At 39.2% G+C, this 144179-nt stretch overlaps 1 long non-coding RNA gene across 3 annotated transcripts; it reads left to right on the top strand.

Moving 5' to 3' along the window:
- Positions 1 to 56596: 56596 nt before the first annotated feature.
- Positions 56597 to 135416, top strand: LOC118534691 (uncharacterized). Of its 3 annotated transcripts, XR_013445319.1 has the most exons (4): positions 56597 to 56683; positions 62895 to 63004; positions 133384 to 133570; positions 134668 to 135416. It is a non-coding gene; the product is annotated as an uncharacterized LOC118534691 (long non-coding RNA). The 3 variants fall into 3 exon arrangements; XR_004916837.2 differs by lacking the exons at positions 56597 to 56683; positions 62895 to 63004 and adding an exon at positions 91777 to 92126; XR_004916838.2 differs by lacking the exons at positions 56597 to 56683; positions 62895 to 63004 and adding an exon at positions 113846 to 113964.
- The last annotated feature ends 8763 nt before the right edge of the window (positions 135417 to 144179 follow it).

Here is a 144179-nt window from a genome sequence, read left to right as displayed (position 1 = left end):
TCTTCAAAATTGTCACACATCTTCTTTGCTTTTTGTTCTATGAATTTTTAAGATCAGTTTATCAAGTAAGTTCCACCTAAAAAATCTACTGGGATTTTTAAGAAAATGCTTTATTATTTGGATCAAAACAAAAAATGGGAATGATAGTATTTTTGTCCATGTGTCTTTTTTAATCTGGAGGTCTTCTCTCCTTTCTTTTTGTTTCTCTTGTAATTTATTTATTAAAACAACAACAACAACAAGCAAACATGTTCTGTGAACTGTTGAGTTTCTCATGAAAACACAGACTGTTGGTTCCTGATTGCATTGTCAAGGCATCCTTCAACATGTTTCTCTGACCCTGGTATTTCCTATAAATTGCTAGTTAGAGCTAGATGATTGATCAGCTTCAGGTTTGACTTTTTTTTTTTTTTCAGTTGCATGACTCCATCAAAGACAGGATTATAAACTTGAATCAAGAAACAGAAAGTGTTGTTATTTCTCCTGCATCATGTTATCAGCTTTGATGATTGTTGCTTAGATCCTTAATTCAACGGAGGGTGAAAAATGGTGATATTCTATCATTCTTTCTTCATTTACTAGCTGGAATACATCCATCGAGAAGAGTTTTCCTTTCTCAACTATTATTCTGAAATGCAGTTTGTATAGATGGGGCAAGCTGAATTCTTAACTTTTTTCTCTCTTTCATCAGTTTCCAAAACTATGGGTTAGTTACCTAGCAGACCTCAAGGTGATCTTTAGTATTGTTTTTAACTCATGGCTTTAAATGTATTTGATATGTCTTAGTCCATTTCATTTTATTGTCATCATTGATGTCTAAATTGTCATTGAACAATCATAGCGGCTCCATCGGGGCTGGCTTCATCAGCGCATGGCCTCTGCAGTCCCACAGGACCCCACACTTCAGAGGGCCCTGCATTAGTCTCTGTGCCTGCTGTAACAAATGACTATAGACTGGGGGTCTTACAACAGCAGAAATTTTATTTTCTCACAGTTCTGGAGGCCAGAAGTCCAAGATCAAGGTGTTGACTGAGCTGGACTCCCTCCAAAGGCTCTAAAGGCAAACCTTTCCTTGCTTTTTCCAGCTTCTGGTGGCTCAAGGTGTTCCTTGACTTGTGACTGAGTGACTCCAATCTCTACTTCTGTCTTCATGTGGCACACTCCTTTCTATGTGTCTCTTACAAGCACGTTTGTCACCACGATAATCCAGGATGATCTCATCTCAAGATCCTGAATTACATTGGCAAAGACCCTTTTATGAAAGAAGACCACATTCACTAGTTCTGGGGGTCAGGATGTGGCCATATTTTTTTGGAGGGCTACTCTTCAACCCACTATAGACCATATGCTTGGTTTAATTTCAATGTAGCTAAATTTTATCATTGTTTTTCTCTAGGATTAGTGACTTTTGTGTCCTATTTTAAAAAAGCTTTGATTATTCCTAAATCATGGATATATATTCCATGTTTTCTTCAAAACCTTTTGCTTATTTTTGGCATTTAGATCCACAATCCATCTGAAGTATTTTTTGTGTAACGTGGGAGATTGAGTTCTACATTCATATTTTAGTATGTAGTAATTGACCTGGCACAGTTTTTGAAAGATCATTCTTTTTCTTGCACTACAGTGTCATCTTCAGAAGTCATGTCACTGAATGTGTGTAGACTACTTACTGACTCTATTCTATTCTACTGGCCTATCTGTATGTTATAATTGTTTTTGATATCTTTGGGTATAAGATTCCCAGTCCTCATCTTCTTCAATATTGCCTTGGTTTTGTAAGGTCTTTGCGCTTATCTGTACATTTGAGAGTGTATATGAAATATAGAATTTAGAAACCTGTTAATTTGTATAATTTGGGGGGATTTTGTTTGGGAATGCATTGTATCTGTAGATTAATTTTGACATTACTGTCACATTCACAATGCTGAACTTTACAAAACCTGTCTGTGATAATCTCTCCATTTATTTAGAATTTTATTTTGTTATTGCATGATTCGTTTTAGTGTAGAAGTCTTTACAATTTTGTTAGAAATAATTCTAGGCATTTGATATATTTTAGTGCCACTGTAAATAGTATTGTTTGTTAATTTCTATTTTGACTCATTTGCTGTTAAATATTATGTCAAACGGTCAAGCAGTTGCTAAGATTTGCTTGCCACTTTTCAATGACTTCGATCAGTAAGGAAATGAGCCAAGCTGGTTGAAGACAATTTATTACTCACAGCACACGTTTACGTGACTTTTCTTAGCTACCCCCCTCCCCTACCCCCATCAAGTTCATGGGGGTGAGGCAGAGTGGGCCAAGGGGAATTCTGCCCACACAGGTCTGTGGGCAGATGACAACACCGACCATTGGAAACTCCCAATCTTATGAGGCTGCTACAAACCTGCCTGTTCTCCCTGCAGGAGAAAGAGATTAGGTTTATTATCCAGGAATGTAAGCAAATGGCTCCAGAGAGATAAATCTCTAAATCTCTCTAGAACCATATATTATCTCTTCCTTCCAAGGCCTTTGCTATTCACACTTGCCTCCTTGCTTAGAATGTCAGGACTATACAGAAATGAAAATATTCATGGAGGATTTTCATCAAATCTATATAAATTCACTTAAGAATTCTAATTATTGGTGGATTTTCAGTTGATTAATTAGTTGAATTTTCTATATACACAATCATATCTTCTGTGAATGATGGCAGTTTTATTTTTCCATTTCCAATCGTTAAGCCTTTGATCTCATATTCTTGCTCACTGCATTGCTTGGAATCTCCAATCAAGGTTGCATAGAAACAGGGATAGTGAGTCTCCTGGTTCATCCCTCACTTCAGGGAGAAACTATTCATTATGTGTGTTGTTAGACTGTTGTAGATAACTTATGTCAGATTCAGGAAGTTCTCTTTTTTTTTAAAGATATAAATGGGTATTGAATTTTCATGAAATGCTTTTTTTTTTTTTGCCTCTATTGACAGATAATTATATAATGTCTCTACTTTTTGCTCTTAATATGGTAAATTACACTGATAACATTTTTGAATGTTAAAACACCTTTGCCTACCTGAAATCCCATTTGGTGGTGATGTATTAACCTTTTTATGGGTGAGATTTTCTAATATTTTGTTGGGGATTTTTGCATCTAAGCTCATTAGATAATATGGTCTATGATTTTCCAGTCTTGTAATGTTCTTGTCAGATATTGATATCAAGGTTAGGCTGCCCTCAGGAAATGAATTTGAAAGCATTTACTATTTCTCTTCTCTGGAAGTATTTGTATGAGTGTTAATTCTTTAAATATTTGAAATAATTCACAGTGAATCCATCCAGACTTGGAGTTTTCTTTATGTGGGAAGGTTTTAATAATAAATTCAATTGCTTTAATAGATATCAAACTAGTATTTCATTCTTTTTTTTTTTTTAGTTTTGATCAGTTCTCTTTTTCAAGAAAATTGTTCATTTCATCTAAATTTTACAATTTCTTTGAATTTTGGATATATCTTTATTATGTTCTTTCTATTTTCTTTGGGGTTGCTTTGCTTTATTTTATTTAGCTTCTTGAACAGAAAGATCAGATGGTTGATATTTTTTAAAGATTTTGTTTGAGAGAGAGTAAGAGCACCCATGAGTGGGGGGGGGGGCAGGGGCAGAGGGAGAGGAGAAGCAGACTCCCTGCTCAGCAGGGAGCCGATTGCGACTCCATCCCAGGACCCTGAGATCATGACCTGAGCCAAAGAGAGGTGCTTAACTGACTGAGCCACCCAGGCACCCTTATTTATTTATTTTAAAAGTAAGCTCTATGTTCAGTCTGGGGCTAGAACTCACAACCCCCAAGATTGAGAGTCTTAGGCTCTACCGACTGAGCCAGACAGGCGCCCCCAGATAACTGATTATTTTTTAGCCTTTTCTTTTTAAGTGTATTTTTGAAGATTATAAGTTTTCTTTTGAGTACTGTTTTAGTTGCATCCTTCAAGTTTCAAATTTTGATAAATCATGTCTTCATTATCATTTAATTTAAAAATCTGTTCTGGTATCTTTCATGTTTTGTTGGAGATGATTATCGATAACAAGCCACGGATGGTTGCCCCTGGACCTGCACGTGGGCAATTAGAGGCTCCAGATCCTTCTCCCCTGCCCTTGGGAATGCTGGTTCCGCCCGCTATTTTCACGGTGGGAGCCATTTTCAAGGTCACAGCCTTGAAAGAATACAGTGTTGTTGAGACTCTGGGGGATGGTGTCTGTGAGGGAACCCAGGTAAGGCCTCCATATAAACTTTAAGATTCTGGGGGGTGGTTGCGGAGTTGCATTCATCTTATGATGCCCTCAACAAACATCGTGAATTCCCTTGCTTATAAAAATGGCCACCAGTCAATCAGTGTGAAGTGGTGTGCTACTTTCTTCGATCTCCTTGCCCCTGTGTACACAACCAGTCTGCCAACCAACAGTTTTCTTTTTGATTGATGAATATTTATAAGTATGCTGCTTAGTTTTCAAGCAATGGGGGATTTTCTAGTTATCTTCATGTGATTTTTTTCAAGCCATTTGATTTATTTCTAGCTTGACCCCATTATGGTCAGAAAAAAAACACTGAAATTATTTAAATCCTTTGCAGTTTGTTGAGATTTGTTTTATGGGGCAGCATATGGTCTGCTTTTGTAAATGTTCCATCTGCTCTTAAAAGATTTTGTATTGTTCACTTGTTGGATGCAATGATCTACATATATCAGTATCCTTACTGATTTTTTTTAGCTACTTATTCTATCACTTAAGATTATACAACTAATTCTCCTTTATTTTGCTAGATTTTTTTTTTTTCAAATGTAAACCTGTTATTGATAGCCAAACTATTAGTAGGTATTTGGAAGCTCTGTTGTTGAATGAATACAGATTTAGAACTATTATATCTTTCTGGTGGATTGGCTCATTTATCATTATAAAATACCCCATTAATCTCTGCTAATGTTCTTGCCTTAAAATTTTCTTCATCTGACTTTGTATTTAGGTTTCCATGGTGTATCTTTTGACATCCTATTGCTTTCAACCTTTTCCTGTCCTTATACTTCAAATTTGTCTCTTGAAGCAATTTAGAATTAAATATTGCATTTTTAAATCTTAGATGATAATCTTAGTCTTTTAATGGTAGCATTAAGTCCCTTTATGCTAATATGATTGCTAATATGATTGCTAATATGATTACATGTATATTTGTTTAAACTAACATTTTATTTGACCCCTGCTTTATGTTTCTTTTTATTTTTTTTTAACTCTCCTTGGATTAATCAAATATATTTTTATTATTTCTTTTCTCCCTCTATATAATTTATTTTTTTTCAATTTCTAGAGATTAAAGCATATATACTCATTTTGATATAAGCTAGTATTACTTTACCACTTCCTTAAAACTGTAAAACCTTAGAACACTTTAACTAATACACCCATTTCTGTATTATTTTTGTCATTCATGTTTTTTTTTTTTTTAAGACTTATTTAGAGAGAGAGAGAGCCAGAGCATGTGCGCTCACATGCTTGAGCACGATGAGGGGGAGGAGCAGAGGGAGAGGGACAAGTAGACTCTGCGCTGAGCCCCCAGCCCCTGGCCCTACCTGTGGGGCTTGAGCCCACATCTCTGAGATCATAATCTGAGCTGAAATCAACAGTCGGATGCACTCAACAGACTGAGCCACCCAGGTGTCTCTAGTTTTTTTTTTTATTTTTTTTATTGCAGGTCTACTGGAAATGATTTTTTCAAAATTTGTAATGAAAATGTATTTACTTTGTTTTGTTTTAAAATATATTTTCTGGATATAGAATTTTAGGTTGGCAGTATGTCATTCCTTTGTTTTCTGGTTTTCATTATTTCTTTTGAAAAATAGCTTTAATCTTTTCATAGCCACCTTTGAAGATAAAATTTCTTTTTTCAATCTGAATAGTTAATGTTTTTGTCTTTGTTTTTTAGCACTTTTTAAATAGCCTGATTTTTAAAAAAAATTTTTTTTCAAAAGGATTTTTATTTTCTTCCCACTTCCCTCTTCCACTAACCTAAGGTAAAGATAATGTCCTTTAAACATTTTGGGAGACAAAAACTTAAATCTCTGGATTTGATGTTTAATTTGTGGGTAGATTTTTAAAAATTTCTGATATGGTTTCTTCAATTGTTACTGGATAACAGGTTTTTTAGTTATTCAGGTATCAGTTTTGGCAATGTATATTTTTCTATAAAATTATTTCATCTGAGTTTTCAGATTTATTGTTTGTTAAAAATGTTCTTAGTATTCTCTCCCTTCCTCCTTCTGTCCCCCCCTTCTCTCTTTCTCTGTATTTTCTTTCCTTCTTTCCTTCTTTTTTTCCTTTGTAGCTCAGTTGTATGGTTATAATTTTTAAATATATTTCATAAAGCATTTCTAATAATTTATTTTGCTAGGGAAGACCATGTAACTTCAGTAATCTTAGTAACTTAGTAACCATGTAACCAACTGTAACCGTGTTGCTGGAAAGTCAGACCCAGACAGACTCAGTAGAATATTTTCATGTTATTAGGAAACAAAACACAGCCAGTTGTATTACTTTCCCGAGACAACACAGTTCCTTTTGTGAGATGGTAGTGGCTTATAATTTATTTATTTTTCTATCCTAATTCTATTTTTATTGCTCTACATTTCCATCGATGTTTATTTTCCTTTTCTGTTTTGGGGAGAATGCAGGGTCATTTTCAAATACCTGCCATCTTAGGAAAAATAATTCACTTCTGGCCATCCCAAAAAATTAAATAAGAAACAATAAATATGTCAAGATAAGTATATTTCACCCAAACAGTTGTATACTGTAGAGATGTCATGATACTTTTCTGATCTATTGTAGTATTTTTAGCAAAATTTGTCATGCAGTTTAAATAACTCTTCCCTGTTTGTACATGAGAATCCATCTGCATTGTCTTTCGTCTCAGAGACAACTTTTTTTTTTTTTTTTTTGAGACAACTTTTTAAAATACCTAGAATGGAGCTGATTGTGGGCCAAAGGCATAGAGACAAGTTACCTAGTCATTATTTTCCTTGGCTATGCCATCTTAAACCTTGCTCTCCTAATGATGCAGAAATGAATCCCTTCAAGAATCATTTAGGGACTACTATCTTACCAAAATATGAAAAATCCTATTTTCCTGCTTCTTGACATATCTCTTCATTTTTGATTGGATTGTGGACAATGCTATGTTGATATATAGTTTATTTTTGTCTTCCTTTAAAAAGTTTAATAGGCAAATAAGCTACTTTTAGATTCCTTTGAGAATTATTTCAAAGCTTTTAGAGTGTATCTAGAAGAACTTTTATTCCAAGGCAACTTTAGTCCTACTTTTAAGGAGTGACACATCTGTGATCTCTACCGAATCCCTTGGTGATCCCTCTACACTAAATACCAAGATTCAGGTATCTCCCAGAATCTGGGATCTAAGAATTGTTGAACTTACTGCTTCCTTACTGGCAGTTGTTCTTTACCTACTCTTTAATTACCCATTGGAAGTCTCAGTCAATGCATGTACATCTTGATATGCAGCCAAAGCCCCAAGAGGACACCTGTGCACTTATCTGGAGATCATTCTCTGCATGGCTTTCTGTTCGCCCCACAAATCTCACTGCATCAGCCCCCCACAGCCCTTCTGTGTTTTCCCAACTCAGTGAGACCACCATGGTTGCTTGGATTTTTGTCTTCTTGAACCACAGTTTGAAAAGTGCCTCCTTGTAGAAAGCTAGGGATATCACAAGGCTTAGCTCATTTGTTTCTCGTCTTGTGGATCACAGACTGGGGCTACTTATGTTTAATATCTGTGTATAATTGCTTCATATATTTTGTTAAGTTCTCTAGTTGTTGATGGAGAGCAGCAAGTCTGATGTTCGTTTCTTTGTCATGGATAGAAGCAGAACCGTTAGCCAGTATAATTCAAAGTTAACTAAGAATTTATTTTTCCTTGACTTGGGGAAGGGAATTCTGTTACATTCTCCAAGGATAATTGGAATACAAAATGCATTCCACATATGATACAAAAATGTGTGAACCTTAATAAAATTCATAGGTCAAACTCCTTAAAAATGATTTCTTGCCTCTAAATCTTAACAGGTGCATGAAAGGATTTCTTTCTCCAGTGAATGACCATCCAAACTTTTTTTTTTAACAGAAGGCCAATTGTTAGCAATAGAATGGATATTGATTGAACTCACTAAGTATTTCCCTTAGCGAACTATTAAAGAATTGACAAAACTAGAACCATGTTAAAAATATACATGTACAGCCCAGAGAACAGATGGAATAAATAACAGAGGAATTTAGAAATAATTTTTAAAATCTTTAGTGAATGTTTTTCTCATGCTTCAGAATTGCCAATCATACTCTCTAAATCACAGTAATATTGAACTTAAAATAAAATCTGGTTTGCATATCTTTTCTATCTGATATGACACACTGTAGTTAACATGCCATTTTCAAAAACAAACATACTATTAAATAAATTGAATTAGTCATTCAGATAGCATTTACCTATTTCCTGAAACATCGAAGGAGAGAAAGAGGAGTGGAAGATGTAAAATGATAGCCTGGCTCTTCCTGGATTGCTGTAGACCCATACCACACTATTACACTCCTGACTCCTTAGCTGTATCAGTTAGAAGAATGTCAGTGTTAACTGACAGGACTCTATCAACAATGTGTTCTTGATTATCTAGTTGACTTAAGGGCTAATGAATGTTGTTCTCTTTTCCCTATTCTAGCAGCCTGCCAAGGGCTTCTCATCATATAGACGCTAAGGGTTGAAGATCCCTATTAAAGTGATGGGGTCATGGGGATAAGTTCCTGTCTTTGTCCATATCAGCCTTTTGGTCTTCCTCTCTCTGCTTCAAGGGTTTTCCTTTCTCCACTGAGACTTTTTATTCCCTTGGCTTCCTAACCCTTTCACTGCGTAACTTCACTCACCCTTCTCTCCATTCTCTGATGACAATTCCTGTTCTTTGATCTCTTCCTCTTTCCCTTAGTCATTCTGAACCTAGAATTTGCTTCACTATGAACTCTAGCTTTGCCATGAACTCTTTGCCTCTTTTCAGGGTCCATCCTCCCTTTGAGCACCCTTTGTGTGGACTTGTGTACTATAGCCATTCACAGAAACATTTACCAGAGTGTTCGGAAATCTCAGTCCTCACTGGATCGAACTTTGGTGCACTGTCTGGTTTTTATGTCTGATCTGTCTTCTGAGTATTGCTGAGGAAGGTCTTTCCTGCACACTCATGTTCTCTCATTGTAAACTGGATCCTCACAGCTCTTTGGGAACCTATTTATTCATCTCCTTTTTTGACTGGCAACTGTATTCAGATACCGACCCTGCTACTGATTTCCTTATTCCTAACAAATGACTTGTCTCTCACTTTAAAGATATCAGATGAATGAACATAAATTCCCTCAACTTTCATTTTTCTTTGTCAATTTCTCTGCACTGTTTCCCATTTTTTCCTTTCTCTGCATGTCTGAGAATTATGGCCTTTCTCATTTCTAGGGATAGATCCTCCATCTGATGCTCAAGTCCTTACAGTCTTCAGAAACCCCTCTTTTAACCCTCCTGCCATCTCAAGACAATACTTTATCTGTATCTCTGCTTCTTGAAAGCATAGCACATACATACTTACTATGTCTGCTTCACTGTTTGCTTGCTTCTTCATCCTTTGGTCACCTGGTGGGCTCTAAGCCATCACATATGATTGTTATTTGTTATCATTGGTGCTAGTCACTTTCTCTTCAGATTGTTTTCCTTCTACTTTTTTAGAGCCCGAATCTTCCCTGACTTCATGCAGGAATCCGTGATGGCTGAGAAGAACACTAACAGAGTGGCCAGGACAAGGCTGCGATGCAATAGGCTGATGGTATTGATGACTGTGGTGCTGACTGGGAGTAGGAGGAGCAGGCTCTTAGGTAGTCTGGAAGACCATCCACTAAGGTAAATTTCAAACCTGAGGACATAAAGGAAGGATCATAATTGGAGTTACAGAGCCAATAATTTAGAGCTGGGAAGATTTTATCACAGCAAAAGCAGCTGGAATTGGGTGGGAAATGTGGAGTTGGGGGAGATCATTCTGAGTGACAGCTTGCACATTGGCTGGTGTTTGAGGATTGCCTTTGTGAGCTGGCAGGGGCAAGATACTTGGGCAGGCCAGTCTGGTTTTAAGGCCATGGATGGATCTGCCACTTGACTTTTCTGAGACTCTTTCATGGGCAGGGTTGGGATGGCCTCTCCTTATGTTTTCCCAGTGGAACTCCTTGATGTGGTCTAGTGCATTTTTAAAATAAGACTTGTTCCCAAATAAGTCCTTTAGCCCCTGTGCTTTTGGTTGCTGTAAGCATTAGTGAATTAAAAATTACTATCACTGCCTGATCTGGACCCCTACTTCTGGTTGAATGGGCTGAATGTGGGTTTATATAGTCTTTAAAAGACAACCAGGAGAGACTGAGATCAGGTTACAGTGAAGTTGCAGACAGTTTGTGATCGATACTACACGCTCACAGGGATATCTCCATTAACACCTCAACTGAGGATGCTGTGTGCCTCAAGGAGACACACCAGGGAAGGGTATCATCCATTACTGATCTGGACAGTGGTGGGAGAACTGGAGGGATTGGATTAGATGGCTAATTGGGCTCAGTGTGAGGTTTTATTCTACAACACTTCCTTGTGTTCTGGGTTTCTCTATTAGAGGTAGGGCCTTGATTCACTCACTTCCAAAGATCTATAAAATCTGGCCTCTACCTCATTGGCAGGAACTAGCATTCACTGACTGGGAGTCTACAGTGGAACCTGATTGCATCACCCTTTACCCATGGGCAGCATTTAAATGTGAATGATGTGTTTGTGTGTGTTTAGTGTTTCATGATTTTTTTTCAACTTTTTGCAAGCATTTTCTGTATTATCATTGTGCTCTTTGATAGCAATAACCATGATTTCTTCATTCAAGTGAGGATTTATAGTAGCTCTGACAACAGTGACTTCAGTGTTCCGTTGGTCATTCCGGACATGGGGTTTGTGTGCATGAGTGTGCTGTGATTTGATCAGAGGTAAAGAAAATAACATTACTCTCCAGTTAAGCACACAGGCGAACCTCTGTTTTTGAATTTTCAGTCTTTGTGTCAGTTCGTTTCCTTAGTAAATACTATTGCCCCCACACATTACTACACAACCACATGAAATGACTAAATGACTGTTTGATTGCCCAGGGCTGTCTAGTGGTCCCATTGGATTATTTTATGTACTTGACTTAATTTCAGTCATTGCTGGTAGTGCTGCAGGTTCTCCTGTTCCCTTTCCCTTACCATTGCCTTGCATTAATTTGATTACCCAAGGTGGCTTTGTTGAGAGTACTATATACAATAAGGTGCATTATTAGCAGTCGTTTTTAAAATCATTTGCAAGCAAATTGCTATGTCAGTGCCCCATAATAATGTTGATTAGTTCTATTCTTCGCAAAGTCCTTTTTATTCCTTCAGAAATAAGTCATAACTCTTAAGAACTTTGGCTCTAAACTAAAATATGAGCCAGCAGACATCATACTAGAACACCCTCCAGGGTAATAACATTATTTCCATCATAAGGGGACTGTACATTTAACAGTCATAAGAAAAAGACCCATTCCTCATCTCAGAGTTGTGCTCCAGTCTTTTCATTTTAAGTTTTTCACTCTGTTGATGAGCATGAAGCTTGTGTTTGAACTTAGAGGGACATTTCTGAGGACATTTCTTTGCTCCCTAATTCCTGCATGAGCTGCTTGTGTCAGCCATGCTATCCTAACTCTTAGTTTACTGCCTTCATTTGTCCAATCTTGCTCTCTCAGTCCCTTTAAAACATCTAAATCCTTGAAATCACACAGTTCTGCTCCTACTCCCTTTCCATATGATAGTATCAGAAAACTCGAAGTGGAAATACTTTCCTTTCTAGGACAGTCTTTGGGTATCAGTACAGCAGGGGTTGTGGTCATGATAATGTGCGAAGTTTTGATGGATTAGATTAAATTTCCTTAATTTGGGTTTCTTGGGCTGGCTGTCTTCCACCCATTGTGGGCAGAAAGTGGAACAACTTCCTTCCCTAGGTCAGGAACCCATGTCAGGCAAAATATCTTTCTTCAGCTTTGGGGAGTAGAGACCGAGAGAATTTTAATTTGCTTCAAGATGGCAACCAGCTTGTGCCTAGTGGGAAATTGCATTTTTGACGCTTTTGTGAAGATCAGATCCTGCCTTGAGTTGCTTTCTAATAATAGGTTCCATTTATTGAACTCCTGCTCTGATCCAGGTCTATATAAAAGTGCTTTACATATGTAGCAGTTGTAAATTTTGGTCTATAACTCAAATGGGCAAACATAGATCTGTTTTATTGAGATGTAATTCACCTATCACAAAATTCACCCTTTTTAAAGTGTACAATTCAGTGGTTTTTATTGTTTTCATTAATTTGTACAAGCAACACCACTATCTAATTCCAGAAAATTTTCATCACCCCAAAAAGAAACCCCATGCCCATTAGTGGTCACCTGCTATTTCCCCTTCTCCTCAGACCCTGGTGTCCACTAATCTCCCTTCTGTCTCAATGGATTTGCCTATTTTAGACATTTCATACAAATTGATCATATGGTATATGAGCTTTTGTGTCTGGCTTTTTTCACTTAGCATAACTAGTTCATTCATGTGGTAGCGTGAATCAGTACTCCATTCTTTTTTATGGCCAAATAATATTCCATTGTATGGATATATCACAGTTTGTTTATCCATTCATCACTTAATGGACATTTGAAGTCTTTGCACATTTTGTGGAAATGGATAATGCTGCTATGAAAATTTGTGTACAAGTTTTTGAACATTCATGTACATATGTTTTCATTTCTCTTGGGTGAAATGGAATTTCTGGGCCATATGGTAACTACGTTTAACTTTTCGAGGAACTGCCAAACTGTTTTCCAAAGCAGCTGCACCATTTATATTCCATCAGCAAAGTATGAGGCTTCCAGTTGCTCCACATCCTCTCCAGTACATCATTATTTATTATAACCATCCTCATGTGTGTGAAGAGGTATCTCATTGTAGTCATGTCCCATCATATGGTCTTCAAGTCAACTTACTTTCTACTGTAAGCTTCCATCCTGCCAGGCTTAAGCTCAGTGATTTTCAGTGTTTGCTAACTGAGGTCACATCAAGATCTTGGGAGGCTTACATAATACCTGGATTTTGGCAGGTGATGAACAAAGCTGTCTGGTCACTTGAATTACCCACACAAATAACTCCTAAACATCCAGAGGTTTGGTCCACACGGCCAATATGTGTATATAGTCATCTCTACCCCTCTTAGGACACACAGACCTTTCGTGAGGTGGCCAAGGGTTCCGTCTGCATATGGGCATCATGAAGCCATGTATTGCTTTGTTTTACTCTGACCCTAGTGGGCCTTGAGTGGGTGAGCCTGAGCACGCATTCCCCACTCCCCTAGGAGATCTCTAGTTCTCTAATCCCAAAGGTATCTAGCCTGAGGGAAATTTTTTCCCCTTCATGTTTCTCCCACCAAAAAAGTCTTTTTTTTTTCCCCCCACCCTCAACTCTGGGGGTTAAGATTGTATAAACAAAAGCCATGAAGGCAAAGGATTTACAAGCAAAAAAAGCCTAGAGCCCACTTCCTGCTTTTGGGGGAGGAAATGAAACATTTTAGGGTAGGATAGGCCTTCATCTGGCTTCTTTTAAACGCTACTATGCAGATAGCTACCTAACCCCTAGACAACTAATGTTGCCATCTCAAAATGTTACCTAGTCACTTAGGCAATTTATAATTGAATTCTCACAACCTCAGGAGTAGGGATTATTACCCCATTTGCAGATGGGGAAACAGTCTGATAGACTAAGTAGCATATTAGGCAGATAATAAATATTGGTGTAATGAATTGAACTTAAACAGGGTTACACAGTTCATAAGTGATAAAACTGGGAATCACACTTGAAAATTCAAGCTCTCCACTCAGCGTCACTATTTAAAATTTGAACTTATTTGAGAGGTTGGCTCCAGATGGCTACTTGTAGTCTAATAATGAATTTTGTCACTGAATTCCCTAGACAGTAGTAGTATTCTTTTTTGTGCTGAAAACAAAGATGATCAGTTGTACTATAGACATGAATTGGCAGCCTCTCATGTGCTGCTTCAAGTCAGGAAAAGTGTATCCAGTCGTGTGTGTAAAAGTCATGGAAACTGGATTTTTGTTGTGTGGTGGTGGTGGTTGTTGTTTCAGTCTCCTAAGAACAGACTTTGGCACCAAGAGTTGATTTGCAGAAGGCTGAATTGAACCCAGTCTAGGAAGAATTGAGTGTGGCAGGGCACCATTTTCCATTTGAGGGGAATGACTATAGTGGTCACTGGAATTGGGCATGTTACTGTTTTCTGAGACATTTTCCTGTTCCCATCCTCCCAGTAGCTGTGGCCTGTGAGCTGTGTCCCACTGCACTTGGATCAGAAACCACACCCTTTCCTCAGCTTTTCCCTACCCACAGGGAGGCCACATATTATTTGCACACAGGTGAATTTACCTTTTGCACATGATACCTTTTCTTTCAATACTTTTATTCCATGTAGTTCCATAGGCCCTCCTCTGCCTGTATTTCTCCCTGATTAAAATGTGTGGTGTGCCTGGGTGGCTCAGTTGGTGATCCCAGCGTCCTGGGATCCAGCTCCACATCAGGCTCTCTGCTCAGCAGGGAGCCTCCTTCTTCTGCCTCTGTCCCTCCCTCACACCCCTCTCATACTCTCTCTCTCAAATAAATAAATAAAATCTTTAAAAAAATGTGCTCCTCACGATATTTGCAAATGACATATCAGATAAAGGGCTAGTATCCAAAATCTATAAAGAACTTATCAAACTCAACACCCAGAGAACAAATAATCCAATCAAGAAATGGGCAGAAGACATGAACAGACATTTTTCCAAAGAAGACATCCAAATGGCCAACAGACACATGAAAAAGTGCTCAACATCGCTCGGCATCAGGGAAATCCAAATCAAAACCTCAATGAGATACCACCTCACACCAGTCAGAATGGCTAAAATTAACAAGTCAGGAAACGACAGATGTTGGCGGGGATGCAGAGAAAGGGGAACCCTCCTACACTGTTGGTGGGAATGCAAGCTGGTGCAGCCACTCTGGAAGACAGTATGGAGGTTCCTCAAAAAGTTGAAAATAGAGCTACCCTACGACCCAGCAATTGCACTACTGGGTATTTACTCCAAAGATACAAATGTAGTGATCCAAAGGGGCACCTGCACCCCAATGTTTATAGCAGCAATGTCCACAATAGCCAAACTATGGAAAGAGCCTAGATGTCCATTAACAGATGAATGGATAAAGAAGATGTGGTATATACATATACAATGGAATATTATGCAGCCATCAAAACAATGAAATCTTGCCATTTGCAACAACGTGGATGGAACTAAAGGGTATTATGCTAAGCGAAATAAGTCAATCAGAGAAAGATAATTATATGATCTCACTGATATGAGGAATTTGAGAAACAAGACAGAGGATCATAGGGGAAGAGAGGGAAAAATGAAACAAGACAAAACCAGAGAGGGAGACAAACCATAAGAGACTCTTATCTCAGGAAATGAACAGGGTTGCTGGAGTTGAGGGGGTTTGGAGGGATAGGGTGGCTAGGTGATGGACACTGGGGAGGGTATGTGCTATGGTGAGCGCTGTGAATTGTGTAAGACTGATGAATCACAGACCTGAACCCCTGAAACAAATAATACATTTATGTTAAAAAAAAAATGTGCTCCTCAAATTGCTATCATCAGTCATTCACACCTTCCATCAATTCACCTAAACTACCAGGGGTGTGTTTATATTTTGAGAAGCTTTATCTTGAATCAGGGGGAAAAGATTTTTATTTATTAACAAAATTTTAACTTCAGTGGAGCAGACTACCTTGTGATTTGATTTTCTAAAATGGGGCTTATGTTGGGGGTTGCGATGAATGCTAGTATTTAGAGAAGACTTAAGTCCAAGCCAGGAGAGAACTAATGCTTTACATGTCTTACCTCATTTAATAAGAACAGCCCTTAGATGTAGGCACTATTGTCATGTTGTTTTACAGATGAGGACATTGAGGCTTAGCAATACTAAGTGGTTTTTCCAAGGTTACTTAATAAGTGATGGGGCTAGAAATTTGATGCAAGGATTTCTGACTCCAAATATTTTCTCTAGTTGGCTGTTGACTCCTTTCATGCTGGCTTTTGCGATCTCAAAGACCAGAATATTGTACCTGGAAATTAATGAATTCCCAGTAAAGACAGAACAGCTGTGGATCAGGTAGGAGAGGTGTGGAATATTATAGAAAAGTGTTGCATAAAAACCTATTATGACTGAATGTTTATGCCCTACCCCCAAATTCATATGTTGAATCCCTAACCCCCAATGTGATGGTATTAGGAGGTGGGGCTTTTGAGAAGTGATTAGGTTTAGATGAGGTTATGAGGGTGGAGCCCCAATGATGGGATTAGTGCCCTTACAAGAGGAGTAAGACACCAGAGTTCTATGTCTTCTCCATGCAAGGATTCAGGGAGAATGCATCTGTTTGCAAGCCCTCACTAAGAACTGAATCTGTCGACACCTTGATCGTAGACTTCCCAGCCTCTAGAACTGTGAGAAATAAATTCCTGTTGTTGAAGCCACTCAGTCTGCAGTATTTTGTTATAGCAGCCTTGGCTGACTAAGCCAGTGCTCCATCCTAAAATATCACCAGCCCCAAGCTCCTCTTAGCTCCCCAAGGAATCATTTAGGATTATATTCGTGGGTGCCAGAAGGCTTTGGATTTTAAGAGTTCAGATTCCCATGTGCCTGCGTATTTTTGTGTATGTTCATATTAGAGACCATCATGCCTGTAGCCACCGCCAGCCAGCTAGCTGCCATTGTAGCTGGGATTAATAAGAACCAGCGCTGAAGAAATGGAACACAGACAGACTCACCTTCTGAGGCACGAGGAGGTAGAGGGTGAAGGGAGTACAAGGACCGGTGTGTAGTGCATCCTCCAGGAGGCTGCCCTCCACCCTACTGACTTGTCTTTTGACACAGAGAGTTGCCAGGGTAGTCTGAGGGCTGACGGAAATAGGAAAATTCTGTGGACGTGTCAGGGAGAAGGGTCGCCTGCCTTGCAGTGATCAGAGTAGAATCTGTCGTTAGTGCTGTGGTTTATGCCTAAGCAGAGAGGTAATTTGGGGAAAGGCAATGTAATTATATATTATTGTATTGTCAACCTTTCCTTGTTTTGGCTTCTTTTTTTCATTCCACAAACAGACTCAGTTCTCCATCCTACAGAAAACTCCTTTATAGGCTATAGATTTATCTCCCTTTTCCGTAATTTCCCCCTCCTTGCTTACTTCTCTTTGGACTCCTCGTCCCCTTATAATTGGGCTTCTGCCTTCACCGTTTTACTAAGGTGTATTTCACTGAGAGTATTCAGAAGCAAAGCACAATCAAACTCCCAAATGTCCAAAGGACATTTTTCCACCTCAGGCCGCCACACCATCTGCAGCATTTGACTCTCTGGATTGTGCCCTCCTTGAAATTCTATTCCACCTCATATACTGTTGTAGTATTTTCTTCATTCTCTTTTGTTCAGCACATTCATATATGTATTCATTCTCTCTGTTAGTTTTCTAGGGCTGCCATTACAAAGCACCACAAACTGGGTGGCTTAAACAACAGAAGTTTATGATCTCACAGTTCTGGAGGCTGGAAGTCTTGAATCAAGACTGCTCCCAGGGTTGGCTCCTTCTGAGCTCTGAGGGGAGGATCATTTCAGACTTCTCTCCTTGGCTTGTAGATAACCATTTTTTCTTTGTGAATCTTCATATTGTCTTCTTTCTATGCATGTCTGTCTGTCTCTGAGTCCAAATTTCCCCTTTATGTAAGGACAGCAGTCGTATTGGGTTAGGGCCCACCCTAATGACCACATTTAACTTGATTACCTCTGTAAAGATCCTGTCTCCAAATAAGGTCACATTCCAAGATACTGGCAGGACTACAGCATATCTTTTTGGGGGAGGGGACACAAGTCAACCTACAGCATTTAATCAGCTTGATTTGGTTGAATGTAATTTGCCTGACATTGAGCTAGGAGCTGGGTGTTTGGATCTGAAATGACCTAGCACCTATGCTTGGAGGGACTCAGAGTCTAGTGGGGAGATAAACCTAGACCTCAGGTTGTGTCTAGAGCTTGACAGATTTTTAAAAAAAAATTTAGATTTTTAAAAGATTTATTTTATATGTAAATTTATATGTAAATATAAATTTATTTTATATTTATTAAAGAAAAGATTTATTTAAAAAAATAAAAAGATATTTCCTCTTAAGTATGGGAAAAATCCAGTGACACACTCATGGTCTTATTAGTCCAGTGTGTGGTGTGTGTGTGCCCCTTTTTGAACCAATTATTGTGACCAAGAGGCCCACATGCTCTGACTAGGAATGGATCAGGTGCGTGATCCTAGAGCTAGAGGTGAATAGGTGAGTGCTCAGCACACTCTACAGTGGCTTTGAGTGCAAGGGAGGACGCTCCCAAAGGAGAACTGGGGATAGAGGAATGATTTCTGGGAAGGCAAAAACAACACAGGTCCTCATTTCCAAAAATTGACTTAACCACCAAAGAACTGAATACCTCAAAGTAAGTATTCTTATAACTTACAAGAGCTGAGCCATTTCAGTTTACATTATCAAACAGTTCACTGCTTGTTCAACCTAATTCACCCCCATCCTTTGCTCCCTCAGTGGCTGCTATGTCTTTTCTGCAGCATGGCCCTGCTGATTTCTTGTTCCTTTCCCCCTTTTTTGGGAGGGGGGGCAAAGGGAGAGGGAGAGAGAGAATCTTAAGCAGGCTCCACACCCAGCATGGAGCCCAATGAGGGGCTCGATCTCACAACTCTGAGATCATGACCTGAGCCGAAATCAAGAGTCATATGCTTAACCGACTGAGCCACTCAGGCATCCCATCTTGTTCCTTTCCTTTTAACCAAAGACTATCAGGAGGATGCTTTTCAAAGCAAGTATCTAAACTTTGGACTGGGAAGGTATGATTGGTTTGTAACATTTTAGGTGATTTTACATTGCCAACAATTTCCCCTGAGTCTATCAGTTTTTAGTTATATATGAGTGTCAGTGTTGGCCCTTAGAGATCCTGTGGGAATATAGCATGTCCCCCGTGACTGCTAAGTGGGGTGAACTACAGGAATATGAGGCCCCAGTGAGCTCAGGCTGCCTTTTCCATCCTAGTGCAGTTCTAACTAAGACACTGGCCTCTACGTCCCTAAATAATCCCAGTCTTGGAAATTACACCTCTCTCCATGTGCCACCATCACAATTAGCATGACTTGAAGCATTCCAGCTATGGTTTCAAAATTCAGGCTTCAGGGAAAGAACTGCAGAGACTTCCTATGGAGGGTTCTCATTTATAGAGTTTTCTCTGCCTGCCCTGATTGCAAAGCCCCAGTGAGAAAAAACTTCGTTTTATTATGGGGAGTTACTGATGCTAATATATGGCAGTCAATGTTGTTTGCAATCTATTTAAATTAAACGTTATTTTATACTGGCTCCCTGAAGAGTCTGTATCACACACAAAAAAGCACAATTTCATAAATCTAATAAACAACTAAACAAATACATGCCTTTGCGCATTGATACCGCTTGGAATGGCTGTATTTTCCTGTTTGTTCTATATGATTGCAAAGACAGCTATTTGTACTTATTTGTGCATGAGTAATTCCTGTTTCCTTGGAAGTAAAGCCAAAGGCAGACATTGGCTGCTTCTCTGCACATTTCTGTGTGTACACAGGGATCTATAAATATGAATGCTCCTACTTTCAGAGTTTGAAAATAAAACGACCAAATATTTTTTGAATGAAACTGGCCTTGCTTTTAATTCATACCAGCTCTCTGGAAAACATGCTAATAAAACCACTGTAACCATCGCGTGTTTCTTTGGAAACATCAGCGTAATTAGCCCTTTCAAGAAGGGAACAAAACTGTATTGGAAACTTCAGTTTGAGATACAGTGAAGCCAAATACAGTATCTAATTACCGTGATGTGGTTTTCTTTTTTTTTTTCTTTTGCTTTGATTTCCTGGCAAGTCGTTATTTTAGGCCTTTGTTCCCCTTGCGACGATTGTGATAGTCTTGGCATAAATTTTGCCAGGTAGGTGAGAAACCTCCATTCTGGTGGGTATTCCTTGTCTTTCTTTCTTCCTTCCTTTCCTTTCTTTCCTTCCTTCCTTCCTTCCTTCCTTCCTCTTTTTGTAGGATATTCTTAGAAGTAACCAAACAGGGGTGTGTTTAGAGGGTTAGCCCTGGAAAGTCAGGGGTCCCTCCTGAGCCAGGCTCCAGACAGACATTTACATCCCTCCCTGTCGTCTGTGTCCCCAAGACACTCAGGCCCTTGAATCTCCTCTTCTGCCTGGTTGCAATCTCTTCTGCTCAAGGGGAGGATTATATTGGCATGGGCTTTCAGAATAAAGAGAGATCTTGGAGGAATCTGGGAAGGCTTGTAGGGGCACCTCCTGGAAGATTTGAGCTAGAATCCTTACCTTCTTCCTCAGCCAGCTTTTGTCTTTTCAGCTTTGTCTGTGGAATGAAGTCTTTTGTCCCCCTGAGAAAGGAACCCCTCTGTGAGCAGGATGGGGAAACTATTTGTGCTTTGGGAGTCTTCCTCTGGGGGAAGGGAACTAGAAGAACAAATAACAAAAGCATCATAAATAAAGCTGGTGAAAGCTGGGATTTCCAAGTGACTGCTCAGGTGCTCATAGGGCCTCCTGGGGTTGAGTTAAAACACCTGGCTTTGCACCTGCCTTAATGACTACACCAAGGGGAGAGTTGTTCTGGCTGATTGAATTAGATCTCTCTTCACTACCTGATTTGCCCCAAAAGCATGAACTGAGTGGAACAGTGAGGATCCTCAGTACTCCAGTCTCATTTCACCATCACAATACCTAAGTACCCCGGATTCTATTATTATGTGGATTTTCCGTCTTTGCCATAGCGTGGAAGTGAAGGCCCATACTACAGTGTGGACTGTCGAGGAAATACAAGCCAGTGGGACCATTTGCACTTGAATTCCATTTATAGGAACCCACTCCTTTAAAGTTCTCTTTGTAATTATTTTTCTTCAAATATGTCCACGTATTGCAAAATTTTAAATGAAAGTTATGTTTGAAACCTGTCTTGAGACACAAAGTACCATCATTAGTAATTATCTTTCCTCTGGAAATGATAATAGGTGTGAGTAAGTAATGTTTTCTGACTGGTAGCTTCTGAGGCACTTGGGATAAATCTGAAATAATTTACCATGATTTCCCAAGATTTGAGTACTGAGCCCTGCCTAACACTTAGCCTCTTCTTTGTTCTCATGTCCTAGTTCCCACGGTTTTCCTTCCGTGCCTGCAGGCCACCCTGCTTTGTCTTTCTTCTGGGAGTATGTGCTGTTTCCTTAGCCTGTGCACTCTGTGTCCCACTGTTGATCTGAGAAAACTCTTCTCACTTTTCAGATTTCACCTTAAACATCATGTCCTCTTCTGGACCACGGAAGAGGTAGGTTCCCTTGTGAGCTGTGCCCTGCATAGAAACTTTGGACCCCTCCTCCCATGTTTGTTGTCATTTTTTCAGTATTTTTCTTTGTCATTAGAACATAAGCTTCCTGAGGGCAGGCACTGTGTATATATTATATATATATATATATATTTTTTTTTTTTTCTCTTATTTGCAGCTGTCAGCACTAGCCTTGGCATATAATAGTCACCCAGTAAATCTGTGTTGGACAAATGTATGCCTGTGACAGGATCAAGAATTTACTGTATGTAAAACTTCGTGAAAAAAAGTTATCTCTTTAAAAAATGCACACACTGGATTCTGAATCATGTCTTTGTGAGAATTAGGGGACAAGAAGGGTGAACAAATCTAATAAATTAAAAACCATGGTGTCATTTTCAATGTAATTAGCTCAAAATAGGCTCCATTTTCTTTCAGGCATGACCTTAAGCCTCATGGATTGCTCACGGTGCCTCCTGGTAGTTCTTTCCAAGACCACCAGTGTGAGCCTAGTAATAAATATTCAAGAATGGGCTTTGGCTTCATATTCATCCTTTTCTCTGGTGTGTGTTGCAAACACTGATTTTACTGCCTCCACCCTCACCTCCAAACTCCAGGATATTCAGTTAGGTCTGGATAGAATGTTCCAGAAGTTTTTACGGGAAAGTGAAGTATCAACTGAGCAAAGAATTCTTAGTCCCCAGTGATTTGATTATAATGACACTAAACTCCCAAGAGGTCTAGAACATAAGGAAGTCAAACTTTAGTAAAACCTGTGCATCAAACTCTTAGGCCCCTGGAAGGCTGGCATGGAATGTTCAAAACCTGAGGTTTCGCCAGGCTTGTGTCTCCATGCTGACCTCTTCCACAACAGCTGCCTTGCTCCAGTCCCTGGAGTCAGGCTGGGGGGCCTGGGCTTCCCTTTTGCTGGATGATGAGCCATCCCAGCTGTAAGAAGATTCAGTTTCCTCCTGATTTAACCTTAATGCTTTCTTAAATCTTTGCTGTGTGCTCTTGGCATCATCAGAACTTTTCACTAGTAATGCCTTTTTATTTTGGACCATTAAATTGTTTGAATTCTAATCAGCATTTAAAAATTATTTTATTAACTTTTTAGCTTCTAAAATGTTTTTGAAGCATGTGAGTCTTGAGTAGTCTGAACATAGCCTTAAATCTCCATAGGTGATGCTCACACTGAATCAAATGATGTTTTTTAATGGAAAGTTATACCTTTGAAAATTTACATAGGAAATAATTCTTTGATCAAATTAAGGATATGCACTGTAATAATTTACTTGGAAAGCACAAAACTTTACAGCAATAGGAAATCTTCCTTTTCATTTCTACCCCCTGCTTTCCCCATCCAAGCTTATCCCAGTATTAATATCTTCCACAGAAAGGGAACTGATTTATAACTTCATCATCTTTGCAGCACTTACTGAACTTGCTCAGAGAAGTTAGAATCTTTTCAGGCTGAGAAAATACACTTTCAGACAAACATTAGTTTACCAGCAAAGCATTTCCTAGGGATGAAACCCATCTACACATTATAAAACATTGAACAAAAATTTCTTATGCCCTCATACTTTCCTGAAGTGGTTCTAGCCATGGAAGGTCAGAACAACAGCTTCAGAGATAACCAAGACAGGGCAAAGGGTCTGTTGATGAAGTCAGGAGCTTTCTGGTAGAATGAGCTGTCCTCTGGAGCCATTCCTAATCCTCAGCATTGATTGAGCATTGCCTGTATGCAGGCTACTGTCCTAGGTTTTAGAAGGCTGCAGAGTCCTTGCCCCAAGAGCTCATTGCTTCTAGTTTTCTGAAAGCATTTAGAGTAAGGCTTTTATGAACACAGATCATAGGGTTGTAAAATGAGGTCACATACAGCAAGCTCCTGAGGGTGCCTGACACAACCTCCCTGGGTTACTCTGAAGGGCGTAACACCATTTTAGAGATGAAGAAAATTTTGGTTTATGATTGGAAACACAAGCCTGAGGAATATCTCAAAGTGAATGTATGAAGTTGGCAGGAGCTTCTTTGGCCTTTGTTTCAAGTTCCTGTTGTATGAGTTGCAGACTGTCTCTGAATTAGCTCATTACCACAGTGGTATCTGGGTTACTTCACCCCTTTTTTCTCATTTTAATCGTGATAGAGTGCAGCCAGAGTGTAGGGACGGTTCCTTAGCATAAGGAGGTCAATTTAAAAAAAAAAATCAAAATATTAAAGAAAGGTACTTTTTTTTTGACTTATGAAAAATTCAGGTTGCGCAGGACCTTCTGGAATTAATTGTGTAAGTTTGTCAGTGTCTGGATTTATTCATTCATATCCTGCCTTTTTCTAGAATGATTTCAAGTAGACTAAAACAATACATGAAATATATCAAAATAACACAGGTGAAAGTGGGATAAAAGGAGAAATACAGATGGGTGAACACAAACTGGTCTTGGAATAAGCCTGGAGACACATGCTATGGAATCCACCATACACCTGTGAAAGGTAGGCTATGCTTGTGTCTCTGATTCCTGACATCAAAGGAGCACAGAACAAATGACAATTGCCTTAGAAAAAAACTTCCATATAATTACCATCTCTTCCTGATGTACTGAATTGAGTTGTGTGGGCTGGTCCTCCTCAGGGGTAACTAAGTTGACAGACTATTTTCTATTTTCTGTCAAACTGTTCAAGAGATTGTAAGCTCTTTGGGGCAGCAGCTCTTTCTTTATAACTGTTGCATCTAGCAGAGTTCCTAGCACATGGTGGGTGCTGAGGACACACTGGTTCACAGGCTGAGTAAATGAGGAAATTAAGAAATGTGAACAAGTGATTTGCCAATTTGAAGCAAGGGTTAATGATTTTGTTTGTTGATGACTAAGTGACATTCTTGGACTCCAGCAGATTTTAGTTTGTAACATTATATCTGGAAGAAAGGTAGATTTGCAAATCAAAGTAAATATATTCCTAGAAATCACTTGGCAATTAATAGATACCAGTCACTCTTAAAATAAAAACCAAATGCATAGAAATATAGCATTTTAATACCTCTTACTTAAGAAAACATTAATAGAGCTAGTTTACAATAACTAAGTTATTTTTAAAAAAGAGAAGGAGGCTGTTAAAACATGTTTAAATTTTCTAGAATACAGAGTTGGAAGGAACCTTCCAGAATGCTTCCTTTACCCCCATTTCCCACCCTTGTTCTGCAGATGAAGAGATAGACCAGATAGTTGATGTTTCTTGCTCAAGTTTATGCCAGGGTCAGGCTGGGGGCTCTGAGTAACTTTCCATTTGATCAACCACAGCCTGACCACCATTCCCTTATACCAGTTTGGTCAAGTGATAAGGTTGTCTCAGAAAATAAAATTGAATAAAACATCAGGAATTGCATGAGGTGATACTGAAAATGAAAGGGTCTGTGTAATTGTTTGGCAAATTTTAACAGTGGTAATATATCAAGATTTTAATTTGCCTGGTGATGTATCTGCTCACCCATAAGGTGTATACGGCTTGAGTTTGATATGATTTACTACTGGTGGTGATTACTTTGATTCAATAGCTGATGTATTTACAGAAATTCAGGAACAGGTGTTTGTGATTCAGCAATGTCTCCAGCATCTAATTCAGTATGCAAGTTAGCAGGTCATATATCATATTTATAGGAACTCCATTACATTCATAATAGGCTGAATTCTTTCCCTGGGCAAAATCTTGAAGTTTATCAGGGAAGTTACTACGTATTCATGGCCGTGTACATGAAAGTTTGTAAATCTGAATTTAAATTTTTTCCCCCTTGTTCTTTCTGAATTATCTTGCTGTCTGAGAAGGAAAGCATTGAGTCGCTTTTACTTTATAAATTCTTAGCTTTGTTTTCTAGCATCCCAATGGTGGGAGGTAATGCTTTAGAAAGTATTTGGAAGTGAGGTTAAATGAAAATCTTGGCACCTCTGGAGAGGGGCCAATAGGACATTGAGTAAGGCCTAAATAATGCCACTAGATGTTGGGATAAAGAGCTCATTCAGTCTCCTGGGTCTGTAGACCTTGTTCTTGCTTCAGGGCTGTGAACAAGATGCTAAAATAGATTGCTGATCCCTTGCCTCTGGGAGCTGCATCAAGGCTTAAACTTGATTTAAGCACACAACACCTGGAAATATTTTTATCCTCTTCACTCCAGGGTGGATTTGAACTGCTGACTTGGAGATGAAGTGTTCTACAGTTCAGATCCAATCCCTACAGTCAATCAAGCTCCTTCCTCAGACATTTTCTATTGTGCTGGGTCCTGAAAGGTGATATTAAATGGCCCTGAGGAAAAACAGGATGTTGTTGCTACTGTTGGCATTGATGGTAATATTGACGTGTTATAGTTTGGCTGGAGTTCTTTTATGAAAATAAAAAGTGAAAATTAGCTTGTATGCCATAAACCCAAACCAGAAAGACAGACCGTGATCTATACAAAGAGAGGACAGTTTGATTATACAGTTCTGCACAAAAGAAACAGATAAATTTTCCTGAAGAGGCTTGCCAGCACCACTCTTCATAAATGTGTGTTCAACAGATAGTCTAATTGCCTCATTTATAGTAGTCGGACATGCTGGTTTTCTTCCACATTATTTACCCTTCCGCTGAATTTTGGATTAGACAGTGAGATGACATTTCAATACTGAGGGCTGCTTGTCTTAAACATTGCTTCTGTCTTCATGACAAGTGTTTTACTGTCACTTCTGACTGGATTCCTATTTTGTTTAGTCAGTTGTCTGTCTTTGTAGAGTTCGCGAGTTTCAGCAAAGCTTCTGAGAATAATTTTTAAACCTTTCAGTTATCATGGCTCTTCAAAAATGAACTCTATTCCTTTATGAGTGAATAAGACAAACTAGAAACAATCCTGTTACTTACTCCTGTGCATTGGAACACAATAATTTACATCCATATAACATTTCCCTTGTGCATATTAATCCATAAAATTTACAGTCACTTGGTTAGATAGTTAAGACATTTATTCATTCATTCATTTATTCATACATTCCTTTATTTATTCAGCACTGATTGGGCACTGGGCTAGGTTATAGGGATACAAAATATGAAAAGGAACCATCCTTGTCTTCTAGAAGCTTCTAGATGTTCTCTTCTATTGGGCGCTAACAAAATCTAATACCGTAAAGTATGTACAAAGTGTAGATGGAGAAACAGGGAAGGATTGTTAAAGTCTATTGGGAGGAACAAGAAAAAATTTCATAAAGAACAAAACTTTAGGGTAAGATGTAAAAAGAAAAATGTTTTCCAGACTGGTCAAGGGAGGATGTTGAAGTAGGGGTGCTATTACCGTTGTTTTATAGATGAAGAAACTGAAGCTAACAAAATTACAAGACTTGCTCAAGGTTATAAACCAGTAGATGAGAATTCAGGTACTTGAACTGAGATCTTCCATTCTGTTTCCATTACAACCCAGTCACCAATCAACAACTCAGTATATAGATTTTTCAAATTTTCATAATTCTATAAGAGCCAGAGTGCTATATATATTCATCTTGTTTGAGTATATAAAGACATTGAAGTCTAAGAGAGAGAGAGAAATCTAACTTATATTTGTAATTTTTATTTTGTATATTATTTTTACTGATGTATGAACCATCATTAAGTGTAAATCTTAAGTGTATAACTTGATGAATTCTTATAAAAAAGATGTACCCATAATCAAAAACTAGACTACTACAAGCCCCCCACAGCCTCCCTCATGTCAACTCTTAGTAATTTTACCCCTATAAATTAACCACTATTCTGTCTTCTATACAAATACATGTTTTTGAGTTTTATAAAAATAGAATCACATAATATGTAGTCTTTTGTGTTTGGTTTTTTTTCTCAACATTATGTTTGTAAGATTCACCCAGGTCACAGCATGTAGTAGTAATTTGGTTTACACTGTTCTGTAATATTCCATTTGTAGGAATATACCACACTTTATTCATTCTATTGCCTATGAACATTTGGGTTATTTCCAGTTTGAATCTATTATGAATAAAGCTTCCAAGAACATTTCATGTGTGTCTTTATACACATATGTGTACATTTCTGTTGGGTATACTTCTAGGAGTAGAGTTTCTGACTCATAGAAAATGTATATATCCAACTTTAGTAGTTACTGCCATGTCATTTTCAATTCAGTCTAATTTTTCAATGTCTTTTATTATGGCTAGTAATTTCCCTGTGTCTTGTGTAATAAATCTTTGCTAGTCCCAAGGTCATGAATATGTTCCCCTATACGTTTTTCTAGAATAGTTGTTTTATCTTGCACATATAGGCCCAGAATCTTTCTGGAATAGTTTTTTGAGGATGATGTGTAATGGAGTGAAGGTGTGCTTTTTCATCATATATATGTGTAGTTGATCTGGCACTATTAATTGAAAAGATCATCCTTTCATGCCTTTATTGTTTTGTCAGTACAGTGGCACTTTTGTCAGATATCAGGAGGTCATATAAGTGTGAGTCTAATTCTGGATTCTCTATTCTGTGTCAGTAGTATCTAATTGTCTATATATATGCCAAAACAATGCTTCCTTAATTACTGAAGCCTTATGATATCTTAATATCTGGCACTATAAGCCCTGTCATTTTGTTGTTGTTGTTGTTCTTCAGGTAGTCTTTCCGGTTCTTGTCTCTTGCCATTTCTACAAAGAAAGCTGCATTTTAATTAGGACTCTACTGAATCTGGGAAGAAATAAAGTTTTATAATAATACTCCATCCATAAATGGGATACACCCTTTTATGTATTTAAGTGTTCTTAAATTTCTTTCACTGTGGTCTTTACTTTTCTATGTAGAGGTTTTACACAACTTTCTTTTCATTTATTTCTAGGTATTTGAGTATTTTCTTTTTTTTAGAGACTGAGCGAAGGTCGGGGTGGGGGGTGTGCAGAGGGAGAGGGAGACAGAGAGAAAATTAAGCAGATTCCATGCAAGGTGTGAAGCCTGATGTGGGGATCAGTCTCATGACCCTGAAATCATGACCTGAGCCAAAATCAAGAGTTGGACACTCAACCGACTGAGCCACCTAGGCGCCCCTTTAGGATTTTTGATGCTATTATAAAAGTTCTGAATTAAAAAAACTTTTCTAATTATATGCTGCTGCTTCTATCTATCTATCTATACATATAAAATGTACTGATTCTTAATACTGAGTTCAATTCATTTATTAATTCATTGGCTGTAGTTTAAGAAGTTTCCAATGCACATAATTATATTATCTGTGAATAGGAACACTTTCTTTCTGCTACAGACTAAATGTTTGTATCCCCCCGCCCCCCCACCCCCCCGCAAATTCATATGTTGAAACTTAACCCTCACTATGATGTATTAGGAGGAGGGGCCTTTGGGAGATGATTAGGCCATGAGGGTGGAGCCCTCATAAATGGGATTAGTGTCCTCATAAGGGAGATCCCAGAGAGCTCTTTCTCTCCTTCTGCCATGTGAGGACACAGTAATAGGACAGCTGTGTACAAACCTGAAAGTGGGTCCTCGCCAGACACCGGTCTGCTGGTGCTTTGGTCTTGGACTTCCCAGACTCCAGTACTGTGAGAAATAAATTTCTGTTGTTTATAAGCCACCTAGTGTATGGTATTCTGTTAGAGCAGCGTGGATGGACTAAGATGCTTTCCAGGACTTAATATATTGTATTTTTATTTTCTATTGCACTGCCTAGCACCTCCAGTAAATGAGTGAGTGATAACTGACATCCTTGTTTTGTTCCTGATCTTAGGCAGGGAAAATTTTAATATGTCACTATTGAAACTCCTAATAAATGTGACATTTGTTATAGGAGTCTTCCATGACCTATAATCAGATTGAAGATATTTGCTTCTATTCCTAGCTTGCTAAGAATAGAGTACCTACAAGGTAGATAAATTGCTCCTCCTCCTTTGGGGAGGAGGAGATGAAAGTTGGCAAGGAGTTCTGGAAATGTTATTCCAATATGGCTGAATCCTGGCCAGTGGCACATGGGGGAATGGGGAATTTGCCCATAACAAAAAAGTAGAAGAAAAGAGGAGAGAGCAGGCTGAGTAGATATAGACAAAGGAATTTCTTCTCTCTTTGATTTTCTCTCCTAAGTCACATTTCTCCTATCATGTGCCTCTCACCTGATTTGACTTCTCTCACCATTCTTTTATCTTTTTTTTCTCCTTGATTTCCATTATAGATTGTAGTTCACATATGCCCTTGCTATTATAAGCAGATATGCATCCTTCTACCCATTCCACTGTTCCTTTTAGCTGGGAAACCACTTTTAAATTCGTAGTATGAGTGACTGGTGAGCACCTCAGCCAATCCTGTCCCATGAGCCACTGCAGCAGATGTCTCTTGACCTCACCTTTAGGGCAACGAGGTAAGCTCTGGTGCTTCGTAGCTCCCCTCTGGAACTTTCTGCCCCAACCCCTCACATTTTCTAGTAACAGCTGTGCTGTTGGAGTCTTAGTGATTAACAAAGTATCAAACCATTCCCCTGGAACCCTCTAGAATTGCCTCTCATGGGGAATCTGATGGATCTCTACTTCACAGATGGTTTATCAGTACATCAAGTAATAACTTGCTCTTCTGTCTCCATTCTCCTGGGTACATTTTAGAGAAAAAAAATCTCCAGGTCATATGATAGGTGTTTCATCTTTGTTAACACAGCACCTGGTAATGAATCTTTATAATATTAGCTGCATGCTGAACCAGCCCTATCCCCAAATTCGCTCGGAGACTCTGTAACTCCACATTTGCTTTAGCTTTCTTACGAAAGCTTGAGATTATTTATTTTCTCTGTGTATATTCTTGGCATATTTCTGCCTAGAGGAAGAGCAAAATCAATAAGTCCTACAGTTTTATTAAGTTTCTTAAAGAGCACGATATCTGATCTGTTGGCTTGAGTTGGTTAATCACTATCCTGTATGAATCCATCTTTGGATGGTGTTTTTTTCCCTGCATGTTTTTCAGTTGTCTTTAGTAATAGTGTTGTCTAACTTGCTAACCTTATTTATTTATTTATTTATTTATTTAAAATTTTTATTGTTATGTTAATCACCATACATTACATCATTAGTTTTTGATGTAGTGTTCCATGATTCATTGTTTGTGCATAACACCCAGTGCTCCATGCAGAACATGCCCTCTTTAATACCCATCACCAGGCTAACTCATCCTCCCACCCCCCTCCCCTCTAGAACCTTCAGTTGGTTTTTCAGAGTCCATCGTCTCTCATGGTTCGTCTCCCCCTCCGATTTCCCCCTCTTCATTCTTCCCCTTCTGCTATCTTCTTCTTTTTTTTTTTCTTAACATATATTGCATTATTTGTTTCAGAGGTACAGATCTGTGATTCAATAGTCTTGCACAATTCACAGCACTCACCATAGCACATACCCTCCCCAGTGTCTATCACCCAGCCACCCCATCCCTCCCACCCCACCCCCAACTCCAGCAACCCTCAGTTTGTTTCCTGAGATTAAGAATTCCTCATATCAGTGAGGTCATATGATACATGTCTTTCTCTGATTGACTTATTTCGCTCAGCATAACACCATCCAGTTCCATCCACGTCGTTGCAAATGGCAAGATCTCATTCCTTTTGACGGCTGCATAATATTCCATTGTATATATATATACCACATCTTCTTTATCCATTCATCTGTCGATGGACATCTTGGCTCTTGCCACAGTTTGGCTGTTGTGGACATTGCTGCTATAAACATTGGGGTGCACGTACCCCTTCGAATCCCTACATTTGTATCTTTGGGGTAAATACCCCGTAGTGCAATTGCTGGGTCGTATGGTAGCTCTATTTCCAACTTTTTGAGGAAACTCCATACTGTTTTCCAGAGTGGTTGCACCAGCTTGCATTCCCACCAACAGTGTAGGAGGGTTCCCCTTTCTCTGCATCCCCGCCAACATCTGTCGTTTCCTGACTTGTTAATTTTAGCCATTCTGACTGGTGTGAGGTGGTATCTCATTGAGGTTTTGATTTGGATTTCCCCGATGCCGAGCGATGTTGAGCGCTTTTTCATGTGTCTGTTGGCCATTTGGATGTCTTCTTTGGAAAAATGTCTGTTCATGTCTTCTGCCCATTTCTTGATTGGATTATTTGTTCTCTGGGTATTGAGTTTGATAAGTTCTTTATAGATTTTGGATACTAGCCCTTTATCTGATATGTCATTTGCAAATATCTTCTCCCATTCTATCGGTTGTCTTTTGGTTTTGTTGACTGTTTCTTTTGCTGTGCAAAAACTTTTTATCTTGATGAAGTCCCAATAGTTCATTTTTGCCCTTGCTTCCCTTGTCTTTGGTGATGTTTCTAGGAAGAAGTTGCTGCAGCTGAGGTCAAAGAGGTTGCTGCCTGGGTTCTCCTTTAGGATTTTGATGGACTCCTGTCTCACATTAGGTCTTTCAACCATTTTGAGTCTATTTTTGTGTGTGGTGTAAGGAAATGGTCCAGTTTCATTCTTCTGCATGTGGCTGTCCAATTTTCCCAACACCATTTGTTGAAGAGACTGTCTTTTTTCCATTGGACATTCTTTCCTGCTTTGTCAAAGATTAGTTGACCATAGAGTTCAGGGTCCATTTCTGGGCTCTCTATTGTGTTCCATTGATCTATGTGTCTGTTTTTGTGCCAGTACCATACTGTCTTGATGAAGACAGCTTTGTAATAGAGCTGGAAGTCCGGAACTGTGATGCCGCCAGCTTTGCTTTTCTTTTTCAAAATTCCTCTGGCTATTTGGGGTCTTTTCTGGTTCCATACAAATTTTAGGATTATTTGTTCCATTTCTTTGAAAAAAGTGGATGGTATTTTGATGGGGATTGCATTGAATGTGTAGATTGCTCTAGGTACCATTGACATCTTCACAATATTTGTTCTTCCAATCCATGAGCATGGAACGTTTTTTCCATTTCTTTGTGTCTTCCTCAATTTCTTTCATGAGTATTTTATAGTTTTCCGAGTACAGATCCTTTGCCTCTTTGGTTAGATTTATTCCTAGGTATCTTATGGTTTTGGGTGCAATTGTAAATGGGATAGACTCCTCAATTTCTCTTTCTTCTGTCTTGTTGTTGGTGTATAGGAATGGCACTGATTTCTGTGCATTGATTTTATATCCTGCCACTTTACTGAATTCCTGTATGAGTTCTAGCAGTTTTGGGGTGGAGTCTTTTGGGTTTTCCACATAAAGTATCATATCATCTGCAAACAGTGAGAGTTTGACTTCTTCTTTGCCGATTTGGATGCCTTTGATTTCTTTTTGTTGTCTGATTGCTGTGGTGAGGACTTCTAATACTATGTTGAATAGCAGTGGTGATAGTGGACATTCCTGCTGCATTCCTGAGCTTAGGGGGAAAGCTCTCAGTTTTTCCCCATTGAGAATAATATTTGCTGTGGGTTTTTCATAGATGGCTTTTATGATATTGAGGTATGTACCCTCTATCCCTATACTCTGAAGAGTTTTGATCAAGAAAGGATGCTGTATTTTGTCAAATGCTTTTTCTGCATCTATTGATAGGATCATATGATTCTTGTTCTTTCTTTTGTTAATGTATTGTATCACGTTGATTGATTTGCGGATGTTGAGCTAACCTTGCAGCCCAGGGATAAATCCCACTTGGTCGTGGTGAATAATCCTTTTAATGTACGGTTGGATCCTAGTGGCTAGTATTTGGGTGAGAGTTTTTGCATCCATGTTCATCAAGGATATTGGTCTGTAATTCTCCTTTTTGATGGGGTCTTTGTCTGGTTTTGGGATCAAGGTAATGGTGGCCTCATAAAATGAGTTTGGAAGTTTTCCTTCCATTTCTATTTTTGGAACAGTTTCAGAAGAATAGGTATTAATTCTTCTTTAAATGTTTGGTAGAATTCCCCTGGGAAGCCATCTGGCCCTGGGCTTTTGTTTTTGGGAGATTTTTGATGACTGCTTCAATTTCCTTAGTGGTTATGGGTCTGTTCAGGTTTTCTATTTCTTCCTGGTTCAGTTTTGGTAGTTGATACATCTCTAGGAATGCATCCATTTCTTCCAGGTTATCTAATTTGCTGGCATAGAGTTGCTCATAATATGTTCTTATAATTGTTTGTATTTCTTTGGTGTTGGTTGTGATCTCTCCTCTTTCATTCATGATTTTGTTGACTTGGGTCATTTCTCTTTTCTTTTTGATAAATCTGGCCAGGGGTCTATCAATCTTGTTAATTCTTTCAAAGAACCAGCTCCTAGTTTCGTTGATCTGTTCTACTGTTCTTTTGGTTTCTATTTCATTGATTTCTGCTCTGATCTTTATTATTTCTCTTCTCCTGCTGGGTTTAGGCTTTATTTGCTCTTCTTTCTCCAGCTCCTTTAGGTGTAGGGTTGGGTTGTGTACTTGAGACCTTTCTTGTTTCTTGAGAAAGGCTTGTATTGCTATATACTTTCCTCTTAGGACTGCCTTTGCTACATCCCAAAGATTTTGAACAGTTGTTTTCATTTTCATTGGTTTCCATGAATTTTTTAAATTCTTCTTTAATTTCCTGGTTGACCCATTCATTCTTTAGTAGGATGCTCTTTAGACTCCATGTATTTGAGTTCTTTCTGACTTTCTTCTTGTGATTGAGTTCTAGTTTCAAAGCATTGTGGTCTGAAAATAGGCAGGGAATGATCCCAATCTTTTGGTACCAGTTAAGACCTGATTTATGACCTAGGATGTGATCGATTCTGGAGAATGTTCCATGGGCACTAGAGAAAAATGTGTATTCCGTTGCTTTGGGACGGAATGTTCTGAATATTTCTGTGAAGTCCATTTGGTCCAGTGTGACATTTAAAGTCTTTATTTCCTTGTTGATCTTTTGCTTAGATGATCTGCCATTTCAGTGAGGGGAGTGTTAAAGTCCCCCACTATTATTGTATTGTTGTCAATGTGTTTCTTTGCTTTTGTTATTAATTGCCTTATATAATTGGCTGCTCCCATGTTAGGGGCATAGATATTTACAATTGTTAGATCTTCTTGTTGGATAGACCCTTTAAGTAGGATATAGTGTCCTTCCTCATCTCTTATTACAGTCTTTGGTTTAAAATCTAATTTGTCTGATATAAGGATTTCCACCCCAGCTTTCTTTTGGTGTCCATTAGCATGGTAAATGTTTTCCACCCCCTCACTTTCAATCTGGGGGTGTCTTTGGGTCTAAAATGAGTCTCTTGCAGACAGCATATTGCTGGGTCATGTTTTTTAATCCAATCTGATAGCCTGTGTCTTTTGATTGGGGCATTTAGCCCATTTACATTCAGGGTAACTATTGAAAGATAGGAATTTAGTGCCATTGTATTGCCTGTAAGGTGACTGTTACTGTATATTGTCTGTGTTCCTTTCTGGTCTACGTTGCTTTTAGGCTCTCTCTTTGCTTAGAGGACCCCTTTCAATATTTCTTGTAGGGCTGGTTTCGTGTTTGCAAATTCCTTTAGTTTTTGTTTGTCCTAGAAGCTTTTTTTCTCTCCTTCTGTTTTCAATGACAGCCTAGCTGGATATAGTATCTTGGCTGCATATTTTTCTCATTTAGTGCTCTGAATATATCATGCCAGTCCTTTCTGGCCTGCCAGGTCTCTATGGATAGGTCTGTTGCCAGTCTAATGTTTCTACCATTGTAGGTTACATATCTCTTCTCCCGAGCTGCTTTCAGGATTTTCTCTTTGTCTCTGAGACTCGTAAGTTTTACTATTAGATGTCGGGGTGTTGACCTGTTTTTATTGATTTTGAGAGGGGTTCTCTGTGCTTCCTGGATTTTGATGCCTGTTTCCTTCCCCAAATTAGGAAAGTTCTCTGCTATAATTTGCTCCAATATACCTTCTGCCCCTGTCTCTCTTTCTTCTTCTTCTGGGATCCCAATTATTCTAATGTTGTTTTGTCTTATGGTATCGCTTATCTCTCAAATTCTGCCCTCGTGATCCAGTAATTTTTTATCTCTCTTTTTCTCAGCTTCTTTATTTTCCATCATTTGGTCTTCTATATCACTGATTCTTTCTTCTGCCTCATTTATCCTAGCAGTTAGTGCCCCCATTTTTGCTTGCACCTCATTGATAGCCTTTTTGATTTCAACTTGGTTAGATTTTAGTTCTTTTTTTTTCTCCAGAAAGGGTTTCTCTAATAACTTCCATGCTTTTTTCAAGCCCAGCTAGTATCTTTAAAGTGATGATTCTGAACTCTAGATCCGACATCGTACTAATGTCTGTATTGAGTAGGTCCCTGACAGTCGGTATTACCTCTTGTTCTTTTTCTTGAGGTGATTTTTTCCGTCTTGTCATTTTGTCCAGAGGAGAATAGATTAATGAGAGAAAAAACTGCTAACAGGGTAACAACGTCCCCAGAAAATATACTGTAAACAAATCAGAAAAGACCTGAAGCCGGGGGAAGGGAAAAGGAAAGAAAGAAAAAAGAAAAGAAAAAGAAAAAGATAAAAACAAACAAAAACAGAACAAAACAAAAAAAAACAGAATATGATTAAATATGATCAGGCTGGTGCATAGGTCAGTGCCACACACTAGATTTTGGGTGTATTTTGGTCTGTTCGAAGAAAGTGCCTCCCAAAATTTTAAAGAAAGAAAAACTTATATATCTACAAAAATAAGGGTTGATATGATGAAGGGATGGAATATGACTGTAAAGATGAAAATTATAAAAAATTTTATAAAAGGAATTGATAAGTTGTTTGAAAAAAGAAAGAAGAGGATTTAAAAAAAAAAAAAGAAAAAAAAAGGGAGAAAATGTGATCAGGCAGGAGAGTAGAACAAAAACATACACTAGAGATTTAGGGTATATTTTTATCTGTTAGAAGAAACTATCTCAAAATTTTAAAGAGAGAACAACTTATATATATATATGTGCCAAAAATACGGGTAACTACTCTGAAGGGATAGAATATGACTCTAAAAATGAAAAATAAAAATGTTTTTTAAAAAAAGGATTGATAAGATATTGGTTGAAAAAGGGAAAAAGAAAAATTCAAAAAAAAAAAAGACAGTTAAAAAAAAAATTAACTTTGAAAGACTACAGAATCATGGTAAAAAAGCAATGGATTCTATGTGCAGTATTCCCCCAGCGCTGGAGTTCTGCCGTTCTCATTGATCGGTAAACTTGGTCTTGGCTGGCTGTTCTTGCTGATCTTCTGGGGGAGGGGCCTGTTGCCGTGGTTCCCAAATGTCTTTGCCAGAGGTGGAATTGCCCCGCCCTTGCCTGGTCCGGGTAAGTAATCTGCTCGGGTTTGCTCTTGGGAGCTTTTGTTCCCTGCAAGCTTTCCGTACAGCTTTGGAGGCCGAGAGTGAAAATGGCAGCCTCCCAATCTCCGTCCCGGAGGAGCTGAGAACTTGGGCCCCGCTCCTCAGTGAGCCCCCAGAGAAAAGCCGCCAGTCACTCCCGTCTCCCCGGTCTCTGGCCACACTCCGTGCTCACCCGGCCTGTGACCGAGCATCTCTATCTCTGGCACCCGACCCCGTGTGGAGTCTCCAAGCCCAGCAGATCCCTGTAGTGCGCTGCCGCACTGCTCCTCCTGGGGGAAGAAGGTGAGTCTCCCCGGATCTGCCGCTTGTTGGGTCCCTGCTGGAGGAGCAGTGGCCTGACTGTGCCGCGGATCACGGTTTATGGCAACCCAGAGCTGAGAGCCCGCGCCTCGGCTCCGTCTCTGCAGCCGGCTTCCCTGCTCTGATACCTGGGAGCTCTGCCGCACTCAGGCACCCCCGGTCTTTCTGTGACTCTGAGGGTCCTGAGACCACACTGTCCCATGAGGGTTCCACCCCCCACTTAGCCACCGGATCGACATCCCTCAGCAGAGCCAACTTCTTAAAAGTTCTGATTTTGTGCTCCACGGCTCTATCACTTGCCAGAAGTGGCTGACGGAGGCCCCTCCCCCACCGTCTATCCTCCCGAATATCGCCTTAGATTCACTTCTCCGCACGTCCTACCTTCCAGAAAGTGGTCGCTTTTCTGTTCAGAGAGTTGTTGCTATTCTTTTCTTCAATCTCTTGTTGAGTTTGTAGGTGTTCAGAATGGTTTGATCCCTATCCAGCTGAATTCCTGGGACCAAACGAAATCCAGGTCTCCTACTCCTCTGTCATCTTGCTCCTCCCCCCTTGCTAACCTTATTTAAAGAATAATTGTTGCTCCTAGCAGCATGTCAGTGCCTTTGGGTGTAGCCCAAAGCAGCCAAAGGTAAAGAATATTTTCCTACATATACATTCTTTCACCTTTAAACCTGTTGTACTATCGTTCAATTTCTCTTCTGTTTCTTCCTATGGGTCTAATTGTGGCAGTCTTAGCTGCTACTCAGCCTACCCCAATTTGCAATAAAAGTCAAGTGAGATAACATGACATGTATCCAATTTCACTCTAATATGTAGAGTCATGTACACAGGGCTTGGGATAAACTAGTCTGTCCCCAAGTTACTATGCTCTACTGGGGGAAATCATGTAGCAGGTTGAACAGACCCTTCCGTCTCAGCCGGACTCTCAGGGCTGCCTGGAGTCATGCCCCACACAGCTAGTCAGCAGCTGCTCCCTTTTGTCTCAGTAACTATTCCAAATGTTCACCGCTTTCTTCATATCCTTTCCTCTGCCCTGTCTTCTCTTGTTCTCAGCATATGGACCTTGCCTTCTCACTCTTTCAGAAAAAAACAAATAACTCACCCCCACAACCCAAAACCACCCATAAAATGTATTTCCATCAGGACCCCTGGTTTCAGTCTTTCCTGTTTTCGTGAAAGACTGTCTGTCTCACTGGGAAAGTCTGATTCATCTACCCGACCATCTGCACTGGAGTCTGTCTTCTTCCTTGACAGAGACCTTGGGCCATCCGTCATGTACTTTATATTGTTTGCTCCCTTCAGCATATGAACATGCTCTTTATAATGATATCCTCTGGCCCCGTATCACCCTCTAGCTAGTGTTGTATATCTCTTTTCATTTGCAGCCAAACTTCTTAAAGAGCCATTTACATTTCCCATTTCCCTTCCTCACTGGCCATTTACTGCTCAATGGACAGCAATTTGTCTTCTATCCCCAAGACAGCAATGAAATTATTTCCACCAGTTAACTTCATATTTTTAAATCTGATGGATATTTTCTTTTTCCTCTAATTATTTGACAGTGTTAACGATGTCCTTTTCAAACTCTCTTCTTTTACCTTTCATAACATTTTTCTCCTCTTGTTGTCCTATTATGTCTTTGGACACTCCTCTCAGTCTCCCTTATTGGCTCCTTTTCTTGTGATCCTTCTAAATGGCAGTGCTCACAAAGGTTTCTTCCCAAGTGTGGGTACATTTTTCCACACTGACTTCTACAGTCACTTAGATATGGCTGACTCAAAACTTTAAATATACAGTTTATTCCTCTCTGCAGAGTTTCAGACTCACATTCATTTGATTATCTCTTAGTCACCAGAACTCAACATCTCCCAACTAGTCTCATTGTCCTTGTTCCTAAGCAGGCTGCTTCTGTATTTACCTTAAAGAATAGCACTCAGAGGCCCAGAAGGAAACCTGAGTCATCCCTGAATTTTCCTTCATAGCCAGTACATCTTTGTATGCTTTATCTCCTAGACATAAATCTCTGTGTTCTCATTGTCACTGTTTTATTTCACCTAATTGCCTAGCTTTCTAGCTGGTCTTTTATTTTTTTAATTTTTTTCAAAGATTTTATTTATTTATTTGACAGAGAGAGACATAGCAAGAGCGGGAACACAAGCAGGGGGAGTGGGAGAGGGAGAAGCCGCCTTCCCGTGGAGCAGGGAGCCCGATGTGGAGCTCAATCCCAGGACCCTGGGATCATGACCTGAGCTGAAGGCAGATGCTTAATGACTGAGCCACCCAGGCACCCCTCTAGCTGGTCTTTTAAAAATTCAGTCTGACCCCAGAAAACCTAATACACTTACCTTTACTAGAATGATGCTTCTAAAATGTGGATCCATGTAAATTTTGCCAAAACTTATCTATAGAACTGAAGTAAGTCCCATAAATATTGTGACCTTTTTTTTTTTAATGGATTTTAAAAGGTGACTCTAAAATAGATAAAGAATAGCAAAGAGCTAAGAACACCTAAAACATTTGTGAAGACGATTAGGGTGGACACACTTGGTTTATTGGCACCAAGGTTTATTCTAAAGCCATAATTAAGGCACTGTGTTATTGCTTCATGGATAGACAATCAACAAGTGATACATAATAGAAAGCCTAGGAAGAGACCCACTTATAAATGGAACTGTGATCTTTGACAGAATGAATTAGGGAAAATGGGAACTATCCCATATTTCAAGTATGAGGAATTGAAACAAAACAGGGATATATAGATTGTTGAAGGGCTGGAGGGACAACGGTGTGGGCCACAGGGGTGCCATTAGCTTTGCAGTTCATAGCTACAGCCATCCAGAGAGTCAATATTTGGCTGCTACTCAGAGGTCAGCAAACTTCAGGACACTCCTACTGAAGTCACAGTGTCCCCAAGACTGGTGACTAGCATAGGAATTCTGAGTCCATCTGGCTCCTGAAAACCCTCCTATGGACCCACATCTGTATTTCCTTTGCCATTGTTGCTGGGAGTGAATTGTTTCTACCTCCCCACTGTTTTCCAAATTTGCATAAGTGCATTTCTCTGAGAGCATCTAAACCGCATCTCAAAGCTTGCTGGCAAAGAAGGTTGGAAAAGTCAATTCCTAGGTTTCTAGCCTTTGTGGTACTGGGGAGAGCAAGAATAGGAAATCAGTAGGTGCCAAGGGCCACAGAAAACATCTAGCACAGGGAGCATTGATGATCAATGAAGAAAGGAAGAACTGTTCAATAAATAGTGCTAGGACAACTGGATATCCATTCAAAAAACTGAAATTGAATTCCTGCCTCTTGCTATACCCAAGAGTCAACTCAGAGAGAGAAGGACTTTGCAAAAAGAAAAACTTTAGGAAGAAAATATAGAAGGATATTTTTCTAGTTTTGGGGTAGGGAAGGTTTGTCAAACAAGATAAAACAAGTTCTAACCATAAGAGAAATTATTAATTCAACTATATTAATAACTTCTGTTTACCAAAAAACATCATAAAGAAAGCAAAAAGACAAAGTGGTTGAACATATTCGTCTCACATATGAGCTACAGAAGTTTAATACCCAGAGTATATTAAAAAAAATCCAGGGACACCTGGGTGGTTCAGGCAGTTAAGTGTCTGCCTTTGGCTCAGGTCATGATCCCAGGGTCCTGGGATCGAGCCCTGCATCAGGCTCCCTGCTCAGCGAGGAGCCAGCTTCTCCCTCTGCCTCTCCCCCTGCTTGTGCGTGCACTCTCTGTGTCAAATAAATGAATAAAATCTTAAAAAAACAAAATTCAGTCAATAAGAAAAACACATGCACACCAATAGAAAAATGGGCAAATGACATGTAAGTATATGGCTAATGAGCATAAAAAGGTATTTAATCTCTTTAATAATCAGGGAAATAAAAATTATGATTAAACTGAAATATTACACGTATTATATTGGTAAATTAATAAGTAAATATCAAGTCATCCTGAATTCTCCTTCTTACCCACCACATCTTTGTATGTTTTATCTCCTAAATACAGCCTAAATTCTTTTTTTTCATTTTTATTCCCATTGTTGCTGTGTTAAATCACAAAGTATTGGTGAGAATGTGGATCAGTGTGATTTCTTATATAATGGTCTTGAAGAAGTAAATTAGAAAATCACTTTGGAAAATAATTTGGGATCAGCTTGGGAATCTGAACATGGAAACACCATATAACTGAGCAACTTCATGCCTAGTATAGACTCCAGAGAAATTCTTGTATGTGTGCTCAGAAGGTAGGCTCCTAGGAAAGAGTTTGTAATTGCCAAGAGTTGGAATTGTTTAGAATTCATTCTTAAGACAATGGATGTATACATTGTGCTACATTTACACGATGGAATATTATATAGCGGTGAAAATGAAGGATCCATAGCTCTACTCAGTAACCTATAAATCTTAGAAATCTAATGTTGAATTTTAAAAAAAAGTCTTAAAGACCATAATCAGTATGACACCATAAAGATAATGCTCAAACACAAAAATTAATGTTTAGATATGCATACACATTTAATAAAGCTATTTTTAAAATGCAAGGTAAACATAGACACAGAATTCAGAATATCTTTGGCTTAGTGGGGAAGGGATGAGATGAGGTAGAAGGGAAATACTTATTCGTAATGTATTCACGGGATAGTAGGTTTGTGAGGATTTCCTGTCTTATGCTTTTCAACATAATAATAATAAATATTATGTTATTATGTTAATAAACTATATTGTATGTGTCAGAAATAACACTAAAAATTTAATGAAAAATAATCCATATTCTAAGATGTTGAGATTGTTTTAAGAGTAAGAGCTATCATTTTAAAATATTGCATTTTTGATGTTGAGTAAATAAATTATATTAAAAAAAAACCTGTACTCTATCGTATATCTCGTCACACAGATGACCACACAATTGCTAAAAATATTAATTTTAGCTCCGTGCCGGAATGCCTTACTGCCCACCAAAACTTAAGAGTACAGAAAGCAAAGAACTCCCTGAGTTACTAAACTGGAGGAAACGTAACATACATTGAAAAGCACCTGGGGATTTTATGTGCTAACATCCAGCAGGGGAAATAAACCTGTGAAAATGACAAAGTAGAGTCAGGATCAATCACTATGGGTTTCAGTTTTTTTTTTTTTTTTTGAAATCTTAGTGCATTTCACTGTTGGAAGTAGTGGGGAAAAAAGCAAAAGGAAATAAAAGACAAAATTCCTCATTGTCTCTCTTTTTAATCCTCCATTATCTCCCTGTTTCTTTTTGGACAAGGTTCCAGTACCTTAGCTTTACACACAAGCCTTCTCCTCTTAGGGGTTCTCATTTTTCTGCCTGTCCTGCTTCATCTCCTGTCACATTCCTGACCTCCTTCCGCTCATACCCTTCTGGTGAGCCAAATTCTACTTCCCATGGATCCCTGAGTAGTTCCTGCTGTTTTATGCCTCTGTGCCTTTGTCCAGGCTGTTTGCTCTTCCTGGAAATCCCATGCTCTCCTTCTTTCCCTCACTGACCTCTCACTAGGACGTCTTGACTGACCCTTTAGTATGAGGCTCTCCTAGGCCCTTATGCGTAACTTCCTCACCATAGTTACCATGCTCCCATAAAAGTTCATTTTCCTGTCTTCCCTATTAGACCTTAAGCTCTTTGGGATCAAAGATTATATCTTTTTTTTTTTTTTTTTTTTAATTACATAGTGCTACCTGGTACTTAACCACAGTGCTTTACAGTCAGTAATGTCAACTGAATCAACGTGTGTGGGGAAAGTACTATTTTGGGCTTAAATTTCTTCACTGCATTGAGCTCTCCTCCACTGCTCTTCCTGAGGTCTGGAGGACTCCTTCCACTCCTCTTACCTAGTTAATTCTTTACTCATTTTCTCAGGAATCTTTTATCTCCATGACTAGATGGTTTTCCTCCTCTATATGTGCCCTTCATAGGACCACTTATTACTCATTGCATTTGTACCTTTATATCAACTTGTATCATTCTTTGAATAATGTCTGCTTCTCCCACTATGCTGTAAACTCCATGAGTATAGGGACTCAGTCTGCTTTTGTTCATTATTGCACTTCTATATGGCATAGGGTAGACTTGCAATAAGTACTGACTGAATGAATGAACTATGAGCATGGTTGGAATTCAGGACACCAGGGTCATGTCTGCTGGACTGGTAGGCGACATATAGTCCACTCTGTTACCTGAGTGCACGCACAAGGGGGATGTGGCCTGTTCAAAGCAGGTTTCCTTGGGTACCTAGAGGAGAGGTGAAGATGGAGAATACAGCACCGTACTTGTTTCAGGTACTGCTCTCCCTTTCTGGTCCATGGACTTAGATCTGAGTCTAAAGGAGAGAAGATTTACAGGCAGAGGGTGAAGGACCCCTTCCCATGAGGGAAACTCAGGTGTATGAGATAGCCTGCTGCATGGCCTAGTGGACAAAGTTGCACATGTTCGAGGGGAGGAGGAAATTGCCTGGCTGCTACAGAGTCCATTGTGGTGCTTTGGGTGCAGGGTGCCTGAATTTGAGTATTCCCTCTTTGACATCAGGTACAGCATCAATGGCCAGACACTGCTTTCAGCTGGCTTTCTGGGGCAGCTATCCCCAATAAAGATGGCGGTGGTGGGGTGGGGTAAAAAACCACGTGTACTCCTATGACATCGCCTGAAGCAGAAATCAGTAACATTCCAGAACCTTACGAATGCTGCCTTTTGCATATAGAGTATACAGCTGTGGAATTAAAAGGTTTTCAAATTTTAAAATTTTGGATCCCTTTAAGTCCACAGGTTGCTCGAGGCCTAGAAAAGTCAGGATATGTCATCGGAGTTCTCTGTGTTTCCAGGTAAGAACTAGGGTTTCTGAATTATTTGAAGTTTTACACTGGATGTAGTTTCTGGTCTCAATCTGTAGTGATGTGTCTTACTGGCCACTTTACATAGTTTATAGTCTGACTTGTAAAAAGAGCCCTTTAGTTTGACCATCTGGAAGTAGTACAAATTATTGATGTTAATTACTTCTCTTCCATATTCTATTTTTGTGATCCTCTCAGTTTTCAGCCTTTGGCGATACATATGACCATCATTAATATTTCATGTCACATAAGATGGCCTCTAAGTCTTCATTAAGTGAGCTTGTATTGCCAAGTAAATACGTTAAATCTGGGAGAACAAAGGCTTTTATTGCCTCAGACTTTTTGTCTGAACTGGCTTATATTTTCCGTATTATCTTCACATTGAACCTCCTTTTGTTCTTCAGCCTTCAGTTACTCTGGAAGCAATCTTTATTATCTGTAAGATACTTGACACGTACAGACTCCTTCACACGAGAACTTCAATTCGGTTACCAATGACAGTGCCTCCGTCCTGCAAACAGAGGCACTTCACTAGATTCAAGAGAGGAAACCTGAAATGTGTGTGTGTGTTGGGGGGGCGGGTACCACCCTGTACTTAAGGTGGCTTGGATATGTTTCTGGCTCTTCCACTGACTCTCTGGGCCTTAGAGTTTTCCTCCATACAATGAAGTTGATGAATATAATGTAATCAAGCAAAGAGAACAGATCAGCACTCAGTAGTAGCAGGAAGATCAGGGCAGACATTGCAAAAACTCAGCAAATACACACCAACACACCCCAACATACACGCAGACACCAAGTATGGGGAAGGCCTGATGTGAATCAGAAGGTGGTGAAGGACGATGTGGCCCAGACCTGGAGAATTTCTGCAGGGCTAAGTGGTCTTATGCTGTTGCCTTCTCCTTTAGCTTCTGTCTGCAGAAAAATACTATATTTAACCTAATTCTTTATATCTCTTCTCTCTCTCCGTCACTGACCTGCTTTCTTCCCTTGGCATCTCTTTAAGAGAATACTTTCCATTATAACCTAGAATTCTCTCTTCTCACATATTTGAACCAGCAACCTCAAGTAGTTTGGATAATGCTAGTCCTGGTTTAGTTCGAAGGGGTCCTTGTGACCTTAATTAACTCCATTTTCATTGTGTCAGGTCATCAAGCCCAGTGCCTACCTTCAGAAAATCCAGCCACAGTGAACTCTGACTTGTTGGTTCTTTCCTGAGTCCAGCAGTCTAGAATTTCAGGCACGTGAACATTAATGTTCACTAACACTCAGATTCATAAGCCTCATGGGGGACTCGAGCAATGAGTAGGAGATAGGTAGGTTTCCTCTTACTCTCGTTCTGTCCACTGCTCCAGCAGGGAAAACTACCAGCCTGCTGCATCTTAGATTGGAGGACTTTCTTTAATAAGTGTGTTTGAAGATAAACATTAATTTTTTAGAGTTCATATTACCTAAACCCACACTGAAGAAGGGACAGTTCTCTTCTTACCAGCCCTGTTCTTACTCTGCCAAGTATTGGGTTATTGCATGCTTACTCTTGGATCTGGAAGCACCAGCAAAGTCTCAGAGTTGATTTAGTTAAATTATTTTAATTTTAAGCATCTCTCTGATGGGATATATATTGGTACTTTATTTTTTTATCAGTTTCTTTGTTTTCCACTTTATCATCTAATATTTTTCTTTACAACAAATGGAAACATGATATAAATGTTTGTTTTTTTTTTTTAACCAGCTTGGTTTTTCACATAGATAACATTTTGTTCCAACAATTTTCTGTGTAAGTTATGGTATTCCACTGATGGTATTTTCTATATTTATTTATCACATTCTGGATTGTTGACCATTTAAATACTGGTACATTTTAAAATCTATCTTTGGATATGTAATTTTGATATCCACCAAGCAATGTACTATGGTGTCATCACTTAGATGATTCATGTTATCTAATTCCTGTGTTTGACTTATGCTCACCAAACATTCTGAGCTGTCTCACATTATTGGCTTCAACTGGCCCAGTGCCTCCACTTTTAAATGCAGACCTGGGATTCCTTCCCTTTCTTGGTCACCTCCAGAAAAGAGAAACCCATAAACAGCTATAATTTTTCAGGGAGTCTTGAATTCTGACCTATCTCATAGGACCCAGGATGAGAATTCAGTTTTCTTAGTATTCTTCAGTTTCCCATTCTAGAAACATGGCATATAAAAACACATCTCTGCAAACCCATAGGTGACAAACCAGTTGTATTAGTTTCCTAGAGCTGTTAGAACCAAGGACCACAGACTGGGTGGCTTAAAACAACAGACGACGGAGGGAGAATCTGTTCCATGCTTCTCTACCAGCATCTGGTGGTTGTTGGCAATCTTTGGCATTCCTTGGCCTCCAGGTATATTATTCCACTCCCTACCTCTGTCTTCACATGCTATTCTCTTCTGTGTGTCTCTGTTCAAAATTCCCTCTTCTTATAAAGATCCCAGTCAAATCAGATTTAAGGTTCACCCTGACCTTGGGGCGCCTGGGTGGCTCAGTCGGTTGAGCATCTGCCTTTGGCTCAGGTCATGATCCCAGGGTTCTGAGATTGACTCCTGCATCGGGCTCCCTGCTCAGTGGGAAGCCTGCTTCTCCCTCTGCCTGCCGCAGCCTCTCCCCCACTTCCCCTTTCCCGCTGACAAATAAAAATAAATAAAATCTTAAAAAAAAAAAAAAAAGGTTCACCCTGATCCAGCATTACTTCATCTTACCTTGATAATATCTACAAAAATCCTATTTCCAAATAAGGGCACATTCCCATGTTCTGGGTAGACACAAATTTTGGGGGGACAATATACAGCCCAGTATGCTAACCACCAAACTTTCATTTGGCTTCTCTTCTTGAGGGCTCCTCTTGAGGAGGATTTTATCTTTCCCAGTTTTTAATGGATAACTCCTATAAAAATTAGGAATAGATTTGGATGTAAGTCAAAACCCAAAGAACAATTTTTTCTTATTCTCTTTCTGTCTCTCTCTTTTTTTTTTTGGTACGTGACAGGAAGCGTGGGGACAGATGGTGCAGAGCAGGTACTGTGGTTCACGGTGCCAGGTGGGAGCCGGGTGCTCCCTGTCTTCCTGCTCAGTCGCCCTTAGCATGTGGATTTTGACCTTAGGCCTCTGCCTTTGGTCACAAGAGATGATGACTCTACATCACAGTTGAACAAAGGGTACCCAATGACTGCTTCTTTTTTTTTTTTTTTTTTTTAAGATTTTATTTATTTATTTGAGAGAGAGAGAATGAGAGAGAGCACATGAGAGGGGGGAGGGTCAGAGGGAGAAGCAGACTCCCTGCCGAGCAGGGAGCCCGATGCGGGACTCGATCCAGGGACTCCAGGATCATGACCTGAGCCGAAGGCAGTCGCTTAACCAACTGAGCCACCCAGGCGCCCTGACTGCTTCTTTTTACAGAGCTTTCCTAGTAGTCCTATCCAGGGCATTCCACTAAGATCTCACGGTTCAGAGCCAACTTATTTGCCAGGAAGGTGGGAAGAGCTTTTTTTTTCTTAAATTATTATTATTTTTTAACAGGACAAATTACTGCACTAGAACAAATGATGTTTCAGTTGGTAAGGAAGGGGGGAAAATAGGTAATGTGAACGTGAACTAGTAATGTCTACTATATCTCCCAAAGTCTCTCAGAGCCAGGACTCTGGTCCTCAGTGAGGCAGGAGGGTTGTTAGGACTGGTCAGTGTCTGGATGTGTGCACAGACATGCACCCATGCAATATAAACCCAAGACTAACTCCTTCCTGATCCTGGCCAGAAATGCTTTTACCTAGTACCAAACAACGGCTTCTTTTATAAGCTTCAGAAACTGTCACACTGTCACAGCTTCCTTATGAGGTTTGTGTTTTGTGGATATATAACACTGGCTCAAAACCACAGACCTAAATTACTGGTTGCGTAGTCTTCTAGTAAATGTGTGTTTTACAGGTGGTTGAGCTAGCCGCCTATTTTGGACATTTACATTCTGATGTATTTCTTATCAATTTTCTCTTATGTAATTTTCTAATTGGGTGACTTTCAAAGCTTCCTATGGTCCTGTAGGACTCAATTACTGTGTAAAGCCGAGATGTTTAGAGGGGCTTGATTTTATTAGGACTGATGTAAGCCTGGGTGGGATGTATTGACTTGTTCTGTGTGGGTGCAGTGCTGTTGTATGCTGTTGGCATGCGTTTTAACAAGGAGGCAGGGAAGCAATGGCAGAATATCAACGGATAGATGATAGGAGAGTAAAGGGGAGAGAATATTCAATAGCCTTCCTCTTCAGTTTTCCCTTTTTGTCTCCCCATATGCTTGGCTTTGGGCCGAGTTGCCCTTCCCCGTTATTACCATTTTACTTACCCCTAAAATGAGCCCAAAGGTCTTAGTGGGTAGTTAATTCTTTAAGACAGATTAAAAAAAAAAATCCGTCTCAGCCACCAACTGCATTTCATCTCCTCCTCTCTTCAGCTCCTTTGATTCTGACACAACCAGCTGACCTCATGCTTCAGACTTGGGCTCTGGCATCCAACAGACGCTCGGCTTTTCTGTATCTCTTTTCCCTTTGTTCCCGGGCATGTCTGCTAGGGACTTCTAAGGCACGAAGAAGCCCAGCATTGCACCTTTTCCCAGCCCGCATGCAGCATACTAATGCTCGCTCCCCGGATGCTTGTAATTGCAGATATGGACTGTTTATGTCAGGGATGAAAGTGGGTGAACAGCTGCAGCTGCCAGGCAAAAGATAATGCAGAAATGAGAATGTCAGAGCCGCTTTCTTGGGCCTTAAATTAACTTTGCTTGTTTCTCTTCTCTCGCTCTCTTTCCCATTCAGTCTTCCCACCCTAGAGTTCCCGGCATCCTTCTCAAGACTTTCATCCCCTTTGCTGCATGAACTGAGTGGGCTGTTCCGGAAGGTCTGGCGGCCCCCACAGGAGGGGTGGGTAGAGTGACGGTGTGGTAGGGGCCTGGGAGCTAGAGGTCGGGCTAAGAAGGCAAAGCCGCAGAGGACTGAGGGCAAGAGTTTGTCAGGGATCACAGCACCTCGCTACAAGCGCTGATTAGGGCATGTCCGAGGTTATAATTCAGTTCCCGGTTCTAATCCATAGCCAGCATGTTAAAAGTATATACAGTGAGGCTAGTGATTTTATGCCCGCCTGGAATTTTAATACTGGCTAGTTGTACCTGCCCCCGGGGATTAAAATGAATGACGCATTACACATGCAATGAGTCATTCTCCATCCTGCTCCTCTGCACAGTGGTAGCACAACTCATCTGTGCACCCCTGGCTTGCCAGTCTTTAATTCTTGCTTCGCCATTCCTCCCGCCCCTTATCTTGCAGGAGTTCAAGTGGCTATTTGTTCCTCTCTGTGCCTTGCAGCCCAGCACTGAGGTAATTCACCCTTCCTCTCCTTATTGACAGACACAGACATCACTCTGACAGTGAAGACAGAGATTAGCTAGCTGCCCTCTGCCCGAGCCTGACCTGGCTCCATGTGGGAGGCCTGGCAGCAACCACTTTGATAAGCTCCGTGGGCCCTGCGTCAGTGGACCATCCATTGGTGCTTCCAATATATGTGCTCTCCCCGTGATCTGGCCCTTTGACAACACCATTTGTTGTCATCGATTTCTTGATACTTGGAAGGCGGGTGGAATCCGCAGGCAGTTTCTTAAATCTTAGAGGAGGAAAGGCGGCATACTAACCCTGGTGGGACCTGACAGTCTTTTCTGGCTGGAAAGAGGCCCATCTAGGGTCCGAGTAAGCACACAATAGTCGGATCCATTTATTTCAGCAGGTATTTATGGAGAAGTTGCTTGGAGTGAGACATGATGCTCGGCAGGACAAGGCATCAAAGATGAGTGGGACCCAGACCTTTGCTCAAGGCCTAGCGAGGTTTGAAGTAAGACATGTTCATCAATAGCTCGCAGGTCTGACATACAGCAGCAATTCTGTGGTCCCTTGGGCTTTGGTTAGGCCGACAGATGGTAGGCTCGTTCTGACTGGGATAAGATCTGGGAAGTTTTAGAAGGCAGTAAAATGGGGAGCAGGACCATGAAGAATGTGCATAGCAGGAGTGTATGTATGGGCATGTGGTAGGGAGGAGGGTGGATATGAGAAAGGGTATTACAAATGAGAAATGCAGAAATAAAAACTTTTTCTAGGATTGAATTCCACATATGTGTGTGTCTTAGCTTGAGCTCTCACAATAAAATACCATACGTGGGGGGCTTAAACAACAGAAATTTATTTTCTTACAGTTCTGGAAGCTGGAAGTTCAACATTAGGGTGCCAGCATTTGGGTTCTGGTCAAGTTTTTCTTTTTGGCTTGCAGTTGGTTGCCTATTTTCTGCTGTGTCCTTAACATGGCAGAGAGAGAGAGGAGGGGGAGAGAGAGAGAGCGCGTGAGAGCGAGCACAAGAGCAGGGGCATGAGCATGAGCTCCCTGGGGTCTCTTACAGGGGCACTAATCCCATCAGACTAGGGCCCCATCCTCATGACCTCATCTTACTCTTACTACTTCCCAAAGGATCCGTCTCCATATACCTTCATATTGGGGGTTAGGGCTTCAACATAGGGAATTTTGGAGGGACACAAACATCTGGTCCATAGCAGTATGGTTCAGAGATGCCAATTTCTTTATTTTTTAATATAACTTTTTCCAATGTCTTACATAAAATAACCTAAACTATCATGTAGTCAACATAACACTGTTCTTTACTGTACATTTCCATCCTCCCATGCCTTCCTTAGCTTTTGTGTTTAGAAAGCACTGCTCTATTCCATGTATTTTGGAGTTGCACAACAGTGATGGGGGGGCACTACTTTGCTCTCTCTGGTCAACGTCTCTGGGTCTCGGTTGCATCACTTGAAAAATGAGAGTGGCACTAGGTAACTCCATGGGCAATCTAATTCTTCTCTCTTCTGCCCTTTCCATCCATTCTTCCCTTCCTTTCTTCTCCCCTCCTTTCCTTTCTTTCTTGGAAAAAATATTTGTTGAACACTCACAAAAAATTCACTGGGAATTTAAATAAAAAAAAATTCACTGAGTATCATGTGGTAGATAAAGTGAAAGTGCTGCCATGATCATCTTGTCCAACATGGTGCAGGTGAGCTTTTTGAAAGGACACATTGGTTGTAAGGCACCTTGTCTGACTGCCTCTACTCTGTATGCAGAGCTGGCCAAGGCCCGTTTCCTCCATTGTCCACACCTTCTATCCCTCAGTCTTCTTTTGCTGGTCCTCTAACTGGGCAGAAAGCTATTCTAGCTCATAAGGAAGAAGCCAAGAGAGTCTTCTTTCTGTACGTGTTGAGTTAATAGACTGGAAGACCCAGGATCTCTTCTGATGGTCTGCGTGTTCACTGAGTAAGAATACTCAATTTCTCCATCTGCAAACTGAGAAATTAACCTCCATCTATTAATTATCCAATAGCAAGTTTATGCTGACAATGATAAAATATTAAGAAAACACAGCCTTTATGGGTCCAGTGGCACATATGGGACACGGATACTAAGGACATACCTACTATGTGCCTGTGAGTGAGTTCTGTTGGAGTTAAAGCTACTAGTGGCTGGTGCCTCATTCCCCTTTCCCGTCCCATGATACTCACCTCCTAGACATAGGTGGGAGACCTTTAGTTTCCTGTACATGAGTTTTCTAGTTAGACAGAACTTGAGTTTCTGGCATCTTAGGATTTTTCTGAACTGTCAGGAGGTGATTGTGCTGATTACTACTGCTCTCCCTAAAATGGGTAGTTCTCAGTACATCGGTGCCATTTCTACTCATTTAGATAAACTGAACTCAATTAGCAGGAAGGCTTGAGAATTCCAAGAGATTTTTCTTCCCATTTTTGGCAAACAAAGTGGAAGAGCAAATCCACACAACAGATCCATGATGGCACATCTATCAGGCTTTTTGTTCCTCACATTGCCCATCTGCTCTAAGTTGCCCCATGGGAGCAGACAGCCATTAGAGGCCTCTCTGTCCAGATCCTTCTCCCTGTGGAAGGATGACTCTAAACAGAGTTTGGTTTTACTGCCATCAGTTGCTGAAAACTCAAGATTAGCTGGAGGCTGTCTGTCACCTGCACCCAGGTCTCTTTTGGCACCACTAGTCTTCCTGTTTTGGATCACTTCTCACTGCCCAAGGTTATTATGCCCTGGTTACTCATTACCCATCGTAGAGCTCTTTCCAGCTCACTTTACTTTATATCCACTCTTTCATGGCTATTTTAAACACACAATTACTAGGCAAGAATAGGTGGCTTTGAGGGATGATGTTAACATCAACACCTGGCTCTCACAGTAGCATGACAGCGTCTACCTTGCAGAATTACAGGTTCGGTTTTGATAATATGGTTTCATCTGGTTTCTTTCAGGAATCATTTGAAATTTTGTATACCCATGCACATGCACGTGCACACACACACTTTTTTTTCTCAGGAGACCACAACAGTGACCATTTTTGTTTAACAAATTAGAAATGACATCACATCTCAGTGACTATATAAGCAGTGAGCAAAATCATCTACCAGATAGTTTTTGCTTATACAGAATCTGATTATTATTTTTAATAACAATAATGATGATAATATCATTTATTGAGCATTTGTTATATGCTGGACAAGTTTAAGGTATTAACTCATTTAAAGACACTAAATAAAGCTGAAAAATATGGAGGCAAACACTGTGTGTCCACTGATTCAGATGATCATCAACACACTTTCTTGGAAATTAATCTTTCTTAGGTTGTTCAGGATAAATTCTTTTTCTCTCTCTTTTTGTCCCCCACAGGACCTAGAAGTAGGTTGAGCAGAAAGGGCCTCCCTGAGAAGTCAGCACAGCACGTGGCCCTCTCCCTCTCTGGGAGGAGCCAGGGGATCTTTGTTCTTCTCCCATCCCTCATCACTGGTGCAAACTGACATGTGTGTCTCCTCTCCTTAGAACCACTTTATCTTCCCAAAATCTAGCACACTGCAAAGTGCAGTACAAGTTTAGTGTTAGAATTTGGCAAATTTGGTAGAGCCCTCTGCTTATGCACCCTTGGTGTCCTTGCTACTATCCTTGAGGTTTTTAACCCAGATAGATGATGTGGAAGGCATGAACACCTGAGTCAACCCACATAGGAGTTAGTGTGTGGACAATCCTTACCCAAAACTCCAATATTCTCCTCCTGTGCTTTCCTCCTCTTCTACTTACTAGGATGCTTGTGGCTCCTACAGGGTTGAGATTAGGGAACGGGTGGGAAGTAGGAGGTAGGTATATATATTCTTGCTGACTGACACTGGCACAGTGTGGGGCACATCTGTGGAGTTTTGGGAGACCTCCCCCACTCTGTCACTGAGAGATGCTGTCCTCGCATTTCACTTTGGTATCGGCAAATGAATTCTTCAGGTAAGTTACTTCTCATTCCTTCCTCAACCGCAAGGCATGCAGTAACATGCTTTCAGCTTTTCCTTACTGGGATTACTTTACCTCTACAAGTGGCCTCTGGAACAAGATTTAAGACAACCTCAAGCCTGCCCTTCCTGTGCATGGACTACTTCTGGTCCAGAAAAATCTTGTCCAATAAATTCTTTGTTCATGAAGGTCTGGGAAGGGCCTCCTTGTCATCAGCCTGCTGAGTGGCTGGCTACCCACAGTAATCTCCCTTTAGCTTTCTCAGGAGTGATTGAGACATCAGGCCCCTTTGCCCCTAAGCCCTTTAAGACATGGATTCAGTTTCATGCTAGGGGAGGGCATCTTTAAAGACCTTTTCACTGTTTTGAGCAAGAAAAATGTGTCTCCTACTCCTACATCTCCCCTACCTCTCCTCAAAATTCCCTTCCATTATTTCCACTCTTTCTCAGCCTTTCCAAATTCTTTTAAGGATTAGAAGTAGATGTTCATCTAAATATCCCCAAACTGGTTCTCAGCCACCTACTTAGAAAGCCTTGCTTTTGCTTTTTCATGGCTCATTTTGTAGGTGGGATCGATCCCACATCTAAGGGCCCCAATCAAAACTGTACTGCAATAGTTCCATTTGAACATTTCGGTTCATCTCCAACCAAACAGAATATTGGCAAAAGTTCTGGCTCATCAATTCATAGGTGCATTCATGTAAATAGCTAACACATATAGTAGAAGATGCTCAGCATAATTATATAATCTTGGAAATGTGATTAGAGCAATTAGATATCATGCTTATTTATCATATTGGTGACATGTAAATGATTGATAGCAGCCAGTGTTAGTGGCATCTAGGAATATGATACATTGTTGGTAGAGTATGCATTGGTATAGTCTTTTCTGGAGAGCAATCTGTCAGTCTCCATTAAGATAAGAAAAGTGCATGTTCTTTGAGCCATCACTTATATACCTCACTTTGCACCCTGTACATACAAAGACAGGCTAAAAGACATTCGTTGGACCATTAATCAGAAGAATAAAACGTAGAAACAACGCATCAATGGCAGAATAGGTAACTTAGCAATTTCCAAACCGCCCTTGAAGTTATTAGTGTAATAATAGTGGAAGTCATGTGCATCATGTCTATGTTACATCTTTTAAAAAGTAGATGTACCTTCTCTATGCTCTTCTCTTGACTGGATGCAGATAATAGTAAGACCCTCAGAGATGTCCAGCCACCAGATGGAAGGAGCTTGTTTCCTGAATGGAGGAAAGCTACCTGTCAACCTGAAGTACTTTCAATGGGCTGGTAGGTGAATAAGACACAAACTTTTACTGTACTAAGCCATTGATATTTTGCGATTTATTTGTTAAAGTAGCTACTGTTACCCTAATTAAAAAGATACATAACAGTTAAAAAGAAGGGAATAGATTACTATGTAGATTACTATGTCTTGATTGAATTTTATTTCAAAGACATATGTGAAGAAAGCATATGATAGTATGTATATTAAATAATACATTGCCTAATACATGTATAAATGCATAAAAAAGTTCTGGAAGGTAAACACCAAACTAATAATAATGGATTCCTCCAAAGAGGGGAGTAGGATCAAGTATTGTGGTAACTGGGGACTTTTGCTTTGTATTATTGAAATTTTTATGAGGAGAATATTTCTTGAATTACTTGTATAATTAAAAATTATAAAAGAAATTGGATTGGCTCCCTGGGCAATTGCTTGGCTTGAACTGCTCCTCTTTGTTTCTGTTCTCGTTTATGTGAGGGAAATAGATAAAAACTTTTCATCCTGCCCTGTTCACCAATATCCCATAATCATTAGAGATTATTGGGAATAATTCCCAAATTAGGGTTTTTTGGCACAGTTATGAGGAAATTTATCAAAACTTTAAAAAACCCCCAGAATACTCTAAAAGAACTTAGAAGAAAAAGGCTAACAAATCAACTATGAGAACAAAAATTATAGGTAAATTTAGAAATATTTTGGTGGGACTGTTGATGGAACACTAGTGAATTCATAAGTATGTCTTTTAAAGAAAACTAGATTCACTCAACTGTCTCCTTTGATAATTACAAAAGTGATCATGTGACATCACCTTTCAGCAAGCTATGATGACCTAACTCCTCATTTAGAATTCAATATGATAAAAGTATGGTAATAACAAGAGCACATTTCCTGCTGTTGGCATCCAATGAGTCATTTGGGTGTGTCTTCTAAGAGAGTAAGGGTATCTATCTCAAGTGTCCAGCCACGAGTGACCCAGAAAACAGCAGTAACAAAGTGCCTTCTCTCCTACTCCACCCCTCAGCTTTTTATGCATTGCTTCCTTCAGGCCCGCCCTCTCAGGCTGGATCCTTGACACATTTACACAACTGTAATTGGTGCCTCTTTGGCTACCCCTTCTGTTACCAAGGCAACTGCCTGTCCTTAAGCCCTTTGGAAGAAAACACCATCAGAGACTCTTACAGGCTCTGTGGCTTGGAATAACCTGATCATTCTCCCCCATGCACCTTCATGAGGTTTCGTCTTCAGATCCATGCCTTAGACACTGCACACCAGTTCCCAAGAGTGAGGGAAGCTGTATAGGTTTCTCCCCCTTTCCACTTCACTTTCCTAAACTGGATTGGATTTGACTTCATACTGCCCATTTCTTTTCCCATTCAGGGTTTCATTCTGGAATTCCTGCCACAGCATTTAGTAATATTCAGATAGAAAAGACACAGCAATATCTAGCTCTGGGAGTTTTTGTGAGAAGTGGAATGTGTATTGATGTGCTTAGCAGGAACACCATAATGTTACTTTCTTTCCCTCAGTTTCTCATTTCTTATATTCTGCAGGTGTTTATCTGTGTTACAAAATACCGGCCAGGTGGGATTTTAAGTGGGGAGTTTTAGAATGAATGCCAGGAGCTGTGCTTCATGGGAGATGGAAATGGCTCAGTCTGGGAATGATGAGGTTGGTGAGGGTGTAGGGGCTGAAGGGGGAGTCAGGAGCTGGGGAAACCAGGAAAAGACAAATGCTGACTGTGGAAGCTCACTATGCCAAGGACCTTCTCCCATCAAGAATTACAGCCTGGCAGTAAACTTAGCTTCCATTTGATTCTAGTACATTAAAGCTAAAAATCAGGGCAAAAGAAGAGCAGCAGAAAGTCTTACTCCTACCCCACTGCGTATATGATTGCTTTCTAGTGCGAAGAGGGATGGTGAACAGAGCAACCAGAGTGATGGAGGGCCGAGCGTTAATGAGAAGATGGATGACTGTATTTCTGTAAGTCAGACTCTCAACTGGGGAGGTGTCTTTGCTCCAGTCAGCAGGACTCTGCTGACCTCATTCTCATTCTGCCAACAATTTGCTCATTCTTGCTATCTCCAGTCTGAGGCTCACACGGATCCGATATGGGGCCAGCACATAGGCTCCTCCATTTCCTTTCTCCTGCATCCTCCTCCTGCTGTGGAGAGGCAGTCCTTTGTCTCATACCCACTTGCTCCTTTCCTTCTCTTAGTACAAACTCTGCCTCCCTTCTCCCATATATGAACCTCCTTGCTTTCCAGAGCCATTTCTGAACCGTAGATGATCCTTATGCTTTGAATGCTTCCAGTGATGACACTGTCGTCTCCCACTGCCTCTGCTTGTTTCCTTTTCCTTAGTAATTTTAATGCTTTGTGCAATTCTTTCTCTTCTGCCATCTTGGGATTCAAGTTAATGACCCTTAATCTCATCCTCCTTGATTCAGTTGAATACTAATTTTGTCCCTATCTCCATCTGTCCAAGTTTTATCCGCTCCAGGGTCAACTCAAAAACTCTCTCTTCACAGCCTTTCCTGATTCTTGCAGCAAGAACTACTAGTTAGCAAGTTTCTCATAATTATTTGTATAATTATGCATTTTTTAAAATTTTTGATCTCAAGTAATAAAGGTTTCCCTTTTTAAAAATATGATATTTAAGGACAAGAACTGTGTTTTACTCATATTTGTATTTCTACCAACCCTATTCCAGAACCTCATTTTACACTTGGCATGCAGAGTGCACTTAATAATGTTAATTTGAAGACAATGATGACATTTGCTTCCTTATCTTTTCCTATTACAGTTGCCATAAACTATAAGCCTTAAACCGCAAGAATTCCAGGAACTCCCTGGATCACTTGATCACTTCTATAATGCTGTTTTTAATTATTCAATAATATTTTAAAGCATATCTTGTATGTTGAGCCCTGTCCTAAATTGTGGTGAATGAGTATTCTAACTGGCCAAGAATGAAGTCACTTGCCCATCCCTCGGCTAGTGTAAGGGAGGACCCATCAGCCCACTTGAACCATGTCACCTGACCAGGCTTGTAAATTAGGGGAAGCGTTGTCCCTAAAGAAAGATCTTGTGTCCACCACATTTCCCACTTAACTTCTTCCTTGTCTTCAGACCTGTCCCTTTTAATCCATCCTGTAGCCCTCCTCTAGAGTAGGCTAAGTAGCAATTCTGAACAAGTCCTGTTTTGTTCAAAATCCTTCAGTATCTTTCTGCATGAAGTTCAAGTACCCACTTTAGCATATATGGCTTTCCTGGGCTTCCTGTTTCTGAAGCATCATCTTCTTTCACTAAGCCACATGTATGCCCACCCTTTAATCATGCCAGCCTTCTTTTAGTTCTTAAACCTGGCATGCTATCTTGAGCATCTGTGATTTCTTCACTTCTTATTTTTTTCTTTCTAAAATGGTTTTCTTTTCTTTTTTTTTTTCTTTTTTTTTCTTTTAACCTAGTATATTAGCCAGCTCAGGCTGCCATAACCAAATACCATAGACTGGGTGGCTTAAACAACAGACATTTATTTCTCACAGTTCTGGAGGTTGAGCAGTCCAAGATCAAGGTGCTGACAGATTCAGTTCTTGATGAGAACTCTCTTCCTGGCTTGCAGACAGCTGCCATTTCCCTTTGTGCTCACATGACCTCTTCTCTGTGTGCACTTGGAAAGGGGAAGAGAGCGAGAGAGCGAGAGCGAGTGAGCATGAGTGAGCTCTGGTCTCTTCCTCTTCTTCTAAGGACACTGATCCCCCCCCATTATAGGGGCTCCACCCTCATGACCGCATCTAAACCTAATTACCTCCCCCCACCTAATACTATCACAGTGAGGGTTAGGGCTTCAACATAGGAATTGGGAGGGGGGCGGCAAACATTCGGTCCATAACAACTAGTAAACTTCTCACTCTTAAACTCAGTTTAAGGGTCATATATCTTGGCAGTCCCTCTTGACTTCCCTATTTAAATATTTCCTCTCTGTTCTTAGATCATTATATGGTTTACTCTGTCATAGCACTTCTCACACCCTCTGTAATAGAGAGTTTACACATCTACTTTCATTTTACTGTGGGTCCTTTTATCTTATTCAGTTTTTATATCCACAGCACAGACTGGAGCCTGGCTTCTATTAAGAACTTGGTAGCTTTAAAGGATTTAACTCTCAATATTTTTTAGGCCCCTCCATTAAATCCAGAAAAAATAATTGCTTCATTTATTTATCTTCCTCACTTTCAGAAGTGTTTACATCGGGCAGATGTATTATTTGATTCTGGAATTTTGTGGAACTTTCAGTTTCTGTTTGGATGAATATTCTGCTGCGAGTTGGATGATGATTAATAGTTGCTGCTGGGCTGAAGCACTTACAAAATGGAATGATATTCATGATTCATTTGCTCCTCTGTCTAGCACGCTGTGTTGTGAAGTGCCACGGGTAGGGGCCACATCCTATTGATGGTTGCCCAGCCCATACCTGGCACACAAAAAGTATGCAGTGGATGTTGATTGAATGAATACAAATACCTATCCTGTTTTTCCAGCTAACCTCTCATCTCCTTGTAAAAGTATTGAAATCAGCTCTCCTGTTTTCCACAGTCTTTAGATCCCACCTCTCTGTATCTTTAAAGAGCTGCTGTTTTTATAGTTATCCCCATCTTCTCTAACCGGGAACTCTAGACACTGGGAGGACAATATGCTCTGTGCTTATGATGCTCCACCAGCGATGGGGTTCAACTGCAGGGCAGGGGCGGCCAAATGAGAGGAGGTACCAGGAATCCCATGTGGCAAATTCCTGTCCTCTTCATGTTAGGTTGTGTAAGTGAAGCCCCAGTGTAGTACACTTGGGGATGTGGTACAGGAGGCTCTGAAAGTCAGGATAGGATAGAGGCTGTGGGCACCAGGGTCTTTTTGAGAAAGGCTTTGTGGCTATCCCTTGCTCTATTGTTAAGGGTTAGGAGATAACGTGAATAAATGAAGGGGCGCTGGAACAAAAATCAAAAGGTCAGAGTCTTAGCATCAGGTTTTTTTTTTTTTTTCCCTGCCTACATGCCAAATGTTGAGCAAGTGCTAAGTCCCGTGAGCCTTGGTTTCTGTATCTCTGGTGTGGGATAATCATACTTGGCCTCCTTACCTCACAGAAGTGATTCCAGGCTCAATGAGATAAGGGCTATCAAACCAACTGCAAGTAGTGAATAAATTTATCAGCGTTAGGGGTTATTATCATGATTACTTTACAGAGAGGTGATATCCTCACGTAATTCCCAGATACACAGAGGTGACTAGACTGCCTACTTCGCTAGATCCTGTTATGACCGGTTTAACTCTTCTCTTTGGAGAATGGATTTCATCTCCCTCAACAGTCCCAGAGAAGAATTAACATGTGTGCTGTGCCAAGTGGGACTAACCCTTGTTATGGGGATTTTACTCCTTGTTGAGAAGTCAGGCAGGAGAGTGGAGGAAGTATGAGAGAAGCCTGCAGACCAGCAGCCTCTCACAGCTCCATTTCACTTGGCGCTGTTTTTGGACAAGCCCCGCTATGTTAGAAAGTCACAGTTTTCCTCTGAAACCCACCATCTCAAGCTTCTCCTCTCAGAACAGTCATCACGTCCATCCCTTAAGATTTATTGAGTACCTTGATTTTGCCAAAGAGTAGAGAAATACAATGGGGAACAAACAGATGGGTTTACAGAGTTTATGTTCTAGTGGAGAAAATGAACGAAAAACAATTATAGGTATCGGGGAAATATAATTAAAAAACACAATCTTCTTCCAACCTAGAAAATCTTCCCACAAAGGTAGTAGAGACAGAAAATAGTCTTATTATTGAATAAATATTAAACCAGAATGGGACATGCACCACAGGCAATCCCCTAGGAGACTGTAAAGACAGAAAGAAATCTCACCCTTTCAGTAGCCAAGGGGCACAACCCATTCATACGTGTTTTCAAGATAATAACTAATCCTCAAGTAAGAGGGCTTGACAGCACCATTTGTCACACATATTCGTCTTAACTGTACGTGGTAATTAGGGTGACCATCTGTGTTAGCCTATTGGCTTTACCCAGAAGAAAAATTTCTTATACCTTTATGACATGGGGTGATTTTGCAATGTGGAGCAAAGTGTCTACCAAAATTAGGCTCCTACCCTCCCATAAAAACTAGGAGATAGGGGTGCTGTCTCCCTTGATGTTTGTATTTCAAAGAGGTAGCTCTCAGGTGTTTGAGAAAGAAATTTTTAGGTTATCAAGATGCACCTGACACGGGGCTGGATCCCAGGCCCGGATATCATGACCTGAGCTGAAAGCAGACAACTGACTGAGCCACCTAGGTGCCCCATGGCCCTTTTAGTTTTCAAAAGGTTTTATATACATTGCACAGAGAGGAGAAAGTGCTTACAAGTTGTCTAAAGTGAATGGTCCAAGAAGAAGGAAGAGAGGGAACTCTCTGCCCTTATTTTCAACAGGGAGAATTAAGCCTCTTATTTCGAATTTTTTATTTGTCCCTACACAGGGAACTAATGTAAGAATTCCAAAAGTAGACAAATGTTCAACTCAGAAAGACTGCACTTGGGGTTTACTTTTTTTTTTTTTTTTTTTTACTGATTTGTGAGTGCTAACTCGAATTGAGGTTAATATTTATCCGTCGTAACCTGCACATATATTTTTATAGTATTTCTTTTGTCTTATAAGTTCATGGTATATTTTACTGCATAAAAACACTAAGACTCCCTACCCCCAAAAGCTGGGGGAGAAGCTTCAGTGAGATTCTGTTTACTGAAAGGGTTGAAACTTCATTCTGTAAGCAAATAAGGGCCAGAAACCAGAGGGTATCCCTCAAACTGGAGCTTGTCCTGACTTTGGGCTTAGAGATTGTTGAAACAGCTGACAGTGATCATAATCATGTTTTAACTTGATAATGTTTCAGCATTTTAATCTCAGCACTTTGAGAGTCCTGGGACAAAGTAGGTTCTCAGTAAACCTTGGTTGATTTGATGGATAGCTGAATTGTCTAAAGACAGAACACCTAGGGAGGGATGAGTGTCATCAGGGTCAGCCGACGCCTCTGCAGATTCCCCCAGATAATTAGCTCACGAATACTGATGCCTCAGCATTTTCCTCTCCTCTGCCAGCCCTTGTGGGAATATCTGAAAAGCACTTGTAACATAGACTTAAGGTTAATGAGCATAAAGCCATATTAATTAAGCTGGCTAAGCTTCCTTCCTATATTCTGCCGAATTCTAGAACTTCTGCTGGATACATCTAGTCTCTAGTGGCTGAATATGAGAGGGCCCTTTCTACTCTACCTCCCCCAACAAAAGGCATGCCTTCCTGATACTTGGGTTTGATTCCCCAAATCTCTGAGGTCAATCAGTTTTGTTGACGGTAGGTAGATATACACTGCTACCCTACTGGGGTTTTCAGTGGTAGATGGCTTGCTTCTTTCTGTTCGTGATCGCCATCATCTTTCTCACTTTCCCCTAGATACTTTTTCTCTGCTGCTTAGGGTCCATTCTGGCCCTCTTTGTGACTGCCTTCTACCCCCAGGAGCCTCTGGGGGTTTCTCTCTCTCATCACTTCTCTGAACACCAACCTCCGTTATATGCCACACTCTATTGCAGCCGTGTATGCAAGACGTGCATTTTACTGTGTACATGTATTTAGGATAATGGAGTCGCCGTGTATGCAAGACATGCATTTTACTGTGTACATGTATTTAGGATAATGGAGTCGCCGTGTATGCAAGACATGCATTTTACTGTGTACATGTATTTAGGATAATAGAGGTCATCACTGATGTAGAATATGACACTGCAAGTCAGCAGTGTCCTGCTTCCTCAAGCAATCCTCAGATATGTAATTGTGTTTTTCTGGATTCAGCCATAATTAATCATATTAGCGATCACGAAAAAGGAAGTCCATTTTTCACTTTTGGGAGGCACGGAGCCTTTTGAACTATTGAGAAAGAAGAATTCCCCAGAAGATAAGAGGAGCACCATTTAATACAAGGAAACTGCAATTCATATAAAGCTACCCTAGGAGTTTACGAAGACTTAGGCAGTGGCCAAGCTTTAAACATTTAAACATTTAGTTAGCTAGCTATTTGGCATTATGCCACTTAAACATACAGATGATTGATTTCATTTTTAAATCACTTGACCACATCATCCTGATGTTTTGGCATTTTGCCCACAGCCTCAGCGTGCAGTGCTTTCAAAGAGAGCTCTTTACTGCCGTCTCATGGTGAACAAGTGAATGGCCGTGGCTGGGAGTTAGGAGACGATGCCGGCTCTCCCACTCCGCAGGTGAGTGTGGGTGAATTCCACAATCTCTCGGTGAGTTAATTTGTGTGGGCCTCAGTTTCCTCTTTTGAAAATTGCAAAAGCCTGCAAATATGGAGCTGACTGGCAAGGAAAATCCTCAGGACTCTGTGAATAACTTAACATAAAGCCATACATCTGGCTTCTGTGCTATTTTCATCTTGACTTCTAATGTACTCCCTGCCTCACAGGTTCAAGTGGTCGACAAGAAGTTCCATGTCATCCCTATGAATGCAGACACCTTTATACTCTCCTTGTCCCAGGGCTTAGGTGTCCCTTCTTTTTGGGAATCCAATAAAGGTATTCTTCATGAGGATAATTAAAAGCTTTTGCCCTCAACCAACACAAAACAGGCTTTAATCAAAAAATTGAATGTGGAAAAGTTGAATAAATCAGGTACAAACCAGGATGCAGGTATGGAAGATCAAAGTGGAAATTACCTCTGCCGGTCCCTTGAAGAGCAAATTGTTTTATTGACTTTTCTTCAGCATAGTTCTTGTTCCGCCTTGTAGGGTTTTTCTTCTTTGCATTTTTTTTTTTTTTAATGGAATCTGATGATCTATAAGGAGAGGAACAAAGACCTTTGACTAACACAGCCTCTGACTAGCTAGAGGCAGAGCTAACTTTGATATTGTACTTTCTAATTACAGTGGAGACTTTCGTGGCCTCCCGAGTAAAAGATAGCTACTTTCAAAAAGTAGACAAGGGTGTAGGCAAGGAAACAAGGGCATCTCGGGATTCCTGGAAATAGGAGCCCGAGATGCTTATGTCAGGAGGAATTGCTTGGGCAGTATCTGTCCCTTCCCAGACTTGAGCCTTCTGGGGACAGGAGGAGATGTGGTGAGTCCCTTTCTTGAGGATCTCTGAGGAACACATGGGGCCTGAACAAGTCTCGTTTCACCACTTAATCAGCCGAAGGGATATGAGCAGCAATGCTTTGCCTGGTAGTTTATGTAAGATGAAAGGAGTCTCAAAGTCGAATGAAACTGTATTATTCAGCTGCTTTCATTCACTCTAAAGACATCCTGTTCTATAGGTTATGCATGAATTTCTCCCATTTGCAAGAGTAAAGCACAGTAGCCAAAAGTCATCAATGTTTTATAAACTGTGACTAATCCCCTACATAGTCTCTCTCTCTCTCCATTCCCCCCCTTTCCCTACTGTTCAGAGTTTTTTTGGTTTTTTTGTATTTCCTGATATTTAGCTGCTACTTTTCTGTGTTATTATTTTTTTTAAATCACTTGAGACCATGGCATACTATGGGGTTTAGGATTGATAGGGTTATTAGGAAAGCCTGCTCTCCCAAGCCTTTAGATTGCTTTGAAATATTTTGCTTGAAAATAGCAACAAATAAATCTGAAGCTCTGCCTTCCAGAAGGAGCGGCAGTGCATTTCCAGGGTCCTTTTTGCTTTTACTGAGTGGTTGCCACCCAAAATAGTGGCGGGCTCATAAATGTTTAGCAAATCATGGTAATGAATGTGGCAGGGACAGACATAGCCAGTGTGTGTTTTTTTAATCACGCATCATTTAGTACAAAGATGACTCTTGGATGTTTTGGCAAATTAATTTTGAGAAGGGAGAGAGCAGCTGGGCTCTAGCCCGCAGAGCTACACTAGCTGTATCTGCTAATAAAGTTGCTGCCGTCGCCCCCTCCTCTCAACGCACGCGTGGAGCCGGAAGGCACGGGGAGTTCTCTGCCGTTTTCCTTCAGGGTTTTGCTTGGAGCCAGGTCAGTCCTTCTCCCTTGTTCTCTAGATTCCAAGAGTTCCTGCTGTGCTGTGTCAGCAACTTGAGTGCAGCGATTGATAAGCACCCCTTTCCAACAGAGTCATCCTCTACAGTGTACAATGCCACTTTCTTTGAAATTTGATTAAATACGTACTCTTAGACATTTCTACAATTCAAACGTAATTCCTCCCCATCGCGCTTGTACGTGTGGTATTTTCTGTGACGTTCCATGGAAGGTCTTACATGGAGAGATTTCCTAGGTGTTGATTTAAAGATAAATAGTCTGAAAGAAAACCACATTCGAAGACAGTTCCAAATTTAGTTAGTCTTCTAAGAAAACATCAGATGGGAAATGGAAAGAGTAGGAGATATAAGTTAGAACACACGTAGATGCGGTAAAAATCTTGCTCGGTCTTTGTCGTTCTACTAGCCTCCACGCTAAGGGCTGATGTTAGCCCCAAACTCTGCATTAAGTCTCCTTTCCCAGCCAACTGATACCCCCAGGACAGCCAGCACACACGAGCCACCGGGTTTTCTTTTCTTCTCTTACCCACTGCCTCGTTCTGTTCTGTTACCATTCAATCCTTTATATATATATATATATACATATATATATATATATATATACACACACATACATATATACATACACAAACACACATATATATAGGATATATATAAATTATGTAATATATATAAATCAGGACTATATCTTGTTTTGGTGCAAACCCTCTTTCCCTTGATTTTTTTTCTAGTTCCACCTCTTAAGCATTGCCAGAGTTCCCCAACACTAAATCCCAGGAACCATCCTTGCTCTGTTGTTTAGAGGAACAGAATGAGCCAAACGGGCAAAGCCAGAATTCTCTTTTGCAGGAGAGAAGAAAGGCTGGGAATACTTATATTTTAATATATTTTTTAATGGTTACGGTTTTGTCGCTGGGTACACATGACCTTCTTCTAAAAATACATAAAAAAAATCGTACCATTTTCTGCCTTTCAGAAGAGCTGTGGGGCACGGGGAGTGGGTGAGGCCGGGGGTTAGTTTCAGGTGTTTCGTGTAGTGAAATGCATCTACTGAGACATTGACGACCTGAGGAGGAGTTAACAGAGAGACAGGAAGAATGAAGGCTTTTCATATCATTTAATAATGTCATTTAATACTAAAACATTAATTTTTTATATTTTGATTGATGAATAGCTCTATGACTATCTTCATTTGTAAGAGTTGAACATTTTAAATAATTTATACTTGATTTTATGTAAGAAAACAGAGAAGCTAAGTAACTGGTGAGGTGGGTTTGGTGGCACGTTGCTCAGACTGCCCAGGCACAGCCCGTGCCTACCTCTGTAGCCTTTAATAAATGGCCAAACAGAACTTATCCTAGGGCTGCCTTTGGTGGGCTGTCAGCCAGTTTGCCACCTCTGCTCCACATTTATCTCTATTAGAGACACAGATGGGAAAGCTGCCGCTGGCTTCTGATGTGAGATAGTGTGCCATCCAACTACACATTAATAAATAAGGACAGAAAATAGAATCACGGCTTTTGGCCTATCTGTGGCAGACAGACTGGCCCTTAGGGCGCGCCCAGTTTCTGGAACAAATTAGAGAGATTACTATAGAATTATGGTGAGCAGTGTTCAAATCTGAGCATCTGCTATTTTGTGCCCAGTACTGTGCTAGATAAAGATAATGGAAAACATAAAAGAAAGAGAAAAATACTGTGATTGGTTTTAGAGCCATCTGCAGTTTTGTAGGGGAAACATGACAACACACTGGAAATAACTAATGGATAGTACATAGGCGCAGTGGGTAAGGTTCAAGGTGTGTAGTTCAGATAATGCGCATTAGAGGAGTTTTGTAGTACTTGTTTCTGCTTCAACAACTCCATCGTCCACGAGCCCTGGGAAATAGATAATGTCATTCCATGTTCACATCTTCAAAATCTTTAAATATGGCATGACTGTCAGCATTGAGTCAAAAATTGGCCAGTAATACATTTCCACATTTACTTTGGACTCATAGATGTACAGATGAGTTAGAATTGGCCCTGAAAAGAATAGTGTGACCCCTAGAAGTGTCTTTGCCACTTGCTGGAAGGCTTGGGTCATTGTTCTTCTTTGGTTCTAAAATGTCCAATGACATGGCATGACCCAAATGGCTAAGCCATTCGTTCATTCAGTACATAATTAGAAGTTGCTACTATGTGCCAGGTTTTTTTTGCTAGCTTTCTCAGATTTCAAATTCTAGGAAGATAAAGCACAGAATTTAGTGTCAGGAAATCTGGGTTATAATCCTGGCTCTCTCCTTAATTTATAGTGAGGCAGAATGAAAGTCAATTTACCTACCTTGGCTTCAACTCCACATTTGTGAATGAGAAATTGGCTACATCTGTTGTTTATAGACTGCGCTCCATGGAGTTCTGTGATTCCTTTCTCAGGGTTGCCTAGGGGTTATTCTAGAACAGTGGTTGTCAACCGGGGGCAGTTCCTCACCCTTCCCTTCACTCCCAGAGGACATTTTGATGATATCTTGGGGAATGTGTTTGCTTTTGGCATCTAGTGGGTAGAGGCCGCAGATGCTGCTAAAAATCCTACAATGCATGAGGTAGCTCCCACAACAAAGGATTATGTGGCCCCCAATTGCCAAAAACACTCAGGTGGAGAAACCCTACTGTGGGAAATGTGTAGGAGCCTGAGCTGGTGGGGCTCTGGGCCCCTAACCCACTAACGCCAAAGCATATCTACATCTGTTTGCTGGGTACAGCAGGCATGAATTTGACAGGCAGTGAACAAATGTGCAAACTTGAACCTTATGTTCTATAATTGAGCTTAAATTATATCTTAATCCCCCCACTTTGGTTCTCAGTCGACTCAGTTCACACAAAGGTATTTCAAGGTTCTGCTCCTTTCTCTTTTTCTCTTTAGCTCTGAATCTGTCTCCAGGGCTTAAAAATCATCCTGGCATTGGAAGAAGTGCGTGCAGGTCTAGTCCACTGCCACCTTTGATGCTACACTCTTCTCTGAAGTCAGGCAGCCCTCTCTGCTAGTCTTCAGCCATCAGGGTTTTTGTTTTGCTTTTGTTTTCTTTAAGATTCCGTTTGTTTAGAGCAGTTTAGGTTCACAGCAAAATTGAAGGGAAGGTATAGAGATTTCCCATGTACCCCCCTGCCCTCACACATGTACAGTCTCCCCCGTTATCAGCATCTCCTAGCAGAGTGGGGTATTTGTTGCAATTGATGAGCCTACACTGACACGTCATAGCCACCCAGAGTCCATAGTTTACCTCAGGGCTCACTCTTGATGTTGTATATTCTGTGGGTTTGGACAAACACAAAATGACACATATCCATCATTACGGTGTCATACGAAGTGTTTTCGATGCTCCCCAAAATGCTGTGTTCACCTATTCATCCCTCTTCCTCCTCAACTCCTGGAAACCATTGGTCTTTTTGCTGTCTCCATAGTTTTTCCTTTTCCAGGATGTCAGAGAGTTAAAATCATATAGTATGTAGCCTTCTCAGATTGGCTTCTTTCACTAAGTAATATGGATCTAAGCTTCCCCCATGTCATTTCATAGCTTGAGCTCATTTCTTTTTAGTTGTGAATAATAGCCCGTTCTCTAGGTTTACCACAGTTTATCTGTTCACTTACTGAAGGACATACTGGTTGCTTCCAAGTTTTGGCGGTTAAGAAGAAAGCTTCTAGGAACATCCGTGTGCAGGTTTCTATGTGGACAAAAGTTTTCAGCTTGAGTCATCAGTTTCTCTTGCTGCTCTTGTCCCTGACCTGCCATAACCACTAGCTCAAGGGCCTCACAGCATGCACAACAGCATGCTCTGATCAAGGCTATGTCTGGTTCATTCCCTCAGCCACTTGTGTTCCCATTTGGGGGAGTCACTGGAAATTTTCAGATTTGTTCCCTTACCCTCTGGGCTGTGGAGCCTCCGGGCAGGGCTCTCTCGGATCCTTTCTGCCTATCCCTGACCTGCCACCGTTTCTACTCATGGATCTGGTCCCATGATGGTGAGGGGGACTTCTCTGTAAGGCTCCCTGGCACCCCTCATGGGGCTCTGAGAAGTGGGGTACATTTTTCTCCAGCTCTCAGACCCCCCCAGTCCTATCTAGATTTCCTTTGCAGGGACCCCCACCAGCAGCCATCTATTGTTATCCCCTCCACTATCCTTTTCTGCTCCCAGCTGGGTTGAAATTTATCTCTTTGTAAGAGTGGAAAATGGCTCCTACGTAATCTGGCATTTTTTTTTTAACCTTATTGTATATATATAAAATTAATGCTAGCATTTTTTTTCAAAACTGCCATTTCAATAAATGCTTTCTTCTTTCAAAATCCTTCCTCTTGAAATAGAAAAACTTTGTCTTTTAAGCTATTAACTCTGCCATGAATTTCAAAACCCTAAATGTAAGAATTGCCTTCTTTGAAACCCGTCAGTATCTGGCCTCTCCTAATGATATGGAATGCCACTGATTCAGTGGATAGCTCCAGTTTCGGTGTGCTTTTAAAATGTGATTTGCTGCTTAAAAAACGAAAGGAAAGAAGGAAGAAGGGGAAAAGGAAGGTAAGTGAAAGGAAGGGTTAAAAATCCCTGAGTCAATGGTCTTTATTTGTATTGTTTCATCATAAAGTGATCTGAATATGTTAAGAGTCTGGGTCTCTTATCTGAGCCTATTACTCTCTTTCCTTGATGATAATGTTCTTCCCTAAAGGGACCATGGGAATAGAGGCCTCTGGAGTTTCTGTAAGAAAGCAAGGAGATCCACATGGAATTTTTCCTTTGAAACTCATTGTCAATGGGAAAACAGGATTGGATAATTAGAAACATTTTACATAGACATATGGCTAAATACTACTCATGTGTTATTCCTACGCAGAGTATTTTTTCCTGATCACCCGGAAATATTCAAAGAGAGCAAAATTTTTTTCGTAAATGGGAAAAATAATATAATTTCCCAAATTTAGGGATTAAGGAATCTATCTCCCTGAATCTCTTTTTATCATATGTCCTATCAATCTATCATCGTATACGTATTGAGTATTTGGTATAGGAGGTAATTTCTGCCTATTATTTAGGAGACTAAGATGTGAATCTCCAGTGGTGGGGCAAGAGTTTATTTGAAAGGCATTGCGTTTCATTCATTCATTCCAAGAATATTTATTGAAAGTACATTCTAGTCCTGCCTGGGTTATTAACTAGTGACGTGATTCTGAAAAAAGTCACTTAATCTTTATATGGCTCAATTCCTGAATCTTTAAAACTGAGGGCTATTTCTGTGGTCCTATTTTAACAGAAAGGTGTACCTTTTTCTCCCACTAGCCACCCCAAGATACACACAGCTTTCATAAAACCTAATGTGCACATGAATGTAACTCCTATGTGCACATGAATGTAACAGTTAATGATTTAAACTGTCATTGGTTAAGTACTCAATCGGTTATTTTTCACCCGCGTTGTCTTACGTAGCAATAATTATCTGATCAACTGCACAGCAAGTAACAATTACCAATCTAATAAATGTAAGCTATTGGGAACCCAGGAACTCAAATCCATTTTGACTACAAATAAACTTTCTGTATTTCAGATAAAGTCTAAACTATAACATTTATATTTTTATTTGAAGTAATTTGACAAATAAGACACTTCAGCTGAAAACAAGGTAAAACCAATCTTATTTTCCCTTTTCTTTCCATTTAATTTTCTAAGTTGGGCAAAATTTAATCAATGAAGGGTCATGTTGAAAGCTAACACATTTATCTGGTGGTCAGGTTTCTGATTAAAGAAGGAACGTTGAACTTGTCGTCAGGACAACATTCTGGGAAATGCAGCTGTTCAGTCATGTTGCATCTGCTATTGGAATCATTTATTATGAAATTCATTCATTTAAAAGAAGGTGTAGATAATTAGATTTTCACCTCAAAGCTTTGCTGTCTGGTGGGAGCTAACATTTTAAATTGAGGGGACTTTGGGAAGGGCAGATTTATATGGGAATTACTAGGGTCCCAAGGAAAAATAACATACCCACCATTGCTAAACCTCCTGGCATGCTACCAAAATGCCTCCCTGGAGGTTTTCCATCTCTGTTAATGCTCATATTCCCATCTTTTCTTGAAAAAGGGACTATCCGGTTATTGATACTGGGTGATAATTCTCTGGGTTCACATGTTCACATTTACCTTTGAATTAGAGTAGCTGATAACTCTACTATCCACTGACTGTGTAACTCATTTTCCCTGAAATTCTGGTTTAAGATAAGACTTGCAGTCTCCAGATGGAACAGGTGCTTGTGTTTAAAAGTCTGTGCGTGTGTACTTGTGTATGTGAAAAGCAGAAATAGTGCATGAGGAGTGCAATACAGGTCTTGCCATAGATCCCATTCTTACCCTTTCTGCAGTCTGAAAGATTGATTGTAATGCCAGTCCCAAAGCTGGCTCTATTTTGGGTTATTATGAAATGCTGGCCAAAGCATTCACTTACTCTTTCTTCCTTGCCAAGGTATTTGATGAAGACAGTGATGGGCTCCAGAGCAGTTTCTGTTGCTATTAGTCAACACGTGGTAAAAGCCTAGTCTAGTACATTTTTTTGCAAACATGAACAAGCCAGGAGTTTTGCCCTTTAAAAATTCACATGGCTTTAAGATGAATAAATAAAAATAACTTGGGTATGTACCACTGTCATCTGAAATTTCATTTATAGCAGATACTGTTACAGTGTTTCTGTTATTACAGATTCAATATTGACTGGAGTTGCCTCTAGATCCCTATCACCTAGCTATTATGTAGGTGAGGAATATAATCCTTGGCTAGGTCGCTCAGATGCTTCTGCTTTACAAATTCTGTTCTTAGGGAGAACTCTGAATGCCTCGGTATTTAAAGTGAACACAACCAAGAATCATCTTTTGAACCAATAAGACCAAATCTCTGGAAGAATATGACTACAATTGTTTCTTCTCCCTAAATGTTCATATACTCAGAAGAAGCACGGAAGAGAGTTTATGGATCATTTGAAGCATATCAGGATCTGTTTAATGCGGAGCGGCATTGGGGGCTGCATATTTTCGGTTGTGAAAGGGAAATTAATAAAAGATGGAGATGATCATGGCTCCTGTGGAAGTCAGCTTGCAGTACAGGTATGACTGCCTCCCCCCGAGGTTTACACAGCGAGATAAGCTCAGCTGCTGATTGTCTTGGGGTGTTTTGCAAAGGCCTGTCACAATGCAGTGTGATGAGTATGTATCAAAGCACCATCCACCACCACAGGTCAAAATATTCTGATACCTTGTATTTATGTAGCACCCGGCTCTAGGGACCTCACAATGCCGACACACAACATTACTCCCTGATTACATTTCACAAGCCCTGGCAGCAGTAGGGTGACCGCTGTGCAAACCCAGCCCTAACTGCCTGCTCTGAGTGTGGAAACAGAACAATACTTGGAAATTCAGCCCCGAGTTTGAACTTGAAGTGCAGTGCTGCATGATGAATTAAAGGCAAGGAGGCTTGGGCTGGCCGGCTTAAAAGGCTTTTTCTCCAGAGCCACATTAAGTGTAAAAATTAGGTTCAAGGATAGAGTGATCATGGTTAGTAATATTAAAAAAAAATGGCTGGGTGTATGGATTATTATTAAGGAATAAAATGAGAAATCAGTTATCAAGAGAAAGATTGTCTAGCTCGTGGATTCAGTCTAACCACCATTTGTTTCCTGCATGTCAGTGGCTCATCAACACACAGTAAAGGAACTATGCTTATTTTAATCTCTATCATGCCATAGCTCTACTGTGGGAGAGAAGTGTAACAGAGGCAGGAGAAATTTGTGGCCCAGGGAGCATCATATACATTCAAGCTATCTGGAACTGGCAGACCTCCCAGTTCAGCAATTTAGCACATTTATTGGGAGTAATGGAATACACCTCTATATCAGAGGGACGTGTACTCAATCTTTTGCATCGTATTTTCTGGATATGAGTATCAATGTTTTCACTGACTATGCTGTGAAGCATATGGGGTCCTCAAAGCCCAGAAAAACGTGTGGCTGCGATTTCCACTTAACAGTAATGTCCCTAGTATAGAGGCTTATTTACAACAAACTAATGATACTGAAGTTGCTACCTCCCTCCCTGCTTCCGCCCACCTTTTTTCCTGGCATCTGGTACATGGACCAAGGGCAGTGATTCCTTCTCTTCTTTTATTAGCTTGGCCTGATATTTACAGGTGGAATGATAATCATCTTATTTTCATATGTGAGAAAATCCAGGTAAACCTTCAAGAACCAAACCATCATTAGGACATTAATCCATATTGAATAACTTGCCAATATATTGTCATCACTGTCAGAAGGAAAGAATGAATTGAAATTCATAACTATGGGTCATTATGACAAGTGTAGGGACATTTTAGTTCTTTTTCTTCAGTACTCAGAATGAATGAATGTATAACAGACCAAAGATCATCTTAGACCTGGACAGTTGTGACTTTTGCCATAGGCTCAGTGCTTTAGTGGAACCCTCTCTAGTCTTGTTCTTATTGCTTCACTTCTGATGAGGAGAGGAGTGCCTTGGGGGCCAAGGGAACATGTCTGTTTAAAACCTACTCTCCTGTTGTAGACCATGTTCTGGGTACCCACAGTCTGGTATTGACTGGCCCCAGATCCACTTCCAGTGATTTTGTGTGCCTTTTTCTAAGACTTCTCTGAGGACAAAGGACAATTGTTTCAGGGGTGTGTGGATGGAGCTTGGATTTCTGGATTGCACATTCCGAGTATGCTTGTGAGGTCCTTCACCATGCGATTGCTAGTACGAACAAGACGGGGAAGTGGATGTCCTATGAGCTGGGTCTCTATTGGTACTCTTGCCCTGTACCCTGCAAATATTAGGTGTGGGTTAGTGTAGACATGTGCCAAACAACCTAGTCCCCTCCACCGTATCCACCGGTATACCTCCATAGTGAATTTTAGGCTTCTGGCTATATAACTAAATTTTTATTTTTTCTTGATTTGCTTCAAAGCTTTGACCCTCTTCCTTTTTGCTAAAACCCAAAGGCCAACCTCAGATTACATACCACTTTTTCAATCTTCTTAAATCTTTGTAGGGACAAAGAATGCTAAAGGCAGCACACATATACTCAATCAAGAAAGTAATTTTGGAAATGATGGTCTGCACAAATGGATAAGGCAATTAGGTAAGATGCCAGTAGGCATGCTTTTAATGCTCAGGGTGAAGCTATGTTGAGGGATTTTGTGTGTGTTTATAACTGATTGACCCCTGGCCTGCTTTAGTCCCTGCTTCTTGGAAATGATTTTCATATCCCCCGTTTTTCATCAGTGATTTCTTTCCTTTCCATATGGCAAGTGTGAGTCTGGCAAGGCTCAGTATCAGCAGGACTCTGAGATGAGTAGACAGAGTAGCTGTTCTGGGAATGGGTGTAATTTCACAGAAGCTAGCCAGGTCTGTCCTCTTCTCAATCTAATACCTCTCCTGGTCTGTAGTTCATGCCTTACAAAGTAGGGTTGGGGCTGGGCAGCAAAGGGATAGGAAATGGAAGACTCTGGGAACTTGAGAGAAGGGAAGAGGGATCAGTGAAGAGGTGAAAGGTATAGCAGAGAGATGGCAACTAAACTTGGTCTTTTATAAAGAGTTTTAATCAAGGAGAGGCTTGGCAAAGTGAACGCCTGTTTACAGATTGTATCATAGGCATTTAAAATCATTTCTTAGGGTAGATTCCTCAAAGTGAGCATAGATGGGTCAGAGGTATCAATATTTTGAGGCTCTTCATATCTATGTCAGATTGTAATCTGCACTCCAATTAGAAGTGTCTGAGGGTTCCTATTTTATAGGGTCTTTGCTGGTGTTAGCAATTACTTCTTTTTTATTATTTAAAAAAATGCTTTGCTTCATAGCCAAAATGTTACCTTCCAATTTTCATTTTATTTTCTATTATTAATGAATCAACTAGTTTTCAATATGTTGCCTTGTATTTTCTCTTTTAAAATTATTTGTTTAGGTCTTTTGCCCATATACGTATATTGGAATCTTAGTATTTTAGTTAGATAAACCTTCCTTTTAGATACCAAATGGCACAGCTAGCATATATATGTACAAAAGAGCATACCATGGAAATAGTGCAAAATGATAAGATAGCAAATGGCACAGCTAGTGTATGTATGTAAAAAGTGACCAGTGTAATGTGTTTTCAACCCAATGAACTTTTTTTTTTTTTTTTTTTGGTGTGTATACCCAGGCATGCTCTTTTCTTTTCTATTTTATTTTTAAAAAATTGGTTTGTGATATTATAGTAATTGAGTGATTTAGGATGAGGATACAACTGATTTTGTCCCATTACAAAACTATATTTAAAGGCTGATCATTTAAAATCCAGCCAGAAGCTACTGTGGGTCATCAACTGAATCATAACTGTAGCTAATTCTAACTTGTTTTTAAGTCAGCTAACAAATGTTTTTCTTGTAAGCACTGATATGTGATACATATAAGCTGATTTTCTCAGCAGCAGAAAAAAAAATTTAAAGAGCTTTTTGCTCCTGTGGGAAATATTACAGAGAGATCTGTTAAGAGAGAGGGAAGCTTGAGCCAAAGGCTTTCCCTTGGTCCCCAGAGACAGTGGAAATGAAATGGCCACTTGAATCACAGTCTCCATTTGCTATAGGAGTTTACACTGAAGCCTTCTTTCACGTAATTTTCTGGACTAGATTATTTCTAAATCATTTTTTTTTATTTTAAAAGAGTAACGCATATACCATGGGTGAAGAATGGGAAGGCATAATAAAATGTACTTGTATCTCAAACTAAATCAAACTTGATCTTTTCTGAGTGGTTCAAGAGGTTACTCTTTTCATTCATTTATTCATTGTTCAATTAGTATTTATTGAGCTCTGTGCTTAAGTCATGAAGCTAGGTGCAAAGGGGATATAAAAACAACTCAGGATCCTGCCTCACCAGCATGTGTGGTTGAGTAGGTATGATGTGGCACATTCTTAAACTGAAATAATCTAACTGAAATTGATAAACACGGAAGAGGTTCAGCCAAAGTGCCCTGGATATTCAGTGTGGGGAGAGCATCCAAATATTCCTACCTTGACGAGACTTTGGAACTGTTGCTTAGTGTTCCATGTCCTTGTGTTGTGTAGTCTGAGGACCTATACTGCGAATAGCAGAACTTCCTGGGTGTGCAGCGCCACTGCATTGCTGTCCAGCAGAGGATCCCTCCATGGTTAAAGGAGGCAATTGAGGTTTTGTGGCAAGGTAGCATACTTTTCTTCTGCTTTCCATTTGGGATATTATTTCTTACCCATTGAGTATAATCTGATGGTATTGAATTAGTGATGATGTCCTTCTTAACTAAATTTGACACATTAACTAAGCCATGCTAAACCTGTAAATCTACTCTAGAATTTGAAATCTAGAATAAAGTGACAGAATTCATCCTCTTTGGATTATTACTACAGTTCCTATTTCCAGTCTTGGTTTCTGCTCATTTCTGAGTCTGGTGCTCTAAACTTCCTGAGGTTATTTTTCAAAATCTTCACCTGAGGGAGGTTAGCTTGAGTTGAGTTTTTGGTACTACTATATGGAATATCTGTTGTTTCCTCTTCCAGACGCATTTTGACTGTTCTCTGCCCTGCTGTTTGTCTGTCCAGGAGGCTGACTTGAATGGACTATATCAAGAAGTTTCTCTTTACCTCTGGTTTCTGGTTGGGTTTTGACAAAACAGAGTTTGTATAGGAGAACAGAAGAAGGAGAGTGCGATCATATCTCTTTGTCCCTTCCTTGTGAAGTCGACCTTGGGCTGCTGTGTTTGTCAACTAGGTTCTGACTATAAGGGATGAAGAACTGCCATGCTAAGTAAACACAGAACACTACCAAATCTCTTATGCTAAAGTTAGGGAATTGGTAGCGAAGTGGTGAGACCCTGAGTATTGAACGAGATTAGATATGAGCAAGACTGAGAAATTTTTACTTCTGATTTTCCCAGAGCTCCCTCTTGAAGAGGGAGCCTGTTCTCATTCCTTTTCCATTTGAGGAAACTAACTCTCCTCTGCTTAAAGTTTTTCAATGACTGCCCTTGAGATAGTGTTTCAATTGCTTCAGAAGTTGATATCCATCTTCTTGGGCCTTCACCCCCTGCACATTTCCTTGTGGTCCATGAAAAGAGTTAGATCCTAACATTGACCAGGACTGCTTTAAAAAAGAAAAAAAAAAAGCCTATATACTGTAAAAGTAAATGGCCTTATAAAATGGGTTTGGAGGTATTCTCTTGTCTTAAATTTCTTGAAAGAGTTTAAGAAAGCTTGGTGTTAATTCTTTCTTCAATGTTTGGTAGAATTTACCAGTGAAGCCGTTTGGTCCTGGGTTATTCTTTTTGGGAATTTTTTTTTTAATATTGATTCAATCTCCTATTTGTTATTGATCTGTTTAGGTTTTCTTTTTTTTCATGATTCATTCTTGTTAGGTTGTATGTTTTTAAGAATTAATTTCTTCTAGGTTATCCAATTTGTTGGTGTATAATTGTCAAAAGTATTCGCAGCATTACCCTGATATCAAAATGAGACAAAGATATTACAAAACAAGCAAACAAACAAATTATAGGTGAATACCCACAATGAACATAGATGCAAACATCCTTGATAAAATGCTACATTAAAAGGATCATACACCATAACCAAGTAGGATTTAATCCTGGGATTCAGGTATGGTTCAACATACACAAATCAACTAATGTAATATACCACCTTAATAGAATGAAGGGAAAAAATAGAATAAAAGATAAAAACTACATGATCATCTCAATAGATACAAAGAAAGCATTTGGTAAAATTCAGCATCCTTTCATGACAAAAATGAGGTGTAGAAGAAATTCACTTCAACATAATCAATTCCATATATGAAAATCCCACAACTAATGTTACACTCAATGGTGAAAAATTAAAAAGTTTTTTTCTAAGATCATGAAGAATGCAAGGATGCCCACTCTCACTATTTCTATTAAACATAGTACTGGAAGTCCTAGCCAGAACAGCTGGGCAAGAAAAAGAAATAAAAGGCATACAAATCAGAAAGAAGTAAAATTACCTGTTTGCAGATGGCATGATCTTGTATATAGAAAACCCTAAAGACTTCATGAAAACAAAAACAGAATTTGATAAATTTGTAGGATACAAAATCAACATGCAAAAATCAGTTATGTTTCTATACACTACAAGGGAATGATTCAAAAAGGAAATTAAGAAAGCCATGCCACTTATAATAGCACCAAAAGGAATAAAATATTTAGGAATAACCTTAACCAAGGAGATAAAAGACTTGTACATTGAAAACTCTAAAACATTAATTAAAAAAATTAACGATACAAATAAATGGGAAGATATCCTATGTTCACAGATTGAAAGACTTAATGTTAAAATGTTCATACTACCCAAAGTGATCTACAGATTCAATGCAGTCCTTACCAAAATCCCAGTGACATTTTTTTATAGGAATAGGAAAGCAAATCCTAAAATTCATATGGTAACACAAAAACCTGAAATAGCCAAAGCAATCTTAAGAAAGAAGAGCAAAGGTAGAGGCATAAAAACAAACATATACCGATGGAACAGAATAGAGTCCAAAAATAAACCTATGCATATATAGTCAACTGATCTTCAGCAAAGCTGCTAAGAATACATAATGGGGAAAGGATTGTCTCTTCCACAAGTGGTGCTGGGAAAACTGGCTATCCATATGCAAAAGAATGAAATTGGAACCTTATCTTATACCCAAATATCAATTCAAAATTGATTAAAGACTTAAACATAAGAAACTAAAATTCTTAGAAGAAAACATAGGGGAAATCTTCATGATATTGGTCTAGACACTTATTTCTTGGATATAACACCAAAGGCACATGGAACAAAAACAGACAAGTGGGATTATGTCAAACTAAAATGTTTATGCACAGAAAAGGAAATAATCAACAAGAGTGAAAAGGCAACTTATGAAATGGTTGAAATTATTTGCAAACCGTGTATCTGATAAAGGGTTAATACTTTAAACATATAAGGAACTCCTACAACTTAATAGCTTAAAAATAGGTAATCTGATTTTAAAAGGGCAAAGAACTTTGAATAGACATTTCTCCAGAGAAGACATGCAAATGGCCAACAGGATATGAAAAGATGCTCACATTGTTAATCATCAAGTAAATGCAAATCAACCCACAATGAGATATCAGTTAACACTTAGGATGGTAAGTTAATTATTATCAAAAAACAAAAGACAATAAGTGTTGGTGAGAATGTAGAGAAATTGGAACACTTGAGCACTTTTGGTGGGACTGTAAGATGGTGTAACCACTATGGAAAATAGTATGGAGGACTCTCAAAAAATTGAAAGTAGAATTATGCTATGAAATTTGCTAGAAAATACAGTAGAAAATATGATCCAGCAATCTCACATCTGTGTGTGTGTGTGTGTGTGTGTGTGTGTATGTGTGTATAAAGATTTATTTATTTTAGAACAGGAGGAGCAGAGAGAGAGGGAGAGAGAATCTCAAGCAGACTCTTCACTGAGCACAGAGCCCAACGTGGGGCTTGATCCCAGGACCTGAGATCATGATCTGAGCCAAAACCAAGAGTCAGACGCTTAACTGTACCACCCAGGTGCCCCACATCTGACTATATATTGATATCAGGATCTCAAAAAGGTATCTATACTGCCATGTTCTTTGCAAAATTATTCACAATAGCTAAGACATGGAAATAACCAAAAAGTTCATTGATAGGTGAATGGATAAAGAAAATATGGTATATAAATACATTATTCAGCCTTAAAAAAGAAGGAAATCCTGCCATATATGATAACGTGGATGAATGTGGAGCATTTTTTTTTTTTTTTAAAGATTTTTTTATTTATTTATTTGAGAGAGAATGAGAGACAGAGAGCATGAGAGGGAGGAGGGTCAGAGGGAGAAGCAGACTCCCCGCTGAGCAGGGAGCCCGATGCGGGACTCGATCCTGGGACTCCAGGATCATGACCTGAGCCGAAGGCAGTCGCTTAACCAACTGAGCCACCCAGGCACCCGAATGTGGAGCATTTTACACTAAATGAAATAAACTAGTCACAGAATAACAAATGCTGCATGATTCCATTACTGTGAGGTATCTAAAATACTCAGACTCCTAGAAACAGAGAGTGGAATGGTGGTTGCCAGGGGCTTAGAGATGAAGGAAATGGGGAGTAGCTATCCATTGAATATAAACTTTCAATTGTATAAAATGAGGAAGTTATAGAGATCTGCTGTACAAAATTCTGTGTATAGTTAACAATACTGGATTGTGCACTTCAAAATTTGTTAAGGTAGTTCACAACTGTTCTTAACACAATAATAAAAAAAGAAAGAGAAATTTATTTCCAAACAATACATATTTCATTATCTGGGAAAATATAGCTGTAGAGGATATTATTGAGACAAGTGGCAAATTTCAAATACAGATAATGAATTATATAACATGTTGTATCTAAATCAAATTTCCTAATTTTGGTAATTGTATAGTACTTATGTAAGAGAATGTCCTTGCTCTTGGGAAATACATATTGAAGTATTTTGGGGTAACAGTGCATGATGTCTGCAGTGTCCTCAAATGGCAAATAATTTAGAAAAAAATAGGGAATGAGGATATGTTTATGTAGAGAAAGAGGAACAAAATTATGACTTGGATAAAAGTTTAATTCTCGTTGAATCTAGGTAAAGGTTATATTAAAGTTCTTCATACCATTCATGATGTATTTTTGAAGTTATATCTCAATAAAAAAACTAAGTGAAAAAGAAATACAGTTGCAGAAAACCCCACAAAACAGCAAAATGGCCTTGCCATTCTCTATCATTGGGAACCTGAAAAGTAAGCTATGAGTGAATTCTTGGGGTGTTTGAGCAACAGTGATAAAATATACTCAGAGAACCCACGAGCGCCTCTGCACTCCAGGAAACAAACTGAGGATTACAGAAGGGAGAAGGGTGGGGGGATGGGGTAACAGGGTGATGGGTATTAAGGAGGGCATGTGTGGTGATGGGCACTGGGTGTTATATGCAACTAATGAATTGTTGAACACTCCATCAAAAACTAATGATGGCTAATTGAACATAATAAAAAAATACAATCAGAGAAGGATAAATTCATGGAAGCGAGTACCCACTGGAATTCAAAATATAACATTTTGGCTTCAACACTTGGTAGAGGCATGAGTAGTTTGCTGGATTGACTGATCTAAATCTGTACCCAAAGTTGGCTTACAGTTAATAAGGTTAAAATGCTAGCTCTTCCCCATGCCTGCATTCTGAAGAGGTAGGAGTCTGATGTTGCAGGAAATAGGAAGCCGGAATGGATTTTTTATATGCAACCAACTCAGCCACTTTCGATCACCACTCTGGGAGAATGTGGAGGGTACTGCCTTCCCTGAAGCATTAGGAAATCATTGGTAAGGAGAACACCACCATTTTTGAAGATTTCTGAATTGCCAGTTCTCTGTTGGTCATATACAAGGTAGAGACATTTTAGTGGATTTGGGTTTTTTATCTCAATGGGAATGTCATATGGAGTTGTAGAGAACAGGTCGTAATGCAATTACTACAATAAAATCATGTCTAAAATGGTAATTAGAGGATTTTGACCTGCAGGAATTTCTGGCAATTTCTCCTTAGAAATGATATAGATGGGCAGCCTAATAGAATGCTTTTTGAAACATTTGAAATACATAGCAAAAAAGGGGGGGGCTGCCTAGGAAGAAAACAATTACCTAAAGTGGGATTTATCCATTTCCTAAGTCAGTGCATAGCCCCAGAGTCCCTTAAGTGAAGGTGAAGTAAAGTCCCTTTGAGGAACAACTGTGAAACAAACCCACAAACCTTTTTTCAGATATTCCTAGAGCCATTTTCCAGGGTGACTGTGCATGCAGGAAAATGGAACTCAGCTCTTCAGGGTTTATTGGGTACTGGCTCTGAACTTAAGACCCTTAGAGACCCGAAATGACGTGGTAGTTCACAAGTCATAAGGAGTTTATGGAGCTCAGGTGATATGGAGTCCTGCACACTGTCTGTCTAAAGGTGTGTCCAAAGGGACCAGGAACCCATCCTGAGGTTATTTTTCCCAGTTGTAAAACATATACTTAGTCATTGGAAAAACTTCCATATTGGTTTCCTGACTTGTGGATTGAGGAGAAAAAGCATAAGCCCAGTCTGTACTTCTATCTGTATAGTATGTCTGCACCAGTAAGAAGAGTTTGGCTGCTACACTGCAGTCCCACTCAGGGTGGCCTGGAAGACACCAGTGAACAGAAATCCTCCATAGGATCAGAACTTGTGGTTGTTTATTTTGTGTGAAAATGGAGACAGCTAAAGTATAGACATATAGTTGGCTCATGGGCAGTAGCTAACAGGCTGGTGGACTGATCAGGGCTTTGGAGATAACAATGCTGAAAAATTGGTGGCAAGGATCTCTGAGAGAGAGGTATGAATGGATCTCTCAGAATGGGTACAGCATATGACGATACTCATGTTCCATATAGCGCACATCAGAGGACATCCACTGAAGAGGTGGACAAGATTTCTTTCCCTTGATTGGCAATCTTTTTTCCTCAGTCACCTACTTCTAACCCAATGAGTCCAACTACAAAGTATTTAGAGTGGCAGGGATAAAAGTTATGCATGTGTTCAAACTTGTGGTCTTCCCTTCAGTTGGCTACTGCCACTCCTGACCACCCAAACCATCAACCATCAACCATATATACCAAAACAATGAACTCCTAAGGCACCATTGTCTGTCTGTCTGTCTGTCTGTCTTTTCTCTTTTCTCTCTCTCTTTCTCTCTTTTTTTAAGATTTATTTATTAGAGAGAGAGAGAGTGTGAGTGCAGGGTGGGGGCAGATGGAGAGAGAGAATCTCAAGCAGACTCTCCACTGAGCAAGGAACCTGACTTGGGGGGTTTGATGTCAAGACCCTGAGATCATGACCTGAGCCAAAAATCAGGAGTTGGATGCTTAACCAACTGAGCCACCCAGGTGCCCCAGGCACCATTTTCAAGGGAGGACCAGCAGTCAACCTGGTGGCATACTAGCTATATTTGACCACTCTCTAGATAGGGAGGGCATAGCTTTCTCCTTACAAGGGTAGATTCATATTTCAGGAAAGCTCAACCCACCATCCATGTGTCTGAGGAATGTTTTCTTCATTGTCATGGTTTACCAAATTACATCACATCTAGCATGGTTTACCAAATTACATCACATCACATCACATTTTACAGTAGAGTAAGTGCAGAAACACAGGCACACACCCATGGTCTCAGCCCTTGCTTTGCTGAGAAGCACTTGGCTCCATAGAATGATGGGATGGTCTGCTAGAAGTTCATTTACATTTCTAGCTAGGAAACACATTGTGAAGTTGAGATGCTGTGTGATAAGATGCAGATACCAGAAAAGCATTGCTCTTAGTTACTCATACACTAGTTTCTCTGTTAGCGAGACTATGTGCCTCATGGAACCAAAAAGTGAAGAAGAGAGGGTCTTACGATTACACGTAACAACCCATTTGGGAAACATTTGCTCCCTATCTCTGCAATTTAGGCCTTGGTGGGTTTGGACAGCTTAAAGTAGAAAGGAGGAATTATTTTACCAGCAAGCAGTCATTGTTGTGACATACTGGATGTTCTGGTGATTTTGGTTTCTTTGTGGCACAGAAGAGCATCATTGTTCTGTCTGGGGTGATTGTCCCAATTACCAGGAAGAAACATGATTTCTGATAATCATTGAAGGCAGAGAGTTGAAGGGGACCCAGGGGATTTAATGGGGAATTTCTTATACAGTCAACAATCTATACTCAATAGTTCCGGTCAATGGAAAAACTAAAACAATCCAATTAAGACTGCTAAAACCTTAGATTTTGTAGAACTAGAAGTTTGGGCCACACCATCAGGTAAAGTTTTTGCCTAGTTGAAGTCCTGGTGGAGATGACGGAATCATGGGATGGGATGGGATGAAGATTATCAACTCAGGTTTCATGACTAGCTACAGAAGCAGCAATTCTAGCAGTTATGTTTTGTTCTATATTTTTTTCTTCCCTCCTTTTCTCCTCTTCTTCATTTGATGGACACAAATGGTGACTAAGATTTTAGGTTTGAGTGGGACTTAATGATATCAGCCTTTTCTAATGCTTTAACTAATGAGATATTGTATAACATCTGTATTGGGGACACATGACTTAAAAACTTCTTTTTAACTTTATTGAGGAAGAATTGACAAATACAATTATATATACTTAAAGTGTTCAATGTGATGACTCTTATACATCGTGGACTGATTACCAAGATCAAGATCATTAATACATCTGTCATCTCACATTATTTACTCTTTTCTTTCCTTCTGTGGTGAGCATGATAAAGATCTACTCTAAGCATCTTTCAAGTATACCTGTATTATAAACTAGACTCACCATTGCTATGCATTAGAGCCTCAGAACTTACTCTAAAACTTATTACTAGAAATCTATACTTACATCACCCCATTTTCCTCTTCTCCAGCCCCTGGCAACAACCATTCTACTCTCTGTTTCCAAAAAATTGGCTTTTATTTATTTTTAGATTCCACCTATAAGTGATACATACCTTACAGTGTTGGTTTTTCTCTGCCTTATTTCCCTTAATATAACCCCCTCTAGTTTCTTCCATGTTGTCACAAATGGCAGGATTTCCTTCTCTTGTAAGTCTGAATAATATTCCATTGTGTATCTGTATCTATATATGTCACATTTCCTTGATCCATCAAAGGCCATTTAGGTTTTTTTCCATATCTTGGCTGCTGTGAATATGCTGTGATGAACATGGGTGTGCAGGTATCTTTTTTGAGATGCTGGTTTCACTTCCTTTGGATATATACCCAAGGATGGGATTGCTAGATCATATGGTAGTTGAATTTTTAATTTTTTGAGGACCCGCCATACTGTTTTCCATAATGGATGACTCACTTCTTATCTGGATAAAGGATAAGAGTAGATACTGGTGGGGTAAAAAGGTAGACCATTCTAAATATCTTCTGATATCACCCTAGATTCTCTTCATTTTTCTCCATCCTGGTCTTTACCTCCGAAGGCTATGGATTCCACTTTGGTTTTACCACTGGGAGTCTCTGTAGGATTGCTTCAGGTGTTTGGGTCCCTTGACTAGGAGTGGCATCTTTTATACAGCTCTCTTCTTTCGGGTTCTATTAACCCCTCTCTTGTTACTGCACTCTTCCTTTGTGGTTCTTCTACACTGACCCACAGCTGTGTGAATAGCATTTTGACGCTCCTTGGCATATTCCAGAATATGTTACCATTTCTTGTTGGGACCCTGACTGATATAGTTGCTTAACACAACACAGTGGCAAATAAAATGAACCAAAATCCAAGTGTGCATTTATCTCCACTTACGTTGACATTGTAGTGATCACTAACCTTCTGAATCATCAAAAAGTGTAGTAAAAGTTTAAGATGTGAAACACTTTATGATATCCCATGTTTAATACATAGATGTTATTTTAGTACTATGATAAACTTTAGAAATATTTTATAACATTTTAAGGGCTGAAGAAACAGAGCCAGAAATATTAAAACACTTAGCCAAAATGATGAAGTAGTACCAGAAATGTGACTAGAATCTTGTACTGTTCTCAGAATAACCACTATTCTTTGGCTTGTGCAATATCAAAACTTGGCATTTTTATTTATCCTCATTAGCAAAGCTTTTCCATAATTCATTTAGATCAGTATGTCCTATCTTTATGGATATAATACAATTTATACAGTCAGTCATTGGAAATGACTTCACGGAATCCTTGACAAATTTGGTGAATTTTAGATTGTAACTTTTTTTTTTTTTTCCAAATTATACACTGAACTTCTTGAGGTCTAGACTTTGATTTTGATTTCTATACACTTAATGCTTAGTACAGTGTCTATCACTGGATCTGATAGTGTCTATCATGGAATACTTCGATCTATTCACTATAATAGGTTGCTTAATAAATAAGTGTCCATCATTAGCTGGGTAAAAATTTAGAGAAGTCTTTTCTGAATGGCCTGCTTTCCCTGAATATCTTTAAATGGTACAAAACCTTTTAAATTTGTTTTTCTGGACATGTTGAATATGAAGCCAAGAGCCTGTGCTTTTATAAAGTGTCTTTTTTATCTTCAAAGTTTAGATCACACAGCTGCAGTCAGCATTGTTTTATAACCAGGAGCATACCTTCTCATTTAAGCTCCTCCTCGCTCCCCGGGAGCTTTCTGGGACTTCACCATCAGCTCTGTAATTATAGAATCAGGAAGCACGTCTTTGAAATTCAGAACTTGCTCTTCAGGTGGTCTGTTGGGACATCCTCAGGTATTTATGTATGATGAGCTTTATTGACAGAATCACTTCTACTTTCCTAGATAGACTGAGAGCCTGGCCAGGGCTATACAGCCAGTTTTTTGTGTCAAGGACACTAGCGAAGAGAGGCTGACAGACCTGTGGGAATCCCCTGAGGATGTGTGTTCTGGAGACTGACCCAAGCCAAGGTCATTTGCAGCCTGTCCCTGCAGGTTGGCAGTGATATCCATGCGCAGGAGCTTTAAAACTGAAGTTGTTAGAATAGTGGTAGGATATCTAATATGGTTCAGGTCACTTAATTATTGAACTTTTCATCTTCAAATGGAAAGGAATAAAATGAAGTCTTTAGACCCTGTGCATTGGACTACCAGATGCAATTTCATTTAGTGATATTGTGGTATTGAATCCACATAAGAATGTACGTGTGAACATAATGGAGAGAAGGGTATATCACATTAAAATTATAACAATCCAAGAGGCTGGAGGAACACACAGGTTTATTTTTTTTTCCAACCATCTCTGTACTGCCTCTTAAAATAAATAAGCTTGCTGTGTCTCCTCAAGGCAGCTGCCTAATATTGTTATGTTTCTACAGAGTCCTGAATAAAGGAATTGCTCGTTCTTTTCAGTTTTCACTTTGAGCTGTTAAATTACATCTTCAATGAAAGGGAAAATGACACTTGCTAAGAAATGACACAATCCTTTGACTTCTTTATTTTCTTAGCCTCATGCCATTTTGGAGTCAGCAACTGAGAATGGTGGTAGAGATTGGAGGGCATAGAGGGAGGAAGAGACCAGCATTTCCAGGCCTACTGGATTTTAAACACCATCATGTGGATAGGTGTTAATGCCTGGAGAAAACGAAATGACTGAGTATTTGCAAAAGAGAAAAATAAAGTGTGTGAAAAGTCAGTGAGGGAGAGAGAAGTTTCTGCTTTTAATGTTTGATCACAGAAGTCGTCAGCCTGTGGTTTATATCCACCAGGACTTTAGGATGTCATTTTTGTGGCATTTTTTGGGGGGGTATGAAATGAATATTGCTACTCTTGCATAGAATTGATACGTACAACTCAAATAATCAGGACAAATCAGAGTCTTATTTACACCTACTGCTGTTTGCTTGGTTTGCCTTGGTAATTTTCAGTAGCCAGAGGAATTGAGTGAGTTAGAAATATGATGTGCTGTTGTGTCGGAAATGAGGGAAGGATGAAGAATGGAAGGAGAAGCTTCCATGGTGGCCGGTCTCTGGGGAAACCTTACTTTCTCTCCTACTTTCCAAAGACATCTTTGTCTTCTGTTTTCTCCTCACGTTCACAGCTCTGCACGGTAGACCTTTGTAAACAACAGCCAGTCTACATCTTCTCTGTGGATTTGGGTTTCCTTAGAATGCCAATGGCATAAGGAGAATAGGTAGTTCTGACACAGATTCCTGGGCTGGTTGCTATTAACAAACAATTAGGTGGGTGTAACAACTGATGTGGTTAAAATATCACCTCAGAAAATGTCCCTGCCCAAAAGAGAGAACAGTGAGTTCATGAGTGACTTCCTCTACACACATACCAGGGGCTGTGAGATAGTCCTAGTGGGCAGAGAGAATATTCAGTCCTCTGTGGTTTGCAGGGAATGGCTGTGATGTCATTGCTAGCGAACAAGAATGTTACCTGTGAATGAGTCAAGAATCAACACATCACTCAGCTCAACCAAGTCAGACCTGTGATCTCTGGAGACTCATACATCCCAGACACAATTTCCTTCTTTGCTATAAGTCAGTCACTATGTGAAATTGTGTTAATTCTTCTAAGCCCCTAGAGTCAGGTGGCAGTGCTAAGAGAGTATCAATAGAGCTTCACAGAATGTCAATCTTACAGGGAATGAGCATTTTTTTAGGGGAAAATTTGGTTATTCCCTCATAAAATAGAGAATCAGGGGTCCTTTGCTATCCTCTGCCTATTCTTTCTACCTCATTTTTCACTCAATCTTTTATTGATCCAATATTTACAGAGAACCTACTTTGTCACACCACTGTGCTAGTCACAACGTATATAAAGACAAATGTGACGTAGATGGAATTCACAATTTGCCTTTCCTGTGCTTCCAACCGTACACCTACTTCTATATCAAGAATGCTTAATCTCAGCTATGTGGTCAGTCAGTTCCTGAAGCAGTCTGCAAAATTGTATGTGTGTATATATGCAGAGAGGATCCATAGTTTGCATCACATTTTTTTTTTTTTAAGATTTTATTTATTTTATTTGACAAAGGGAGAGAGCCAGTGAGAGCAGGAACACAAGCGGGGGAGTGGGAGAGGGAGAAGCAGGCTTCCCGCCGAGCAGGGAGCCCGATGCGGCGCTCGATCCCAGGACCCTGGGATCATGACCTGAGCCGAAGGCAGACGCTTAACGACTGAGCCACCCAGGCGCCCCTTGCATCACATTTTTAAGTGGGCCTAGAGAATAAATCTTCTATCATTATAATTGTTCCTGGGAATTTGAGTAGATAAGTGGATGTGTTTGATTAAATTGGCAGATTTTAGACATTGGATTATACATACAAGCCAAAAATTGTTAAACTTCAAGATGAGAAGAGATCACAAAACAGTTGTGCAAGAGTGTCTAACTTCTGCAGAGCAGAGAGAATGTTGTTTGCACCTTTCACTGGTCATCTGGGGCTTTGTATAAGTGATTGCTCAACACATTGCACACATAAATACTGCAAAACGAAAGAATTCGACTCACCATCAGCCACTGATCTACTTTTTACAAATCTAGCTATTTTTGGTCATTTTATAACTTTGACTTTTTAGAAACTAGGATGTTCTTTGAAGTATGGGATAGTGTTTTGCTACATTTTACCATTTAGGTATATTTATTGTTGTGATCTGTTTTTGACTACTTAAAATATCATGTATTTTAAACTTTGCAGTGTAAATAATCAACGTAATTTGGGATGACAATCAGCAAATTACTGAACTGGGTACTTTGCTGTCAGAAAAATAACCATTGTTGACTTAATGGTAGAAAAACTCACAAATTATAAAGTGTTTCAAATTTTATTAGCACTTTTATTGACATTAAGTTTCATGACAACTGTATTAGATAAGAACTGCTATCCCTGTATTACAGACATGAAACTGATGGTTAATTGCAATCCACCTTCTTTGAAATTATTAGCTATGCTTGAGTATTAGATAAGCAAAGCAGATGTGTAGAAAGTCCCCTTATTACTTAAATCTAAATATAACATTTGTCGAATGTTTTATCTAATGCATTAAATATAAATGGCTTTAGTGAATGCAAAAATCATTTTTCAATAGCTGTGTCAACACAATCTTTGATTAATAAATGTGTAGTCAGTGTTCCTTATTGAGGACATTTACCTTTTATGCCTTTGTTCTGTTAGAGCAGAATGTTTCTAGATTCAGCAGTTGCCTATCCCAGGGTTTTAGAGTAGATAGAAATGCTAGTGGTATTTTTTAGGAAATAAACCGCTAACAACCGGCTACTATTTGCCAGGTGTATAGCAGGTGCTTTACACACATGAACATGGACTTGTAAGAACAAGCCTTTGTGGCAGAAAATATTTCAGATGAGGAAATTGGTGTTCAGAAAGTTGAATAACCTTTTTAAAGTTACTCAGTCCATGACATGTCCACCTGGGATTCCAATTTAAGTCCTTTTGATTCAAAAACTCACCCCATTACCCATGAACTCTTCTAGGAGCAAATTTGGAGGAAATACTGAAAAATGAAGTTAACTGCTAGGACTCTCACGTTAGTTACCTGCCCACTGGGTCACATGTTCTCCTGGAGACCAATAAAGGAAAGGCAGTGCCAGCCCAAGCTGATAGAAATGGACAAAAGACATGCCTGTTGCGGATTCGTTAATCCATTTGTTCCCAGGGAGTCGATTTAATGGTGGCACAAACACAGTCCAAATGTGAAGAACTGTTTAGGGTCTCTCAAAGTGAATAGCACTATTAGCTTTGACTAGAGATGAGCAGAATAAAGGTGGCAAATATCTCTGCTCCTGTTCTTTGGCTCTGAAAGTCATCATCCCCAAATCATTGAAGCCTCGGTGAATTTTAACACTACCTTCTAAGAGGATTCCTGTTTGCTGAGGGTGGAGACGCTGAAGCATCTCTTGAATGACCTTGAATAGCTGTATGAGGTTTGCAGAATCAGTAATTCCACATTTGAGTCTCTGACTGTATCCTTTAGATGATTTAGTGTATATGTGTGTTATGTGTGTTTGTGTATCTAGGTACTATTAACACATAAAACATATGCCATATATCAAGGGCTAACATTCACTCAATATTGCATGCCTCTGGATATGTTATATTTATGATAGCTAATCTTGATATTAAATCTGTAAGACATTATCATCCCAATTTTACAAATGAGTAAACTGAGTCTCATGAAAATTAATATTCCCTGCACCTAGTACAATATTGTAGTCTACTGTGCTGCCTCAGACGCTAAATGCATTGTCTGTTGCAGACCCAGATACATACATGTAAACACACTTATCCATAAGTGTGTCAGGGACAGGACTTTTAAATTTATATTTCAGAATAATGTTGTTAGAATAAGCAATAGTACTATATGATAAAAATAATTTTTCTTTAATTTTTATTTAACTAGTTTGCCTGAATCCATAGTAGAGTAGCCAAAAACATCATTGTCAAATTTCAGTGATTAATTTGACCTAGAAAACTTGAAAAGGAGATTTTAATAATAATAATTTAAAAAACCCTCTCCATGACAAGTCCTGTTTTTTTTTTTAAAGGGCAAAAAGAATAAGGGCTATTTTTGCCCTGTCATCTCTGTGGCCACCAGTGAAATGTAAAGGTGCTTATGTGACAGGTATAGTGAGCTGATGTTGTGCTGTAGATTCTATGACAGAACCTATAATTGCATTTTCTCCTTTTATTTCTTTAGAAAGAGGAATATAGACAACTTTCATGTGTGAAATCAGGTAACAGTAAAACTTTGTCTCAGAGATCTGAGCACACAGAGAAAGTATTTGATATTGAGTGTTGGAAAGAAGGTTTTTAATTTTCACTTATATTAGGGGCAAGACTGAGGGGAAAGTCCCTGAGCAAAGTAGGAAGAAAGAAGGCCCAATTTAGCCTGTAGTGGACAAAGGAAGAATTTCATCATTTAATTTGTTAACATAAAGAGACAAACTGCCTGATTACATGAGCGCGTACCATTTATTTTCTTCACTGTTTTGGTTAGCTGTGGAAAGATGTCTCTTTCCAATACAAGCCATGGATTCTCTGGGCTCAAACAAACAGGAGCAGGAGTGGCAAACCTAAGGGCGTGAAGAGGTAGGACAGGAAGCAGTGTAGGGGGAAGCCGAGAATCAATTCCTTGAGTAGCCAAGTGGGCCTCCTCCGCCTTGCTCTTCTGGGGCCTGTGGTCTTTCTGAATAGAGAAGATCAATGCCCATCTCATGGACAGTACAGTAGTTAGCTAGTGGCCCTGCTCATTAACCTACCTTTAGTGGGTAGCTGCTGTCTATAGAAGGATTAATTTATTATTTCATGGTGTGAACATTAAAACAACACAACAAAAACATCCTGTCCAAGTGGCATCTGATTCTGTTGCATTTATCTGTCCGTCTTTCTTTTCTTTTCTTTTTTTCTTTTTTCTTTTCTTTCTTTTCTCTTCTTTTCTTTTTTCTTTTCTTTTCTTTCTTTTCATTTCCTTTCTTTCTTTCTTTCTTTCTTTCTTTCTTTCTTTCTTTCTTTCTTTCTTCTTTCTTTCAACTGAGAGAAAGAGAAGGGGAAGGAACAGAGGGAGAGGGACAAGAAGACTCTGCACTGAATGCAGAGCCCGACATGGGGCTGGATCCCACAACCCATGACCTGAGACGAAACCAAGAGTTGGACAGTCAACCAACAGAGCCGCCCAGGCGCCCCTGTTTTTCAAAATAATCAGTGTTTGATTCCTGTAGCTTAGAGTTGGACATACAACAAGGAGGTAAGAGGAAAAGAGAGACTTGGTTCTTGGGAATAAATCATAATTATTACCACCACATATGGGATGCCAGACACAGTACCTACAATATCTTAATCTTCACAATATTCTTGTGGGATGGGTATGGTATAATGTCCCCTGGTGGTTAAGTGTGGACTCTGGGGTCCTTCATGCCCTCTCTTTTGGCAAGTGACTTAACTTTTCTAAACCTCAGTATTTTCATATGTAAAATGAGGATAACAGCAGCTGCCTTGTAAAGGTGACCTGTGAAATGCCTAGCACAATGCCTGGCACAGTAGAAACTATTCATTGTTAGTTTTTATGAGAAGTACGGAAGGTTAAGCAATTTAGTCAAGGTCACAAAGTTAGTGTGTGGCAAGGAGAGATTCATATGTAGTTTTGGTTGGTTCTAAAGCTCCTTTTGCTCCTGTACTACCAATCGCATTTATTTCTTTGTGTTTAAAAATAAGACCGTTTCTTCTGAAAACCAAACTTCACATGCGGAGTCATGTTGAAGATAGAAGGATGCTTTCAAATGGTCCAAATTCCAGATCTAGGTTAGATATCAGATGCCATACTTGGCCCCAATGCTAACTGAGAAAGAAAGAGACAGAAACAGACACAGAGAGAGACAGAGAGAGAAAGGGAAGGAGGGAGGAGGGAAGGAGGCCCCTACCTTTAAGAGTTCAAATTTAACAAACAAATCCTATCCTAGGGCCCAAGGATTCATTAGAAATGAAGAATGAGGAACAGAGTCCTCTTAACTAGGCAGAATCCTTAGGAGTATTAGTGATGACTCTTACAGTTGCAGCTGACACAAATCCACTTCTAACTACCTTGGGCAACAAAAGGGAGTTTGATGGAAGGCTTTGGGAGTAAGTAACGTGCTCATGTGTAGAGTTGAAAGGGGGTAGTGATACTTCTCTGTTCCAGCAACAATTGGAAGCAGTAACCAGATGACACCAGAACTCCTTTGGGATGTTTTACATCAGCTTCAACCTGCATTTCAGCTGTATTCTTATTTTTAAATACAGACTTGCAGAGACCATGGCTGCTGACAGTTTCCAAGTTTCATGACTTGCAGTTTCATCACTATAGAGTCTAAATAATCAGTTATCATTTCAAATCCCAAAGAGGAGTTCTGGCTGACCCCACTGAGGTCCAGCACAAGGTCTATGGGACCATGGCATTAAGAACCATTTAGAATTAGGGGCGCCTGGGTGGCTCAGTCGTTAAGCATCTGCCTTTGGCCCAGGTCATGATCCCAGGGTCCTGGGATCAAGCCCCGCATCGGGCTCCCTGCTCAGTGGGGAGCCTGCTTCTCCCTCTCCCACTCCCCCCTCGCTTGTGTTCCCTCTCTCGCTGTGTCTCTGTCAAATAAATAAATAAAATCTTAAAAAAAAAAAAAAAAGAACCATTTAGAATTAGAGGAGGAGCAACTCTGTTCTACAAAGTGGGGACTTGCAGATAGACAACTCTCCAGCTACCTCAGGAAGCTGGAAAGCAGAAGGCTATTTGTGTTCAAAATGGGTTCACCAAAGTGTAAACTTATGATATGTGAGGCATACATATGGGCATACATGTTTAAAATATGTGTGTGGGGACTCTTTTCTAAGAAAACTTAAAACACCATACTACTCTTGAGCAGATTTTCCTAAAATGCGTGGCAATCAGACTATCCTTCTCATCTCATTTTGCAATCTTTTATTCTTCTAAATGTATAATGGAACTCTACAAGAAGCCAGGATATTTGGGGGAGATGGAGCTTTAACTTTTAAGGCTAATGGTAAAAAGCACAGTTACATTCTTCTAAAACATGCCACTGAGATTTCAAATCCCAAACTTGATCAATCCAATAACATACTTGTTGAAGCTTTTCTATTTATTTGAAAGCACACACAAATGACCCCTGATTTTCTCTTTTTCTTTTTCTGTTTTTGTTTAATTCTTATCACTAATTACCTCCATTATGGGCATATAAAATTGGTGTTTTCCAGAGCCCCAGTTTACTCCAAATCTATTATATTTTTAAACATGAGCTTTCCCCCAATGAAAGTATATTAGAGTTAAAATGTGGTCACTTCTTTTTCATCTTCTTCCAAAATGGGGATATTTCCCCAAAAGTGTTTGTTTTCATCCTTTTCTCTCTCTCCTTTGGTAAATGTATTCACTCCCATAGTTCTTTTACCTTAATATTGTTGACTCTCAAATCTGCAATCCCACCTTTTCTCTGTCTTTCATATCCAGTTTCCTATGAATCTGTCTGCATCTACAACTCAAGATGTGCAGGGTAGAACTCATTACCCGTCCTCTACAACCTGTTCCTTCCTGGGACTTCCAAAAAGTAAATGACTACTAATTGCTCAGCCACTGAGACTTGAGTCATATTCTCAAATGACTCCTCCGTCACCCTACCAACCCCAGTCAGCATCCAATATCTTACCAATTCTGCTTCTTGTTCTCCCAGTTCTCAGAACCCTCATTCAGGTCCATATCTTTTCTTGCCTAGACTTAAAAAACAAAAAACTAAAAACTAAAAACATTTTTATTTAAAATAAGTTTAAGCTTGGGGTGCCTGGGTGGCTCAGGTAAGCATCGTCTGCCTTTGGCTCAGGTCATGATCCCAGGGTCCTAGGACAGAGCCCCACATCAGGCTCCCTGTTCAGCAAGGGGGGAGTCTTTTTCTTCCTCTGCCCCTCCCCCTGCTCATGCTTGTGCTCTCTCTCTCTCTCTGAAATATAAAATCTTTAAAAAAAATAACTTACAGAAAAGTTATGTAAATGATACAGAGAGCTCTAATATCTCTCACTCAGCTTTCCAAAAGTTGACATCTTGTCTAACCATGATGCATTTATAAAAATTAACATTGGTAACCATATTATCAACTGGACTCTAGCCTTTATTTGAATTTCACCAGTTTTCCCACTCATGTCCTTGATCTGTTCCAGGATCCAATCCTGGATCCACATCACATTTAGTTGTCATGAATCCTTCATTCTCAACAACCTGTCACACTTCCTCAGTCTTCCCTCGTCTTTTATGACCTTGACACTTTTGAAGACTATAGGCCAATTATTTTGTAGAATGTCCTTTCATTTGGATTTGTTTGCTTGTTTTTCATGATTAGGTTGAGGGTATGCATTGTGTTTTAGCCTGTATTTTTGCAGTCACCCTTTAAATTGGTTCTTTGCTTCTAGTTTCCTTCCAGTTTCTTTATCACATTGCATATGCAGTTATCCTTTTGAAATATAGATTTATCTGTGTCCTTACTCCTGCACAAAATAACTTTTAGGGACACCCAATCATTTTTTAGATGAAGTCCACATCTCTTAGCCTGACATTCAAGGCCTTGTATAGTCTGGTCCCAAGCCACATTTCCTGACTACTCTTGGCTCATGCTAAACTGGTGATCCTGAAGGCAGACTGATCTGACTTTTCCATCTTCTGTGCTGGACTCTGTGGCTCTGAGTCTCCTCCTCTTCATGCTTACCCTATATGATATATATTATTATTATCCTCATTTTACAAACAAGGAAGCCAGAACTCAGATCCATAAACTTCCCCAAGGTCAACAACCAGACTTGATATGCAAACTCAAGATTATTTCCCCTTCAGAAGTCAAGGGATTTAACCTCTCTGCTATACTGTAAGCCCCTTTAGTAAAAACTCCAGGTCTTACTCATTTTGAATTTTCTCACAGAATCCAGCACAATGTCTTGTTCATAGTATGGCTCCAATATATGTTGGCTGAATGGATGAATGAGTAAATATTGAATTTCAGGATAAAAAATGTACCATTGTGATTGTGAAGGGTGCAAAAAGAGAATCAGAAGTTGCTTATATCAGCATTACACCCAGATAAAGATTTATTGGAATGTGTATTGTACACCAATCCTGTTTCCTTATTAGCAAGGTGCATTCCAAAGCTGCATCCATACTTGGTTCTTTCTCTAGTCATCTTTGGAATTTAAATTATTTATAAGAAGTCTGGGTATTTTCTTAATCTACCTTTGAACCAAATCACACTCACTCCCAGCGCAGTCCTTGCTGTGTGACTGGCACCTTGGTAACTAACAACAGAGTTGCCATATTGGAATGGAGAATGGGCTTGGAATTTGAGAGCTCCAACAGAAAGATCCTTAGACCTCTCTGTTCAGGCAGGGAGCAAGGGAGCTGCTGGAAAGAGAGGGCGTGATGGTAGAGTATTTTGATACCACTACAGGGAGGTGACCCTCTGCCCTTTCCTTTGTATGCTAGATTGCATTGAAATGTAGTTTCTGTGTTACTGGCCTTGGGCCTACAGAGGCTGTGAACACAGCCATTGTGCACCTCTTCAGCTACTGGAGGGCACTAATGTTTCCCTCAACAATTTTGATTTGTGTTTTAATTTTCCTTCAGAGAGCACATAATATATTTTCAGGACTGGTTAATTCTCAAAACCTCTGGGTGCTATTGAAAAGTGGCATTTAAGTCCTCTGCCTCTGCTTTTAAAAGAGCAATGCATTCTCATTTTCAAACTCTTTTAGGTATCAAAGACCTAGCGAGGGCATTATAAACGCTGTCCTCTCTATAGTACCTTTAAGGACAAATCTGTTCCCCAAATTGACAGTGTGTTGACACTGGGTGAGAGAGAGCATTGTACAGTATATTTTACATCTGTTCAGTAAATCACTTCTTTGCTTTTGTTTTATTTTTTTCCCCCCAAATAAAAACTTGTTTGGGAATCTGTTGGCAGTGACATTTCTAATCGACCAAAATCAAATTTTCAAAAGTTACTCTTTTCCAGTGGGAAAAAAGTTCATAAATCCATATTTAAATGAGATTTGGTTTTGTGCTTGAGGGAGAATAATATTTTTATTTTTTACTTCATCATTTTGAATTTTAGAAACATGAACTATTATTATTGATAAAACGGGCAAGGTATGTTCATATTCAGTCTAAATATCATCAAACTATTTGCTTTAAAAGATGAACTATAATTGATGACTCAGTTGTTGGAGCTAACTCACTCCCACAATTGCAAAACAAGGATGAGTGTGCTTCCAATTATGCCTCATTTTCACATTAAACTAGGTTAAATACCATTCAGCAATCATTTACAGGTTCTTTCTCACAAATACCTGTCAATTCAGCCTCTTCTTTTTACCCCATTACTGCTTTGATGATCCATGTTATCCTCTTCTCTACTCTGTACTCTGTCACAGCCTCCCATTTGGTCTCCTGCTTCTACCCTTGCTTGTTCTCCTATTCTTTTTCCATACCCCAGCCTCATCACCCTAACAAAATGCAATTCTGATTCATGTCATACCACTGCTTAAAACTCTCTGAGGGGTTCCATTGTTCTAAGAAATAAAGACCACAGTTCTTTTTCTTTCTCCAGCTTCATTGTGATATGATTGACTAATGAACATTGCATATATTTAAGGTGGAAGTGTGATGTCTTAATATATGAACACATTGTGAAATGATTCCCCCCCAATCTAGCTAATTCACCTACCCATCACCTATTTAACTTTTTTTTTTCTTTTTTGGGTAGTGAGACTATCTAAGATCTGCCCTCTTAGCACATTTCAAGGATACAATGTATTATTAAATATTAAATATAATCTGCATGCTGTACATTAGATCTCCAGAATTTATTCACCCTAAAACTGAAAGCTTGTATCCTTTGACCAACATCCTCCTATTTCCTCCAGCCTCTGGCAACCACTGTTCTACTCTCTGTTTCTTTGAGTTTAGTTTTTTCAAATTCCACATTACAAATAAAATCATGCAGTATTTATCTTTGTCTAGCTTATTTTACTTAGCATAATGTTTTCTAGGTTTATTCATGTTGTTGCAAATGACAGGATTTTCTTCTTTTTATGGCTGACTGGTATTCCATTGCATATGTATACCCCATTTTCTTTATCCATTCATCTGTCAGTGGACACTTAGGTGGTTTCCAAATCTTGGCTATTGTAAATAATACTGCATGAACATGGGAGTACAGATATCCCTTCAAGATACTATTTCATTTCCTTTGGATGGATATTCAAAGGTGAGATTGCTGAATCATATGGTTATTCTATTCTTAATTTTTTGAAGAAACTCCATTGCTTTCCCTAGTGGCTATACCAATTTATAGTCTCACCAACAGTGTTCCAGTTTCTCCACATCCTCACCAACACTTGTGAATTTTTGAGTTTTTAATCATAGCCATCCTAAAAGGTGTAAGAAGATATATCATTGGTTTTTGATCTGCATTTCCCTGATGATTAGTGATGTGGAACACATTTTTATGTATTTGTTGGCCATTTGTATGTCTTTGGAAAAATGTCTATTCAGGAAAAATGTCTATTCAGTTAATTTGTTTTTTTGCTATGTATGAGTTTCTTATTTTTTTAAAGATTTTTATTTATTAATTGTCAGAGAGAGAGAGCACAAGTAGGCAGAGCAGCAGGCAGAGGGAGAAGCAGGCTCCTCGCTGTGCAGGGAACCTGATGCAGGGCTCGATCCCAGGACCCCGGGATCATGACCTGAGCAGAAGGCAGCGCTTAACTGACTGAGCCACCCCAGGCGCCCCTTGTATGAGTTTTTTAAATATATTTTTGATATTAGCCCTCTCCTGAATATATGATTTGCAGATATTTTCTCCTATTCTATAGGTTGCTTTTTCATTTTGTTAATGGTTTCCTTTGCTGTGCAGAAATGTTTTAGCTTTATGTAGTTCCACTTGTTTATTTTTGCTTTTGTTGCCTCTGCTTTTGGTGTCATATGTGAGAAAATTGCCAATGCCAGTGTCAAGGGGCTTTTCCCCTATGTTTTCTTCTAGGAGTTTTACAGTTTTAATTGCTATGTTTATGTCTTTAATCAATTTTGAATTGATTTTTGTGTATGGTGTGAGATAAAGGTCCAGTTTCATTCTTTGGCATTTGGATATTCACTTTTTCCCAATACATTTACTAAAGAGACTATCCTTTCCCTAGTGACACAAATAAATGAAATGATATCCCATGATCATATGGATTGGAAGAATTAATATTATTAAAATGTCCATACTATCCAAATCTCTCTGCAGATTCACTGTAATCCCTAATAAAATTCCAGCGATATTTTTCATAGAAATAGAAAAAAAAAATCCTAAACTTCATATAATACTTGTTTAGAACAAAGCACCTAATTAAAGTCAACTTTTTTGGGGGGGGGGCTGCTTAACTTCAGGAATACTGACCTGATTTTGATGTGTAAGGTGGAATGTATTTCCATTTGTTTATTGGTTCATTCAACACATGTTTAATGAATGCTTACTGTATGCCATGTAGTATCATCAGTGCCAGAAATGAGAGCAAAAATAGAAATAATTGCCACACAGTACTTTAACATTTTCCAATTGCTTGCACATAAATGAACTTGTTTGATTATTAACACAACCCAATGAAGAGGAAGCAGGAGTTTCTGGCAGTATAGTAGGGTCAGTATTAAAAATGGTAACTTTGAAGATCAAGCTGGAGAGGGATGCAAGTTAAATACAGAACCAGAGTGACAACCTGGTGACTTAGAGAGACATGGCAAGGGTGAAGAGTAAAGAGATGAAAGACACAGAAGGGGAGGGCAGTGGTCAGAGACGAGAATATATCAGTCTCACTATATCCCCAAAGACGACAGACTCCAGAGGCTCTTGAGTTTAATGGCTCAGGCTGCCTTATAAGTAAGTGGCATTTCCATGGTGATGATGGGGTTACTTGTAGTCTTCTGGAAGCTTAAGTGTCACATTGAGATTCTAGTGTCCCAGGGAGATGTATGGCCTGCTTCATAGTCCACTTCTTAGCCTGGTCTGTTTATAAACTCTAGCAGGAGTTTAGACACAGATAGGAATATGGTAATGGATTTTTATTGGTGTTACTCAAAACCCAGGAAATCAAAGGGTTAAAATTGCAAGTAGCTTAATCATCAACTCACTTTCATTTTCAACTCAACTCCTTTTCTCAACTGATAAACACCTATTCCATTTTAAATCTCTCTAAGCTCTTGTGAGTGGTGGGGAGAAGTACTTTCTTGAAATAGGCAAGTTTACTCCCATGACTCGGTGTGTAGGAAAAGTAAATAATACTCTAATGTCAACATTTAGGTAAATGACTGTATCCAATAACATGCTGACAGTATACTTTCTTTACTTAGTGGAACTCCCAGGGTGATACAGACCTATTAATAACAGCCTTGAGTTGCCTCTAAGTTGTCTTTTTGTCCAATCCACAGTTGCTTAATTCAGACCACATTTGCCCAGTTCATCGATGAGTATGCCGTAGAGAATGAGATCAGAGTCTCAGTAAAATTAAGATATATTATCTGTATCCATTTTAGAATGCCCTACTCTGTCAGAGAACATTAAGGTAGCCTCACCAAACATATTCTAAACATTACCCTGATCTTTTTTTTCTCAAAGTGTCCAAAAATGGGTCTTAAAATGATCTTTTCCAGTATCTTTTCAGCCTGGACCATCAAATAAATGCTCAAAATTAACTTTGCCTTTTTTGGGGGGGCGGAGAGAATGTGTGCGTGCACATGTGCAGGGATGAGGGGGGCAGGGGCAGAGGGAGAGGGAAAGAGAGAATCCTAAGCAGGCTCCATGCCCAATGTGGAGCCAGCACAGGGCTCGATCTCATGACCCTGAGATCATGACCTAAGCCAAAATCAAGAGTTGGACTGAGCCACCCATACGCCCTTAAATTAATTTTGTCTTTTAAACACTTGTTCTTTTATGTAGTTAAGGGACCCACGAGTGAATTACTAACCTAGAAAACATGGGATTTACTAGAACTTTTCTCTGAAATTTTCCACCTGTAGATTTCCTCAGTGCCTAAATTGAAACTTTAAATGTTGCCCTTTATATACAAAGTTGTCCCTTCCATACCTTTATCCATGGAGACTGAACTCTTGAGTTTGTTTTCTCAGTACTGTGTTACTAAATTTGCTCTGGTCCAGCCGACATCTTTTGCTCAGTATGCTTTTGACCATGATGCATTGGTATGAGATGGTTAGTTAGATTTCAAGGTGTCATAGATAATTCTATCATGATACAGGTAGTGGGGCTACATAGAGAGCCTGTGACCTAGACTATGCAGGCACAGGTAAATTGATGCACTAACCACCTAAGCAAATCACACATAGCTAAGTTATCCCATGTTAGGAAAGGAGAATGACAATGTTTGCCCAATAAACTATGAACATATCCAATACGTAATATGTATAAAGAGCCAAAATTAGTAGACAATATTCTAGGAATAAGTGTTTATTTTTTTTAATGTTTTTAAAAGATTTTATTTATTTATTTGACAGAGGGAGAGAGCACAAGCAGGGGGAATGGCAGGCAGGGGGAGAGGGAGAAGCAGGCTCCTAGCTGAGCAGGGAGCCCAATGTGGGTCTCCATCCCAGGACCCGGGGACCATGACCTGAGCCGAAGGCAGACGCTTAACCAACTGAGCCACCCAGGCACCCCAGAATAAGTGTTTAAACCAAAATGCTTAGAATCAAGTAGAAGAGACCAGAATAATATATGTGAAACAAAGAAAAACATACTACATCAAAAACTAATGATGTGTTGTATGGTGACTAACATAACATAATAAAATAAAATTTAAAAAAATATGTATATACTCAAGTGTCACATAGAGATATTCTAATAATACTGGCCAGTTTTTAAAAAATCGAGGAAGGAATGGGGTTGGTGTAATGCAGGCAGCAGCTTCACAAAGGCAATATGACCTGTACACCCAAAGAGGGAATAGAATTTAGTCAAATGTAAGGGAGTAAGAAGAGTCAACATATTTTACTATGGAAACAACTGTTTTGTTTTCCTTCTTATTTTCTGCTTCCTTAGAGGGACCCAACCCATTCTAAGGGAATGCACTTCACTGCACACACCCCACCAACACGGACAGAATGCAAATATTTTCCCGCACCTCAGGGGAGTGTTTGGAAACACTCTCTTGGAAAGGAAACTAATTTATTTGGTTGCTAATTATTTTGGCTCTGGTTTTAATGAGCCATCCACTGTAAAAGATAAAGAGGATAATAAGGTTTTTCTCTGTCTCTGTCTCTGTTTCTCTCTCTTTTTGGTAAAGTGATTAAAAAAAAAAAAAAGAGTATGGACAGGTATCATGTAGTGTTTAAGATCATGGACCCTGGTGCCAGACTATCTGTGTTTGTATCCCTACTTATTAGATGTGTGACCTTGGGGAAATTGTTTATCCTCTCTATGCCTTAGAGTCCTCATCCATAAAAAGAATAATACCTATCTTAAAGGGTTGTAATGAGGATTTAAATAGTGGTGATTATTATTGTTGTTATTATTATTTATTGTTATATTATTATTGGTTTGGAATCCTGAGAAGAGATGGGGAATAGATGGGATGGACAGATGGGACCACAGAGACTTCTAAATGATTCCAGAGAAATTGCCTAGGAAGCGTGTGTGTGTGTGTGTGTGTGTGTGTGTGTGTGTGTGTGTTGGGGAAGGATGGGCTGCGCAAGAGGCAAAGTGTTGCCTGGAGTGTCTGTTGACTGCATTAGAGAAGGACTCCATGAAGAACACTGTTTTGGTTCCCAGTGAGATTTATCCCCAGCAGGCAACTGCCTTGTCTGTGTCTAGTAAAGAATCTACTTTTGCCTTTACCCAGGACCCAGCCAATTGATCCTGCAACCTCTGAGGGAAGGAATATTATTATATCTGCGTTTTCATCAGTGTTTTCTTTATCGTTTGGTAGTCCAACAGAAGCAAGGGCCATTAGTACCCTTAGAATTGGGTTTGTCTCCATCCAGTTACCCTAGAGTGGACAACTATGAACCCTGCAAAACAAACAAACAGTAAGCAAACCGACCAACAAAAAACAAAACACTTATTTCAAATGCAGGTCCCCTGGATACGAAAAGGTTGGTGTTGGAGGCATTCCTCTAAGCCTGTATGCCTACGGTGTCTGAACTGGACAAGTTTGAGACCCTTCATCTGGAATAGTGTTTAGTGAACACCTCCTGTTACAGATAGCAGTCTTGAAATTGTGAAAGGGCCCATTTTTAAAAGAACTACTTGTGCCACAGAAGAAGCCCCTCAGACAAGTACCTCAGGTGGTGCCATGCAGTGTGGCGCTGGGACCAGCAGCATCCGTATCAGCTGGGAGCTTATAAGTTGTGTAGAATCTCAGCTTCTGCTCTAGATCTACTGAATCAGAATCTCCCTTTATTTTTATTTTTTTTGTTTTTATTTTTTTTATTGTGCTCATTTAGCCACCCTACAGTACATCCTTAGTTTTTGATGTAGTGTTCAGTGATTCATTAGTTGCGTTTAACACCCAGTGCTCATCACCACACGTGTCCTCCTTAATACTCATCACTGGCTACTCCATCCCCCGACCCCCTCCCTTCTGTAACCCTCAGTTTGTTTCCTGGAGTCCAGAGTCTCTCATGGTTAGTCTCCCTCTCTGATTTCGCCCCCTTCTGATTTCCCTTCCTTCCCCTGTGGTCCTCCATGCTATTCCTTATATTCCACACATGAGCAAAACCATATGATACTTGTTTTTCTCTGCTTGACTTATTTCACTTAGCATAATCCCCTCCAGTTCCATCCATGTCGATGCAAATTGTGGGTATTCATCCTTTCTGATGGCTGAGTAATATTCCATTGTATATATGGACCACATCTTCTTTAATCCATTCATCTGTTGAAGGAAATATCGGCTCTTTCCACAGTTAGGCTGTTGTGGACATTGCTGCTATGAACATTGGGGTGCATGTGCCCCTTCTTTTCACTACATCTGTATCTTTGGGGTAATCTCCCTTTAAAAGGTCCCGGGAGATTTATGTGCATGTTCAACTTTGGGAAGCTCTACTCCAGTGGACTCATTGGGTCACACACCTTTTTAGGGTATCTGACTCATTACCCTGGAGTAGCAAAACATTGTGAGGGACTCTGGTTGATCCTTTCTCCAAATCCAAGGAAAATACCCCCAGAAAGCAGAGATAATGCTAATAAGCATGACAATTACAAACAGATACTCTTCTTTGAATTAGCAATTGAAGAAATATGCAAAGAAATGTGTGCAGTTCTTCATTTTAAGACCTTTTAAACCCTCAGATGACTTGAAGTGAAAGATGCCTCTGGAATGCAGCATAAAACTTAGATCCCTTAGAAATTTAGATCAAAGGTGAGAGTCATCAAAGTGTTTGTGGCCTCAAAGGCAAAAAGACATCAGTTGTGAAATACAAGAGTTGTGTTGACACAGGTTTTGTCCCTTTGTGCGTCTTTATGAGGAAGAGTGCTTCTTGAGGCTTTGAACCCTCGAGGCCTGCCAATTTGAGAGGAAAAGGTGGCATTTTCCTTTAAGCTACAGGTTGCATTCTGTTCAGATCCTCAAGCATCAAGGTCAGGCCCTGTTCAGAATAACTGAATGCTAATTGACTCGCTGAGAATTAATGTGCATTATCTTGTTTACACCAATGTTCTGCTGGCAGTTTGTAAATCATTCTCTCCGGCAGGCTCTGACATGGATTTGAAGTTTGTTTCTGTTTTATAAGAGTTGGGTTCATCTCTAGCTATGCTAGAGGGTTAGAGAAATTAGATGGAATGAGAGGGGGGGACCTCTTCTCTGCACACTTCTGCATCATGAATGATCGTCACAATTGACAGGAATTGTAGAAACTGCATTTACCTCCAGGTAAGAAACAGACTGGCTGGGTAATTATGCTAACACTTTCCAGGGAGATATTTGGTTTTTGTTTTTTACCTTTGCTAAATGTATATAGGCCCCTGCTTGCTTGAGCATCCCCTTGGCAACTAAATAACACACACAAGCGCGCACATGCACACAAATAGTCACAGGCTGGCTGGCACACTCATAAAGACCATCAAGGTGACCTCAGTGATTTGTATGGCTACCCCTTGCCATGGTCCATTTCTCAATGCAGTGGGCAGTCTTCCAAATACACAGCAGCTCTCTGTGCAGTAATCACTTCGACTTCGTTGAAACCCCAAGCAGGAGATATACAGTTCCCCTCCATCTTGCTCTGCTTTTGGTCTATATTAACTGTCATCCCACTGTTGTTTATTTTTCTTGCCACTAACTGGCTGTGTAATTTTGGGCAAGTCACTGTGCTTTAATTTCCTTATCTAGACAATTAAAGGGTTGTCCTCTTTAGCTCTGGCCAGGATTTCATGCGTTTTCCTTTGATCCTAGGAAGCAAAATGGTTGCCAGCACCTAGGCAGCTCATCTTGGACCTGAAGCCTAGAGGAAGCTGCAATGCTAGAGGGAAACTATTTATAGAGGCTTTGTTTGGGACTCTGGATCTGTCTCTGACTCAATATGCTTCTGACCTTCGGCAAGTCTCTTGGATCTTCAGTTTTCTCATCTGTAAAATGGAGATAGATCTCCTGGCTTGCCTACCCTGCAGGGCTATGATGAGACAGTATACTGCACTCAGGAAAGTGCCATATAGTGCAGAAGGTAGCAAACTTCCAGGCTTGTCTGATCAGTCCTAGTCACCAGGGAGAGAGCATCAAGGGGTCCTGGCTGCTGAGGGTCCTCAGCCAGAGCTACAGTGAGTGTTCAGCTCAGGCCACACAGCAGAACCCTGTAGAGGTCCCATGCCCTGCCCACCCTCAGTATCACCTAGTCAGAACTTCTGGGGAAAGTCTCAGGCATATGAAATAGGCATGAAGCCAGATTTGGGAATCACTGATCTGGAGAGAGGAAAATCTTACTATTTTCTTGATCTCAAATTTTAATATTGATTGTATATGACAGGATATTCCTTCTTACCTCTGATGTCTGAGGTATAGTTCAGACAGGACAGAGCTTATAGGGGGCTCTTCTGCTGTCGCCTTCTTCTCCATCTTGACAAATACACCTTCCAGTCTTGATTCATGATTTTCTTGCCCATATACTAAATGGAAGAAATCTCTGACACTGCTGTTGGAAATGAACTTCCTGAGAACTGTACATCTTTTGGGAATGAGGCAAGGTTCAACTTGAGCTATATTTAGCCCTCTCAGAGTCCTCCTTTAAACATTAGCTAGGACACAGTTGAACTTTATCTTTTGCCCTTTGGAGCCCCGCAGCCAGTAGTGAGGATGATAGGAGGAGGAGAAGAGCAAGTACAGAGCAGCACAAATAAATTTCTACTTAGTTTTGTCACCAGTTAGAGTCTGTCTGGAGCTGACACTAGTTAAGTTCTGTGCCTAAGGAACAGCTGTGGGATGAGTTTATGCAAATTGCTTCACCAGTGACAAAGGCTTAGACTTAGTCCTTCCCTTCACTGTTTGATCCAGTCCCACCGTGTCTGGGAATAAACTTAAGCTAGATATTTCAGAGCCACAGTCCCAGGCAGGTGCCATTAAGGACCTCAGAGGAGGTGGCAGGGGTGGATGTATGTGGAGAAAAAAATGACCCCATCTAAAATATGTGATTCAAAATTAAAAAAGCAAAGCAAATTCTCAGGAGGTAGACTTTTTGTCTTTATTTACCTCACTTCAGTTTTTCAGTGAAATGAGGTAAGAACATCTGTCTCCGGCTAAATAGGAACCACATTCTTTCAGGTAAGAATGATAATGCTGGGGTAACATGTTTTTGCAAACTTGCCTAAAACTATTTCTGGGGTAATGGGCTTTCACAGCACCTCAAGTGCGGCTGTTAATAGGTTCTTGCTCCTTCCAGCAGAAATGCACTAGAGCTGTTTTCAGATGTGTGTTCACTTTGAGGAAAAGAACAACAGAACCTTCTCAGAGAGAGAGAGCAAGCAAGGGAGAGAGAGAGAGAGAAAGAGAAAGATTAAATCCTTTCTTTAATCTGCAGGAAAGAAGAAATTACCTCAGTGCATGTTCCTGCTGCTCTAACCAGCAGTCCTGGGGAAAAGCTCCTTTCTGCATGACTGAAAAACATTTAGGACACAGAACTTGGGCTCCAACTCCTTTGTATTTCCCTGGCTACTTTAATACAGTGAGCTTTGGACTCCAGGGAGAAAGTCTAAAAATACTAGATCCTATTTGTTCAAAAGCAAGTACTAAAGATGGAAAAGGCCTGCTTTTGCCCTAAAGGAAGAAAGGAATATAAAATCTTAATGTTTTTATTGTTAAACTCTAAATCAAAGTCAGACCTTGGAATATTGTTCTTTATTTTTATTTTAATAGGCAATGTGAAGACATGGTAACACAAATTCGAATAGTACAAAAGGAAATATATTGTAAAGTTATTCTCCCCACCAGCACTCCAGTTCTCTTCCCTGAGGCCACCTCTGATGCTCTTTTCTTGTGAATCCTTTCCGGAATGTTCTCTGCATATCAAAGTGTGTGTGTGTGTGTGTGTGTGTGTATGCACATTGACAGAGCTCCCTCTCCCTTCATTTAACATGAATACTTGGATTGTGCACACACTCTCCTGCCCCCTTGCTTTTTTCACTTTCAAAGATGTCTTAGAGATTATTTCACCTCGGGTCATAGAGACCAGCCTTCTTCATTTTAATAGCTCTATAGAAGTCCACTGAGGTGTGTATCATAATTCATTTAACTAGCTCCCACTGATGGGGATTTAGGCTCTTGTGATTCATTTGCCAGTCTAGTGTTGGAATGAATATTCTTATATCTTAAAGTATAAAATATTTTTAAATCATAAACTGACATAATGTAAATTGATTCTTACATCTTTCCTCTTCTGTGGGTGCAAGTTTCTCCTAGGCCTGGCAGAAAACTTCAGCAGACTTCATTGATTTATTTTTGAAATATTAACTATAGATCAGAGTGCCATGCTGATTTCTGGATGTGGGATTTCCCTCTGATTTAGTTTAGCTGGTACCAGCCTAGCCCGGGAAGAGAGTGTGAGCTGTTTCCACAAAGCTACTAGATCAGTTACTGAGCAAATAAGACCCTCTCTGCTACAATAGTAAGGTTACAAAAGTCATCTTAACAGCCTGAGGAAATAAATTCCAACAACAGTCTAGGAACCACCTCTGACTCAGGGCTTTCTGGATGCATAGAATGTCTGTCTCTGCATTGATAAGGTCATACATATGTATGTGCCAGAACTCAGGGCTCCCTAGGGCTCTGGTTTTCAACTCTGAAAAAACAGAAATTGGAACACATTTGGAATGAGACTGAAGGCTCTGGGAATATTGGAGCTTTGTACTTTTATTTTTTAAATAGCAAGCATGTTTTGGGGATGGATAAATAGGGATCTAGCTACATAGGGATGGTGAGGTAATCCTTCTACCTGTCAGATGCAGGGCCATGCAAAGAAAAGCTACAAGCTTCCTATTCAGAGTAGAATTGCTAGAGAAGATTTGTCCTTTGATTTGTTCTTTGGTTGATAATGGAAAAGGAAAACAATATTGGGAAGGGGGCAGGCAGTACCTAGGTAGTGAGAAGAACACAGGTGGAGAGTTAGATGACCTGACTCTATTAGTTCAAGTACTGCACTATTTCAGTTAGGACCAAGTCAGAAAGCGCAGGTCACACTTAAGTAAAAAAAGGAAACGTGTTCGTTCTACAGGATTGTTTTGACTGGGGTGTAAAAAGCATCAATGCACCCAGTCTCTCTTCATCTTTCAAGCTTTTGTTTGCTCTGTGTTGCCTTTATTCTTAGGCTCCAAATGGTGTACAATGGGTGCCAGCAGCCCCTGTCCTGAATCTTCCCAGGCTCAAGGCTGCCAGACAGAAAAGCTCCTTTTTCCCTAAGAGTTTAAACAGATGACTAAAGATCTAAGGTCAGAGTGCTCTTACCAAGTGCCTTGGGGAATGGATAAGGGGTACCCTTGAATTCATAAATGCCCCAGACGTCCTCTCACTAATAGGCATGTGGCTTTGGTTCACTTCATTTGTTATTGTCTGACTTTCCTTCTTTGTAAAATACGGTCAGACTTGATCTTCTTTGTGAACTCCTCCAGTTCTAAACTAATTTCCTTTCTTCCTTGCATCCTTTGCTTTTCCACATTTATTGAGCATTTATTCTAGATAGGCAATCTCTTGGTTCCTGTTCTCGACTGTTTGTATTTTAATATGTATAAGAAACAGATATGTATCTAAAAACATGTCACCTAATAGAAGTAAGCATAAAGAGCCACGGGAACACAGAAGAGGGATCAGTTAATTCACGTGTGATCATAACGTTTGAATCTAGTTTGCAACTTGACTAGACTTCAACAGGTCTGTGGGGCCAACGTTAGGAGGCTGGATACATGGAAGACAAGGGTGCAGTTGGAATTCCTGGCAAGCAGGAAAATGCAGTGGCAAGTTCATCCATACTTCCGTATTGAGTTACTAGAGCCATCTACACTGTTCCTTCTGGCAGTGCCCAAAGATGGTTGAGGACAGTATAGAGACAGATCAGAAGGCACTAACCAAATGAAGAGTGGACAAGCATGATTTCTGAGCATCAAGAAACTGAGTTAAGAAGTAAATGCTGAAAGATAATTAGGCTATCCTATCTATAATTATCCTATAATTATTATTCTAGTAAGAGATTGTCAAAGAACAAAACAAATCTACCTTCATTAAGCCCAACTAAACCGCGCCACCACCGTCACACCAGGAAACAACATAGCAAGTTGTACGAAGTTGGAAATCACTTGACAGAGGAGATTGGAATTTTTTTTTCCCTAAAATCTTGAAACCTAGGAGAGTCTCCCTTGTGATGGATTGTGTGTTCATACCTGAAGTCAGAGGAATAAATTAGAAGACCTCTTAAAGCCCTAGGGTCCTCACATTCTAATATTTGGCTTTACCTCAATGGCTGTCCTATGAAGTGACTTTACCCCAAAGGAAAAATTGCTACTGTATAGTGGTTGTTGCTGATTAAGGGGACATGGGCCTGGGAACTGCTTTAAAGAACACAAAGAGAATTCCATTCTCTCTAAATTGGGGCAGAAAATAACAACCAGAATTATCAGAAAAAAAGTAACATTTATGTTCTCCTCGAGCATATTCTCCTTGGGAACGCCAGAAGGCATCCTGGGGAGGATCACTGCAAAGACAGGAACTGTGGGAACAGAAGGGAGTTAATCAGGGTTGAAAGATTGAGTCTTCCACTCTGACTTCTCTTTCTAATCCAGTTCTCTAAAGCACATTCTTAAGAGAATATATATATTCCCTTTTCTAGGCAGAGTTAATTGCAGTTTTATTTAGGAATAAGAGTGCCTTACTTTACCCTTTAAAGTTCCTTCTAGGACTATTGTGATTCTATTAGAATGCCTTAGGCATTAAATAGTGTCAGGAAACTAAATATGTGTTCTTGGTTCTCACATAAAATGGAGAAAAAATGTTTCAAAGAGAAGAAAAAGAAAAAAAGGAAGTCTTTCCTATTCAGTGTTTACTTTTTACAGGAGTACAAATATTTAGCATTGTTGTGATTTTCACACTGAAGACGAATGTCAGTTTACTGCAAAGATGTGAATTAATTCTTGAAGTAAAGTCTAATACTCAAAATGAATTTTCGAATGCATATTAGGAAAAGCATGCTGTACTAGGCACCATGGAGAATGTTAAAGACAAAATCACCACAATGTCAGGGGGTTTCTAGACTAATAGGAGATAAGGTTTAGATTGATGTAGGCACAATATGCTAAGGGACTTCCAAGGAAAGAAAACTCTTTCAGAATTAATTCTAAGGATGGAAGTAAAATTTTGTGTGGACCCTGAAACAAGGGTAGATTTTCTGACAAGAAAGCAAGCAGGGGAGGGTTTCAAGATGGAAGGAACATCGTGAGCAAAGAGACAGGTGGGAAGCACAAGGGCAACAGCAGGTTACACATGAGTGGGTGCGACTTATAAGGACTTAACTAGCAGTAAGGAAGGAATAGCAAAAAGCTATGTGGAAACCTCTGGTTTACCTTTGGGGATGGAAAAGGACTGACCCATCAGGAAGCATGGGCTGACTGGCCTTTGTGCTGAGCCCTTGCTGCTAGACCATTACGCTGCACTGTGGTAGAATGGAGTGGGGCTAGAAGAACTATAAAGGAGTTAGCTCTCTGGGACCATCAGGGTTCTTATGTTTGAGGCACATTCTAATAATTGTTTGGGCTTTTATTTATTTATTTATTTTTAAGATTTTATTTTTATTTTGCGAGAGAGAGAATGAGAGACAGAGAGCATGAGAGGGAGGAGGGTCAGAGGGAGAAGCAGACTCCCTGCCGAGCAGGGAGCCCGATGCGGGACTCGATCCCAGGACTCCAGGATCATGACCTGAGCTGAAGGCAGTCGCTTAACCAGCTGAGCCACCCAGGCACCCCTGGGCTTTTAAATCATTTTGTTCCTCTAGTACAAACTCCTGGTCACGCTGTAAACATCAGCTCCCACTCCTCTCCTGTATGATAGGAATAGTGTCCTTTCATTTAGTATAATCTTTGTCATGTGCTCTGACATGTGATCACTGACTCTCAAATCAGCCTTACAAAGTATATGTTATTATCTCCATTTTGTAGCCAAGCAGACTGGAGCTTACAGAATTTTAGCAGCTGTCCTCGAATAATATGGGTACTAAGGTCAGAGCTAGGACTCAAACTTGCCAGCCATGTGAATGATCCACCTTTGAAGTGGATGCTCCAGACCCAGTCAAACCTTCTGATGAATAGAGCCCCACCTGAGATAAGACTGAAACCTCATGAAACACCCTAAATAAAAAGCCAAGTTCTCACTGGATTCCTGACAAAAAGAAGCAGAGATAAAATGACTGTTTTTGTTTAAGGCCACATGAACTATCCTAAGGATATCAGTGAGGCCTCTTTCCTCAACCACCCCTGTTCTTGTCCATTAGGCTCACAAAGTGCCTATTGTGTTAGGGTTAGAGGTTACCTTTCCACTCAGCAACATGGATTTCCACTCACCAAGGCTGACTGGGCTATAGCCACTGCAGAGTGTCCAACCTGTCAACAGCAGACCAACACTTAAGCTCCTGTGATAGCACAGTCCTCCGGAGGAATTAGTTAGCTGGTCACATAGGACCACTTCCATTGTGGAAGAGACACACGTTGTTCTCGTTAGGATAGACGCTAACTCTGGGTACTCATTTGCTTTCCCTGCCAGAACTACCATTCATTGCCTTAAGGCATGTCTTATTCACTGTCATGGTGTGTTAGTTTTCAGTGTTGCATAACAAATTACCAGAAACATATTGACTTAAAACAACACTCATTTATTATCCCATGATTTCCATGGGTCAAGATTGTGGGCATTGCTTATCTTGGTTCTCTGCTGTCTCAACAGTCTGCAAAGTGTCATCAGTCTGTGTTTTCATCTGAAGGTTCAGCTAGGGAAGAATCTACTTCTATTCTCATTTGGCTTATTACTGGCTGTCATCTGGAGAATGATCTCAGGTCTTAGAGGTTGCATGCAGTTTCCATATCATGTGACTCACTCTATAGGGCAGTTCAAAATATGTTTACTTTTCAAGGCCAACAGGAGGATCTCTTTCTCCAGTGTGTTAAGATAAATCTTACATAATGAAATACGATCCTGAGAGTAATATTCTGTCACCTTCGTCATATCTGCAAAGGCCTTTGCATCAAAGGTAACATATTTATAGGTTCTGGCATTAGAATGTGGGCATGTTTGGATAGCTATTATTCTGTCTACCACAGGGGCTTCTAGTGGTAGAAACCTTGGATGCTGCTACACTTCTTACCATGAAGAGAACAGGCCCCACAACAAAGAATTATCTGGCACAAAATGTCAATAATATTGAAGTTGAGAAGCCCGCTTTTAGGGTAATTTGTTATATGGCATTATTAAGGCATTAGCTGAATAATGTGCTGATAATGATGGTTCCGTAAAATTCTCCCAGTCCTTAGTGAATGTTGCAGGAAAAACAAAGAATTAAGAGTCATCAGACTTGTTTTTAAATCGAAGATTGGTCATATATTAAGTATCTGGAGGGGGTGCGTTGGTGGCTCAGTTGATCAAATGTCTGCCTTCGGCTCAGGTCATGAGTCAAGCTCCCTGCTTAGTGGGGCGTCTGCTTCTCTCTCTGCCCCTCCCCCCGACTTATGCTCTCTCTTTCTCTGTCTCTCAAATAAATAAATAAAATATTTTTAAATAAATAAATAAATACCTGGAATACAGAAAATCTCCCCCTAAATCTCAGCTTACTCATTTATAAAATGATTTTCTTAACTGAGTTTATGTTCATAGGTGACCAACATCCTTCTTCGCCTACCCTTTATTTTTTCAGATAACCCCGAGTCTCTGTCTGGTCTGGAAAATGAAGTGCTCTTTTGAGCACATAATCTTGCCTAGAATATGCAAAGCAGCATGCAGTTTCAGCTAGGCATTAAGAACTCCTCTGACTGAGACTGAACAGAATGAAAATCTGGGAGGAGGCTCTTTGGACTTTGGGCTTTTAACTCTCAAGAGCAAGAAAATTTGATTTTGAAGTTTAATGTTTTTGGACTTGAATGTTTTTGGACTTAAACTTGCAAGTAAATTTAATCTCTGATCTTTTCTCTCTGGGAATTTGATAATAGGAAGCGGTTTATATTGAATCTGGGTACATCTCTATGTTGGCATTTTATTATTCAAGTATCTTCATGTTGGCATTTAATCTCATTGTAGGATCTTTGATATGCTGTTTTGGATAATGTTGCTGGAAGTAACTCGAGAACCAACATAGAGAAGAAAAAGACTTTTATTTTCAGCCTTGAGTACACAGTGGAATTGATTTAATTAATCCTCCTTTCTGACCAATTCCAGAATATACTGGAGTCAAATCTGAGCTGTCCACAGGTGTCCCCGGATAAAACACACAAGAGCAGTGGCTGGCCTTAGGAGAGTGGTTTAATGAAGATGGGAGCAGGGCTCTGCCCTGAAGGTTTGCTCTTCTGCCCTGAGAGGTAAAGTTTCAGCCCTGGTTGACCACCGGCTTAATGATTCAGCTCAATAGTCAAGAGAATGAAAAACTAGTGAATACAAGTAGCAAACACTTCTTCTCAACTCCTGACATTTTCTTCCATGAGGAGGGAGCAGAGATAGTGTTATTCTCATTCTTTCTCCTTTATTCCTTCCACCCTAGCGTAAGGAGGGAGAGTTCATCATACATTTTAGATATAAGTCCTGTGTCTTAACTGTGATTTCATGTCTTAACTCTCAGTCTGTGGTTTGATTTTTCATTCTCTTAACAGTGACTATCACAGGGTAAAATTTTTAATTTTGATGAAGTCTAATTTTTAAATTTTTTCCTTTATGGATCATGATTTTAGCATAATGTCTTTGGGGCTCTTCACCAAACCTCTAGGTCATGAGTATGTTTCCTTTGTTTTCTTCTAAAAGTTTTATAATTTTATGTTTACATTTAGATTTGTGATCTAATTTGAATTAGTTTTTGTATAAGTGAGAAGTTTAGGTCAAATGTCACATTTTTTTCCTGCATATTGATGTGTAATTGCTCCAGTACCATTTGTTGAAAAGAGCCTAATTTATCCATTAAATTTTTTATATCTTTGTCAAAAATCAGATTGCCACATTTGTATAGAAATATTTCTGGACTTTCTCTTCTGTTCCATTGACTTGCGTGCTATTCCCTCACCAATAGTACTCTATCTTTGTTAAATGTTAAATTCACTTCCTTCAACTGTTTTTTTTTTTTCAAAGTTGTTTTAGCTATTCTAGTTTCCTTATTCTTTCATATAAATTTTAGAATCAGTTTGTTCATATCTACAAAATATTATTCTAAAAAATGTATTCTAAGATTTTAGTTTGTTTTCCAGGAATATATAGATCAATTTGGGGAGAATTGACATCTTTATTATGTTGAATCTTCTATTCCATGATTATGATATGTCTCTTTATTTAGGTTGTCTTTTATTAGAATTTTAAGGATTTTAATAAGAGCTCCTATACATTTCTTTTAGATTTATAGCATTGGTATTTAATTTTTTTTGCAACTATAAATGGTATTATTTTTAAGTTTCCAATCATACATTGCTAGTACATGTGATTGATTTTTGTGTGAACTTTTATCCTATGATTTTGTTAAACTCAATAATTCTAGTAGCTTTCTTATAGATTCTTAAGGATTTTTCACATTGTTAACCTTATAGTTCTTGAGTCAGGGAGTTTTGTTTTGTTTTGTTTTTTTCTGTATAAATCTTTTTTTTTTTTTTCCACTTAATCAGAGTTTTTGACAGGCTTGTCAGATTTACATTAAAAAATTGGACTTCAGGGCCTTCCAAGATGGTGATATCTTGGTCAACTCCATAGGCTGAAACCCTGAACATTTGTTTCTTAAAGATAAGAGTGACCTGGAAACAGTCCTGTCCTCTCGGCGTGAAGCCTTGTTTGAATCCTCCTTTTCTTTAAATAATTAAGGTTCTCTTGATTTGCTAGTGTTCCTGGCATTGTGCCAGGGGATAAATTAATTCCTCCATGGGATAAAAATACCTAAACATACAAGAGGAAAAAAATGTGGCCAAATCCTAGGAGGGACAACATACGCTAGGCGATACATAGAATTGTAAGAGATACATATAGTGAAAAAGTCAGATATAGACTTTAAAATGACTCTGTTCAATATGTTTAAGGAAATGGGTGAAAATTTTGAAAGAGGACAAAATAATAAAAAGTAATAAGTTACAGAACTGTAACTAAAAAAAATACGATATCTAAGTTTAGGAATTTAATGGATGAGTTAAAAATACATCATTTAGAGTTGAATAGACAGTAATGAATTGGAAGACTTTTCAGAAGGAAATAGCCAGAATGAAGCATGCAGAGGCAAAAAGAGGGAAAATACAAAAAGTAGCATAAGACAAATAGGGATGCATAAAAATTTCTAATAATGGTTTATACTTCTAGGGCTCCAGAAGGAGAGGAGAGAGGACAAGAACAGGAGCAATAAAAAAGAATTGTTTTGAATTTTCTATGAAAGGTGAAAGACACCAAGCCACAGATTCAAGGCAGTATGAACAATAAATAGGACATACAGCATAGTAAACCCACTAAAACCAATGAAAAAGTAAAATCTGTGAAACAGCCAGGAAAAAAAAGATAGTTTATCTAAAAAGACGCAACATTCAGAATGTCAGCTGACTTCAACAGAAAGAATAGAAAGCAGAAGGAAGAGAAATATCTTCAAAGGATTAAAATAATTCATAACCTAGAATTCAAAGTCCAGTAAATCTTCCTCCAAAATGGAGAATTAAAGACATTTGCATTTAAGCAAAAAACAGAGTATTTAATATGGAATACACCACTAAAGGGATCATTTGGATTCAAGATTTGTGGAACCTAGAACTCATTAACTCATTAACTTTGGGTCCCTTTTTAAAAGAAAAAATTAAAATTTGATTATAAAGTTAAGTTAATAAGTAAAATTTATTGGAATAAAAATAAATAACAAATAAATGCTTTTAAGAAAACCAAAAAACCCCAAATATCCCCAAGTCCAAATTTTGTATTTAAATTAAATAACTACTAAACATGTCTATAATCCTCCTTTTAAATATTTACTTGCTGCACCAATTTTGTCTATTGTTTCATTTAGAACACTAGATATTATCAGGAAAATGTGCATCAAATACTCTAAAATCTGATCCTTTCTGTTGATATGCATAAAACATCACACACAAATAAACTTGATGTTTGTATATTACCGATGTTTATGCTCCACAAACATAGAAATTCTTATACATTTTACCTTACACATCTCCCACCAAGAAAGAAAATGTACAAAATGTTTATTTATAATGCTCTCTTATTTAATGTATTCTTGATAAGAGAAACCTTTTGTTTTTATTAACCATCATTTAGAACATAATCTTCCATTTATGATTTTGCATGTCTGATGAATCAAAGAATTTTCCATTACCAACTGGTGATTTTGAACATTTCAATATTTTCATTTTCTTTCTTTCTTTTTTTATTTATTTTTGCATAACCACATACCCCGAATGCAGAGCACCATAGGATGTATTCTTGTGATACAACCCTGGCCCTCCATCTTTGTATCATGATGCCAGGCGAATCAGCAAAACAGATGGTAGGACTATCCCTAGATAGTTAGAAATTATTTAGCTATACACAGAAGTGACAGTGAATCACAAAAATAGATTCCACTAAATCCAAGCTAAATGTATGTGCAACTCAGCCTTCTCTTAGCTTGTATCCAATCAAGTACTATTTGTTGTGAAAGGAAGTTTGATGGGGAGGGAAACATGAGTATAAGAGTCTGTGGTCTTAGCTCATTCTGGCTAAAACATCTTATTGTGCAAATTTTATAAAAGTGTATAATCATGTGGACATACTAGAAAGGGCCCTTACCAGTAAGATTTTCTAAAACTTACGTTTCAGTTCCTTCACAGCAAATCAGCCTCTGAGAAAGCATCTTCTTCAGGCACAAAGAAACAAAAACAAAAACTTGGTTTTAGATGGAAATTCTGACATGCAGGGAAGAATGAAGAAGCAAAAACTAGTAGCTGTAAGGATGAATCTAAGGAATATTACTACATAAAACAATAAAATTAAGTCAACTGTCATTTAAAACAGGTAGAGAATTAAAGTACATAATAAGAATAGAATATAAGTGAGGAGGAAGGAGATGTAGAGTTATGTACTAAAATTCCTGAGTTGTCTTGGAAAAGTGGGGGAACCAGTAGCGGGGGAATGTTTGACTTCAATAAGTAAAGGAAGCATGTTTTAATCTACTGAAATCATTGAGAGGATAGTAAAGGAATGTACAGCTACTGAGTTAATAGAGTAAAATGGAATATTAAAAGATACTAGGCAGGAAAGGAGAGAAAAAGGAACAGAATGTAGGCAAGACAAATAGAAAACACTAAATAAGATGTAAATTTAGTTACAAATGTATCATTCATGATTAAATGCAAATGAACTATCCAGCACCACAGAAAACAAAGACTGTGAGACCAGGTTAAAACACAGTAACTATATGCTGCTTATGAGTGATGCACATAAACTAGAAGATAGGGAAAGTTTGAAAGTGAAAGGGTAGGAAGAGATATGTAATTCATATGCCAACAAGAAAGCTGGTCTTACTAGATTAATATCAGCCAAAGGCAAGAAACGTTATTAAAGACAAATTGGGATATTTTGTAATGATATTAATTTCACCAGGAAGCTGTAATAATTCTAAGTGTGTATGCTGTATAAAGCAAATATTGACAAAACTAAAAGGAAAAATAGACAAATCACATTCATAGGGGCATATTTTAGCATACCTTTCCAATGTATATTTAAGAAAAAACACAGATCTCAAAAAACAAAAAAGATACAAAGCAAAAGTGGGAATACTCGCTGAACTTAGTTTATAAAGCTAGCCTGACAGGGATTATTAGAAGAAAAATTATAGGTCAATCTCACCCATAAACATAGATGCAAAACTTTTAAACAATATGCTATCAAATCCTATCCAGCAATACATAAAAATGATAATATACCATGACTAAGTTGACTTTATTTTAGGAATATAAGATCTGCATAATATATGGAAGCCAACCAACGTAATTTATCACAGTAACAGAATAAAAAAGAAAACTCATATATAATCCAAACAGATGCAGAAAACACTTTTGAAAAAATATATTTTACATTCATTATGGGAAAACACGTAGAAAACAATGACTAGAAGAGAACTCCCTTAATTCTGATAAAAAATAATTTTAAAAAAGACATCAATTTTAATGCTATTGATCCCTCTGAGATCAGTATCAAGACAAGGAGGTCCAGTAGAACTCCTTTCATTCAGTATCATTCTGCAGGTTAATGCCAATAAATTGTAGCATGAATGCATAAATAAATGATGGGATTGGAAAAAAATAAAATTGTTATTTACAGATAATGGTTGCATTTCTAAATAAAATTTAAAATTCACTTGTGAAGTTTCAGAAATTTTTTGTTGGGATTTTGATTATGATTACAGTAATTCTTAAAATCAGTTTGTAAAAGGCTTTACACTCTTGAGTGTTCCAGTCTATGAAATGTTTTACTTCTCCATTTATTTAGATCATATTTTATTATTAGTTCGGCGAATTCTTGCTTTGCATATTTTGAGAGCATAATTTTAGATACATATAAATATTTTCCTTGCATACTGAATTTATCATTTTGAAATCTCTCTCTGTATCTCTAATAACACTTCTTCTTAATGGTATAATTTCTTGGATATAATCTAGCTATATCAGTTTTTCTTTTGGTTAGTATTATAGGGTCTTTTTTTTTTTTCTTTTCACATTTTCTGTATCTGTGTTTTAGATGTCTCTTGTAATCACATCAGGCTGTAATTTTTGTTAGTCTGATCAAATTTTTCTTAAAATTAAATCACTTAGTCCATTTATGTGTAATATAGTTGTTGATATATTTGAATTGAAATGTCATTTTTTAAAGTGCATTCTATTTGCCCTCCTTGTTCTATATTCCTATTTCCTTTCTTTTTTTGTTCTCCAGCTTTATTGAAATATAATTGCCATATAGCATTATGTAAGTTTAAGTTGTCCGAAATGATGATATATGTATATACTGAGAAATGATCACCACAATAAAGTTAATTAACACATCCATTGCAAACCATATATCTGATAAGGGTTTAATATCCAAAGTATATAAGGAATATATATAACTCAGTAGCAAAAAAACAAGTAGTTTGTTTATACAATGGACAAAGGACTTGAATACACATTTTTCCAAAGAAGACACACAGATGGCTAACAGGCGAATGGAAGGGTATTCAGTATCACCCATCATCAGGGAAATGCAAATCAAAACCATAATGACATATCACCTTACACCTGTTAAATGGGTTTTATGCAAAGACGAGAAGTAGTAAGTGTTAGGATGCGGAGAAAAGGGAACTCGTCTATACTGCTGGTGGAATGTAAATTTGTGTAGCCACTATGGAACACAGTATGAAGTTTCCTCAAAAAATTAAAAGTAGAACTACCATATGATCCAGTAATTCCACTTCTAGGTATTTATCCAAAGGAAACAAAACCACTAACATGAAAAGATATATGCATCCCCATGTTCATTGCAGCATTATTTACAATAATCAAGACATGGAAGCAATGTAAGTATCTAGCAATGGATGGATGAATAAAGAAAATATATATGTACAATGGAATATTTTTTTCAGTTATAAAAAAGAATGAAATCTGGCCATCTAAGATAATATGAGTAAACCTTGAGATCATTATGTTAAGTGAAATAAGTTAGAGAAAGACAAATGCTGCATAATCTCACTTACGTGTGGAATCTAAAACAGAGCAAAAATAAAACCCAAGCTCATAGATACAGAAAAAAGACTGATGGTTTCCCGGGATGGTGAATGGAGGTTGGGGGGATGGGCAAAAGGGGTGAAGGTGGTCAAAAGGTTAGTTATAAAATGCCCAGTTATAAAATAAATGAGTCCTGGGGATGTAATGTACAGTGTGGTGACTATAGTTAATAGTACCATGTTGCATATTTGAAAGTTGCTAAAAGAATAGATTTTTAAAGTTCTCATCACAAGAGAACAATTTCATTAGTTATGTGTGGTGACATGTTAACTAGACTTATAGCGATCATTTTGCAATGTATACAAATATCAAATCATTATGTTGTACACCTGAAACTCTTATAATGTACATGGCAATTATGTATCAGTGAAGACCATGCAAAGACACAAGGATAAGACAGCCATCTATAAGCCAAGGAGAGAGGTTTTGGAAGGAACCATCCCTGTTGACACTGTGATCTTGGACTTGTATCCTGCACAACTGTGAGAAAATAAATGTTCATTGTTTAAGCAAAAAAAAAAAAAAAAAATAGCCCTACTGCTTTTTCCTTAAGGTAGGTGTCAATCTACTGGAAGAATTTAAAGCTGTGCCACAACTCACATGTTATTAGAGTTAATTGCCAGGCACCAGCAGAAAAGTAGCCCTAAATGGTAGCACAATTGAAATTCTGATCCAGGAGTAGTAAGCCTGTTGAGAGACTAAGAGGCAATAAATTCAGTTCAGGGACATTTTCTGCATATAAAATGACCCACAGTGTTGACCCTGAAATGAAATCAAGTTGAGAATTGATTGGGGAAAAATCATTTGGGATAGTTGTAACATAGTTATTCATGATTTTATAGTTACTAAGAAATTAGAGGCTGTTTCTCTCATCACTATATCTCTAAAATGACAAATCTCCACAAATGTTCTAGGACTGAGTAGACAGGCACCAGAGGTAGGACTCAGGTGGTGTGAGGTTCATCCTGTGTCAGTGTTAGTTTTCTGTGCCTTGCATCTTATCCTCAGTTCTTGTCTGTGGAATATAATTGTCAGTAAAATCTCAGCACAAAAAGTGCTCTGGGGATTCTAGGAGGAAGTATGGCTTTTTCCAGTAGATTGGGTTCCCTCTGAAATCACCTTACCAACCTGGCCATGACAGTCCGTGGAGTGGATGAGAAGGGGGTGGTCAAGGAGATGTGAGCAAGAAAGATGATGGAGGAATGCTTGCTCTTTGTTTCACTGGCAGCTTATAAGAAAAGGACTCTGAGAAACAAACTGAGGGTTGTAGAGGGGAGGGGTGTAGGGGGAGGGGTTAGCCTGGTGATGGGTATTAAAGGGGGCACGTATTGAATGGAGCACTGGGTGTTATACGCAAACACTGAATCATGGAACACTACATCAAAAACTAATGATGTAATGTATGGTGATTAACATAACATAATTTAAAAAAAAGAAAAAAGAAAAGGAAAAAAATCTGTGGCAAACTTGCTTTTAAAAAAAGCTTAGTTTACGCTGTGAATTGTGCAAGACTGTTGAATCTCAGATCTGTACCTCTGAAACAAATAATGCAATATATGTTAAGAAAGAAAAAAAAAAAAGAAGAATGTAGCAGGAGGGGAAGAATGAAGGGGGGGAAATCGGAGGGGTAGACGAACCATGAGAGACGATGGACTCTGAAAAACAAACTGAGGGTTCTAGAGGGGAGGGGGGTGGGGGGATGGGTTAGCCTGGTGATGGGTATTAAGGAGGGCACGTTCTGCATGGAGCACTGGGTGTTATGCACAAACAGTGAATCATGGAACACTATATCTAAAACTAATGATGTAATGTATGGGGATTAACATAACAATAAAAAAATTAAAAAAAAAAAAAGAAATAGAATCACCATGTGATCTGGCAATTCCACCTCTGGGCATAAATCAAAAGAATTGAAAGCAGGGTCCTTAAATAAATAAATAAATAAATAAATAAATAAATAAATAAATAAATAAATTTAAAAAAAAAATAAAAAAAAATAAAAAAAGCTTAGTTTATGCATCAGAAACCCAAACCAGACAGATTCCAGGATGCTAAGGGAACTTGAGTGGTTTGAGGTTGGTAGATTGACCTGTAGCACTATAAAATTTCTAACAGAGTGTTTTACTTGTCTTTGTATCACCTGTGTCTGAACTATAGGAAGCATTGAATAAATGTTTGTGGAAAGAAGGAGGGAAAAGAAAGGAAAGGAGGCATACTGTTTGTAAGGTTGTCTGAAGATTGCTTAGACTAATTAAAGAAAGGGAATTTGAAATAAAGATCAGATTAGAGGTGAAGTGAAATCTGTATTTGTCATCTGTGGGATAGATGTCTGGAAATGTATCTTTTCTGAGCAAAGGGCAGAAGTGCGTAGCGAAGGTGTGTGTAACTGGAAATGTCCAACGTCCTTTCAGAACAAATGTAGACAACTTGTAGCCTTAACAGTCTGGTTATTCTTTTGTGATAACATCATCTATAAGTGGGCGTCATGACCCAAACTGGCCTGGAAAGTGTAGGTTCAAAAGAGTGTTTACAATTCCTATTGCATTTTGATATAGCAAATATTGTCCAAATCTATACCCCAACAAATCTAAATTTGAAGTATTTTCAGAGTTTTCAATTGTCTAGTTTGTTGGGAATGAGACTGAATCTGGTAACATAGTAACACTATACCATTTTCATGAGTTTTACTCAAAAGGTTGGTACACATATGGCTATGCCTATTATTCTGAAAAACTGAAGTCATTGTTAATGGGCTGTATTATTACTTGACATTATTAAATTCACCGAATAAGTTATTAATTAATGAAGCTGATAAATCCACAGAGAAATGCTATGCACTCCTTTTCTTTTATAGCTTAAAAACATAGCTCCCAGAGTCTACTATCCACTTAACAGGGCTCCCTAGTTCATGGGAATGAGATAAAGAAGGTATTTAAAAATTGCTAGACATTTAGGGTATGATGGTTCCCACAAAGAAAATCACAGACAAATAGAAGCATATTTCTGGTTTTAATTCATTTTTTAAGAAATTTTATTTACATACACTAGAATCATGTAATAGACTCATTTAATTCATATGGTTGGTTCCCTACATCTTTCAAAATAAATCTGAATGATTCAATCACTGTAACAACCATGGTCCATCTGCATCTCTGTGTTTACCTGTCACAAACTGTGGTGGACAGAGATGACTTGCCACATCATGATGGTTTATTGGATATCAGGTAGATTAGTTGAGAAGGAGGTCATGATCATCTACTATGAAGCTACAGGAATGAAATGAGGCAGAGGGGGATTGTATGGACTATGAATTTATTTGCTAATGTTATCTCCAGAGTTGAGCATTAATGCCCAACATAATTGAATAATTAAAATATAATTTAATAAGAAAATGGATGAATGAATGAAAAGAAGAAAGATGGAGGTAGGTTGAACTAACATTAGACATTCAGATGAGAAAGCAAGACTTAATCTTCATGGAACTTGATATTTTGTAGTAATAATATAGGCAAGTGGAAGACATCCTGATTCTAGCTGTTGCTTTGAGTTTGGTAAAGGGCAGTATTTATAAGTCCAAGGAGGCTAACAAGCCTCACTCCAAAGGATGTGTTCATCAGTCTTTCCATGACTCCAAAAGCAAAAGGTGGTGAGACCTGCGGTGGGGGAGGATATTGGCAAAAGCAAGGCAGAGTTCCAGACTTTAAAACCTCCATTATTTTATCATTTTAAAGTAAACTTTTCAGATTCAAGTACTGTAAAATTATATAGTAATAACTAAAGTGTACATCTTATAAGCTTATATAGTTCCATGAATGCATACAAGATGAACAAACACATGTGAAAAGGCTTATCTCAATAAACAGAATATTAATATTCTGTTTAAAGGAATAAAAAATCCTTTTTATGCCCTCTTCTAGTCATTATCTATCCTTCCCCATCAGGGTAACCACTATCATGGTTTCTAAAATTTTGCCTATATTTTTTGCCTATATTTATATGTTATAAAAATGAAATAGTTTCATTTGTAGTTTTGCCTATATTTATATGTTATAAAAATGAAATCATACAACATGCAATTCTTTAGCATCTGCTTTTTTAATTTTTTCTTATGTTTGTGGAATTCATGTTATTACATGCTATAGTTTGTTCATTCTTCTTGCTATATAGTAATCCATTATGTGTGTATAACACCTTTTATATATCCATCCTATTTGGATTGTTTCCAGCTTTTGGCTATTATAAATGGCGTTGCAGTGAACATTATTGTACAAGTCTCTTGGTGAACGTGCGTACATATTTCTTTTGAGTATGTAGTTAGAAGTGTGATTATTAGACCATAGGTTGTGTTTATGATCCCTTTTTAAAAGATATTTATTTGAGAGAGAGAGAAAGCATGAGTGAGGGGCAGAAGGAGAAGCAGACTCCCCACTGAGCAGGGAGCCTGGTGAGGGACTCGATCCCAGGACCCTGAAATCATGACCTGAGCCAAAGGCAGGTGCTTAACCGACTGAGCCACCCAGGTGCCCCTATGATCCTTTTTTTTTTTTTTTTTTTTTAAAGATTTTATTTATTTATTTGACAGAGACATAGCGAGAGAGGGAACACAAGCAGGGGGAGGGGAGGAGGGAGAAGCAAGCTTCCTGCCGAGCAGAGAGCCTGATGCGGGGCTCGATCCCAGGACCCTGGGATCATGACCTGAGCCGAAGGCAGATGCTTAATGACTGAACCACCCAGGCACCCCCCTATGATCCTTTTTAAATAGATATTGGCACTCATCTTTCCAAAGGGATTGTATAGGTCCCCAGTTTTTGCAAGGGAATCTTCTGTAGCTTATAGCATAGGCAAATGGGGACCCAAATAGAGGCTACACTCTAAGACTTGCTGAATGTCTTTGTGGGACTCAGGATCACAAACTCATGCATCAGAACCATTGATTGGAATGGGAAGTACCAAGAGGAGATAGGGCTCAACTTGAAAAACACTAGAAATCTAATAGAAGACATGAGGAATCTGCATCCCAAATCTCATGGCAGTGCTAATGACAGAAGCTACCAAGGGGGAATTCCAGTGATCCACATCTTGACCTACTCAGCTGTGTGGTCTACTGAGCTCAGTTATTGCCCAGACCCAAGTTACTGCCCAAGCCTGTCCTAGGGACCTTGGAGAACTAATTTCCTAACCCATCCCTGCATGGCTCCATGTGACTGGAGCAGCTCACTAACCATCACCATAAGAGCACTGTGTATTTCCACACCTAGGAGTCCAAACTAAATTAACCCTATTCCCTAAGAAAGAAGCAGGCTTCTCTCTACCTCTCTCTAAGAGTTTGTTCTTGATATCCTTCCCACACTATTAGCTGTGAGAACATCCATTCCCTTTTAAGTAAATAACCCACTTGGAGTGGTCTGGTTAGTTTATAGCCTGACAAAACAGTTCTACAAGCCTTCAGACGTACTTTTCTCAAATCTGGGTTATCAATCTCATCCTTGTTTGTAGTATGAAAATGTTCTAGTGAGTTTAATTATTGTTTGTTTTTTAAGTTTTTATTTAAATTCCAGTTAACATGCAGTGTAATATTAGTTTCAGGTGTAAAATTTAGTGATTCAATTCCATACAATACCTGGTGCTCATCACAATAAGTATACTCCTTAAAACCCATCACTTATTTAAGCCACCCCCCCACCTCTGTTTACCATCAGTTTGTTCTCTTTAGTAAAGAGTCTGTTTCCTCAGTTGCCTCTCTCTTTTTTTCCCATGATCATTTGTTTTCTTAGATTCCACGTATGAGTGAAATCATATGGTGTTTGTCTTTCTCTGACTTACTTTGCTTAGCATAATACTCTCTAGCTCTGTTCATGTCATTGCAAATGGCAATTTCCTTCTTTTTTATGGATGAGTAATATTCCATTGCATATATATACCACATCTTCTTTATCCATTCATCAGCCAATGGACATTTGGGCTCTTTCCATAATTTGGCTATTGTAAATAATGCTGCTATAAACATCAGGGTGCATGTATCCCTTCAAATTAGTATTTTTGTATTCTTTGGTAAATACCTAGTATTGAAATTGCTGAATGGTAGGGTAGTTTTATTTTTAAGTTTTTGAGGAAACTCCATGCTGTTTTCCATAGTGGTTGTACTAGTTTGCATTCCCACCCACAGTGTAAGAGGGTTCCCTTTTCTCCACGTTTTCACCAATGCTTGTTTCTTATGTGAATTTTAGCCATTATGACAGGTGTGAGGTGATATCTCATTGTGGTTTTGATTTGTAGTTCCCTGATGATGAGTGATGTTGAACATCTTTTTATGTGTTTATTGGCCATCTGGATGTCCTCTTTGGAAAAATGTCTATTCATGTCTTCTGCCCATTTTTTCATTGGATTATTTGTTTTTTAGGTGTTGAGTTTATAAGTTCTTTATACATTTTGGATAGTAACCCTTTTTTCGATATGTCATTTCCAAATATCTTCTCCCATTCAGTAGGTTGTCTTTTAATTTTGTTGATTGTTTCCTTTGCTGTGCAGAAGCTTTTTATTTTTATGAAGTCCCAATCATTTATTTTTACTTTTGTTTCCTTTGCCTCAGGAGAGATATCTAGTAAGAAGTTGCTACTGCTGATGTCAAAGAGGTTACTGCTGTGTTCTCCTCCAGGATTTTAATGGTTTCTTATCTCATATTTAGGTCTTTTATCCGTTTTGAGTTTATTTTTGTGTATGGTATAAGAAAGAGGTCCAGTTTCATTCTTTTGCATGTTGCTGTCCAGTTGTCCCAGGACCATTTATTGAAGAGACTGTCTTTTTTCCATTGGATATTCTTTCCTGCATTGTTGAAGATTAATTGACCATATAGTTGTGGGTTCATTTTGGGTTTTCTATTCTGTTTCATTGATCTGTGTGTCTGTCTTTGGGCCAGTACCATTCTGTCTTGATCACTAGAGCTTTGTAATATAACTTGAAGTCTGGAATTTTGATGCCTCCAGCTTTGCTTTTTTTTTTCAAGATTGCCCTGGCTCTTTGGGGTCTTTTGTAATTCCACACAAATTTTGGGATTGTTTGTTCTTGTTGTGTGAAAAATGCTTTCGGTATCAGTCCCAAAATTGACAATTGGACCAAAAACCATGAGATACCTAGGAATAAACCTAACCAAAGAGATAAAAGATCTGTACTTTGAAAACTATAAAACACTCATGAAAGAAATTGAAGATGACACAAAGAAATGGAAAAACACTCCATGCTCATGGTTTGGAAGAATAAATATTATTAAAATGTCTGTATTACCCAAAGCAATCTACACATTTAATGCAATCTCTACCAAAAGTGAGTTTAATTTTGAAATCACTAGACAATAATGGAAGTAGAGAATCCTCTGTACACTTTTATGTTATATTTTACTCCCTACTAAGTTTTTTTGACTTGAAGGAGAGCAAACTGAATCTGATATTTAGGTTATGGGGGGTCTACTCATTCTTCAAATTAAAGGAAGATGCATTCGTCAGGAGAGTAGCGCTGATGATACATATGTATCTGTACAAACTCATTCTCTTCTCTCTACTCTGTCCTTGCAGAGGAGAGGCCAATATACAACCCTGTCCCACATGTATGGCTCTTTCCTACAGCAGGATTCATATAAGGCAAGTTGGGGTGCAGATATCATTTCTCTTAGCTTTTCATTGGCCTAAGCACTTCCATAGGGGAATGTGACATTTAATGAATAAAGAAGAAGGTGTGAGAGTTGGGAGACTCAGACTCCTCATTTGAACAGCATAACTAGTGGTTAATATATGGGCTTTGGCATTAGGAAACTCTTGGTTTTAATTGGTGTTAAAACTAGTTGAATAAGTTTAGTGACTTGTTTAACTGGTTGAGTAACGATAGTTACTTGTTTAACTACTTGAATAACTAGTTGAGTAACCGTGTAAAGCGAGTTATCTACCTTCTGAGTTTCTTTTCCTCAGCTGAAAGAATTGAATATGATAATATGCGTCAAGTAATTAATACAGAGTGAAATACCAAGATAGTGGTGGTGGAGTGGTCTGCTCCAGATGCACTTGTTGGGGGTGCAGTCCCTGAGAAGAATTTTTTTAAAGGTTTATTTACTTATTTTAGAGAGAGAGCAAGAGAGAGTACACATGCATGTTTATGAGCAGGGGAGGGGCAGAGGGAGAGAGAGAATCCCAAGCATACTCCCCACTGCTCCCCCCCCCCCAAAGCATGGAGCCTGATGTAGGGCTCGATCTCAGGATCCCAGGATCATGACCTGAGCTGAAATCAAGAGTCAGACACTTAACCAACTGAGCTACCCAGGCGTCCCGCCTGAGAAGATTAAAAAAAAAAAAAACCTACTAAAAGTTGGGCTATAATTTATTAACACTGTGTGCTATCAATTCTTAACAATTGCAGTAATAAAGTACTCCACCCTGCCAGATAACCCACTCTCATTTCTACATTGGTATTACCTGTGAGTAGTTAGAAGATATCCATCTCGCTTATAAGAAATATTGATGTTTGCATATATTTTCTTGGGATGCCAAGTGACATTGGATGATAAGATAATCTCAGCCCTAGGTTCTCAACTATCTGTGTGGGTGTGTAGAAATGAGGTTACAGAAGATCTCTTTTCTTTCTTCATGAAGACACAGAGCACAGCTGTGGATTAATTCCTGAGATTTGACTCATTCAGAAACCCTATAGAATAATTCACTTGTCAAAATAAATTCAGATTATCTTTTGACAAAAATAATCTGGTTATCTGTCAATAATTATAGTTTTCCAAGTCCTTCTTCCAAAGGAATAACATTATTCATCTTCAATATTCTACCAGGACAGAGGGATTTGTGTACCTTCCAGAAAAGTAACCCAATTAACTCAAAAAGAAGTGTTCACTATTAAGCAATTAAAATAAGTATTTGCTGAAGGTAACTTTGTGTCTTCCCTTCTGAATGTGATTCAAAGGCATAATTAGCTCTGGGAGGAAGCAATGTGGTTATCACTGAGAAGAGTTCTCACATTAATCTTTTATTAGATGACATATTTTTTCTATCCTTGCAGTTCACCCTGCAGATATAATGGATTCAAACAGACCATAATTCCTAACTTTCCTTCCCTTCATTTCCATGGATCTGGATTGGAATTGAATAGAGGCCCATGTTCGTGGCTTTTCTTCTCTTGAGGAGAAAGTATAACTTTTGCTGTTTAATTATCGGCAAGTCCATTGTACCTACATGAATTCTACAACACGGCTAAAACATCCATTTAGCTGATGTCCCCGCCCCCCCTTGGTTGCATGTGCAATCACTTGCATAAAGAGTAAAAATCCTGATACCAAATGAAAAATCAAGAGTAATTCACATTTTTTAAAAACTGTAGTACTCTTTTTCCTCTAGGCACCAAGGCACTGGTATTACTCTTGCACTGTGCTGATGTAATATCTTTTTTTAAACCTAAGTAGCTGTCTGGTGGATCACTTGAAGACACAGGTGTTCGACTTTATTCCTTGACAGTAGCAAAATGAAAATAACTTGTGATCTCCAGGAGACACTTGATTGTGAGAAATGAGAACCTCCAAGTTTTATGCAGACATAACAATTTTGATAATCCCTATTCATGCTATCAGAGATTATTTTTACTTTCCTTTGGACCATTTGAACCAAAAGTTATCTATTTCTCTAGCTTGATCCCCTTGAAAGAAAAAAGAAATCACCAAGTTTGACACTAACCTCAAGTCTTGATTGATAATTTTAGTGGCTTCAGCGCATTCTCACAAATGCAGGCATTAGAGGCCGCAGACCCTCTTTTCCTGCCCTAGTCAGCCAGCTAAATGCCTATTAGATTTGGTGTTAAGCCACACCACCAGAGGAGTGAGAATCTGAATTGGCTTCCCTGTTGTCAGCTAGTCTCACACATTTATTTCAGAGTGAAAATTTGTCACTGCTTTCCCATTCAATTTTTGATATCATTCTCTGTTTCTAGAGCAGAGATTTATTTTCATCTTTGGAGTATTCTAACATAGAAGGGATAAAACACTTTGAATCAAGAGTTTTTACTATAGCTCTCAAATGTTGCTTAGTGGAACAAAATACTTGAAAGTGTACAACCAGACCAAGCCTTATCAATGTATTTGAAATAAATGCGAAGATTCCCATGATATGTCTCCCCCTAAAGTTTCTTTACTAATTTAGCAAGGATATAAGTAACAAGAGCAAAGTAACTTTGACTTTCTATTTTTTTCTTTATATCATTTTTAAGGAAATGGAAAAGGTAGAGCCAGTCATCAATAAATGATAGTTTCTTAGGGGGAGAGCCTTAATGTTTGTGTTCTAGATGTTACTGCCGTCTGGGTGAAGGGAAAATATAGGTCTGTTCTCATTCTGATGGTACCGCACTCTGTGTCCAAGATGACTTTGAGAATGGTAAGAACCTAAGAATTTACTCATGTCTTTTTCCTATAAAATCTGAAAGCAAAACTGGAAAACACTGTGCATAGGTATCAGATTATATTTTAGGGCATCAGGCATCCAAGAAAGCAGCACCCTCCATTAGTTTGTCATTACCCTGTTCGGTTTTACTGAGAAAAAAAAAAGATTTTCTTTTATTTTCTTTTTGCCTTACCCAGATCAGTTGCTATACAAGGACACACTAGTTATCTGTTTGTGAGTAACAGATTACCACAAAGTCAGCACTGGCCCCATCCTCTTCCTACTCCCACTTCCCGTCTTTGTCTCAGTAATGACTACTTAATCTTCTTAAAGTGTCACTTTTCCAGGAACCCTTCTCTGATCATCCACTCTGGTTTATGTTTGTTTATTGCATATTCCCTTGGGATGATATTCCTAAAATCATTAGCATGATCATTTCATTAGTTGTGTTTCTCATCCCCAAGATGGTTGGGCACTTACGTGTTTGCTCACTGTGTAATCGCCAGTATTGAATACAGTGTCTGCTTCACAGCCGAATCTCAAAAGTTTGTTGGCTAAATGCCCATAACAATGCCATTTAAAATGTAGCTAATCTTCCAGCTGTGACTTTTGGATACAGTTGTCTTATTCTATGCCATCCGACACTAACAAAAAAGCCACTGTTGGATGCTAGGGCCTATAGCTGAGCATTGAATTTTCTCGGTGATTTTAGACATAGAAGCCTGACAGTGTTTACAGTTACTCCTTTAAATTTCTGGCTCTAAACCTCAAGAGATATGAGCAGAAAAGAATGAACAATGTTGAAGAGTCCACATCTCTAAAGCTGTCCATAGTTTTCATGATCTTATCTTAAGGCTGGCATGCTGGTCTTCTCACTACTTGGCCATCTTTTCCTTTTTTCCATGTTCCAGACAAGTAGAGCTTTGGGGGAATGATAACTTTAAGCTGTGATGAATATCTAGTCAGTATCTAGTAAAGTGTTCCTTATATCTCCCATGTATATCTCTAAGCGCTGGGGACTCAGGCAGGCACGGGAGAGAGAAAAAATCAGGAAAAGAACAATTATGGGTATTGCATTAGACCAGTATGTAGACACACACACTAAACATTGTGGACCTGCTCTTTATCTAAATCATTTTAAAAGGTACAGTTCTACAGCTCATATTATTACTCTTCAAAACAGGAAATGTGTAGATTTTGTTCAGCATTGAATTCCTAGTACTTAGTACAGTGCCTGGAACACAGTATGTGCTCCTTTAATGTTTGTTGAATGAATATGTCACAAGGTCTATGCTAAGTGCTTTATAGGAACTGGCATGCTTAATACTATCAACAACTCCATTATTATTAATGTGCCTGCTATCAGTTCATTGCTTCTCAGGTCCTTGTGCAAGTTTGCACAGCTAGCAAGCAAAGACCTGACATCTGAATCCAAGTAGTATGGATTCAGGGCCTATGCACCTAACCGCTACACCGAACTGCCTCTTACGTGTAAACGTAATGAATATATTGTGTTTCACAAGGTTACCAATTGTGTGATACAAAGCACCTTTTTTATTCTTCACTTGGTGGTGACATATAAGCTATTATGTATGCATACTAGAACTCTGTGATTCCATTGCTTTTTACCCTATATCATATTTTATACTGCTCACATGATTCTCTGATTCTTTATGTCTTCAGTGGAAAGGTTATTATTAAATCATTAGCTATCAGCCCCCCCATATGTTAATTTCTCCACCTAAGTCATCTCCAGTTTTATTATGTAAATACATGTTTTGTGGGGAAGATTTCTTTGCATATATTACCCAGTTACAGGTTGCGTGTAACTTTGATTGTTTCCTCGAGCTATACTTAGAATTAACCATACGACCAGGTCATCAATAGTAAAATTTTGGAACATAGATAATATGCTAATGTGACTTTTTGATACCTTATTATCATTTTGCATCTAGTATAATATAAAAAAAGTTAAATATTGAAAGGAATCAGAAAGAAAGGGTAGAAACTGATTAATTAGAAATGATGGTTATTGGCAGGGGGGAAATGATCCCACCATTTGCAAATGGATAATCTTGACTTCATCCTCAACTTCCTGGAATTGTTTACTTGAAAAGATAAAAGCTCCGTGAGAATTTGGGCTTCCTCTGTGTCCTAATTCACATTGCTCTTTATGTTTGGTTTCTGCACAAAAACTGAAGAAAATTTAAGCTATTAAGTCAATGATCTCTCATACTCTCAAAACAAAATAAAACTCCACAAAAAAATTGTTTTCAGTCCTATAATTTGGGGTTTTGCATACCCTCTCTGGAAATGTACACTTTTTTTTTTCTCCAGTCCAAACCAAAATAATTTACTGGTTTGAAGAAAAATGATTGAATTCTAAACTTTACCATGGAAGACTGTAAATGAGTGAGCAGTTTTCCCACCTGACAGCCAAGCCAGCACAGCGTCTTCTAGTGTGTAACTTGGCTCTACAACTCATTATTGTTACCATCATTATATCTCCCATATGACAGCTTTAGTTTTCTGAAAAGGGTTTAATTGGTTAAAAAAAACTCCTGTCCATTTCCCAGGAGCATGATGCCTGTTTTGTTCTTTCTTTCAGAGGGGAAGGTTGAAAGTCAAAGCAAGAGTGCTCATGGAGACCTTTTGAGGGCCCTGTGGAGTGGAGATGCCCCATTTTACCTTTCATTCCTCAACAGAAAGATTCCACAGAGATAATGTAGGGAGCTTCCATGAGCCAGAGCTGAGTTCCTGAACTTAGTTATGTATGATTCAGAGACAGTTCTATGGTAAGTAGAGCATCTTGTTTGCAATATTGTTGAACATAATTTTAAAGATCTCTGGGTGGCTGCATTTATTTTTTATTGTGTATATGCATGCGTCCAAACATGTGTTTATATATGGGTATGAAGTGCATGTGTTACGCACTAGTTTACACTTCCATGAACAGAAAATGACCGTTGGAGGTGCTGCCTCCGTCGTGGGTTACCTATGTACTGGTTATTTTGATTTTTTTCCTTAACTGTGCCCAAAGGAGATTACTTTTATCCATTTTCATATGAATAAACCCATGTTAGTGATGTGAGGTTTTTTTTTTTTCCATTTTGTCTTCTTTCAGTTAATTTTAACTTCATTATTAAGATGAATTGTAATGATGTTAAAACCCCAGAGGCAAACTGGCTTCATTTGATTTCTTCTGGTAGATGGAAAAAAAAAAAACTCTTAGCAGTTCCAATCTTCTGTGAAATGTGCCCTGTACTTTGTGCTTACATTTTTAATGTGCCTTTCAAAACAGAATTGATTTGGTTCTTTCTTTTAAAATATAAAATAATAAATATTTTATAAGAGAAAGCATAGTTGTTTTTTCTTTTTCTTTTTTGGGGTGTGAGCAACTGAAACAGTAAAAATAATCTCACCATAATAACCACTTGAAAACAAAACAATACTGTTTTTAGTTAGAGTTTCCAAAAAATATATGCATCAGGATGCAGCTTGTTTGGTTATGTACCATCTCAGGAAGAGAATTTTGTCTTGGCACTTCATGAAGTCTGTCCCCTGTTCAGGACTTCTGGTCTCCCGGACAAAAAGAGATACAAGTGACAAATTATGTCTGGCATTCACTCAAAGGAAAACATATTACAGATGTGTCAAGTATCATGATTTCTGGTGGAATATCAGGCAGCCTTGTGAAAAAAAAATGATACATTTTCATGAATGATGTAGGTTTTTATAATGTAAGTTTTATTTTATGCAAAGAAGGGGACCATTTTTTGCCAAGCTCCCTGTAGTCATCAGGATAGTCCCTGTATTACCTAGAACCTGCCCTCGTCCATTAATTTATGTAAAAAATATTTATTGAGCATTTTCTCTGTGTCTTGTTCTGTAGGAGCTAAAAGCATGAATTAAACACAGACCCTGCCCTCAAGGAACTTCAAGTCTAATAGCAGAGGTGGACCAGTGCATATCGCTTATACTCATGGAAGACCAAGAAAAAAGGAAGAAGAAAAATAAGTAAGTGCCACATGAAAGGAATATGAGTATTTATCATGGGATCTCTTGGGAAGGGAACCTGAGTTAAAGACTGTTTCTTCTTTGTAGAAGGCATCAAGTACAGAATGGGGTGGTTTTTGCTTGGAAATTATTTTTCTGTGATGGAATTTAATCTCACCTGAATTTTTTAGAACAGAGGCATTTTTGGTTGCTGCTTCATCTTTTTTGTCTTGTTAGGGCAGAGGCTTCTGTGAACTAAAGGGGCCCCTCACCCACCCTTTTGGTAACAAACCTGAGCCTGCCTTGCCAGCCTAATTATTAGCAAATTGCTCTTGCTAGATCAATGGGCATGCTTTCAAGTCTAATAAGAATGAAAAAAAGTGTTCAAAGCTGAGATATTTTTAGTCCTACAGACAGATTGATTTTCTATGAGATTCTGAATTACCTTAAAAAACTTCTTTTAAATTCTAGCTAACATTTCTGGTTTGAGACTCATGATGATGAAAGAATGTTTTCTTGGATACCCCTCCTTCTCCAGCTAGTTTCTCATTTCTCTGGGTTGGGAATTCATTCATGCTTTCTCGGTAAACGTAACATCCTGATGGTATCAGCTTTTGCTATATTTAAAAAAAAAAGGTAACTTAGATGCTTAAAATTAAAAAAAAAATTATTCATCATGATTCTGAAGACTGTCTCAATGTTCTGGGCTGTGATGGATCAGCTGGGGTAGGATGGCTGCATTCTCATGTTTGGAAACTCAGCTAAGAAACCCATGAGGGTTGGGATCTCTCCATGTAGTTCCTCATTATTTGGAGGCGGTAGGGGTCCCAGAAGCAAGCAAAGGCAGGCCCCCATGTATGCTCTTGAAGTTTCTGCTTCTGGCATGTTGGCTAATGTCCCATTAACTAAAGAAAGGCGTAAAACCAAGCTCAGATTTCAAGAGTTGAAGAAAAAGACTGCATTTCTTGATAGGAAATGTGGCAAAGTCACATTGCAAAAGGCAATGCATATGAGGAGGTGTGAACAAATTTGAGGCTCTTACTGCTACATTTTGCTATACCAATTTACCCCGGTTCGCTACACCAATTAACCCCGGAGAGGTGAACAGGAGGTGAACTCACAAGAGGAAGCTATTTGGGCATAGACGTTCTATAGTAGATCTTAAAGTGCTCCAACTATAGATGGACTTCCCTGAATCTCCCCTTTATTGCAAGCTTCTTCCTCCTGCAAGTCATTACCTCTTAGAGGTTTTGGAAACTGCACTAAACTAGATGTTGACAGAGGCACTCATGGCCAAGAGGGAGGCTCTAAAATGAGAGTGGAGCTTGTTAAAGAAAAAAAATGGCACTGGACAAGATGAGCAGACAGAAGTTGATTTTATTTCAGTACTATTGCCAGCAACAGGGCAGAGAGCCCAGAACAAGTCTGGATACTTAGCTTCATGGAAACAAAAGGCGGAGGGTTTTAAACCCTGAGAGTGAGCTCGTGGAAAAGTACTAGAAGATGTTAAGAGGAGGTTGGTCAATAGATGTGTTGAGCACATTTAGTTATTCTGGAATTTGCAAATGCTTTTTTTTTTTTTTTTTTTTGCTGGGATTAACCTACCTGTGTTTGATAATTGACACCATGGAAGTTATATGGAAGAATAGACTCCTATTCTCCACAGGGACTGGGAGATAGGGGTGCTGTCTTCCCCATTGTTTACATTTCAAAAATGATTCCTAGGTCCTTGAGAAAAACATTTCCTAAGTTGTGAAACTGGCAGGAGGCTGAGATTTACATGTATTTCAAAGGGGCAGAGAAAGAATTTACAATGACTAGTTTTCTAAAATATACTCCCTGAGAAAAGGAAGGTCAGGGGCCTGGACTCAGGAATAAGCCTGTCTAAAGTACAGTCAAGCTGAGGGGGTCATGAAGACCATCTTGATCATGCTGTCCAGGAGCAAAACAATGTATTGCTTACCTCTGCACAGGCCTGCCTGGGCTAAACGTCCTCCTTCACGTAATGACTGTCCGAGAGAAGAGAACATTTCAACCAATTTCATGTTTTAATAACTGTTCAGAAAGTTTGTAAGGAATTTTAGGAAAGATCTCTGTATCTATGATTCTTTTGTTTTCTATGCTATTTTCTAATGAGTAGTTGATATCATCATTGCCCGTCAGTGTCTCTCACCTGCGTGTCCCTCTGGGTCCCTCCTCTGGGCCCTGACACAGTCATGTATCTACAGTGGTGTCATGTACTGAAATCTCCATTAAAGGCCAGGTAGCTGATATGCATTCTACAGAACAGGAAGCGAGGTCTAGAGACATTAGATGATTCACCCTAAGTTTCATAGATCAGTAAGTACAACCAAGATGGGATTTGGATCAAAGTGTGTCTCACTGTTAATACCTAGGCTCTGAGTACTCCTCGAACAAGCCAGTCTCAGAGGTAAAGCTGGTCCTGGGTTACTTGTGGGATACCCCACTATCTTAAATATCCTTTAATTTCCTGTTTACTTCTCATTTTCCCCTCATTATGACATCTGTCGTTCCAAAACACTTACCCTTGTCCCAGCTGGCTCTCTGACTTATTAAAACCAATTCTTAGGTAAGGTTTTGATGTCTACCTTGCAAAGGTGTTAGATTAAGGTGTCATTTTAATTGGGAAATGAAATGTCAATAACCTGTGAAGGAAAATTTAATCACCAGTCAAGTGGGTGAGGGTAGCTTTGTTTTTGTTTGCTTTCGTTTTGTTTTTAAACTAGTAGAATGAAGAGGAGAGGGAAGAGTGTGCTCTGTCCAAGGTGCATGAAGACATAGGTCAGCATATCAAGCATTGTATGAAGGTATAGCCTTAATAACCTGGAACAGGAAGTTCTATTGGAAACATTCTCATGCTCTGAGAGGTTGCATTTCTGTCAGCAGGAGAATATCATTTTTTTGAACTTGCTTGAAGTGAGGAGATTTCTTAATTTTCTCAAGAGTAAAATTAATGTCTCAAGAGTATACTGTTTTCTTCTGGTAGAAGTTGATATCCCCTCTGGTCTTAATGCTATTAGAAGCAAGGCTATTCTTAAAACCATCCCTGAAAAATAATGAGCCACCTAAACAGAAACTCTGATAGAACATTCCCTCTTTCTCTTAGAAATTCTGTTTTGTGCCATTCCTGTTTGGACCATACTATGCAATTAAGGGTTTTCTAGTTCCTGTGAGTAGTGGGAAGAATGCTCATTGAACAATGGATGTAAATATGACACTCGTGTATTTCAGGAATGGTGAAGCTGAGCCTTAATTAGATAAGACAGGGAGGGAAACAAGGTCTTTCCCTCTTGTGATGCCCCCATATCTTATTTCTGAAATATATAACCTGTAAATAATTGGCCTAGATATAGTATAATAAAATGGTTCAGTTTTATAAATGGTGATGTGTAGGAAGCACTATAGAACTCGTGACTTCTTTTCTAGTTTTTGGTTAAACCTTCGGAGGCATGGCTGCCCAGGAGGCGGAGATGTTTGTTCTACCCTAATTATCCCAATTGGAAAGTCTGTTTGGCCCGTAGGAAGGTGGCCAGGTAATGAATGTGGACATCACTGTTCTCAGCTTGGATTCAGAAACCTGCTTTTCAATGCCTTGTGGAAGGCAGCGGCTGGCCGACTACTGCCACGTTAGCCTCTCTGTAACCATGGGTGTAATTCCAAATCAAAGACCCCCGTTGTAAGCACTGTCAATCTGGCATCTTCCAAGATTAAAAAAAAAAAAATCATCCCATTTGTGAAGATTCTGGTTGTAATGAGCTGCAAATCATTGGAGAGCTTTCCTTTGGGAAGCTCAGAAGACAGAGAAGCTCAGAAGATGCTATTTTTAGAGTTCCAAATAGGTTTATCTCAGTCAGCATCTAGGCTGTAGTAACCAAATTTTGATTAGAAATGCTCCAGAGGAGGAAAAAAATGGCATTCACTGATCTTTGGACACTTTAGAACTCAAATTCTGTATCTTTTTTTTTTTAACTTTTACTTTATTATGTTAATCACCATACATTACATCACTAGTTTTTTTTTTTAAAGATTTATTTATTCACTTGAGAGAGTGAGAATGAGAGAGAGAGAGAGAGAGAGAGAGAGAGAGTACATGAGGGGGGGAGGGTTAGAGGGAGAAGCAGGCTCCTCGCTGAGCAGGGAGCCTGATGCGGGACTCGATCCAGGGACTCCAGGATCATGACCTGAGCTGAAGGCAGTTGCTTAACCAACTGAGCCACCCAGGGACCCGCATCATTAGTTTTTGATGTAGTGTTCCATGATTCATTGTTTGCGTATAACATCCAGTGCTCCATTCAGTACATGCCCTCTTTAATACCCATCACCAGGCTAACACATCCCCCCACCCCCTCCCCTCTAGAACCCTCAGTTTGTTTCTCAGAGTTCATAGTCTCTCATGGTTCTTCTCCCCCTCCGATTTTGCCCCCTTCATTTTTCCCTTCCTACTATTTTCTTCTTCTTCTTCTTTTTTTTTTTTTAACATATAATGTATTTGTTTCAGAGGTACAGGTCTGTGATTCAACAGTCTTACTCAAACTCTGTGTCTTGAAAGCTGCCGAATCCTTTGTGAGGGTATCACCAGGCAAAGGGAAATGAGGCAGACACTCGTAAGTCATTATTTCTAGAAAATGTCTGTTCACGTAATCCCGTTTGGTCAGGGTACATATCTCAGACTCTCAGCACTCCATGGCTGGCAGGGCAATAAAGCGTTAACTCGTGGACAGGAGATTTGCTTCATACCTGATTACTTCAAAATAGTGAGTTGTAGGGAGCTGTTGCTGTATCCAGTATGAATTAACTCCCGCTTCGGCGGGTGTGTGGAGGTATGGAAAGTGGTATGAAATTGTGCTCTAGAAAACCCTGGGCATACTGGCTGGGACTAAGTGTGTGGCTTGAACAGCAATGTATCATTCTTAATAAGTTCGGAGAACCTCACCAAGTCCCCAACTTAATTGGTGATTGTTCTATAGACCATCATAACAACAGGAGAGGGAGTTTCGCTGAAGAACCAAATAGTTAACCTGCCAACACATTTGTTTTACCTTAGCCTCTAACACTTTTTCCCATCTTACACAATCCATCCGAGTGAAGGAAAGAACAGTATAATTGATGGGCTCAAAATTGTAATCAGATCAGTAAACTGCCTGATTTACTGATGTTGTGCGTCAAACATTGTCACACACTAGGTAAAGGGGGGGTGGGAAACGTGTGTGTTGACTAACTATAAATGCTATTTGCCAGTAGAAACAACCCCTGTAACCTGTTTTTCATTGCCCTTTATTGCATGTAGTTTAATGTGTGTGTCTTCTGCATTAATGGACAAAGATACTTAGCTGGATGTGGGCAGTTTGTAGGAGGGATCAGAGGGAAAATCTAAAGCTTGGGGTGTAATTAGGTATTTGACCTAAAGAGAAAGGAAGCTCAGGAAGGAGAAAGAGTTCAGTTAGGATTTCCAGGTTAAAGGAGAATCCATTTCTGAGGCAGTGGCTCTTTGTAGCTGGCATATTTTTGCTGTGATCCATACAATAGGAAACAGAAGCAAAGAAGGATAGGGCTTCCTTCCAACCCCTGTCTTTCTTCCACACCTGCATCCACCCACTGACGTGCAAATACAGTGCTTCTACAGTGGTATAGACAATGCATCTCTGTATCTAACCTAATATTTAACCAGAGAAATGGTTTTATTTTGTAAGAGCCATTTTGTAAGATACAGGCTACATGATTCACCGTGATCCAGTTCTATTTTCTATCAAAGTAGGTCCCTTTGGGAAAGATATACTAAGAAAATTATGTTCTGCATTCCTGTGCAGAATTTTTAGTGACCGTTAATTTTACCCATGAGGCTTATTTTGTGAATATGTTTTTGTATACAAACAATCTTTAAAGGTACTGGATTTAGTGTGACTGAGATAATATGACTTTCATCTCAAAAAAACAGACTTTCGTGATACAAAGCATTCTGTTGGGGTTGGTATCTTTTAAATCACGTTTATTACTTCAAGGACTCCATATACACTCTCTTTCGGATAACTTTTTGTTTCTCTACTGGGATGCTTATCCGTATTTACATCCCTGTGACAGATTTTCCTACACTTCTTGAAAATAGGGGGTCTTTCTTCTTATCTCATGTCACTTCTTCATCTGTTCCCTTAAATCCATCTCCTCCCTCATCCAGACAGGTATGGTCCATTTACTAACATTTCTCTCTCCCACCTCATTAATCTGTCTTCTGTGTTGACTCTTTTCCCCCTCACGTTTTAAGAAACTCAAGTGTCTCCCATTTTCAAATTACCTTGCCTTGACACTGTGTCTCCCATCTGAAATAGCCTCTCGACTCTTGTCTCATATAAATGTTTCTTACTCTCTTCTTACCCTTCTCTTCTTACAATATTAACTGTATGCTAGCCCATCATTTACCATTCTTTCCTCAGTTTGCTGTGATTGGCTTGCAACCTCCCACACTCTGGAAACTGCTCTTGGAGATTATTAGCTATCATCTCACTGCCAGTTCCAGTGAGTGTGTTCCCTTTGCAGCTTCCAGGCTTCTCTGCACATGCTTGCCTACTCTGTGCTCGGTGTTGGTAACACCATCTTCCAGTCGGCCTCCCTGTCTGTGACCATTGATGCTCTTCCTCATTGTTCAAGTGTTGGTGAACCCCAGGCTTCTGATTTCTGCCCACTCTCCTTGCTGCACCCAGGGTCTTTTAGTGGTTCCATTGGACTCCAGCCTTTCCCTTATTGCCTCCCAGTCCTTATCTTTAGGTTATACTTTTCTTCAGGTTTCTCCAGGTAAGCTTGTTGGATATTTGGGACATTCAGATGTCCCAAACACTCCTCAAAATCATTAAGTTCCAAATTAAACATCAGTTTCCCCCACCAGAATTTAGACTCACTCTTCCACCAGAATTTTTTTTTCAGAAATTCAAAAGTACCTAAACTTATAAAGAATAATTTAACAATTGCTAGTGTGCGTGAGTGGCAGAAAGATAGCGTGTAGGACCAGGTTCAGGGACAGGACAGTGTTCTCCCTGCTTTCAGCTTTATGTAAGAAGGCTAGATTGGGTTTTCTGTTACACCAAGACAGGCGCTACTACTCCTAAGTCTGGATAAATATTAAAACCCTAGCCTTTAATTAAAGAATATCTTACCCAATCTCTTATTATCCCTTCTCTTATCCCCTTCCCCAAATCTTACCTCAAACTTCATGAACAAAAGTCTGTCTCCTAGAGATTTTTTTAAATTAAAATATAGATACCCAGAAATTCTTTGTATTTGAAGGGTATGTATATGGAGTGGAGAGGAGTATAGAGAGTTATTCTTTTTTTCCTTTTCATTAATATTTAATTTTTAAAAATGGATTACCTGTATATGGCTCAGGATCTAGACAGCCTGGATTATTCTTGCTTTGTCTGCAATTGCCAGTTTACATGAAAGTATTGGCAGGTACCCCGTGAATCACTGAGTTCCAGACAAACCCCTCCTTGTACCCACTATGTAGTACTTTCCTAGATTCTTGTGGGAATCAGAACTAATTTTCAATTAGTAATCAGAGTAATTAATAACTGGCATGAAGTAGTCTATAAGCATGAAGAGCAAAAAATGACTAGCAGCAGCCATAACTTTGAAATAATAATAAGTAATCCATTAATTTTACTTGTTAAAATCAACTTTATTGAAGAATCATTTATATCCAACAAAATGAGCCCCTTTAAGTATTGAGTTTTATGAGTTTTGAACTCACTCGATCACCATGCTAATCAAAATAAGGAACATATTTACCACACCCCAAATTTCCCTCATGCTCCGTATCAGTTTGCCAGGGCTGTTGTAACAAGCACTTCAAACTGGGTGGCTTAAGCAACAGAAGTTTGTTGTCTCACAGATCTGGAGGCTGGAAGTCTGAGATGAGGGCTGGAAGGGTTGATTCCGTCTGAGGGCTCTGAGGAAGAATCTAATCCATGTCCCTCTCTTAGTTTCTTTTGGCTTGCTGGCAGTCACTGGTGTCCCTTGGCCGGTAGATGTGTCACCTACTCTCTGCGGTCTTCACAGGGCATTCTCCCTCTGGGCCTGTCTCTCGGTCCTAGTTTCTCTGTTTTATAATTCACAGGTCGTATTGGATTAGACCTTCCCCTAAAGGTCTCATCTTAACTTGACTACATTTGTAAAGATCCTATTTTCAAATAAGGTCACGTTCTGAGGCACTGGGGGGTGAAGACTTAAACATATCTTCTACTATCACCCCCCTTTTCCTGAGAGCATTCCCTAATACACCACGTGAAAAAGGATCCCTGTTCAGTCTCTTCTTCTAGGAACCTGTCTCTTGGGTGGATTATATGGCCCAGCAAGTGCAGTGGGGCTACAGGGGCATATGGGTGCTCTTCACAGTGTCTAGAAAGCCCCCATAGCAGAGTCACAGTGCAGACCTCTGAGATTCCGGGGAAAGTGCTGTGTTCTGGGGAAGAATATGACTTACTGTTTGAAAAGCAGCTTGTGGTCTGCTACTGTGCCCTCGTAGAGATTAGAAGTCTGACGAAGGAACCTGATGTGAATACGGCCACCAGAGGTGCCCATCGTGATCAGGGTGTTAACAGATTTTCTGAGGTGATAATGCCGGGCAGGTGCACCCGTAATCCTTTCATGATAGAGACGTTCACGCAGTCTCAGGAGGCACAAGTAAATCGCATGAACAGGTCGTTCAAATTCCTGTCACCACTCTCAAAAAAATTTATGGTTTCTGTGACGTTTCCTTCAACACCCAGCAGAGCTCAGTATGTTCCTGCTAGGCAAGAGTGAGTCACCACTGTTTACGGCCTTCTCAGACAGGGTCATGAAAGACGGTTACGAGGGGATATTTCCCGAGTGGGCAGAGCTGCGAGCATGCACTTGGATGTTTGTGCTGTATGAGTGAGGAATTCATCTAAGGTACGGATATACATGGTCAATTGTTTGGTTATTTAGGGATGTTGGAAGAATAAGATTAGAAGGCCAGAAATGAAGAAGTTTGAGGAAGAGACACGTGGTTAGGCTGATGATAGCGGGCACAGAAATTGAGAATTTTTATGTCTCATATCCTACCAGCATCTACCTCAGAGAGTCACTACGTATCAGCTGTGTAGGATGCTCATTTTGCAGATGTTAGCCAGTCTTTCTCCTTGGTTATCCCCCTACTTATACAATGGGCCTGTGAACAGAGTGGTGATCATGGCGGGCATAGAGGCTGCCTGTCACTAACGCTGAGGCTTTCTGGCTGCCCTCCTGCTAGCCCAGATCGACTGAGACCAACTCCTTGGCTTGATATCATCCCTCAGAGAGACCAGATAACCATTTAGGGGCTGGTTGATTATATCAGATCCATTTCAACCCTGGAATTGCCAACCATTACCCCATAAC

Source organism: Halichoerus grypus, chromosome 2 (assembly GCF_964656455.1).
Source record: "Halichoerus grypus chromosome 2, mHalGry1.hap1.1, whole genome shotgun sequence".
In the NCBI taxonomy this organism is placed as follows: domain Eukaryota; kingdom Metazoa; phylum Chordata; class Mammalia; order Carnivora; family Phocidae; genus Halichoerus; species Halichoerus grypus.
Note: the sequence above shows the minus strand (reverse complement) of the source record. Positions and strands in the feature narration are given on the sequence as shown.